The sequence below is a fragment of the Ochotona curzoniae genome, unplaced genomic scaffold (genome assembly GCF_017591425.1).
Source record: "Ochotona curzoniae isolate NIBS_2020 unplaced genomic scaffold, NIBS_Ocur_1.0 contig_4558, whole genome shotgun sequence".
In the NCBI taxonomy this organism is placed as follows: Eukaryota; Metazoa; Chordata; class Mammalia; order Lagomorpha; family Ochotonidae; genus Ochotona; species Ochotona curzoniae.
Genome location: NW_024466327.1, coordinates 1,355,456 through 1,499,634, shown reverse-complemented (window position 1 = coordinate 1,499,634; position 144,179 = coordinate 1,355,456). Strand labels below are relative to the sequence as shown.

Genomic DNA, 144,179 nt, shown 5'->3' with positions numbered 1-144,179 from the left:
TGCATGTTTGGTGACCTGATGACTGACTATAAGCTTCGTTCCTCAAAGAAGATTTGTCCACATTAAACAGCATGCTAGAATTAATGTTCATTTAACTATCTCACTATTTCACGAAGTACAAGTCGTTCTATTTTATGAAGCAAGGTAATAATATTGGGTGATTGTTAACTAGAGAAAGGCAGGAGGGTCAAAACTGGTGGGGAAGGCTTGCACAGCACTGCTGGCATCATGCTACAGGAGGGAGGAGGTGTCTGTGACCACAGTTGCCTGTCAGTGCCTCTATTGCCATGTGTTTGTCCATCAACATGGTCACAGAGATTCAGCCTCTGCTTCCATTCGTCTTTGCGGTCCAACTATTCACCAACAAACCTCAAGGTTGCGATCAAGTACTCACAACAAGGATGTTTTGTAATTTTTAGGCTTATAGCTCTTGTAATGCAGGAAGGAACCCAGAAATTCAGGGCTAAGATATCAAATGTCACCAGATTGTGGTCTGACCCCGTTGGTTATGTAGTGCTAAATAGAAACCAATCTTTTCTTCTTCTTCTTCTTCTTTTTTCTTTTAAGATGTATTTATTTTTATTGGAAAGGTGGATACACAGAGAGGAGGAGAGAGAGAGAGGAAGATCTTCCATCCGATGATGCACTCCCCAAGTGACCACAACGGCTGGTACTATGCTGATCCGAAGCCGGGAACCAGGAACCTCTTCTGGGTCTCCCATGCAGGTGCAGGGTCCCAAGACTTTGGGCCTTCCTCGACTGCTTTCACCAGTCTTTTCTTCTTAAAACACTCAAACATACCCTCAGATACCCTCATGATAATTAAAACAGGGTGATATCTAAAATAAGATATCCAAGGACCACTGTTGTGTAGTCACTGTTGTGCTGGCATCACATATCGGAGTGTCAGGTCTGAATCTCACTGCTCTACTTCTGATCCAGTTCCTTGATGATACACTTAGAAATTATGAAAGGTCTTGGGACCCTGCCACCCATGTGGAAGACCTGAGTGCAGATCCTGGCTCCTAGCTTGCAGCCTGGCCATTTGGGAAGTGAACTACAGGATGGAATTTATTCTCTCCTTCCCTTTCTGCTTCTCTGGCTATCACTCTGCTTTTCAAACAAAAATCTTTTATAAGTAATTTCCTGTTAATCAGACAGACATGGCTTATGGGTCTCTTGCCTCTCTCTGAGTTCCTATAGCTGGCAGTATTTTCAGAGAGATAGGGACAAATTATCCCAATGTCTTTTATCTTCCTTAGGTACATAGTGTCTGCCCCAAGCTCACTCTTCAGGTGTCCCTGGGCACTATTCCATACATGAACCCGGTAAGCCGACTGAAGAAGAAATTAGGAATTACAGTGGCCATTCAGGTGTCCCTGGGCACTATTCCATAGACAAAACCAGTAAGCCGACTGAAGAAGAAATTACGAATTACAGTGGCCATTTCTAGAGCTCTTATATTTTCCCTTTGGCTGGAAGTCACCTCCACGCTGACTTCCCAGGGCCACTGTATTATTTCCGTGTTGTTCTCTGTCCAAGCATGGCTGTCCAGCTCTCCACTGCATAATCCATGCCAATTGTTCCAAGAAGATTAGGATTGATGAGCATTTGGCTAACACTGATATTTTCTAAGTAAACACTTTGCATTTCCCATCTTCCAGCAATCCTGTAAGGCTGGTGTTGTTATCATCTCAACATTGTAATGAAGAAACCAAATTGTTCAAATTCAGTAGAACAGCAAACCTTGCTGACTCTCTGTTTTTCTACCGTCTCATAAAATAGGAATGAGAGAATGGAAAAAACAATATTACTTCGGGGATGTGGCTAATGAACATAAATTGACCATGTATCTGTGCCAGTCACTGAGATATTGCAATGACAATGACAACAAAAGTAGGTGGAATGCGTTCCTCTTGGAACTAATGTTCCGGAGCAAACTTGGGGACATCATATCTCATATAGTTCATGCAGAGTCCCACAGTAGGGATGAGTGTGTGTATGTGCGTGTAAATACCACTAATAACAACCACCATAGGCTCTGCAGTTGCTGGGTATGAGGCACTTACTCAGTAGTCTACATTCGCTGAATTTCTTTTCATGAGGAGCTTTTAGGCAGATACTACTTTCCCCGTATTACAGAGGCAAAATTGAGACTCCAAGTAACCTGTGCAGGGTCATCCAGCTAGCACCGTAGGTTATGGACACTGTGCTACTTTTTCTTATGGGAAGCAAAAAAAAAAAGGGGGGAGTGGGTAAGAAATGAAGATGTAGTGAGTATTTATTAGCTGTCAGTCACTGAATTAGAAAATACAGATGGGAGGGAGACACATAAATTGCCAATTACAACATAGTTTTGGCCATGATTTGTACCATAACACTGGCTTAAAAAGGATTATTCAACCCCAGGAGACTGATAAACTTTCTTTACGGGTAGGAACTGGAAATAGATTTGCAGTTGCATCAGTGAGTAAGAACTTGAAAAACGAAAAAGGAATATGTGATCAGAGATTGGAAAAAGCAGTGTCAGTTCCAGGGCACAAAGCTGCAAACCTGGGAAAGAGCAGGAGAAGGGTGACATGATACAAAATGCATGTCAGAGGGCAGGGGCACGCCCCAGCCGTACCCCAAATAGTCACTGTCTCTGCAAGGGTTTCACTGAATGGCTGTTGTGGTCAGAATGCTGTCACTTTGACCCCCATCAACCACTCCTCCCACCCCACTCCACTGCCAAGGACATTTCATATGAGGGGAGGCTGGTCCCCAGGGAGGTATTATGGAACACTTAAGAGGCAAGGCCTAGAACAAGGTCCTTAGGCAAACCAAAGGATTGCCCGCAAATGGAAGGAGGTCTGGCTTGTGGGAACTTGGCTAACTCTCGTAGAAGATTGTTAAGGCCAAACCTCCGGTCTCTCTCTGGAATCCAGTTGTGGAATTTGATTCCTTTGTCCCAAGACCGTTCCTTCCTTGAGGCACCACAGCAGACAGAGGCCACCAGTGGACTCAGCTGGTGCCAGCAGCGTGTGCTTGACCCTCCAAAACCATGAATCAAATAAACCATTTTACTTAAAAGGTTCACCTGTGTCTGGTGTGCTATTTTGATTGTTGAAAACTAGACTAACACCAATGGCCAATGACTAAGGAAATATTGAAAGAGAAAGGGGGTTTAAGAGACAGGAGTATGCAACCAGCCTTCCACCTTGGAGTTAAATGCATTCTATGCTCTTTTTGGTGTGTTGTAAATTTCTTTGGGTAGTATTTTGCTGAAAATTCTTGCAACTATGTTCACAAGAGATCCTGGTTTATAGGCTAATTTTCTTCATCTGGCATTGTTTTCAGCTGACTATTGACCTTGTAAAGTGAGTTTGAATGTAATTCTTACTGTTCTGTTGCCTTGTTTCTTGAAGAGTTTAAACAGGATTGTTATCAATTCTTCCTCGAACGTTGGTATTGCTTAGCTATGAAGACATCCGGTTCTAGAACTTTTCAGTGGGAAGATTTTTAGCTGTTTTAATCTTTGATCTACTCAGAATTCTCTTCATCTTTTAACAGTTTGGGTGTGCATTTGCCTCACAGTTGATTACTTTTGATCAAGCCTATTAGGAGTTCTTCCATCTCTGTGGACCTGTTTGTCCTCGAACTTTCAGCAATTATGAAATGCAATAATTTCCTTTGACTTTTCTGTTGCTTTTTCCTTCCGAAACACCCGCAATGTGGATGTTTCCTTGCTTACCAGTGCCCCTTGTCTCCTGGATGAATTTCCTCATTCTTTAAACGTTTTCAGAAATTTTAAATTCAGAAATTCTTATGCCTGCTAAAGTAAATGAGAATCTCAAATGTATTTTACTTAATTAATTGTTATTTTCTAATTAAAGAGAGAGGAAGACAGAAGCAGAAAGAATTTCCATGTGCTGTTTCACTCCCTGGAAGCTTGTAGCACCACGCATGGAAGTGACTTAAAGGGGATGAAAAAATTACAACACCTCTCAAATGTAGTTTAAATTTAATTTATTGACTAGTTCAGATTTAAGATTTGAATCTTGTTTTTGTTTTTTTTTTTTTTTAGTGATCAACTCTCGGCTGAATTTTCTTTTTTTAAGATTTATTTATTTTTCTTGGAAAGGCAGATATACAGAGAGGAGGAGAGACACAAAGAAATATCTTCTGTCTGCTGATTCACTCCCCAAGTGACTGCAAAAGCAGGAGCTGAGCAGATCTGAAGTCAGGAGCCTGAAGCTTCCTCTGGGTCTCCCACGCGGGTGCAGGGTCCCAAGGCTTTGGGCCGTCCTCGACTGCTGTCCCAGGCCACAAGCAGGGAGCTGGATGGGAAGTGGGACCCCCAGGATTAGAACTGGCACGTGCAAAGCAAGGACTTGAGCTGCTAGGCTACCATGCTGGATCCATTGGGGTGACAGAAAGTGGTCAGAGCCATTCAAAGAAGGCTGCTTGACAACTTCCTGGAGTCTAGGTGGATGGGCGGGACCGATAGTATTCTCTGGGATTTTGTGGAACAATTCATTTAATACAGGCTGTCTGCTTGCATTCTGAGGTCAAGGCCATGAGAGCAGACCTACTTGGTTGTGTCCAGCAGCCTCAGGGGTCCAGGCCACTCGGGGATGGTTTCTCAGTTGTGTGGTAAAGCTGCAGGTACACATGCAGGCCGCCAGCTGCTTCCGGAGAAGCAGGAAGGCTGGGTAGGCCTGAGTGTCTCTTTTCTGGGAGACCCCGCAGCCTGAGCCTTTTAGAACAAGAAACCCAGGTGCATCCTGGGAGAGTGGGAGGGCGCATAATTGGCAGGACTGTGTCAGTCATTGTCACTGCTAGAAAATAACTGCCTGTTTACTTCCCAGGGATTCAAGTGGACAGAATTCCAAGATGGTTTCATGCAGAGAATAATAGCTCCGGAGGAGGAGAGGACAATATTAGCAAGACTTTGCGGTACCATGCTAACCAGGCAGGTTTCCATGCTGGTGTTAGGGTGGGCAAAGGCCACAGGGTTTTCCGGTGGTAAATGGTTCAGGTGTGTGATGCGAGCGGCGCTGAAGGGGGTCTCCTGTTTACCCCTTCGCATTGAGCAAAGCCCTTTATTGTTGAGTTAATCTTGAGAAATGGAGTTGCAGATGCTGCGTGGAGAGTTCTCCACTGTATGTGGTCATCATATAAACCCATACTCTCTGCTACACACCCACCGTACTCTGATACTCTTCCTCAAACACTCCAGTGAAATATTTATTCCTCTCTGTGTGTGTGTGTGTTGGATTCTACAAGGAAGCATGCCAAGTACGATAAGTTTGTATTTTGATGATATTTTTTCTTTTTTTTTTTAAGATTTTATTTTTATCGGAAAGTCAGATATACAGAGAGGAGGAGAGACAGTGAGAAAGATCTTCCATCTGATGATTCACTCCCCAATTGACCACAACGGCTGGTACTATGCCAATCTGAAGCCGGGAACCAGGAACCTCTTCTGGGTCTCCCACGCAGGTGCAGGGTCCCAAGGTCCCAAGGGCCATCCTTGACTGCTTTCCCAGGCCACAAGCAGGGAGCTGGAAGGGAAGTGGGGCTGCTGGGATTAGAACCGGTGCCCATATGGAATCCTGGGTGTGTTCAAGGTGAGGACTTTAGCCACTAGGCCACGCCGCCGGGCCCATTGATGATATGTTTCTGGAGATATCTTTTTGTTCTTTAAACTTCACTAACGCAGCTATTTATTTCCTTCTTCACATTTATGGAGATTTTAAAATCCTTATTTCTTTATATAAGCTTTCTGTTCTTCCTATTTCCTCATTTTTCATGGGGACTCTCATAATGCTTAAGTTGATTCACTCTAGGGTGTTTTATTTGCCCAGCAAAACTTCAGTTTTTCTAATCACTTTTTTTTTTTTTCAGTTTCAAATGATTTGTCTGGCAGTCTGTGGATTCTTTTCTCTGCTTCATCCAGGCTGCTCTTGAACTTGATGTGATGTTTGAGTGCTGTACTTGTGTCCACCAGCTGCAGGATTTCTCTGTGGATATGCTCTGTGGTTTCCTCATCTTTATTGAACTTCTATTGTTATTTCTATGCTATTCTATTTCTATTTTCTTTCCCTGGTATGATTGACTTGGCTATCAGCTTTTTATTTTAGCTCACTGGCCCTCAAGACAAGCATCTAAGCTTTCTCCATCATCTCATCACTCTGTTTCCGCATGGACAGTTTTTCATCGTTAGTTTTGTCACATTTACCAGGTTATTTGTGAGTCTGTGACTTTGTATTCACGTCTGTGCCTTTTAAGAAGTAAGGCTCTGTTTTTAAGTCCTTCTGGTCTGGCTGTGGTTGGGTTTTGGTTGGGCTGTCACGCAGGCTCCATGGTGTTCTCTGCTTCAGTTCTTACATGACCTAGAGCTTGCTTTATCCCAGGGGTAAGTCCCGGACCTGGAGCCACAGAGATCAGCTTGGGACCTGGAGCCACAGGGGAAGGCCTGCAGCCTCAGTAACCTGGGCCAGGCCTGAAGCTGTTTCCACATGCGCAGATCTGATGTCCTTGTCCCAGAGGTGGTCTTACAGGTACTTGAAACCTGTGTACGTAAGAGCTTACTGGAACTGCGGGGACCCAAGCCTAAGGTCGCCAGGACTTCTGACCTGGCCCTAGACCTAAGCAGTCTGGAGCATGAGTTGATGAAACAGGTCTGCTTCTACATTTGTGCTGGTCAGACTGGTTCTGTGTCCATAGCAGAGGGCTGGCGCCTGGGGTCCTATACGCATCCTTAGACTGCTGGAACAGGCCTGGGTCTTTCCTGTGGTGCCAGCCTGGTTACTGGGATGGGTCTAAAGCCTGAGTATACGGCACCCACCATGCTCCTGGTCTGGGTCCAAGGTAAACCTGGAGTCTCACTTTTTTCTTCTTCCCTCTGCAGAGACTGTCTCAATCCTATCATGCCCGGGCTTGGGAAAGGATGATGTAAGTCATGTGAAAATGTCCTTGCTTCCAACCTCAGTGCATCTCTTCTTATTTTAGTGCTTTTTCCAGGTACTGCACCATCTCACCTGGATTCCAAAGTTCTTGTGAAGCTATTGTTTTATTCGGTGCTTCATACAATTGACGTCACTGTGAGGAAATAAGTATGGAAAACTGACATCACACCATCCACTAAGTATCTTCTTATCAATAATATAGAACCATGATGAAATTTGTTTGCTGGGTCTCTTGACATTCTTTGTCACCCCAGGATTTGGAAGAGTTTATCCCTGTCACAGAAATGCTTGAAACACTCTTTCTTTGTTTTGAATACAATATGCTTGTTTTTGCAGGCAAGTGGATGCCAAATAAATTTTTTTTGGCATCAGTACATGTTACAAAGCACATTCTCTACATTTGTGGAAACTGGATTTGGGTTTTGGATCCACTTCAACTTGTGGTATTTTGGCACATGTTCCCTTTTGATATGGTCGGACAGAGGATCCCAGAAAGGCGATAAATTAATTTGGGGGAACTTTTCTATGTTTGAAATTATGTTCATCATCCTGAAAGAAGACATTTTCTTCTATTTTCATAAATAAAATACTGTATTCCAGTTTTTAAATTTCTGGGTATCATTCAAACCTAATTTCCCTAGACCAACAATTTATTTAGTTAAATGCATTTACTGACCCATATGATCATATTTACACACGCACAGGGAGAGGGACAGAGAGAGAGAAAGAGAGAGAGAGAGACGTGACACTGAAAGGAAATTGTAGCTATGTTGATTTGCACAATACGACATATCTGTAAAGGAGTGAATAAAGGTGGCATTTGAAATGAGTCTATAGAATGTCAATGATTTTCCTCCTATTTCAAACCTGTCCTTTTATGTTCCACTTCATGCTGGTGCAACTGTAAACTTCATTTTCTTATTATAAACGTTCCCTTCTCTGGGGAATCAAAAATCCTGGAAAAGAACAAACTTGCTCATTTCTAATTGCTTCCTCTTTCTGTTAGTGTCCCTAGAACAAAATGTCTTCAGCCTGGGGCATGTTTATCTGTAGCCAATTACAGTTTTCCAGTTGTTGTAATATCCTGAAACCAGTATCTTTGTGCTGTTTCAGATACACTAGACCCAGCCAGCTGTGAGGTCCAGGAGTGAGGGCCTAGGTTTGCTGGTTCGCTCTGTTGTCCTAATTCCGTCTAACTATTCTTTTGTCTCTTTAGACCTGGGAGTGGTAGCTTAGCAATGACCTCCTCTGTGACATTTCATGTTTTGTTTTTGACATTTAAAACTCCTCTTTAGTATTAAGCTCTGTATACGAGGTTTCCTTTTCATGTTAGGATCTTTGAAGAAGTTGAGATTGAAAAATGATTTTGTTCATGTCCTTGGATTTGAGTGTACTGTTGAGCTCCTTGAAAACTCTGAATTGGATTCTGGTAACTCTTGCCTGTGTTGGCATCGTGATTAGCCATATTAGCATCTGTTTTTGATCATCAGAAAGCCCCTGCTAACGACATGTCTCTCTGGAGACCAAGTGGCGGAGTCTGACAACAGTGAGGAACAAGAGCTCAAAGGATGAATGGCTGTTGATAAACACAGTGAAACACACCCCCAAAGACAGGCTCAGGGCATCAGATCCCATTCAAGTCAGGCCAGAGAGACCAAATGCTCCTGTGTCGGGCCGCGGAAGGCTTCTTATCTCCCTCACATCAGGACAAATGTTCCTGAAAAGTTCAAAGAGCTAGTGCTTCAGATTTCAGAATGATAGCATGATGTCAGACACTCAACCTCTTACATTTCTCCCTGAAGCTGAGAATCTTAAACCTTTGAATCACTTTGACTTTTTTTTTTTTTCAGTAGAATCAGTTCACTAACTATTTTCTGGAAGATTCTATAATAGCCTGACTGGGGATATTTGCTTAACAGAAGCCTGCCTGTTCTCCCCAATACTGACTTCACTCTTTGTTGCTGTTGAGACATCACTTTTGACCAGAGTTAGTCTCAGCATGTTCTAGGAGAAAAAAGCCCAAAGTTTCACCAGGAGAAGAGAGTTTACATTTCAGGTAATATTTTAAAATGCCTGGGGCCCGGCACGATGGCGCAATGGTTAAGGTCCTGGCCTTGCACGCCCAGGATCTCATATGGGCGCCGGTTCTAATCCCAGCAGCTCCACTTCCCATCTAGCTCCCTGCTTGTGGTCTGGGAAAGCAGTCAAGGACAGCCCAAAGCTTTGGGACACTGCACCTGCGTGGGAGACCCGGAAGAGACTCCTGGCTTCAGATCGGCATAGCATCGGCCGTTGTGCTCACTTGGGGAGTGAATCACCGGACGGAAGATCTTCCTCTCTGTCTCTCCTCTCTGTATATCTGCCTTTCCAATAAAAAATAAAATAAATAAATCTTTAAAAATGCCTGGGTTCGAGTCAGGAAACTAACCATAAATACGCAAATGAAGGAGGGCTTATCTAGGTAACCAACTGTAAGTAACTTTGGGGGAATATTAGTGTAAGTAAGGCTGGGGATTCAAGTCGAGCCGTATTGGGAAGCACTTTCTGTGTGCTTTGAATGAAGAAAGAAGAACCCAGAAAAGAATTTGACCAGGAGTAATGGTATTATAGGCTTGTTTCTGGAAGATGGATGTGAGAGTTAACATACAGGATGGAGTCTGACCGGGAACTTAAAACAGAGCTGGCTGGTTGAAGGCCTTTTCTGGATCATCTATTAAGTAAGCATGCGTAGACTTAGCTTGCAATAACAATTAAAAGGTAGAGAGAAGCTAAAGGCTCTATGTAACTTTGTAGATGGTAAGTGGAGAGGGTAGACCAGAGCAACGGGGAGATGAGGCTGAAATACTAAGTCTGGGAATGGGAAAACACCCAGGAAAGTGAAGGTCTGAGAAAGAAGCAGATGAAAGTGCTGCATGACTCTGCCCTCTGAAGGGAAGGCTGGAGAAGGCCTTGGAGGAACATCACAGCATCCTGAAAGAAGTCCTGCCATCTGTGAGAGTGAAAATTAATCATGATGTTACCATCTTTATCCTCAAAGGTTTAACTAGAATTCTTGTTCAGGTACCCTCACTAACCGAGGTAAACTTGAAATGCAGAATTGAAGTTGCTAACAGCATTTTTGTATCATTGCACTCGTTCACCTTCACACGGACCAATTTCATTCTGTTGATTTTGAAGCCCCCAGTTTCCTGAGCAAACATACACCTGGGCAGAAGGGTGTTCTAGCCAGCTAGAGTCCAGAATCAGTTCTTTTGGGCAATTGGATATCAGCTGTGAGCCATGCATATGCCCGCTCAATAAGTTACTGGACTGCCCCCTTTTGGTGGATTTGAGAATGCGCAGATCTTCCATTACAGATTGCACAATTGACCAAGGATTCAACCTGTTCACTGTTGTTGCCCACGAACTATTGAGGCCATGCTTGTTCAGGCTACTCCAAGTCAGTGATGGAATAGAGCCACGATGCTAAGCAGGCCTATTCCTTACAAACACAGGACTCCTCTGATACTGAAATTTGCACTTACATCTCAGCAATGATGATGGAAAACCTTTCCTAGATCATTTGGAAGTCTGGGATACTTCCATCCAACTTCCTCCGGCCCCTCCCCCACTTGCTAGTGCTCTGTCTTGTATCACTGTGTTTTTTTAGCATATTTCCTACTCTCTTTCACGGGTTATCTCCTAATAAGCTTTTCACACGCTGCTTCTTGAAGGACTTTATCCTTGGAGGACTCGTACGTTCTCTGACACCTGCATTTACCCTCCGTGCTTTCAGTTAGGCCTGGTTCCCTATTCTGACTCTCAGGACACTTGAGTGGGAAATTGTCGTGTCATATCTGGTCATTAGAGCTAGTCCCGCCTCTTCAGTTGGAGCTGGTTTTCTTTTTAAGAGGGTCATAGGTAGAGCGTTTATTATCACAAGTTTGTTCTGGAACCATCTGCAAGATGTTGACTACTGCTATGACCTAGGAACTTATCACCTTGTCACCACTATTGCTGTGACCTGGAAATGAAGTCACATAGCAGCTTTTTACTCCTGTGGATATCGTATATGAGTTTAATCAAGTTGGACATTGGAATTTTGACCATAGGTCCCCTTTATATGATGTGGACGAGTAGGCTAGTTACATAAACTTGTAACCTGTATGATTTTGGACATTCTTCCCTTCCACACCAATATTAGTTCAGATACCAGTTTCCCATATATTAAGATTTGGCATATCATCCACATTTGGGAAATATTTAAATATTTTTCTCCTAAATAGGTGAGATTTTCAATCATCCTTATTGGCAATGAGTTACAGATTGTAGGTTACGATCTTGAATACAGCAGAAATGTGAAAGCCACGAAAATTTGAATGATGTAGAAAGTACAAAGTATTTCTAAAAGTTCACGGGAAAGGGAATTTAAATATTAATTTGGATGCAAAAATAATTTTGAAATCCAAACATGGTTTAATAGCATTAATTTCTGTGAATTTTTTGAAGACTCTTCATCCTCTAAGGAGCACGAAGGTGGAAAATGAAAGTGGATAACCTCAAGGTAAACCTCGTTGCCCTCCTAGTTTTACAGAAATAGGAATGCCTTGTTTTTGGACATGTCTGTGTCTTAGGCTCAACACAGAATTGCACTCTATTTGTCAGATAAACATAGAGTTATGTAACAACGGAGGCTATAGGTTTTCCTGTGGCTTATGTCCCAACTTAATCCTTTCAGTGATCACAGATGGTAAATTATCCCGATCAGCTTATGTTTCCAACATAGAAAGCTCTTTATTTTCAGGTCTTTAGAAAGTGCAGTTAAATCTGCAGACTGGTAACAGGGTCTGTGAAAAGGAGTCAGGAATCCTGTTGACACATGAGTCTGCAGGAAGGATTTGAGCAATGCAGGAAACATCGCAGGAGACAGAATCTACTTTGCTGAATACTGCTTTAAAATCTATCATCTTGTCTAACTATCATCTTATTTCATCTATCTTTCCTCAATTTGAGAGATACAGACACAGAGAGAGAATGACAAAGATCTCTCAACTTTTGAATCGCCTCTCAAATATTGGCAGCGGCCAGGGCAAGGTCATGTCAAAATCAGAGAGCTGGGACTCGACCTGGATCTCTCATACAGGTGATCGGAACTGATCCCCTTGAGCCATCACTGCTGCTTCGCAGGGTCTGCATGAGCAGGAAGCTTGCATCAACAGTGGAGCCAGAAGTTGAACCTGAACACTCTGAGATGCAGAACTCGTACTAGCCAGCATGCCCACTGCCCATTCACACCCTCCTGTTCAATAATGTCTTAGCCCAAGGGAACTGTCAACAGAGAAAAGATTTTCTGGCTCGCTCTCTACATGCTTGTTTCCTGTGCCTTACCCTACCAGGGAACTGAAAGTTCCAAGGCTCTTGCACTGCCTCTGTGTGATGTGCTTATTTCTTTGTCTGTAATGTGTTTCTGGAGAAAGTCCTGAGAAGCTTGTTGCTATTCATGAAAGGAGCATGATAAATACAAAAGCAACTGGAGAGTATTACAGTATCCTATAAATCCAGGATAATGGTATTTGCTTAAAGGTAATGTTAAGAGGTAAGCACTATAACCATGCAGCTGTGATTTTTTGCAGCCAGTAGATTTGCCAAATAACACAGGGTTCCTTCCATGTGTGACCATCAACACTAAAATAGCTTAAACATAATATCCTCAAGACACAACTTGGCTGTCTATCACATGAGCATAAAGTCAGTAGCTTCAGATGTATTGCTGCTCTGGAAGTTGGGATCTGAGATCATGTGCCAACAGGGTTTGGAGAGGCCTCTTCCTGATTTATGCAAAGTCCTCTGCGTTAGCCAGGTTTGTGGCCTTTTTCATAAGGACACTTATCCATTCAAGAGGCCTTACTCTAATGATCAAAGAACTTACTTAAGGGACACGTCTCCAAACATGATCACATCGGGATCAGTATGTGGCCTGTAGGGGAACACCAGCACTCAGTCTATTCCGTGGTGATTGGAAAAACTAAGCAGAATGTAAGGTATGTATAATGTTATGTCAAGGATGTATCATAAATCAAAATTCAATTATTTGAATTCAATCTTCAGTATATGGAATACAAAAACTTAAAAGGAACAAGCTAAAATGTGTTTAAATGTAAACGTATTAAGAAGCATAAGATAAGTTAAAATGTGTTATGATTTAAGTGTGCTTCTAAAGATTCACGTGTTGAAATTTACCCTCATTGCGAAGTAGTAAGAGGGCAACGAGTTCATCCACTGAAGCGTCGGAGGCGGGACCTGGGGAGACGATTAGGATTTGAGTTTTAATGTCCTCATGACTGACTCTTTCTGACTTTATCAGAACAGGGCCAGAAAGCGGAAGAGGCATGCACACATGGACAGTTGCCCGCTGTCTCTTGCTGTGCCATAGTCGGTGCAGCACCTCAAACACTGGGGGAGATTGATCCTAGAATAAACCTGAAGAGGGGCCCTCAGTCACAGGCCCCCAGGGCTTCTCTTGCAGACCAAGCAGGTTTTTCGGGGTAAGATTGGGAGGGCCTTTCTGCTAGGTCTACAAGTTTTGCAGCCTCAGCCAACTACAGATCAGGGACGGGGGCTGAGTGTGGATGAGCTGGAGCAGGTGTCAATTTGTCTGGAGGGAAGTGGGCCAGAATTGTCTGCTCATTTCATTCCCCTCTGACTGGCCTAGGATCATGCTTGTGATGGGATACAGCCTGAAGCTTTCACCCTTCCTGTTTAGGTGCAGCGGATAATAAAATAGGCAGAATTCATTTTCATATTCCAGTTGCAGATGAAAAATGAAGGAATAGATAAGAAATGGTGAGCAAAACATATGAATAAAAGAATACCAAGTCAGAATTTTTTTTAAAGATTTACTTAATTTTATTGCAAAGTCAGATATACAGAGAGGAGGAGGAGTGACAGCAAAATATCTTTCGTCCAATGATTCACTCCCCAAATGACTGCAACGGCTCAAGCTAAGCCTTTCCGAAGCAAAGAACCCAGATCCTCCTATGGGTCTCCCATGCGGGTGCAAGGTCCCAAGGCCTTGGACCATCCTGGACCGCTTTCCCAAGCCACCAGCAGGGAGCTGGATGGGAAGCAGGGTGGCCGGGATTAGAACTGGCATCCAGGGGTCTCAGGACAGGACATCTCATGCCTGGATCCCAGATGACAGCAACCACGAGCACATGGTGAGCTGTCCCCGGGCCTGCCTGGGCTCCAGGGGCTGCTCCCTTCAGGGTGAGTATACTGAGGGGCGAGGTCTCCGTGACTGGGCAGGTCCATGGCCCACCTGCTGCCCTCATTGGGCTGTGAATGGGATTGGGGAGGGGCGCGACCTTGGGCCTGGGAGTTTAAACTTCCAGCAGCCTCCCGGCTGCTGGTAGGTCTCAGGACAGGGCGTCTCATGCCTGGATCCCAGATGACAGCCACCATGTGCACATGGTGAGCTGTCCCCAGACAGCCAGTGTGCCATTTGGCACCAAGCTCTGCCTGCTGGCTACCTGTCCTGGACCTCTGGGGTTTTGTTTCTTTGAATCGCTGCTTAGGTAGTTCTAGGTTCTAAGCATAGTTACTATGCTTCTAGGAGGTGAATCAGTCCTAAAGACAGTAGCTCTTCCTTTGTAGAGCCTGTAATCGCTGAACAATGCTGACCACTAAATATCAGTCCATGCAAAAGCTATGGCTCAGGGCTTGTCCAGCAGAATCATATCCTGTTACCTGACATGATGATGGATCAGGAGAAGGGTCACATTAAGCAGGGCCATTACATTAACTACCACTCAAGAACCATATCGGGGGGGAGGGGGGAGTCAATGCCATAGGGGATGTAAAGGCCAAACCCTGTGGAAATTCTAGCCCCACTGGTTAGCTCAAAAGTTGAGGTGGTGATGGAATAAGCTAGGTGTGACCAAAGAGCCTGCCATCAACCACAGGTAAAGGAACCCCCAACAGTCTGGACTGGTCAAGGCAGCAGCCCCCAAATGTGCATCCTTAATAGGGTGTGGGGTGGGCCAGACTGCAATGTTCACCAGGTCATTCAAGGCCAAATCGAAGGCCTGACTTCGCCAGAACCTGGCCTAAACCCAATGGCATGTATGAGAACTGGGTCTGGGAGCGGATTAAGTGGAGAAACTTAGGAAACTCCCTTGGCGAGTCATAGCTCCTGCTGGTGAACATATGGTCCAGGCCTGGGGGTCGACGAGCTGGGAAAAGTAGCTCCAACAGCTGGCTAATGTGTCAATTGGTAATGGAACAGGATGGACAGGGCAGGACTGAGCAAACCTTAATCCACAAGTGAAACCAAAGACCAGGATGGAGCACAGGTCATGCCGAGCTTGGCTCATGTACCTACTGGTCTGTGTGAGCCAGGAATGCTAAGCCACAGTGTTTAAGGCAGAGGTTGGGACAGGTGAGGGGCTGAGGCAAGCTGAGTCAGAGCAACCACTGGCATGCACGTGATCAGGCATGGAACAGGCCCAGTTGGGGAGCTAAGAGGACAACCCTAGCTGGGTTGAGGTTCCCAAGGAGCACTTAGGCTGGAACTGGGGCTGCGTTCTGATCGGGAAATGGTTGTAGTCTCCATTGGCACAAGTGTGGGCTGGAATTGGATGCACTGAGCTGGGCCAGACTCCATAACCCTCTGGTTCTCCATAACCAACTCCTCTGGCAAGACACAGACCCGGCAGGTAAGCGCAAGAAACATGATAGGAAACAGCCCAGAACAGGCCATGGAAAGTTACCCATGGGCATGGATCAGGGGCAGACTAGGCTGAATCTGTTCACATCATCCACTGGCAAATCCAAGCACCAGAACACTGTGGGTCGAGCCAGGTTCAGTCGCAACAAAAACTAGTGCACAATGTTGAATGCCAAGGTGAGGTTGCCTGTACCAGATGTGACCGCAGTGCCCAACCAGGACGCATGAGAACCAGGAAGGGAGGAGTGGAGCTAGCAAGGGGGAAATGTGGGTTCCCTTGCTGGATAGCTACTCCCGCTGGAGAGCATGAGCTGGGTTGGGGGCAGACTGGACTAAGCAGGGCTACAACACCTGTGCGCCTCATGTGGACTAGATCAGGGAAAAGCCAGGCTGGGCTGATTATTCCTATTGGTGCAAACAAAATTAGAGTGGGTGAGGGTTGTTTTGGCTTAGCCACAGCATCAGCTGACAGATGCTGGCATTGGGGGCTAATTCTGTCAAGTCAAACCACAGAACTATCTGGAGAGTGCATAATCTGGAAGTGGGAGAGGCCTGGGAGGAAAATAGTGGGCTCTTCCCTCTTGGGTTACCACTTTCATGGGAGGGCATGAAAACTAGGACAGAGGCTGGGGTGGCTAGACAGACACCCAACAGCATCTGTGTGGGCTGCATAGTAGCGCTGGTTAGAGGGAATAAAGCTTTAATACCCATTGACATGTATGAGAGCCAAATGGGATGTGGGACAGACTGGACTAGTCTGCTACACATACTGGCAAACCAGGGTAGGCAACAGGCCTGGTGGGGGTTATTGTGTGTCGCTCCAACTAGGCTGCAGCTCCTACTGGTTTATGCGAGGGTCGGTTGTGTGCTGGGCAGAACCAGGCTGGACTGCAACACCCATTGGTTCCAGTGGAAGTTGGGACTGAAAACAGAACCAACCCAGTGATTGCACTGTGCCAGGCCCTGTGCTTGCTAGTATATACAAGAATCTGGTTTGGGAACACTTCAGACAAAGTTTCTTTGGGGATCTCCCCAATCGAACTGCCAAACTAAGAACCCTAACCAAGAAAAGACAGAAGACAGAACAGGTCAGTCAACCCTCTCAGCTATATGTTCACAGTTGAAATACAGGGCAAACAGAGACTCTATGATGGACCATGTCAACCAGTGGATTCTTCAAAGACCTCACCATGCTTGGAGTAGCAATATAGGCAGCGATTCATAACAGGTGAACTACCAAAACCACTGGGACCTGGGAAGGGTGGGAAATTGAGTGGGCCTTCTCCGTTAATACCCCTTTTAAACATGAAGGAAGCAATATGAAAACAATAGTCTTACCCACTTTCTTATAGCCATCGAGCCTTTGTACCCTTATTAATGATTGTCAATGATTGTCAAAAATATAATAAAAAAATAATAAATTGTGCAACAACAACAAAAGAACTGGCATCCATATGGGATCTCAGAGCATTTAAGGCAAGGACTTAGCCATGGCAACAGGTCCAGAAAATTTTTAAAAAGATCATTTAAAAGTGTAAGTTGTGATTTAAATTTAAACTAAATCAAATGTAGTTTACTATCACCTTTAAATTGTGATTTAAAGAGTGTAAGTTGGGTAGCTATGGGGCGTGTTATCTTTCTGAGGTTGTCTTACGTAACCTGAGGTCTGAACATAAGAAAAGTGTGAACTCTGTTAAGGTCTTGCAATGGTACATTTCAGTTAAAGTGGAAGAGAGTGGACAAATCTAACTGTTCTCAGTGGGAAGGAGTTTTAGTTTGAAGGAGCAGAGTTACAGGAATACAGAGGGAGGGAAAGTTATGAAACGAGGTCAAAGGGTAGAATAGGATTTTATAGAATGTGGTGTGGTTTTATGTTTTCTTTTCATTGCAATGATTAACCACTGCAGGGATTTAAGCACAGAGGCAACCAGATCTTATTCGTGGTTGTGAATTATCAGTGTCCCTGCTACATGCAAAAATAGAATTTGAGGGTGTAAGAATGGGACCGATGAGGCTATTTGGAAGGCCTTGGAGAGAGATCAGTGGTGAATGGCAGTTTGGCGCAGGACAGTCTGTGGAGGTAGAAAAAAAGGGAAAAGCCTTTCTGATACTGTCACCTGGTGAGGTATGGTGCAATGAATTGTATTCAATTTTTTGTGTGTGTGGAATCGTGATCCCCAGTAGCTTGGACTATCTGGAGATTGCATCTCAAAGGAGGTACTTAGGGGAAATGAGTCTTGGAGTATGTCACCACCCGACACGTGCAGCATCGGTGGGTGGAGGAGAGTCAGACAGAGAAACATTCAGAGGAAGACCAGAGAAAGATCTGCTGTTTGCCACCTGCAGACCAAGGAAACAGGGCTTAGAGTTAACGTGCCCTCTTGTCAACTTTGGGGCATGTAGACAATAGAACTGTGAGAGAAACAAGTTTGTGTTGTGTTAGTGACTCAGCATACATTATTATTTTTTTAATGGCACCCCTGATTAATTCATGAAAGCAAATAAAGGAATCCAGGACTAGTCCCAGGTTTCTGGCCGGACATTTAGAGGTACCACTGGCAGAATAAACTGGGCCGGGGTACACGCAAGGATGTTGGTTGGAAACACTGAAAGATAAACAGAGCAGCTTTACCTATTTTTATAGGAATAAGCAGATGTGAACCTTGGCACGCATTTACAACTTTCAGACGTCAACACGGAGGACTGGTTGTAACAGGGTCAGGTCATCTATGAGCGTCAGTAAATTGGACTCTGTTACTTTGTATGGAAGGCAGCCCCGTGTTGTGAGACTTCTATGTCTGTAAAAATCAGTAAACTTTGGACAGACACAGTCAAGTCAAATGTCACCTTCAGAAGCCACTCCAAATTAGGAGGCAGTTTCGGCGTTCTGAAAATATTTACTGGCTTAGACATGATAAGACACAGCTTTGAATTTGATCTCTGCCTTTTTTAGAAGACTATAATTTAAGTTTATGCTGGCTGGAACTTAAAGTCCTCATCCATTTGATAATGATTTTTTTTTTTATTAGGCATGATTTCACTGCATTTTTCCTAGTTTGCAACGTATAAGAATAGTTTTATTTATTGCATGATTTAGGAGTGTTAGCTGTTAGAGGTCTTATAAATTCCCACACAATAAACTGTTGGAAATTGAAAGGTAGTTTTAAATGCATGATTTATTTTCCCATTTATTTGGCTCATTCTTTAGTGTTTGTTATTGCCAAGTACTGGAAACAGCCCACACACCCATACCAAGTACTTGTGCAAATAGTCCTTGTTGTACCCCGAGTCCCTGGAACATTACACTCCACTTTCTGGGTGCCTATCCCTACTGCTGCCTGCCAAAGTCAGAGAAAGTGCCGTGGCCAAGGTTTTTTACTTAGAATAACAATAACAACAACCACCACAACAATAAAATCCCAAGATGCTGGGGTCCGTGCAGTAGGTGTGGATGACAAGAAGGTGTGAAGAGACCAGCTCCCCTGTTTGGCAGGGCCCAGGGGAGCTTCCAGATGTTTTCCTCAGGGCCCTGCGGTTTTCTCTCTGAGCACTTTGATGTGGTCTCACCCCCTGTTTGCACAGACACTCAAGCACCCCACTAAGAATTCTGCAATCTATTGAGGCATTGTTGTTTGTCCCAGTGAGATGGCTTTTGTAACGGAGGTGAGCTTGGGAACTAACGTTACTGATAATGTCCTGCTGAATGGGCCTTTAGCTGCACACAGGAGCACAATTAAGCCCTTGTGGTTTCTAGACACCTTATTGTGTGCCTACCTTCCCATTACCTTAGAATCTGGCCCAGACACATAGCATGCCTTCTGGGAAATGACTTAATAAGAATTTTACAAATTTTAAATTCACATCGGCTTTCTAAATGGCAGTCATACACAGAAATAACTGTCTCTAATATCTAAAACGTGTTCGGACTCCTCCTTGGCTAAGGAACTCTGTTCCTAAAGCCAACAATTTTAAGACAGCAGTTTTGGGGGCCATTTGAACTCTTTGTACAATAATAATTTGTAAAATAAATAAATAAATAAATAGCCCTCAATAACATAACATTTTAAGACTACCCAGGGGAGGAATCAAGATGGCTGGCTAGGGTAAGGACACATTTAAATGAATGGAGAAACATTTAACCAGGAGGAAGCAGAGAGGACACATTCCAGGAAATAGGAAAGGACAGAACAACAACAGAGGGGTACCTGGAGACTGAAAGACAGGAAAGCAGTGGACACAACGGTGTGGTGTTGTGGTAACTGATACTCCAGCAGCATTCAGCTAACGGCCATCTGAACTCCACCAGCAGCTGGAACTCCACCAGAAACCAGGTGGGAAGGGACTTTCACTGGGAGCTTGGGAGGTGAACCCAGACAAAGAACTGTCCATCCAGCTGGTCCATTTTATTTGTCCAGGAGCAGAGACAGAGCAGCAGATCCCAGGTGGGCAGTGTGAGAACAGCATGGATTTCACAGCCCAGTCAGCCCCCCAGCACCGAATTAGGTGCCATTTTGCATAAGGAAGCAAAGGCAAGGGAAAGAACTGAGCATACGCTGAGCTGGGAATGAACTCATTTCTGACTCAGTGAACGGCATCAACATGGCATTCTACAGGTTTCACGTGGGGCAGGTCTGGGTAGCCCTCAGATCTGACTGCCAGTAGATCAAGAACTGTAGTAGTGGTGCGTCAGGTGCCATTTTGTACAGTATGGCAAAAGTTTAGAACTGCAGGGGACAACAGTGAACTGTGCATGCATTAAGCTAGGCAAAAACTCACCGAGTTCAGTGGATTGCACTGGTCCCACAGGAAAATAGGCATCGTACGAATCAAAATAGGTCCATGTGGCACCCAGACCTAACGTTCAACAGGTTCCAGCAAGATCAGCACCACCAAGAACCTAATTATATTAGACACCTGGTGTCTTTCTAATCCTGGGACCTGCTCCAACTGAAAGTGGGAGAAAGGTTGCAGAGACAACGGTGCAACCTCCAGTACAGTATCATAGGAGGTGGAGAGTGGTGAGCCAGGAGCTGAGGCTGTGGAGACCACGGTGGAAATCTGACATAAGAACCCAGACCTGGAACTCGCTGGAGAAAGTGGCATGAGTGACTGCAAACACAGAACTTTGTACGAACTAAAATAACTAAAACCAAACTGTTGACTTGTGGGTGACACAGCTTAGAAACCTGCTCCAAGGAGAAGATTCTGTTGACCAAAAGTACAAGGCCAAGAGCAAAAGAAGGGACAAATGCACAATGAATATTACTGAAAACTCCCCTACAAAGGAGCAAAACCCTATGCCAGCATCAGAGTTCACAGAGGAGGACATCGAGAAAATGGGGGACACAGAATTCATAAGACTCATTTTAAAGCTTCTGATCAACATTGAAAAGTACATACAAGAGTTCAAAGCATTTTAAGGAAACAATAAAGCAAATCAAGGCTGATATATCAGAAATTAAGAATGCAGTAGAGCAAATTAAAAGTACAGTGGAGAGTCTCCAAAACAGAATGAAGCAAGCAGAAGAAAAAATCTCAGACTTGGAAGACATTTCCTGTCACCAGAGGAAGCAAACAAAAATCTGGAATCAGAGCTGGATCAGGTCAAAAAAAGTATTCAAGAATTGAAAGACACTATTAAGAGGCCCAATATAAGAGTTATGGGAGTCCCAGAAGGTGCAGAAAGAGAAACTGGTTTTACAAATATATTTAATGAAATAATCAAGGAAAATTTCCCTAATCTGGAGAAAGAATTGGGAAACAAGATCCAGGAGGGACACAAAACTCCCAACAGGCTTGACCAAAAGCGATCTTCACCAAGACACATGGTCATCAAGCTCTCTTCAATCGAACATAAGAAAAAGATCCTTAAATGTGTGCGTGAAAAAAAAATCAATTCACATATAAAGGAATGCCAATTAAACTCACAGGAGATCTCTCACAGGAAACTCTACAGGCAAGAAGAGAACGGAGTGACATATTCCAGATTCTAAAAAAAAAAAAAAAAAAAAATTGTCGGCCCAGGATAACATATCCGGCAAAGCTTTCTTTTGTCTTTGAAAATGAAATAAAATTCTTCTACAGTAAAGTTAAAATAATTTGCCTCTTCCAAACCTGCCCTACAAATGATACTTCAAGATGTTCTCTTGACAGAGAAGAGGAATAGCACCTATCAAAATCAAAGGCAAATGGGAAGAACATCCCAGTAAAATGACAACAGAAGACTAAACCAATGAACAACCCATTGCTAAAATGATAGGACAAAATTGCCATCCATACATATTAACCCTGAATATAAATGGCTTAAGCTCAATCAAACGTCATAGATTAGTGAACTGTATTAAAAAATAAAACTCATCTATTTGTTGTCTAGAAGAGGCACAGTTCACCAACAAAAATCAGTGGAAACTGTATCGCATGGGATTTGATGTCTTCGGTTAGTTTCATCTCTTCAAAACACTTTCTTCTGATTAAATCATTCAATGACTTGTAGATCATACAGTAACATCATTTTCTTCAAGAAGGTTCTTGATTTTCATTTCTTCAGCTACATGTTAGTCATTTAACGTCGTGTTATTTAACTTTATGGTTTTGTTAATTTCTTTTTTCTTCCTGATGTTGATTTTGTTTTGTGGCTCTTCATTTAAGGGGATGTATGGTAGCTGTGTAATGGAATCTGTCATATCTAGTTAAATGTTATTTAACCTCATGGCATTGTAATTTCTATTTTTGTTCCTGTTGTTGATTTTGTATCATGACTTTTCATTTGAGGGGGTGTACAGTAGCTGTGAAATGGAGACGAACATCCAGATGTGAGCATACAATGCAGTATGCATTTCTACTTCCAGACTTATAATGAAACTGTTTACTATATCTTGACAATAGGATTCTGGACTCTCTGCCATTGTCCATGCCCACAATGATGGGCATATGACTGTGTATGGAGAACTGTATTTTAGTAATGATATAGAGGAACTAGGTGGGGGGGAAGGGAATTGGGGCTGGGATAAGGAAATACCAGGAGCCTATGGAACTGTACCATAAAATGATAATAATAATAATATGTTAAAAATAAATAAAGAAAGAAAAGAAAAGAAAAAAGAGACTACCCAGAGATATGTTTCAAATTATTTTATTTGGATTAATTTTTTAATGTAAAGTATATACTGGTTGCTAGATAATTTGCTCATTATTATTTCCATGTTTGAGTTCTGAGCAATATTTTCCATTATATCTTTTCACAGGATAATGACAAAGCTCATAAGTGAATATTTAATTTAGAAATGTTAACATTAATGTTCAATAAACAAATTTCCCCAAGGAAAAAAAAAATCTTACAAACTAATGGAAGTGATGGGAGTATGAGCTGAAACTGCTATGGCAGAAAATATAGTTACTATGACCCTAAAGGCTAGCCTGTCCTTGCAACTCTTTAGAGAGAAGAAAATGTAGCTGTTTTAGCCACTTTTATAATTTTTTAACTAGAAGAATTATAGGGTGATTTTATTAATCTCAAAGACATATGCTCTTGATTATTGTTTGCTTGTTTTGAGGGTTATAGAGCCTGTAATTATAGGGGAATTTAATATTCGAAAATTTGTCTTGGATTTTTATATTTTTTCCCTTGTAACATATTTCTCCCATTAAATGATGGGCAAGTTGTAGAAATAGACATGTGGTAGGAATGTATTACTGATTAGCAGGTAATCACATGTGCCTTGGCTTTGTTGTCCTGGCTTCGCTCCATGGCTACTACTGAAGTATCAACAGTGGCTTGCTTTGAAGAATATGAATACAGCATTTTGCAGAATTAAATTTAACGGCACCTGCTTAGCCCTAAAGTACAGACAGAATGACCAAATGTCCGTACGTGCCCCCTTAGTCTTGAAGTGAAACTAGAACAATTAGTTGTTTGTGAAGAAGCTTGTGATGTGTCTGAGTACATAAAAACGCGCAGCTTCTTGAGCTGTTATGAGAGGGCACCGAGTGACAGTGCCCATGTCTTTATCGCCAACTCCACACCCTTCCCAAGCTCCGAACTCGGCTGGAACAGGTCTCCGGCACCAAGAGTTTTCTTTCAACTTTATGCATTAGATCAGACGCTTTTCTGCTAAATTTCATGGCTTAAAGATCACACAGCCGCCCAGATTTTGGTCATGTGACTGTTGTAACTGCACTTCTCTAAGCACCAATGAGCTGGCTTTTGCTCTCCCCACTTGTACCCCTATAACCTGAGTTTCTGAATTCCTGTTCCTCTGTAGGACCTGATGCCTATTCCACCCCCCCCCATCCGAGAACGTTTTGGCCATTGCATTAAACATCTCTTTTTTATTCTAAATTGTATACATTTTTTGATGGACAAGTTACAATTATACACTTGTGGGGGCACAATTGTGATTTTTGATATATGTATGTACATATGTCATATATTTACACACACAATATGTCCAGATTTGTTTTGTGAACTAGCATGTGGTCTGTCCTGAAGAAAGTGTATTGTGTTGCTTACTAAAAACGTTAGGTCTATGTGATAAAGCGTAACTCAAGTTCTAAGTTTATTGGCTTTCTGTTCCAGATGGTCCGTCTATTACAATATTGCAGTGTGTTTTTGTTGTTGTTGTTGTTGTTAGATCCCTTCATAGTCACTTTATGTAAATAGATTTTCTGACATGGAGTATCTACATATGCATCACTGTAGTAACTTCTTGGTGAATTAGCCACTCTGTCATTATGTAATGAAATTCTTTGTATATTTTTATAGTTTCTGAATTAAAATCCAGTTATCAATTGACTATGCTGGCTGGACTCTGTGCATGTCTTGATTTGTCAGGCTTGATGTCATCTTCCCTGACTGAGTGCTAGGATTGTTGGGAACGTCTAGATGGGCAGGGCTCTGTGATCTCTAAGGCTGGGTGACGTCACCGGGGCTGCTTGGCCACATCGTGTTGAGAGAAGCAGAGGCTGTGTGTTGCAGAGACATGTGGACTTGGCCTGGTATATACCAGTCTATGATAAGCTTAAGCAAAGGACCAAGGTGTATTGGAATTACAGCTCTGTCTGTGCAACTGGGGAGGACCAGATTTCTGTCTGCACATGATCACCGATCCGCAGTCACCTCCTAGCTTGAGGAAGACTGCACAGGAGCACTGGGGCTCATTTGAGTCATTCTCCTGGGGAATCACTGTCCTGCAGTTACGTCTTGACATTAAGAACTGAAAGGTCATTGGGTGGCCTTTCCTCAGCTGAGGTTGGACAAAAGCAGGTATTTCCACCATGAGTAATTGCTAACCTACAATGTCTCAACCTCACAACCTCCGGATGAGCACCTGTGGTAAAGTGGGGAACCTAGCATGGGATCCTTTTCTGGAACAATCATGGAACCTACTTCTTCTTGCATGACACTGCTGGCTAGTTTATGTGATGTAGTGCTTCCTTAGGCTCAGCTGGAATACAGAGCAGCAGCCAAGATGAGTGGGAACCCTAACGCTGGGCTAATTGATACCAGTGTTTGAAATGAAGGCATATAGTGAAAAAAAAAATACATATTTTAATAATAAGTGTAATCTTCTTGAAGTGAGAAGGGAGGCAGTTAGAGGAGATAAGGTTTGACAGCTTGGGGCAATTTATATAACTCTTGCAAGCCACTGACTGACAACCCAATTAGACAGCACAGCAGCATGGGCGGCCATTGCAGGAAAGCTCCAGGCAGCCCCATGTAACCACCCAGTGAGAGACCAGCCCACCCTGGATGATAATTGCCTCTCTGTTCACCACCCAACCTTCTTTCTCTTTCTCTATTTTTCCACAGATCCACGTTTCTGTGAACCATCGTCAGACACCCCTACTCCTTCTATGTAGTGAAAACTTCAAGTTTCACAATATTGTGAACTTCGAATCAATACCGACGGAAAATATCCAATAGTGCTGCAGGATGTGCTCCCATGATGGCCTTCACGCAAGTATGATTACCATGGGAATAAAATTCTAGCTCTCCTACTCATATCATGCACCTGATGCCAGGACACTTTAATACTTCCAAACCGGACATGGAAACACATGGTTCTCAATCGCTGCCCAAACTGCCCCCACTTTGACCACTCTATTAAGTTGCCATTCAGACACCACCATCCCTGTTGCCTGATGGTGTCAAGAGATGGCCCTGACCATGTGGAGGACTATTTAGTTAGTTTGTTTGCTTTTTGTTATTGAGTTTTACTTCTTTGTGTTTTGGCTTTTTGTTCATTCTTCTCTCTCTCTCTCCCTCTTTTCCCTTCCCAATCTCCCTCTGTCTCCCTTTCATTATTTATTTTTATTGGAAAAACAGATTTACAAAGAGATGGAGAGACAGAGAAAAAGATCTTAGATCTGCTGGTCCACACTTCATATGGCTGCAATGGCCGGAGCTGAGTGGACCCAAAGCCAGGAGCCAGGAACTTCTTCCAGGTCTCCATATGTGTAAGGCACAAGGCCTCGGTCATCCTCTGCTGCTTTCCCAGGCAACGATCGGGGAGCTGGATGGAAGCAAAGCAACTGGTACACAGACCTGTGCCCACAGGGGATCCTGGCACTTGGAGTTGGAAGGTTAGTCAGTTGAGCCAATGAGCTGTGCCCCCAACCTCCCTCTCTTGAGCTTTCCTGTACACCTCTTTTAATGAGTCCTTCTTTCCTCTGCACTATAATAATTCAGCTGATTTGATTTCCTTCATGCATGGAGGGAAGAATCTGGAGTAATTCCAACCAGAGGCCCCACTGCTCACAGCACTCTGATAATTATGATGCTGAGAGGAAATGTCTATCTTTAAAACAATTTTTATTAATTCCAAAGACCAAAGATTTAATAATAAAATGTAACATTATTTACCTTTAAAATAAAATTTTAGCTTTATTTGGGTGCCTAACAACTTATGAGGGTAGTCCCTTTGATCGGTTTTGACTAAGTATTTAATTTTTAAGAACTTATTTTTTTTAAGAGTTTTCATTTATCTAGATCTTCTATTTGATACTCATGGTTGCTGTCATTGTTATTTTGCTACTACCTCCTGGAAAGTTCATTCCCTTACTGAGGAAATGTCGACATTGACTAGTTCTCTGGACTAGGCTGTTTTGGAAGACAAACAGAAATCATGGCCTGGAGCATGCTGCAAATAGCAACATCCGAAACTAAAAGCTGAATTCCTCCCTTGACCTTCAAGTAGTGTGTGGAGGTTGCCTGAGGGTGTAATTTTCTAATTGTTCCGCTTCACCTGATCTTTGATTGTACTTGAAGCATGTACTTGAAACATTGTTTCAGAAGAAAAGGAATCATGTCAAAATGTTATAGAATCCGATGGAAGAACAAAAACTTGCCATTCTGAGTATGAAGTGTTAGTGGAACCTAAAGCTATGATTAATATCCTCTTAGACAATGGCTCACACATGAGCTTTTTTTTTTTTTTTTTAAGATTTATTTATTTTTTTCGGAGAGTTGCAGAAGAGAGGGAGAGACAAACATAGTGAGTGACCTTGTGGTTCACGCCTCAGATGACCACAGCAAAGGGACTGAGCCAGGACAAGGGCAGGAGTTTACAGCTTATGCCAGGTTTCCCACGTGACTGGCAGGGGCCCAAGCATCCCACATTCTGCTGCAAATACAAGGTGCTGAATCTACATTGAAGCAGCTGGACCACAAACCAATGCCCAGATAAGAGGCTGGCTTTACAGGTAGCAATTCTACTTATTGTATCCCAATGCCAGTCCCAATATATATGGACTTAGATTAAAATCTAGCAATAATGATTTTACTGATTAATATTCTGAATGGGAAAATAGGAGGCAAGAATAGCTTAATGCCAAAACAGCATAGCTTTGGCTGGTATTCATGTGTAACATTCAGAAATCCTATAGAAAATGATGCATAATGATTAGAGCACTAGGAAAATAGCAATTAATAATATACACACAGTAAGGAGCTTGAGCCAGTGTGGAAACAATGAAGGCTTCTGAAGATGTCCCACAGCTCGTGTCTTCATGGGTTTCAGTGACCGGTCCCACTGTGTCAGGATGGCGTTTCTGGCCCCTGGCCATTTCCCGGGACCCACCAGCCTAAACTGGTAAGGGCTACAAGGACCAAAGAAAACTTCCAGAGCCAACTTGGGATCTGTGAGGAACAGCCATGGAATGCTGGGCTTCACCCCGATGAAGGAAGCCAGTTCGTCCATGTAAGTTATGTAATCTGTCTGAATCGTCTCACTTTGGCCAAACCTAGAGATGAGAGAGGAAGCACCACTGTGAATGTCCAAGATCTGTGTCAATATGAGAACGGGGAACATGTCACATCTTTTCTATCTGTAGCCATCATTGATCTCTTGTGTTAGCAACGGGATTGCCATTGGCCTGTCCCGTTCTGCCAGCTTGAAAAGACATTGCATACCTAATTACATATGGGTAAACTTACTCTTGCTTAAATGAAATTTTCATTTTGTGCCCACAGTCTAAGTTGTAACAGAGCCAGAAGTGGATCCCATTCTAATGACTTAGTTGCGGATCACTTAAGACGGTCACGTTCATTATTTATTTATTTATATTGGAAAGGCAGATGTACAGACAGAAGGAGATGCAGAGAGAAAGCGCTTCCATCTGCTGGCTCATTTCCCAAGTGGCTGCAATATCCAGAGCTAAGCCAATCTGAAGCCAGGTGCCAGGAGCTTATTTTGGGTCTCCCACACGGATGCAGGGTTCCACGGCTTTGGTCCTTTGTTGACTACTTTCCCAGGTCACAAACAGCGAGCAGGGAGGAAAGTGGAACAGCCAGGACACGAACCAGCACCCACATGAGATCCAGGTGCATGCAAGATGAGAATTTAGCTAGTAGGCTATAACACTGGCCCAAGACTGTCAGAATCTTAAGCATTCACAAAATCTGGCTTTTGTCTAGATATTCTGGACTCCCAATACCATAAATAAATTTACCATTTCAGCTTTGTCCCCATTTTCTCTTCTATGTCACTCATCATGTCTTTCACAGAAGGTAAAGTACAAGTTCCTGAAAAACAGGGAAAGATACGATAATAATTACGTGAGTCTGTCTTAGGGCTAACCTACAATTTTTTCCTTTGTAATAATTAATTGTGAACTACATTGGTATTTCCAGTTTTTTTAAAATCACTTTCCACCAAGACAAATTTTACTAGGAGAAATTGAGTCAATCATTTTGGAACAAGCATCCTGAGTATGCTCAGAATTAATACTTGTAATATTAATTCAAGACAATTGTCTGAACAGTTCCATAAACCAGTTCACATTCACTATGCTGTAAGAACTTTCAGTCATCTTTGTACAAAATTGAGCAGCAAACAAAATATAAATGAAATATTTCTTTTTAAAAAAAAAGATTTATTTTATTTTTATTGGAAAGGTGGATATACAGAGAGGAGGGATAGAGAGGAAGATCTTCCGTCAGATGATTCACTCCCCAAGTGAGCGCAATGGCAGATGCTTTGCCGGGCCGAAGCCAGGATCCAGGAACTTCTTCCAGGTCTCCCACGCGGGTGCAGGGTCCCAAAGTTTTGGGCCGTCCTCGATAACTTTCCCGGGCCATAGGCAGGGAGCTGGATTGGAAGCAGGGCCGCCGGGATTAGAACCAGTGCCCATCTAGGATCCTGGGCATGCAAGGCGAGGACCTTAACCACTTGCGCCACCGCGCCAGGCCCAATATTTCTTTTCTTAAGATTTAAGAGGAAAAACTTCATAGGAAATAGACATGGAATTTTCAGAAGGTGAGCTGAGTTATTCAATTTTTGAAGGCCCAAGTATCTCTGTAGAGGGCAAACCATTCTTGAATGTTACTGAGAACACAGACTATCCACCAATCACTAGAGGGGGGTCCCAGGAAACTAGATCTGATTTGGGGATATCCCAGGATATCAGGGTCACATTGGTTTATTGAGTTCTTGAAACACAGAACAATATATATATATATATAATATATATATATATATATATATATATATATATATATAGTTTTATGCCCCAAGTTACTTGAAGTTTATGATGATTTATTTGAGAAATGAGATTTCTTATTGAAGTCATTTTGAATGAGATTAGAACTCCCAGGCATCATGACTGTCCCTGGCCTGCAGTGACTGTCTATTCCTCATTCTTGCAATCCTAACAGATACAGTCATGGGATGCCTTTTGTTGATATGGCTCAATCTTAAACCATCTAGTCTGTCTTGTCTTTGAGTAGAGGAAATTGTTCTGTTGCTCAGCTGCTACCTCCATTTAGTTTTTTGTAAATTGTTTCTCTGAGCCTTTGCATTGCACATCAGTTTCTGTTAACTACCTTGTTTGTTTCTTTCCAATTCCAAGCTGAAACTTTCTTCCTCACTGAGAACAGAGGTCACACCTTGGCCTTTGGGCAGGTCTCTCTAGGCCTGCACTCCAAGTGAAAGTCTGAGTGGAACATTGTGCCATGATCTTCCTGGCTGCTGCTGCCTTACTGGACTTCAATGCCCTGTAACATGCCACTGTCTGGGTGGCAAGAGTTAGAGGAAGAGCAGGGAGTTTACTGACTTGCAAGACAGCAATGATGTGGATGGCATACTGCTGGAGCCAGGCAGCCAGGACACATGTGACAACTTCTGTATTAGTATGTAAGAGAAGAGTCATTAAATCCCAGTAGGTTAGGTTATGAAGCGAGCCAGAGATGGCTTCAAATGGAAATAAGCCTGCCAAGATTCCCACATCCAGGAGTTTTCTAACTCTAGGCTCAACTAGAGCTTGCGCACTCAAATTTGGCATCTCTGATTGCTACTTAATAATGCAGTTGTCACCTGTACCTGTTTACAAGTGCATTCAAACCTTACCGTGACTCTAATTCCAAAGCCTTTCGCTGGAGAACACAGCCCAACTTCCTTGTCTACTCCAAGCAAGTTAATAAAGCTTATTGTTTCTTTCCCTTTTAAAAAAACTATTTAGAACTCAACGTTTGTACTTCTTTGAGACTGGCCCTCTACCACTCCTACCTGTTTTCTCTAATAAAATTCTCCTTGTTTTTAATTAATAATCATCAATGACATTTCTATGAAAATATTTTCTGACTGCGTATATCTAAAGTTAACTTTAGAGTTTTAAGACCATGATTTTATAGCTTTTATGCATCATGATCTCTGCTTTAAGTCACATGAATGACTTTGGGTAACTACCTGCTTTAAGGAATTGCCAGTCATGAAAATGTCCTCCAAAGTATCTTATTCTATAGCACGTTGGTAATGCATTTCAGTATATTGTAATTTGTTTATAAAATGTAGCCCCTGAAGATATACGATTATGGATTATACTGATAATATACTGGATGAGAAATTATATTTAGCATAGTAGTTTTCACGAAGCTCCAAAGGCTTTCTCACGGACCCATCTCCACCCCATCCACTTACCCTTTACGACCTTGGCTGCCCAGCGGGCCTGCAAGTCAGTTGTGGGGATGGCAGCCCCTAACGACTGGACAAGGCCAATTACTGCCAGGGTTGACTTCTCCAGGAGAGGGGGGAAGATGCCTTTAAACAAGGTGACCTTGTTATTTGCACTTTTGATGATGGAGTCATCAAGGAAGGGGTAGGCATAACCATAGCCTGTTGCAAAGATGACAGAATCAATGGCTTCAAACACAGTGCCATCCTCAAAGATGGCTGAGGTCTCTGTGAACTCCTTCACATTGGGCTTGATGGACACAGTCCCACACAGAATGCGAGCTGGGAGCTCATCATTGAACACAGGCTCCTTCCTCAGAGTTCTGTATGAAGAAATAGGGACATCCTTAGAATGACAACATTTCCCATTGTTTCCTTGGTTCTCACACAAAGTGGCTGGGAAAGAAGGATCTACCCAATCGGAACCCAACCAATAGAGCTCATGCACTGAACTGATACGAAGGGAACAATGTGCCCTTTTCTGTTTTCTCTGATGGGTCTATCTTCAATGTCAAGTCCTCCATTAAAACTTCTCTTGGGAAAAATTATGTAGGTAGTGTATTCTGAGTATTTGAGTTTTTTTCTTGGCTACCTGTTACTTCTGAGATTTGATTAGGATTAGATTAAGATGTGTTACATTTTTGTGTATCATAGTTTCTCATCTGAAATAACATTTTTACCTTTTTTAGAAAATCATTGAATGACACAAATATTACAAAGAATTCACGTACATGATACCATAGATACAAATTTCTAGTCTTAATAACAGGATATGCCAAACTAGTCACTGCTATATAAAGAATATCAAATGAGAGGAATAATATCTGTGGGGACATTTCAGGGAAGCTACCACAGAGGAATGAAATACAAAGTTGCATGTAGACCAAGATACAAGTCAGGTGAAGGAGGAAAGACACAGAAATTTGAAGGGGAGGGGCTGGTGTCACTGGTAGAAATCTAAGAAGGAAGAGGTCTGACTGTCATTTAGTGCATGCAAGTAAGCATGCCCCATGACATACAAACCCCAACATCATCTGGATACTTTTATTTTAATGCTTTCACCTCTTGGTGCTCTCCCCTTGTATTCCTCCCCCCAGAAAAAAAGACTCATATGCTTGTTTGTTCATTATGCCAGAGGTGATGCTCTCAGTCTTCGTTGGAATACGCTTCCTGAGACAGTCTCGTGTCTCATTTCCACATATGTCTCAGAACTGTGGTTAAAAGTTTCTGACATGCAGCTCGGCATTTTGTGTCATAGCCGGAAAAGCCATCCCTGTAATAGTGGCATTCCACCTGGACACTGGTTAGTGTCCACTTCAGACCCAGTTTCCTACCAATAGCCTGGGAGGGCAGCAGAGAAAGGTCCAAGTGTTTGATTCCCTGCAGTTTACGTAAAAGACTCAGATGAACATCCTGATTCTGACTATGCCGCAGCACTGGCCAATGTGACCATGTGGGTGAAACCTGGATGAAACTTTGCCTTTGTAACTCTTTCACATAAATAAATCAAAATAAAATTAGAGTTCCCTTTTATATGAAGTCTACTCTGAGGACTTTATTAAAATCATCCTGATGACACTTGCTGTCATAGTGCCTGTTGTGTTTTTTTCTCTCTAGATCTTTCTAGAACCCATTTCCTACTACATAGACTACAGATTATAATCCAAAACCAGGTTTTGTCTGTATCTTCAAATCTGCTGTATCCTCGAATCTTAATCAGAACCTGGGACATAACAAAACTTTAACAAATATTTAATCATGTGCTATGTTTTTAGTCTGAATGTTTCAGTCTCTGTCAACATTGTTATTATTACTAGGTGACTGAGTTGGAGACTGAAGATGCACACGTTGTGACAAAGGTTCATCTCCGTTAAGAGTTGAATGAGGAGAGCACACAGCGGGGAACGTTTTTCTGCCTTGCAAACTTGGCTTTCAAGACATTAGAGCAAGCAGCCAAGGGTTATATAATCAGCAAATCTGAGCTAACGTTAAATGTCACTTCTACTTCCTGGTGGTGGGACTTTGGCAAAGTTACCAACCGCGTCAAACTTTGCTTTTTCATACAAGCGAGGATAATGGAACATACTTCGTAGATGTTGTGAGAATAAAATAACGCAACAAAGCCTTAACAGAGTCTTGCCCAAATGCTGGCAAGTATTAAGTGTTTAAACCAGGTTAATTATTATCATTGTTACTCTAAGAACAAATTCTCAAGATATTATGTAACATTTCAGCTGTGCAAATGCAGCAAAGAGGATTGCAAAACAGGAAATTGTTTCTGGTTATGTTCAGCTCTTTATCTTCTGATTTGTGAGATGTGACTGTTCTACTAACATATTGATTTGTTCTGTGGTTACACTGAAGTCAAAGTCAGCAGGCATACCACTTCAATTCTGCCTTACCTATTTAAAGGCATCAGGCCGTAATTCTCGTGCTTGAATCTTGCATTCATTTGCCTCGTGTACCACCAGTCGGAGATGGCTGTGGGTAAGCTGTTCTTCAGGAAGTTTTGAAATCGTGTGATAAACACCATGTCCCAGGGATAGCCATCATCCCAGACACGACTCATGACCCACGAGCCACTTCTGGAACTGATAGTGACCTTCAAAACACCAATCCAACCATTAAAAGAGTGAACACCAGGGATAGCCATCATCCCAGACACGACTCATGACCCACGAGCCACTTCTGGAGCTGATGATGATCTTCAAAACACCAATCCAACCATTGAAAGAGTGATCATTTTTAGTTGCTGTTGCGATTTGTTCTCTTGGACATATGTATGACCCTGGCTCCCGGGTCGGGCAACAGAAGGCATCCCTCCGTGGCGAGCCCCCATTAGGGAGCTGCTTTGGCTGAAGGCAGAGGCCGGCAAATAACAGCTATGACAACTGGAGAAGAGATTCCTGTCTGGGTTTCTGAAGAGTTACCCCCTAAAGAATCTTTTAGAGCTAATAGGTAACATTTGTCCATACTCCTTAACCTGCCCTAATACACAACGGGCCCTGTGTCATCGCTCCTCCTTTACCCTACAACTTCTCTTTGTATCTTTATTTTCTAAACTCAGTGAGATTTATCTTAGTTGCTGTTGAGGCACCAAGTTTTTTCATGCTTTGAGATTTCTGCCTCGAGAGCCCTTCGGATGCTGCGTCTCATCTCTTTTAGTTCTTCGGCTTCAAGGTCCCCAACTCAAAAGAAGGTCATCCGTGTAAGCCATTGTTATACTTTTTCTAGCACTTTGCACAACTATAAATTAGACATTTAGCTACTAATTTAATATCTTTTTTTCAACACTAGATTCTGAGTTCTATAATGGAAGCCTGTCTTTTTTTGTTCATGACTCTCTAGCATCGAAGGCAGGGCCTGGTGCATTGGACACTCTCAACAATAACTGTAGCATGGTTATGTGTGGCGGTGACTGTGTACGTAGTTCTATATCTACACTGATTCAATTATGTACAAATGTTCCCACTCTGCAGCAAACTTCCCAAATAGATGTTGTTATTTTACTACTGGGAAGCCGGAAACCAGAAGTACCCAAGGGCTTGCCCAAGAGTTGCAGAGTCATAACTTTAATGGTCAACCCACATGTTAGGCATCAAATAGCCTTAAGCAGACAACTGCTAAAGTTCTGTCTTTCCTATTAAGCTATGTAAAATTCAGTATGGGAGGCAAGGGTTATAGAGAGGTTTCAAAACAAACACCAAAAAAGAAATGTGCTTGCAAGTTCTAATGTTACACAACACAAAAAGTATTTTATATACTGCTTAAAGAACTTAAGTAGAAGAACTGGCAGGCTCAAAGCATAAAGAAAAAATAATGCTAGTTTCTTGATTTGATTTGCTTATTCTGTATACATGTGCTGAACTATTGCATTTTATCCCATACAATGTACTTGTAGTATACATTAATCAAAAATTAAAATTTAAAACCTCACTTGTACCATAAGAAAGCTGAACTATATAATATACCATTTTAACACTGAGAGTTGTTTGCACATTTTGTTAAGCTTCCACTTGGGGTGGCTGCATCCCATTTGGAAGCTCTGGTTTGAATCCTGGCTCTTCTGCTTCCGATACAGCTGCCTGCCAACATTCCCGGGAATGCATGCGGTGATGAGCCAAGTACTTGGACTCCTGACTCCTGTGTGGAAGACCCGAATGGAGTGTCTGACTCTTGGCTTCTATTCATCCAGGTTAGAGTGGGCCTTTAGGAAGAGAACTAGTGGATGTAAGATCCCTTCTTTCCTGTCACTGTCTTTCCTCCCTCCCCTTGTCATTCTGTCACATAAATAAACAAATCTTTAAAAATACAGAAGGGAAGTGAATGAACCCATCAAAAGGGAAGAGGAATTTTCTCCTCCCGCCATATAATCTCATATCATATATTTTAAATATTAAAAGTCCCTTCAGAGAGCCCCTGCCTTATCTGAGATGTCATACCTTTTCAGCTGTGTGGCTAAGTTCCGTGGCAATATCACAGCCAGAATTCCCTAAGCCAATCACCAGAACACGCTTCCCCTTGAACATTCCTGGTTCCTTATAGTCTCTGCTATGGAAGCATTTGCCTTTAAAATTCTTTAGTCCTAAGTGAAAAAGATAATTAGTTTGATTTAAATTAGAAAAGAAAACTTCGCTTTAATTGAAATGATCTGATGTTGAGGTAGTTAACAATGAATTCTCACACTGTAAATTTATTATATATTATATAAGTATATTTTAATTTAGCATGTTCCTACTTTTATTGTTAAAAACGTGGTCACTAAGACATTGAACTTGGCAGAGGTGTAGAAAGCAGCCTAAATTCCAGTCTTACCTGGAAAGGAGTCTTTGGGTAGATTGGGATACACATGGTGTCCAGAACAAATCATTACCGCATCAAAAACAGCTGACTCCTTTCTGCCATCCTTTTCGGTGGTAATACACCATTGGCCAGTCTTAGAGAAATCAGGCTGTTTGTTTATGCTGGATACAAGTGTCTACAAGAAATGGAGAAAGGAAGTTGCCTTTTCCATGTTAACGCGTAGATTTGTGAAAACTAACTTTGAAGGTATTAGCTTGGGAAACATACTGAATTCATTATTTCAGTTCATCTTAAGAATTTGAAATTCCCTAGAATATAGCAGTACACCAGATGGCAGGTGTGTTTTGTTCCTGGGTGGATTCTTGTTTTGCCCAGTATTTTCTGCAGTCCCCAAGTGAGGCCCCTGTGTCATGACACTGATTTCAAATGTGGTTTACATGTAGTGCGTATCATGTACAACAACAGTCTGTTGACTCGTAGCTTTTATAATTACTCCATTAGCTATTTGAACTTGTAATAGTTTTGCTATCTTTAAAAAATACATTGTGGATTTACAATGAAAGGCATGGTGTTTCCTCAAACCTTAGCGTGTTTAAGAATCCTCTAGAAAGCTTCCTACAGTACAGATACCTGGACAATGTTTCTAAATATTCTGTTATGCCTCAAGGTCTGCTCTGGCATTAGTTGTTCCCTAACGTTTATGAAGGGGCTGGCTCTATGGTGTGCTGGATTAAGGTCCTGCTTTCTTTGCTGACCTTCCATATTGCTAATAGTTAACTTAGAACCTTGCCACCCATGCAGCGACAAGGTCGGAATTCCTGGTTCTCAGCTTTGGCCTGTTCTACATCTGGCTGGAATGGCCAGGAGCCAGGAGCTTCTTCCAGGTTTCCCACACGGGTGCAGGGTCCCGAAGCTTTGGGCCATCCTCAACTGCTTTCCCAGGCCACAAGCAGGGAGCTGGATGGAAGCAGGGGTGCTGGAACATGAATTGGCACCCTAATGGGATTCTGGCCTGTACAAGGTGAGCATTTTAGCTGATAGGCTACCATGTGGTCCTGTCCCATATTTCTTAAATTTTTAAAGACTGTTACAAAGAAGCAATAACATGAAGGATATCTTGTTTGAGATTTAAAGAGAGTGATTCTGACTTCTTTCTGCTTAGCACAGCGTTACAGAGTTGCTATCTAATATGAACAACACATAAAGTTGAAATATTTCTAGTTGCCACACCAAAGAGTGAATAACAACAACAACGAAAGAGGGAGAAATTTGGCCCAATAATGAAGACATGGGGACCCCACCTGTCATAAACAAGTGCCTGGATTTGAGTCTTGCCTCTGTTCTATGTTTACATAGAAACTTTATATTGTTTCTTGCTAAAGTTGACCTTGGGAGCCCATGGGTGATGACACAGACACCTGGGTCCCTGGTACTCATGTAGAAACCTGGAATAGCTTCCTCCTTCCAAGTTAAGAGCTGACCCAGCCCTGAGTGGTTACCAACATCTGGGGAATGCAATGGCAGGTGGGAGCTCTCTCTGTCTCTGTCTTTGTCTTTCCAACAAGAAATTTTCAATTAAAAAAATCCACTTTAATTAGCACAATGCATCTATTAGTGTCTCAATGTGTAATCAAAAAGGAACTAAGGATGGAGATGTTTTACATTTTTTCAGAACAATACACTGAAACCAATGTGTATTGTATATGTCTAGCACTTTGCAATTTTGTAGCTAAGTGGCAATTAGCTTGCATTGTGTAGGTTCAAAATAATGTTCATGTACATTTTTGATAGGTCAAGAGAATCCCTTTCTAGACTTGGTTTGATGAGAGCTTTCTATTCTTATTTCCTTCAAGCATGAATGGATGCTGAATTTCAGTAAATGCCTTTTCCAAATTTGTGAAATTAGGCTGCAGTATGCTTGTGGCATCCCAACTGCTCCACTTCCGTTGCAGCGGCTGTTGTGGCCCCCAGAAAGGCAGCAGCCAGAATTACAAGTCACTGGGCCTGTGCCCAAAGACCACACGGGACACCCTGAGGCAGCTGCTGCCTCCTGGCTTCAGATCTGGGATTAGCTCAGTTCTGGCCTTTGCGACCATCTGGGGTGTGAGCTCGAGGGTGTGTGTGTGTGTGTGTGTGTGTGTGTGTGTGTCCTCTCCATAGCTCTGCCTTTCAAATAAAAATAAGCCGTTAAAAATGAGTTAATTCATCAAACACTGATTTGCTTCCTGAAAACAAGTTTATGTTGCACTCTATGTTTATATATTATTGTAATGAAATAAGCTTGCATTCTAAGGAATGCCTCACTTCAATAAAAGTAGTAAACATTTTGTAATATTCGACTAGATCAACTCTGGAAGGATTTTTTGTATTGTTGTTGTGAATACTAGATGTATTGCCACTTATGACATTTGTAAGTCTTCACTGATGGCTTAAAATAACAGGAATTAAACACCTGTATGTTTAGTGTTTTAATTCCGGAGAGGAACTGGTTTACAATTTCCCATTTCATGTAAGCCTATCCGCTTTGGATCAAGGTTCCGATATTATAGAGCCATTGTGCAAACCATACAAAAGAGGGCACAAATTATTCAAATTATTGAAGTGATTTCTTCACTGCAAATTTTTAAATGATCACTTATTAAACCACATGGTTATTTTTATGGGTGATTTTCAACCTCCCGGACAGAAGAATTATAAGTTAACAAAGAAATAGTCAAGTTTTTTTACTTCTTGAGTTTTGACTTGTTCTTTTTAAAGTATCCAAGTGGCATATGGCAATACCTTTACATCATTCTTTTAAAGAACTTAAAGAATTTATTTTATTTATGTGAAATGCAAAGTGAAAGAGAGAGGGAGAAACATTTTCTCTTTTACTTCCCAAATCGCTGCAGTGGCAGGGCCTTCGTTCGGCTGGAGCCAAGAGCTTGTACTCCCCGGCTGTTTCATGTAGGTGGTGGGCATCCCCTGACTCAGGCTCTCATGGAGTGCTTTTCCAGGCTCATTAGCAAGGAGCTGGATCAGAAGTGGAGCAGCTGGGATTCGATCTGTCATTCCGATATGGGATGCTAGCTTTCGGGTGGCAGCTTGACGCACTATGCCACAGTGCTAGTCCCTACATAAGTCCTTGTTTGAAGTTTTTAGTGTATCTTTTTGTCTAATTTTTGATTCCCTATATTTTAAATTTTTGCCTTAGTGCATTTCACCTGAAACTAATATCTTTTTGTTGTCCTTTTTAAATAAATGAACTACCACTTCTGTTAGCACACTTTGTTCTCTTTTTAGCTAATTTCTTTTCTAATTCTCTTCATTTTGTAATCTGTGGGTTTATGCTGATTTTTCTCACAAGGTTTTAAAGCTTCCAATTAATGGCTTTTCATCTTCTAATGCAAGCATTTAAGTTTATATTCTCACCAAAGCATGACTCTGCTTTTTGCAAATATTAATGTACAAAATGTAAATTATTCTTCAGGTTTAAATAAAAATGCACTGACATTGCTTCTTTTACTCATACATAATTTAAAAGAAAGAATTTTCAAACTGAAGACTCATAGATTTTTTTAACCTTAGTTATTGATACTAAACAAGTTGTTAAGTTTTGCAAAGTTCTCATTATATGCCTGAGGAGAGGGAAAATTCTCCAAATACAGGCTCAGGAAGGCAATACTGTTTAAATCGTCACCAAGTAAGAAAGAGACACTGAAAATACCAAATTAGCATAAAGGAAAACTAGATATGAGCTTGTTCATCATTGTGCCAAAAGTAAACTTGTCCATACTCTCTGACCTTAAACTGTATGTATTTCAGAAGGTTTTTTTCTCTGGCAAACGCAGTGATATATTCTTGGAGCTTGCTGTTGTGCATAAAGTTGGGGAAGTCATCGGGATACGGGAAATCTGGAAAGCACATCATCTCTTTGGAAGAGTTGGTGAAGACCGACTGGTAGATGCTGGCTCTGCCATCCTCGGCATGCTCCTGTGAATGGAGAGTTCCAGATGGAAGAGGGTTGTCAAGTGAGTATATTGCACTCGTTTGGGACCTGGTGCCAAGGAAATGAATTGGCTTTGACCCATAGGTGAGTTTTTGTAAGACAGCTAGGAGCCCCCACAAATTAACCTCTATGAGACAGTTGATGATAATCACGGAAGTGCATCAAGGGAACCCAGAAAATGGAAGGGAAGCAAATTTTGAATTTCATTATGCTGCTTTAGAAATATGTAATTAGAATTGTTTTTATTTTCTAAACATCTACATAGGGTGACAGATAATTCCCAAAATTCAAAGTTGTTTGATCTCAGCAAGTCAACTTATGAATATGATTGTGTGATGGCCGACTTACTTGATAGATGGTTACAATTGTTTATGATATATCTATTTGTTCACATTTATATGTTTAGCCTTTTAAAGTTGTTTGGAATTTCTACAAAGCATAAAACAACGTGTGAACTTTCAATATATTTTATAGAATTTATATGCATCGCATGTGTTTTGAGTATCTGCATAAGTCACCAAATGTTAACTTTCCGAAATAAAGGAATATTACTTCTGTGAACAATGCTGAAAAAGTCTTCGAGAAGATATTAGGTGAGGAACGAATGATGCTTTTGTTGAGTTTAGAAACATTGATAAATATGATAAGTACAAGGCAAACTCAGCACGTTAAATAACAGATTACCATGTGGGCGGAAACAAACAAAAAATTCAAAGAACGTTTTCAAAAAATGAAGAAGTTACTATCCAGAAAGGAAGACTTTGTCATTGAACATCCAGGCCAAAGTCCATGCTAGTTTACTCATTTGCCGTTTGCAGAATTCCTGAGGAGCACAGTGTTGGGGTGAGGAAAATTCACACAGACCTGTGGCCCGGTGATAAACCAAGTCGTTTTCTCTGTGACCAGAGAGTCAGGGAAACAAGCCTTTTGTTTTGTTTTGTTTTGTTTTGTTTGTTTTTTTTTTTTTGTTTTTTTTTTAACTTCAGATCAGGAATAGAGCAAAAGAATGAAATGGAGATAGGAAATGCATGGGAACCAGCACGAAAACTTAACCTGTATGCATGTTTTATATGGTCACACTTAACTAACCTTATTTAGATTTCTCAGAAGGAAAAAGAAGTTGATAGAAGATAAAATGCTAATATTAATGGGCAGAATAAGAAAATATAAAATTAGTATACTGTTGGAGCTAATTAGAGTTTATATCGTTTTTTCTGAAACATGATTACAGGTCTTGTTGTGAATCCTAGGTGTATTGCCACAGATGACACACGTCTCCATTAATGGCTTAAAATAACAAGAATTAATTTTCTCATCACCCTGAAGGGCAGTATTTGGAGACTGGTATTGATGGGCCCCCAAACAAGCTGTCAGGAGGTTGCATTTCTCTTCAGAAATTCTGGAAGAGGATCCATTTATTGACTTCCAGCTTATGGTGGATAGCAGAAATCCTTAGCTTTATCAACATGCCCACAACACCTGCATCTCTTGCTGTGTGACTCGCTTATCCATCTTCATAGCTATAGTAGAGCATCTTCAAATCTGTATCTCTTTTGGGGCTAACCAATCACCTTCTCTATTTCTTGTTTTACTATTCATTTGAGAAATAGAGAGATGGACAACTTTCATGCATGAGTCACTCCCCAAATGCCTTGACACATGTCCTTGAGTAGGGTTGAAACCAAGAACCAAGAATTCAATCCAGTTCTCCACAACGATGTCAGGGACCATCACCTTTGCCTCTCCGCATCTCAGGCAGGAAGCCGGAATTGGAAGTTTAGGACCCACACAGGATTCAGGCACTCTGATAACAGGGCACTGACCTCCTGAGTGCTGTTTTAACCACTGGACTAAATGCTGGCCCATCCTTTCATCACTGTGTCTGTTCAATCTTTCCCCTCTTCCTTCCTATATAGTTAAAAAATAGATCATTTCACTCCAGGCGATCTCTCCATATACAATTTAAAATTGAGTGTGGCTTTAAATATCCTTTTTCTTTAGAAGGTAACAATAATTTTTTTAAATTGGCTATAAATGGGGTAGAATTATTTAATTAGCATATAAAATGGTTGAATTATTCAATTACTTAGCCCATCTCAGTTCACCCACTTGCACCCCCAAAATTGTATCTGTCCCATATGCAACACATTCACCTGATTCCAATATCCCTGAATTTTCAGCCTAGAACTGCTTACACCAAGTCGTAACTGTCATTTTTATGTCATTAGTTCAAAAATCCCACATATCATCATTTAAATGATCAAAGACAGGTGAAACAAGCTCGTGAGTATGATCCACTATGAATCCAGGAAACTGGAAGACAAGTTATCTTCTTCTAAAATACAGTCGTTGGGGCAGATGTGAAACAGAGTGCGAAGCCACCATTAGTGCACTCACGTTCCATATTTGACTGCCTGATATGTGGATCAAGCCCCAATTTCACTTGTGATCTAGGTGCCTGCTCATGTACACCCTGCAGGCAGCGAATGATGGTTCAAGTACAGTCCTTTCTCTCCACGTGGGAGACCTGGATGAGATTCTTGGTGCATGGCCAGTCTTGGAGGTTTCAGGCTATTTGGAAAAATGAATGAGCTACTGAATGATTTCTCCACTTATCAAATAGAAATAAGTAAACCTAAAAAATAAAATAGGTTAGTGGAAAAAAAACAGAGTAACAGCTCAGTACATTCTCACTCTGGAAGAGAAAAAAAAACGGATGAAAGAAAGGAATTGTAACCAAAATGTAATCCAACATCACAACTTCTATTGGGTTTTAGGACCTGCAGATAATCTCATGCCTGCATGAGATCCTGCTGTCTGTGTTACACTTTCTTTTTCTTGAAAGTTGGTGCACCATTTTCATTTTCGGTTCAGTTTTGTTAGGCTGTGATGTCAGGTTCAGATTTAATGTCTTGCTTACGCAGCAAGAACGGCAACACTGTTTCTGGCCGCATTCCTCTGAATCAGCAAGTCAGCAGGTGCTCCGTGTTCAACAGTATTTTCCAGCAGGATTTTGAGCAAGAGGCTTTCATCAAAGTCCCTACGTAGAAGACTAACTGGGCTAATAGCCCCTGGTGAAGTGGCAGCCCAAAACTTACATACGGTGGCTGAGAATTCAGATTGGACAGAACGGCAAGCTTAAATTGGGATTGTTGTTGAAACAATGGAGCAGCTGTATAATTTTTTCTTTGCCTTCAGATGAATTTTTAAGAGGGAAACAATATATCCAGCCAATAAGAATGAGATAAAGATTGGATTTTGTTTGAAATACCGAAAATACTCCCTACAACAGCCCTGCACATCACCTGTGCTCAAGTGGAACCCTGTCAGTACTTCAGCAATGTAATAGGCTCCACAGCATTTTGCAAGGTTCTGGGTGTGTTCAAGAGTTCATGATAACCTACAAATCATCTGTATTACTAAGAATAAAGGGCCTGGCGGCGTGGCCTAGTGGCTAAGGTCCTCGCCTTGAACACACTGGGATCCCAGATGGGCGCCGGTTCTAATCCCAGCAGCTCCACTTCCCATCCAGCTCCCTGCTTGTTGCCTGGGAAAGCAGTCAAGGACAGCCCAAGGCTTTGGGACTCTGCAGCCATGTGGGAGACCTGGAAGAGGTTCCTGGATCCTGGCTTTGGATCGGCATAGCATGGGCCATTGTGCTCACTTGGGGGGGAGTGAATCATCGGACGGAAGATCTTCCTCTCTGTCTCTCCTTTCTGTGTATCTGACTTTCCAAAAAAATGAGTAAATCTTTTTTTAAAAAAATAAAGCCTCATGCTATTAGTAGAATTTGAAAAGCTATCATAAAAACTATTTCATTTACTCCTCAGATCCTTTTAACCCACAAATACAATAATACAGGCTTTCTCATTTGAGGTGAAGCTAGTGGCTTAGAAGACTTATTAAAAGGCTTAGTTGGTGAAGAGAAAAGAGACCAATAGGACAGGTTTGGCCAGACGATGCTCCTGGATGTGGAGACACTGGTGTGGTATTGTTGAGCAGGACAGGAAGTTCTTCATTGAACATGTGCATTCATGTTCGCCTAGAGAGTTGTGTGGCGACAAAGAATGTGAGCATCCTATGCTTGGTTCCTTATGCAGCTGCTCTGTCACGTGGCTTCACAAGAACAAAGCCAGCAACTTGAAAATCTGTGATTTGAATCGCCAGGACACATTTGATAACATTATCAAAACAGACGTAAGACATGTTCAGTGAGTAAATTGTATCACTGTTATATAAACCAAATCAGTATTTGGCCACAGGTTTACCTCAGCAATTGCTCTTATTAAGGAATGACTGATGAGAACTTCCAACTTCCGATGTCTAAGTTATTTCAGACTTGCAAGGAAGCTGCTGTCCAGTTTGCTCCAATATTGTGTGTTATGTCGTCAGTCCCAGCACAGCTTATAATCACCGTGGTGACGGGTTTGTAAGGCTGTGCTGAAGCCTGTCTACCCATCTCAGCCCACTTCACACTCCTGTTTCTTGCAGTGACACCACTCTTACCGAAAATTTCCACAGTCCCCCGATGTCATCACTCATCTCAAAGCAGGTGGGCTCCAGCCCCTCTTCCAGACAGCTCCTGATGGAAGCCAGGCCACTGACACCAGCTCCAACGATGGCCACCTTCTTCCCCATGGTCACCTGCACGCAGGCCCAGAGAACATTCCAGCAACAATACTACTGAAATTCAGCTATTTCTGGCTTAGTAAGACATTTTCTTCTCTTTTTCTAAGACAATGCTATTTAAAAAAAAATGTTGTAACGCCTTTGAGTCATCTGGTTACATTTTTCATTTCTCTCTAATTTCTAAGAGGAATATTTATTCCCCCCCAAAAAGAAACCACTTTGTTTTTCTTAAGTTCTCCAAAATTAGGAGGTGGATGATGCACGGACTAGGAGCACTCAGGCTCCCTTTGGCCTTCTGTCATTTCATCTCTACACGGAAAAGATAACGTGGTCACAACGAAAACACATTCAACCCTCCACCATTCACAAAAGGAGCATATAGGAAGAGACAAATAGACGTGTATATGTATAAACATGCATAAAAAACATCCGCTGTCTTCGCTATACTTGGAAACTTGATGAGAAGCAAGGTTGAAGAGGTCTACATTTAATATGCCAGAGGGTCATTGCCTTTCTCCTCCCAATACGTTTTAGTTTCTCAATCGAGAAGTTATTCCATACAAAAAGAGTACGTGTTCCCACTCATGTCTGTTCCCTCCAATATCCATTCTCATTTAAGAAAATTTGAATTTTAACCTTTTCCTGTCCCTGACCCTATCTTTAGGCTCTAATACCAATTTACCATTTTTTTTGGTTGTTTTCAGGCAAAAATTATATAACTGTTCAAATAGAATTGAACATATGAACTAGAATCCATGGTTCTCAAACACAAAACACGTTTAAAAAGACAAGAAAACAAAGCAAAACAAAAAAACCAAAGAAACAGAATAAATCAAAACCAAACCTGTCTGAATGTTAGCCCCACTGCTGACAAACTACAGCACGCGCTTTCATTTACTGAGCGCCCCCTTCTACTCCTTAGCCCTCACAATGTCATCCCCACCCCCAGCCCCGGCCCCAAAACCTTTCCTCTGCCTTCCTTGCTTCTGGATGGCGAGGTCCTATGCCAGTCCTCTGTGTAATTTGAAGGAGAAAAGTTTTCAGGGAAGTCTTACTGCAGGCAGCACTGGGAGGAGTTGTACTTAAAGAGCTAGTCATTTCTGGTCCTCTGGTAAGTGAACACAGCCTCCAATCCCTGCCGTGGGTGTGACAACGGACGAGGTGTCTCCCAGTCCCTGTTTTGCTTTAGTTGGCATCCAAGGTCACACATATGGACCCTTGGCTGGGCCTGAGGTCGCTTACAGATGGTGCCAATTTTGTATTTCATTATATTGTTTGTTATTTTTAACTTTACCTTGTGGGGAGATCATGGTAGCACTCCAAATATCGGAGACAATTATTTGCTTAATTGAGATAATCTGGCAGCAAAAAATGTCCTCTTCCTGCTCTCACTCAGCATGTACTCTTTTTGACCTTTGCGGTCAAAGAACTGTGTTGCTCAAATTTGTATTTTCTTATTTCTGAGGGCAGAAAAAAATCAAATTGCGGAAGCTGACGCATCAACAGTACGTAAAACTATTTTGGCAGTAAGACTAAATAAACTGCAAAAAATTCCAGGTCTTTCAAGTTCTAAATATTTTTTCCTTTATTGACGATATTCCCATATCACTTCAAATTATGACACCTTGGTCATGGTATCCATTTAGCAGCGTCATGAAGCAGTCAGTACTTCTCATAAAGTGGGAGAAGATGAATTCTTGTGGAATTGTTTTTATTTATGTGTTTTGGATGGTAATCTTTGTCTCTAAGTCAAAAGTATAATAAAATACTTTCTAAATACTGTCTAAAGTATAGTAGAGACCGCAGAGACTGAATCACTGTCAGTTTGATATCATTGGTTGAAGCAGTTAAACTTCACAGGTCTTAGTTTGTTTGTTAAGTGGGTATACTACATTGCTATTGCCTGTCTTGTTAGAGCATTAACACACACACACACACACACACACACACACACACACACACACAAACACACTTGTATACAGGTATATAAAACCTTGGCACACAACTAGCAATCAGTAAATGGTTACTGAATGGTTATTTTGTTTGTTTGTTTGCTTTCAGTTGTAGATTGATGTAATTCACTAGGACATTATTGTATCTTTCCTCATTTTATGCAAGAGCTCTTTTTAAGTTTTTGATACAGAAACAGCTGCAATGCAAAGAAAAAAGATGGCGTGAACATCTTACTCAGAAGGAAGGCATTCATCCTAGGATGCACAGGACACACCCAATCCCACCCTGGTTTCTGATGTCTAGGTCACACTTGTTATTTCTGCTCTTTATTGTGAATAGATTCAGGTGATGGTACACACACATATCAGTGCTGCCTGGCTTTTTGCGTGCTGCAGCTTTCTGCCACATTCCCCTTTAACCTACACAGTCTTCAATGCCCAGACCCAGGTTATAAACAAAGCCTCTTGTGGCTTCTCTGCTTGCTTGTCTTCTATTCCTAACTCATTTATATGGCTTCCACTTTCTTACCTTCAAGGAGAAAGCTAGAAAGAGCTCAGAGGGTGGCACCCCAAAGCTAAGGTCCTCAAGCATCCTAGCCAGCTTACTTCTTGATTCCTGCTTAGGTTACTTACTCATTACTTCTGAGTATTCTTCTAGATCCAATGGTTAGGAGGTTCCAGCAGTGGTTAGCATGCAGATGGATCAGTGAAGGAGCTGGCAGTGTAGATTTTCATTTCTCTTGTCTTGCATAGTACCAAGAACTCTGCAGACAAGTTGCTTGTACCAGAATGGAAAGACATGCTTATTTTGCAAATGTGGAGGGGGCTTTGGGACATCAGTTCCAAAGGTAATCGTTAGAATGGGAGCTGACAAACCTTTTCCACAAAGGACCTGAGAGTTTAGAGTTTAGGTTTTGCTAACCGTGCAGTTTATGGCAGCTCCTCAACTCTGTCATTTTGGGTAGAGATCACTAGACACAAATGTGAAAGAATGGGCACAGCTGTGTTCTAATAAAGCTGCTATAGAGACACTGACATGTTAGTTTCATATCATTTTCAATGATACGAAACAATGCTCTTTGTTTTGGCTTTTTCCCATCCATTTGAAAATGCATAGCCACTGTTGACTTGCAAGTCACACAAAAATAACTGGGGGGTGTGACGTGATAGCCTAGTAGCTAAATCCTCACCTTGCATGCTCTGAGATCCCATGGGGTGCCAATTTGTATCCTGGTGTCCTCACTTCCCATCCAGCTCCCTACCTGTGGCCTGGGAAAGCCATAGAGGATGGCGCAAAGCCTTGGGACCCTGCCCTCTCACGAGAGACCGAGAAGAAACACCTGTCTTAGCTCCTGCCGTTGTGGCCACTTGGGGAGTGAAGCAGTGGATGGGAGACCTTTTTCTCTTCTTCTCTCTGTGTATCTGCCTTTCCAATAAAAATAAATGAATCTTAAAAACAAACAAACAAACAAACAAACCTGGGGTTAAACTTTGCCAAGGCCTTACTCCTGGTTTGGAACGATCATATCATTTAAGTAAATCATTGATAAAAAAAAAATATCATGGGGCTACTGTGAGGCGATCTTACTAATAAGTTTCAAAGTAATAAGGTGAAGATGTGATTTTAAGGACTTTCACAGGTCATCCAAACTGCAATCTTACAAATTCTGTGTATGCCTATGATGGATCGCCCCCTAGTGGGTGTAAGTGTTCACCACATTCCTGCTTAAAACCATTGAGAGGTTAAGGTCTGCTTTACTCACAGCTCACATACTGACATCCTGAAGTACAGCAGGCCTCAACTGTGGCTGTGAACGACGTAAAGTGAGGTTACCCAACGGGGCTAAAAGCCTAACAGGAATGGGTGACTGGTTGCTGACTTTGTCCTAGTCCAGCCAGGGCTGTTGTAGGCATTTCTGGAGTGAACCAATAGAAATAAGATCTCTCAGATAGAAATTCAACAAAAGCAAATATAAATCAAACAAGTGTTTAGCCGACAACTGGAAGTTCAAGTCTCCTTGTTGCACACGTTCGCTTCAGCATCAGTTAACTCCCGGAGGGCAACATGAGCCGAACTCCCAAAGAAGCCATTGATTTCCACAACTGAATATTCCTTTTCAGACATGCATGGATTCAGAGGAGGCGTGTTTCAGATCTGAGTCGGGATGTGTTGTTGAAGAGAAAATAGCTGCTGCTGTTTCTATGTGTTAACAGAAAAAGGACAGATACCCAGATTGCCCTGAGGAAGACGTTAAGGTGTTTCCTACCTTGCACTTGATCAAAATGCACTTTGAATTGCAAGACGTCAGTACTATACAAGGATTCTGCTTAAGGCCTCAGGACACTTTATGACTCAATACAGATCAAGCTAGGAAATGCCCCCAAAGAAACATAAATCCAAAATGCATCAGTGGGACTCCAAACGGGAGAAAAAGGTTTGGAGATCTTAAAAAACGGGGGAAAAAGAAAAAGATATAACGAGCAGAGGGAGATAGCCCGGTGAACTGATACTACCAAGCAAAGCATCTGCATTGCGCTCATCAGCTAATTTGTGCATGGTACTTGAATATATTGTTCTGGCAGAAGAGATGCCAAGAACATTGCCAACATTCTAAGCGTGCTTGGTAAAAGTAATAGACACAAACATGTATCCAAATATGTAATAGAAATATGCCATGGAAACGAAGTATCTAAAAACATTAAACCAAATGCAATGAGAAATCCAAAGAGAACTTGGCTTGACAGTTCATTCAAACTTGCAGTAAAATTTTCAAAATTAATAAAGGTAGAAAAGCACTGAATATTACACAAGTAATCGCTTCTCTTTAAATTAAGTTTTTTTTATTCAGTTATCTTTCTTAAAAATTTAATTTAGGAAGCTTGCTACAAAGTACACAGTCCAAATGGGTCATCTCAGGGTGAATTATTAAAGACTGTCTTACCCTCCAGAAAGAAATAGCTGATGTCATCACCAGTTTTGCCTTGAGTAATAGTTAATTTTAAGCTCATTGACTGATAATTGACCAGAGTGAAAGAATAAACCCAAAGGCAATGCAAAAATACGTTAAGATAGCTAAAGCCAAATCTAGACCAAATGAAAATGGATACAAGTTGATAAGAAACACTTTTCCCCAAAGAAAGGCTAAGTCCATTGGCAAGCGGTGTGCACACATATCCGTTTTACATGCAGCAATCTGTCCTAACCGACCCCTCTGAAACACCTTTGCCCAGATTGTGCAACTCCATGTCCACGTGATGTCGATGTGACAGAATGCATTGGATCCGTCTGCAGTTTTCCTGGTGAGTGGTGCTGTGTGTGCCTCTGCGTGGATGATGATTCTAGAGTGCCTTGCAGTGAAACAGCATCTAAAGCTGCTTTGCAAAAAGTGCAGGCTGGGTTGGGTACTTGACCTGGCCACGCTTGTGTCTTCCTACAAATCAACACTGGCACTAACATCTACACTGCTTCATTAGATGTCATTCCTAAGGGAGCGTTTTCAAACTGCTAGACCAGACGAGCCCCTCGTTCAGTGACTCGCTCTTGTACTTCCAGAGCAAACACGGGGTTTTCCCTCTCAAGCTTTATTGAGAAGTTGCTACAAATAATATTGCTTTTGAAGGTGATAAAATGTGATGGTCTGATGCAGGTTTAAATTGTGATAGATTACTGCCATCAAATTAATGAACACATCAGTAACCTCTCATGATTAGCATTTCCATTTATTGTGATGAAAACACTTAAGATTTACTCTTCCAGCAAATTTCAACTATTCAACATTTTATAATTGTCACCTATAGTCTTTATCCAACTTCTATCACAAAGTCATTCAGGTTGAGTAATTTATAAACAAGAGAAATGTATTCATTGTGGTTATGGATGTCCAACTATACAAAAGTCAGGGTGCCAGCAGGTTTGATGTCTTGCTATAACCATCACTGGCGAGGTGCCATCTCAGAGCAAGAGGGTGAGGAACAGTCAAGCGTCCCAGCAAGCCTTCTCCAGTTCTTTCCGCAGGAAATGATCCCTTGACGCAGGAGAAGCTCTGATGGTCTCAACACCTTCTACAAAGCCCCGGCTCTTAAAAGTATTGTGCTGGGAATTCAGTTTCAGCACACACCTTGAAGGCGACACATACCTTCAAGGCAAGAGCACTTGTTTTGTCGATCACCTTGAAAGTCTTAATTTATTCGAACAGCCACTTCAAAGTCTTATTGAATTTGTTTAAAATAATTTCTGTATCTGCTATACCCTTGAGAAATGCTAATTTTTTCTATTTGCTATTTCTTGAAAGCTTTACCAATGGAGTGTTAAATCTGTGATTCTGAAGTGAAATAAAAATATGCCATTGCAAATTTTTTTTTTTTTAAATACAGGAAGGAAGGAGGATGGCGGGTGGGGAACATGGGCAGGAGGGGATGCAGGATGGAAAGACCCACTAAGGTCCTAGGTCAGCATTGCTCACTCTGTGTAAGTAAAGGAAAGAAAAGGAGAGGAGAGGAGAGGAGCAGAGAGGAGAGGAGAGGAGAAAAGAGGAGAGGAGGGAAGAGGAGAAGAGGGGAGAGGAGCCATCACTCCTGGCCCGGTGCTGTCTTTCTGAAATTGATTGATGAGACACAGGATAAATACTCCAGAAAGGAGCAATGTGAGAGAAGAAAGGAGTAGTGGGACCCTATCCTACTTCCAAAAGCGCATGTCAACTAATAACGATTTGAAAAACATACTTACTTTTTTTTTTTTTAAAGATTTATTTTTTTATTATTTCTTTATTGGAAAGGCGGATATACAGAGAGGAGAGACAGAGAGGAAGATCTTCCATCCGATGATTCACTCCCCAAGTGAGCGCAACGGGCCGATACTATGCCGATCCGAAGCCAGGAAACTCTTCCGGGTCTCCCACGCGGGTGCAGGTTCCCAAAGCTTTGGGCCGTCCTCGGCTGCTTTCCCAGGCCACAGGCAGGGAGCTGGAAGGGAGGCGGGGCCGCCGGGATTAGAACCAGCGCCCATATGGGATCCCGGGCGTGCAAGGTAAGGACCTTTAACCACTTGCGCCACCGCGCCGGGCCCAAAACATACTTACTTTTACCTAACGTAATAAATATTTATTTATTTGTGAATCAGAATAACAGAGAGAAAAGAGAGAGGGGTGGGGAAGATCTTTCATTTGATGTTTCATTTTCCAGATGGCCACAAAAGCCAGAATTGAACCAGATCAAATCCAGAGACCCACAGATTGGTCTGCCTCTCCAACATGGGGGTGGGGTAGGGTTGGAGGTAGGGGCGGAGGTGGGGGCAGAGATCAAGACATTTGGGCCATCTTCTTTTGCATTTCCTGGTTTGCCATCTGAATTTGGACCACCATTGGAACAGCCATTCGATGAGCCAGTGTGCAGAAGACGGCTTTACCTAATCCACCACAGTTGCATTTCCTACTTTTACTTGTTTGAAAAGCAAAAGGAGATAAAGAGATCTGTACACAGAGACTTCTTTCATCTTCTGGGGTTTACTTCCCAAATTCCTGCAACATCCAGAGCTGTGCCAAACAAAACTAGAAGTACAAAACCCGACCTGGGTACTCCTTGTTGAGTGGCTAGACACAAATAATTAGGCCATAATCGGATGCATCCCAGGGTGTGTATTACCAAGATGCTGAACAAGAACTGGAATCCAGCTACTTCAAATCATATGCAATGTGGGCATCTCAACAAGCATATTTTAAAGTCAGAGATACAGAGAAAGAGTTCTTTCCTTGACTGGTTCACTCTCCATATGGCTGCAGTGGCCAAAGATGGGTCAGTCCAGCCAAAGTTAGAGTGTCTTCTGTGTCTCAAATATGAATGGCTGGGACTCAACCTCTTGGACCATTCTCTACAACAATTCCCAGGCTACTAGCAGGGAATTGGAAGTAGAGCAGCCAAGACAGGGGCCAGCATAGAGGATGCAGGTGGTACCCTTGGCTGCTGTACCACAAAGCAGCCCCACAGAGACATCTGAACTGCTGCCCAAGAGGTCCACTCCTAGATACTTGGATTTTTAACTGTTCCTGTCTAAGCAGCTCTCTTGAGTAGACATCTTCTACGTGTCACAGGAAGCTGTCTTCCTACTCTGCCCCATCCTGTAATACAACCGTGGCAATATTGTACTCAAATCATGCACCTGGAAAAGCTCAATTTAAAAAAAAAAGATTTATTCTTATTTGAAATGTGGATTTTTACATATAGAGAAGGTGTTCCATCTACTGGTTCACTTTCCAAATGGCCATAACACCCAGAGGTGAGCTGAGCTGAAGACGGGAGCCAGGATCTTCTTCTGGGTCTCCCACATGGGTGCGGGGACCCAAGGACATAGATCACCTTCTGTTGCTTTTCCGGGACGTAAGCGGTAAGTTCAGATGTGAAACAACAGCCATAAACTGAGATGGTACCCGAATGGGATACCAGTACCATAAGGCAGAGGATTAGCCTGCTGCTGTACTGCTGCCCATGGAAATGCTTCATCTCATCCTTGTTTCCCAGTACAGTGGTATACATGAAATAAACCCTGCTTATAAATACATGGGTTCCACTTACCATAACATTACTGATAAACTTTATGAAGTTCATTTTCCCCCACATACCACACACATGCTGGGGATATAGAAATGTCTAAATCCAATCTTGAGGACTGACCAATACTTGACTCATAATACTGTTTTCTCCATAGACTCTTCCATTCCCAGATTTCTAGAAAGCAGTGATGCCCAGGCCTCAAGCCCAAAGATTGTGTAAACTGTCTGGATTATTAAAAAAAAAAAAAACTGATCCAAATGAGTCTAACGTGAAAGATGGACTTCTTTCAAGCAAGAAAAATAGACGCACGCACAGGCCAATACAAAGGTCCAATGATGAACACCTCTCACTTTGTCGTTCCTGACTCCAAATGTGCACCTCCCCAGCCTGCAGGGGGAGATTCGTATCCCTTGTGTATGAGATGGAAGCAGAGATGAGATCTGAATATTAAGACCATTTGGGAAATGAAATGGAGAAGGTAAATAAAGCACTCAGTGTCATCAGGGCCTGTCTTGCTCTGGAAACTCTGAGAAGCCGTTTCTTTGCCATTTTTTGGTTTCTAGAGTCACATTCCCTGAGCCATGGTCCCATCCGCCATCTTTAAACATTCCTTTCTCTTTGATCGTCCCACCTTGCTTTCATAAAGTCCTTTATGATGTCTTGGGCCCACCTCAGTAATCAAGGATAGTTTCTCTATCTCAAGATGCTTAATCACATCTTCAAAGCTCCGTTTGCTGTGGAAAGCAACAGATTTGCAGATTCTAGGCACTAGGAATTAATTATATACAATTAATATATAAATATACAATTTATATAATTAAGACATATAATTGAAGGAAATCATGGTTTAACTTATCCTTTTTAGGGATCTTGCTAGTTTAGAAAGTTTAACAAGTGGATGAAGACACTTGATCTAATGTTGTAAAGTGATTTCTAAAACATCAAGGTAACATAATATGGATTAGTGAGCAAACTAAAATAAGCTATTATTTCACTATTAATATTATTAAGTAGCATTCTTAAATATGTAGAATTGTTACTGGAGCATGAGGGTGCTGCATTTAATGGTTCATTCTTTTTTTTAAGATTTATTTATTTTATTCGAAAGGCAGATGTACAGAGAGGAGGAGAGACAGAGAGGAAGATCTTCCGTCCAATGGTTCACTCCTTAAGTGGCCACAATGGCTGGAGCTGAACCAATCCAAAGCCAGGAGCCAGGAATTTCTTTCTGGGTCTCCCAGGCAGGTGCAGGGTCCCAAGGCATTGGGCCATCCTCAACTGCTTTCCCAGGCCACAAGCAGGGAGCTGGATGGGAAGTGGAGCTGCCAGGATTAGAACCGGCATCGATATGGGATCCCAGAGCATTCAAGGTAAGGACCTTAACCATTATGCTATTGAGCCAGGCCCTTATCGGTTCATTCTTTGGCAGGTATTCATTAAGCATATGCTGAGTATCAGAGTACACACTAAGTGTGGCATACAACAGTGCCTTCAAGAAACTTCAGTTTTGTGGGACAGAGGGGAAGAGCATAAATCATTTTACCATAGTTAGGTAAATGCAATCCCAAGTGCGATCATTGCAATTTAATGCAAAACATAGGAGCGATGCTCACTCAGTAAAAGTGGGACTCAATTAAAGGGGAATCCTATATCATTCAAGATTCAATTAGAGAAGCACAGTAAGGCTTCGGATCTGAAGTAATTGCGGGAGGGAGCAAGTTATGCTGCCTGAATACCGTTATCTGCTCATGCCGTGCTGGAGCTTGAAATCCACAAGGCAGAGGTGTGTGGGTTATGAAGCAGGAAGAGCTGGAATGACGCAGCATCCACATGTTCATGATCGTGTCTGTCTCTAACTGGCTCCAGCACTGACAGTGATGAACTGGGTGTCTAGCAGGAGAAGCTCGTGTCCTTCATCTTAACCACAGTCAGTGCAGAAGGCAGAGATGCTCAAGGAGAATCCAAGGCAAGGTGGAATGGGCTGCTGCGCACCAGGGAGGTGATCCGGCAGAGAAGGGAACCTTTATATGAACACATCACTCACGGCAGCAGGGGGCAAAGGAATTTTGTCTAACTGCAAGTTTCCTCCAGTTGGAACCGCACATGCTCAGGTGGGGATACAAGGACAGGTGTATGTTACGGTGGAAGGAATGAAAGACGAGTGTGAATTGACGAGGCTTTATAATCCAGGACACAGGGGAGTGTATTTGATTGAATCCTAATGGCAACGTGCGACACTGAAATTTACCATTTGATCTTTGTTTCAAAAAGCTCAATCCCACACGCACGACAATGCTGAGGGCCATGCAGTGCGTGTGGAAGACACGAAGGCGTGAAGAGTATTGGTCCATTGCAGACAGGGCCACAAGGAATTTCCCACTACAAGGCAGGGCCTGGTGGATGTCTCTGCATCCACCTGAAAGCATTTCCACCTCGCTGTGCATGGACACCCAGACAACCCTGCTAGGATTTCCGTAATGTATTTAGCCATTGTTTGCCACGGTGCAGTTGGTCTTCACTATTAGTGTGAGCTTGGAAGTTGATGCTGCTGATAACATCTTAGCAAAATCACCTTTTACATTTCATGCTGTCTCTGTCTTTGCTGCCCCCATTGACCATCCTTAATCTTTAGCTCCCTTCTTCTGTGATGCATTTCCTCCCTCAACTGATTCAAGATTAAGTTGCAGGGCCCGGCGTAATAGCATAGTGGTTAAAGTCCTTGCCTTGCATGCCTGGGATTCCATATGGACGCCGGTTCATAACTCTGCAGCCCCGCTTCCCATCTAGCTCTCTGCCTGTGGCCTGGAAAAGCAGCTGAGGACTGCCCAAAGCCTGGGACCCTGCACCCGTGCGGGAGACCTGGAAGAGCTCCTGGCTCCTGGCTTTGGATTGGTTCAGCTCCAGCCATTGCTGCTTGGGACTGTGAATCATCAGATGGAAGATCTTCCTCTCTGTCTCTCCTCCTCTCTGTACATCTGACTTTCCAATAAAAATAAATATATCTTTAAAAAAAGAAGATTAAGTTGCAGAATGAGGATTGTACATACTATCTATTGAGAACTTCCTGACCACAGGGTCAGGATGGATAACATCCTGCTTTAAGGTGAAACAAGCGGCAGAATTATCCTTAGAAACACCCACGTGACTGTGATGTTAAAAGTCTGTGCCAGAGCTTGTCACTGCTTCTGTATAAATAAAGCGGACAGCTTTCTGGCATTGTCCATTATGATCCTGGAATTGTAGTGGTCCAATTCGTGTCTCTCTACTCCTACTCCATGCATCCTTCTCGAGTTCCGAACTCGGCTGGAGCTGGCTGCCAGCAAAGCAGTCTTACGTGTCTGAGCTTTCCCGGACACTCAAATTTCCTCGGTACCTCATATTGCTCAGTACATGTCCCCTTGCTTTCTCTTACCCCTCCAACCTCCTCCTTCTCTTTGCTAAGTGCTACCTCAGACAATAGTAAAAGCAGCAAGATATAAATGACCACACTCATTGTCATCGTGCTGGTAACAATAACCTTGCCTATTTCAATCAAAATTTTCTTACACAATCAGTCCTCCAATGTTTGTATATTCTATTTGCATGGATTTAACCAATCACAGATTGGAAATATTTGTAAAAGTGTAATTCTGACTATATTGAACATGTAGATTTTTCTTGCCTTTTCCTAGATAGTAAGATTTAGCAATTATCTGTTTAGCGTTTACTTGACTTTAACATTTCATGCAATCTAGCTATAGTTTAAAGGATGGTGTTGGAGCCCTGTGGCGTGGCCTAGCAGCTAAAGTCCTTGCCTTGCATGCGCTTGGGTCCCATATGGGCGCCAGTTCTAATCCCGGCAGCTCCACTTCCCATCCAGCTCCCTGTTTCTCCACTTCCCATCCAGCTCCCTGCTTGTGGTCTGGGAAAGCAGTTGAGAATGGCCCAAAGCCTTGGGACCCTGCACCCATGTGGGAGACCCAAAAGAAGTTCCTGGATCCTGGCTTCGGATCAGCATAGCATCGGCCATTGCGCTCACTTGGGGAGTAAATCATTGGAGGGAAGATCTTCCTCTGTGTCTCTCCTCCTCTCTGTATATCTGACTTTCCAATAAATAATTAAATCTTAAAGAAATAATAAAGGATGGTGTTGTGGTGCAGTGAGTTAAACTGCTTCCTACAACAGCAGCACCCCATCTAGGTGCTGATTTTAGTCCCAGCTGCTTCACTTCTGACCCCTGCTACCTAGCTCCCCACTAATGCACCAGGGAAGGCAATGGAAGATACCCCAAATACTGGAACCCCAACACCCCCATGAATATTAAGGCATGTCGCTTCAGCCTTCCATGGTAGCGTTTGTTGTATTACTTTGGTGAGTGAACCAGAGTGAAGATCTCTCTGTTACTGCGTCTCTCCTTCTAGGTCACTCTGCTTTCAAATACATAAGTAAGTCTTGTAAGATTAGTTTGTGGGAAGAAGAGCGGGAATGGCACTGTGTTAAGATGCCCATATCTCATTTTGAGCACCTGGGTTTGAATCCTGATTCTGCCTCCAGACTGCAGCTTCTCACCAGTGCAGACCTTGGAGACACGAATCACGGCTCAGGTCCTGGGTTCTGGTTACCCACACCTGCATTGCTTTGCTGTCTCCTAGCTGTGCTCTCTATGGGGCATGTGCAAATAGATTATGTGCAATCAGAACTTGAGCTTCTGTATACTTTGGTATCCATGGGTATGGCTGACCAATCACCTTTGGATCCCAAGGGACGAAAATATTTTTTTTTTTCCATTCACTTAGAGGGTGTGGCATAGCACTTCCACATACTATCAATTAAAGGGAGACATCAGATTCTTCAGGGTTTTTTTTAAAAAAATATTCTATTCAAAGCATCCTTTAGAGAAGCATTTATGAACAAAATCAAGCTATCAAGAAGGAAAATTGAAATGTGGTTCTTCAAAATTTGAATTCGTCATCAATATGCTTCATCAGGTAAGCCTCTGGATTCTCTTCCACGCAGCCTTCCTTCTCAGTTTCCCTATCTTTAGGGCTGTCTGTTTCATCTTGGGGCCAATTATAATAATAAATAGGCTTCAATCTTTTCACGTAGATGTTCTTGACCATTTTTTGGAAGCTTTGTTTAATGGTGGAGGAGATCATGCTGTGAGCGATGTTCTTCAAAATACCGTGAGTTTTTTCTGCCAAGTCTTGGATTTCGGGGTCTTTATCCCGACGCACGCGTTCAATAGCTGAAATGACAGAGACACCCTTAACTCACGGCATCTTCCGGAACAGCCCCATCACCAACTCCCAGTGCTCCTCTGCTCCCCGCCTGCCCTTTTTCTCACACCACTCCACACAGGCATGCGAAGATGTTTGTGAATATTAAGTACAGATATTAGTCACAGTAATGACAAGTCATGGCTTTAAAATAAAGAAGCATAAAATGAATGCTATCTGCCTATTGACACGGTGCTACAGACTCAAACATAACTTGGCATATTTGTGAGTAAATGGGAAAAAAAGTTGCAAACTGTTACAATAGATTTTATAATAAACACTTAGTACTGGATCTTTTATAACATACCCGATATCATATATGCAGTAAAGTGTTAATATTATCCTATCTAGATAGTGGGCCCTGGGAAATCACAATGTTTTTAATAAAAGAAACAGAAAAAGAAGGAAATGTAGAAAAGAGGAGGATGGGAAAGGCAGAAGAGAAAGAAAAGACTTTAACGAAGAGGGAGAATTCAAGTGCTTGTCACAGAGCAGTCAATATGGGTTGAATGAGTGAGAGAATGAACAAATGAGTGAAACAGAAGAAAGAGAACAATTTCCCTAAGGAGTTTCACTAGCTGTAACAAAGCCAATGTTGATAATAGGGGTAGTTATGCACATAACCAGGGATCAATGGAAATCTCCAGTAAAACTACAGTAAAAAAATTAAAAAAAAAAAACTTGAAGCTACAGCAAAAAAAAAAGAAGCCTATTTTTAGTAGACAATGATGGCAGACAGCCATTGTATTTTCTAATGCACATGTTTATTATCGTGATGATGGAATAATGGAGGCTAAGAGAGAGAAAGATGCCGAAGACCCAAATATTTTAATACAAGGCTGTTACCTTTTTAAATTCCATTTCCTGCAAGTATAATATACATGGCTACCACTAAAATGTAAACTCTCGGGGTGGGGGAGACTCCACCTTGTTTCTGAATCTGCAGCTGTCACATAAATACAAATCGCTGAAAAGTGGTTGCTGGAAGAGACTGCATGAATCCTCGACTTCCTGTGGTGCCCAAATTCTCCAGGATGCCCATGAAAAGGATACACAAAGAGACTGAAACAGGAAGATAGAGTAAGCAAAAAGAATAGAGAATAGAAAAGCTGGCACCACACTGCAGCTCAGATCTGGCCATTGCAGCCACTGGGGAGTGAACCAATGGGTGGAAGACTTCTCTAATTCTCTTCTCTCTTTGCAAAATCTGCCTTTCAAATAAAAATAGGAGATGAAAGAAAAGTAGAAAAGAGAGGAGAAAGAAAAGAATCGCTAAGGCAGTCCTCTCTTGGTTCCCCTGCTAGCCAACCTGACACTCCTCAGCCTGGGTTTTCAGATGGACCTCAGGATAGCCCCAGCACTCACCCTCAAACATGACTTCCATTTCGTTTTTGAACAGTAAATGGTCACCCATTGCTGCCAAGTATCCTGTGCACAAAGGGAAGTTGAAATTATCCCAAACATTCCATGAAAATGCATTCTTGCCTGTTATTTGGCTACTTTTCCTACTTTGTTAAAAAAAAAGGCAGCTTTAGTTTATCTTTTAATACTTTTATATAATTAGTACTTACTACAACTGTTTGTTGAGAAATACGCATGTATATGAACTTGTATTAGCCACATCACGCAGCTCAGTGAGAGACCACAACCTGAATATGTCCAGGTCTCTTCTTGGCCACTCCACATAACATTACCAGCATTCCAGAATCCTCCCGCAAGCTCCTTCCAGTCTCTTCCTCCACTTTCCAGATACGTTGTTTTGTTTTTTCTTTCTGTGTTCTTTTAAGAGATTCCTCCATTTCCCTCCTTGAAATAATAGTCCATTTCCGTTTGCATCATGGCAGTGGTTGGCAAATGTTCCAATTAACGTAGTAAAACACCTTGGCCTATTTATTCCTTATTTATGACCATGCTTATTATAGGGAAGAGTTTCTTCAACTCTGCTATGTGATATTCTGTCTTTCAAATGCAACATTTACAAATCTGTTTCGTGGATGGTGGGTGTTGGTATTATTTCTGATTTGGGCTTTCCTATGGTTTACATGTTTGTCTCCTCAATTCACGCAGGATTTCAGTCGCTAAAATCTTCTATTAATGGTACTTGATCTGCTTATGAGTGTAGAACCGGAATCCAGTTACGATGTTTGAAGCTGAGTCCCTCAGAAGTGACCACCTTGCGCTATGATCTGATAGTGGAGCCCTCTGTTTGCAGCCGGGTGGCTTTGTGAGCAGACACACCACAGAGACATCACAGACACATTCGCTCCCTGTCTCTTGCCACAGGATTCCCTGTATACCTCAGGAACTGGGCCAGCAGAAGTTCAGCACCAAAGGCCAAGGAAACGCAGACTTTACAGTCTAAGACTGTGACTCTTCAGATCTGAACCCAAACACATAAAGTTAGCCTGCCTAAGCTATTTTGTTAAAGTAACGATAAGCTGACTAGTACAAAGCTATTATGAAGAGTACTGTGATGGAACTTTTTTTGGTGTATGGATTTTAAGTTTTTTCTATATGCAACTAAGAATTTGGTTGATGGATAATGCATTTTCTTACATTCAATTTTAAAACAAAGCAAGCAAGGAAGCAAACAAAAAGCCTGTGTGTATCAATAGTGCCGCAAATATCGTCTTATAGACGTTGACTTTATACTTTTCCCAAACAAATGCTTGAGTGTTACACATCACTGTGGTTTTACATATTTGTAATTACTTTAAAATTTACTGCTTATATGTGAAATGATTATTGTTCATTCAATTATCGATTATGGCTAAACAATAAACATTAAACTAAGGTCTTCTTGCTCTTTAGTTGTTAAGCTACATATTTGGTGATATATTAAGTCTTCTTACTGTAACATAAATTTAAAATATGTTATCTCAAAAACTGAAAAGAGTTTTTCAGAGTGCCAGAAAGAGACAAGGAGACTACTTGCTCTAATTCTTGCTACTAACATTTTTCTTTTACGTGATTCTTATAGATTTTGTGGTAGCATCTTATCATGGTATTGATTTACATTTTTGGTGGTATTAATAAGTCATTTATGGAACTTTTGGTCACATGAATATCTCACATGTTTTTATATCAAGTTAAGACACATACACTGCATAACTAAATATTTAGGTTCCATCCTCAGCATCATTCCCAATTCCAACTTCCTGCTTATGAATACCTGAGGCATCGCAGGTGAAGGCTCAAAAAAAAAATGAGTTCAGGTTAAAAATAAATAAACAAAATGAGCTCAGGTCACCCATATGGGAGACATGGCTTAAGTTCCTGGCTCCTGGATTTAGCCAGGTTGAGTATGCAGTTGTATGCAGTTCAGGACTGGACCAATGAATGAGGTTCAATCAATCTCTCTTTTTCTCTCATTCTCCCTCCATCTCTCCTTCCTTCCCCTCTCTGTCCCTCTCTGTCACACTCCTCCCTCGCTCCCTCTTCCCCTCTCTCCCCTACTCAGTCCTCTCTCCCTCCCTCCCTCTTTCTTTCTCTCTCCACCACCTCTCCCTCCCTCTTTCTTTCTCTCTCCACCGCCTCTCCCTCCCTAACTCCCTAAGAATTGAGGTCAAGATACTTAAATGCAAGCTATCAAATTTTATGGACAGTTGCGGCACACTATAAGCTGTCAATCCAATTCATCATTCCTTTCTTGTTCATTTAAATAACCATATTTCCTAACATCTCTTGAATTGATAGTTTTGGCCATTGTAACTTGAAAATGAACACTGATTCAACTTTGAGGGAAGCTTTCAAAATTGTACTGACCCAGTTGGAAAACCCATCTTTTCCCTTTTTTTTTGTTTCATCATCCATGTAACCCTGTCAAAAGTAATCAGAAACAGTTTCACTGTAAGTCCATCATTGTCTGGAAGTAGAAATGCATACTACATTGTATCCTCACATCTGGATATGTTAGTCTCCATTTCACAGCTACTGTTACAATGCAACTGTTTACTATATCTTGACAATAGGATGCCGGACTCTCTGCCATTGTCCATGCCTGCAATGATGGACATATGACTGAGTATGAAGAATTATACTTTCATAATGACATAGAGGAACTAGTTGGGAAGGGGGAATTGAGGCTGGGATAAAGGAAATACCATAAAATGTTAATAATAATAATAATAAAATGTAAAAAAATACTCAATAGAAAAAAAAGACTGGAGGGGAGAATAAAGGGGAAGAAGCTTGGAGGAAGGGGAAGGGAGACCCCAGGGCCAATTAAACTGCATCAAAAAATAATAAATAATAAACCTATGGGAAAAAAAGATATTTATATTCTCAATTAATAAGCATAAGGTATGTGATAGAGTTGATGCATTTCTATTTTAAAATTTGATGGAATGACTCCTCTGTTCTTGCTCAAAGTTCAAGCATCACGATGCTGCAGAATAAGAACAGTATGCTGTCCTGTCCTGTGTTGCTTCACCTCCAGCTACCTCAGGCGCTTTTCTGCACAGTTTCTTTTATATATGTACGTAAAGCATAGACAGTTTGGTTACATGTAAGCAGAGTTTGGTGTGATATAATAAGGACTGTTTAAACATTGCTCTTTGACTTATTCAGCAAGTCCTTTTCTATGCATGCATGCAAATATGTGAATGTTTTGACTGTATGAATGTGGTTTTAGATGTTATTAAAAATGCTTCCTTTTTCCCTCTTAAAAAAGTAATCAAAAAACATAAGAGCCACCTGCTCAGGACAGATAGAAATACAAAATGAATATTCACAGCTGCGTGTTGTTCTTTACTGTATGAGAAAAGCCAAGGATAAGTTTTCTGGAGAGATTACCAAGTCAAAAGAATATGCATTTCACATCTTCATTCATATTTTGTTATTTCCTTTTCTGCAATTTAACAATTATTCTCTTAACAAGTTAAATGAATGATTCCATGCTTCCTGCACCCGGGGCCAATACTGTACAGTGTAAAAGTCTGGGATTTTTTTCAGTTTCATAAACAGTATTTCATTGTCACTATGCATCACTTTTTGGATAAAGTTGTGATACTTTTATATTTACGAGCTAAGCAAATTTTTTTTTCATATTTCTGCTCATTTTTCAATAAGATTTTTTGTCCTCTTTACATTTTATTGTGTTAATTTTTTTTGGACTAATATACAACCCTGGCACATTTTGGGGTGTTTAAGAATTCCTCAGTCAATGGACATCTATCCTTTATCTGCAATGCATACAAATAATTCATTTGAGCTGGACTTTTGATTTTATCTATGATAGCTTTGTACTGTAAAAATTCTTCATTTTGTACAGTCATCAATCTTTATAGTACCTGGACTAATTGCTACTTTGAAAGATCAACTATTTCCATAATTGTGAAGATTGTCCATGTTATCTTATGCAACTTTATTTACTATTGTGATTTTATTTTCAGTACTCGAAAAACATTTATCAAAATTAAATACCATTTGGAATGTATTCAAATGTAAGAAGAAATTTAAAAATGATTTTTAAGATTTCAAGTGACTAAGTAGGTACCCCCTGGAATATTCAAGGAATATTCTTTTTAAAAAAAAATCTATTTATTTTTATTTGAAAGTCAGATGCATATAGAGAGGAGGAGAGATAGAGAGGAAGATCGTCCATCCAATGATTCACTCCCCAAGTGACTGCAACGGCCACCTCTGAGCCGATCTGAGCCCAGGAGCCAGGAGCTCTTCCCGGTGTCCCACTCAGGTGCAGGGTCCGAAGGCTTTGGGCCTTCTTTGATTGTTTTCCCAGGCCACAAGCAGGGAGCTTGATGGGAAGCAGGGCTGCTGGGGTTAGAACTGGTACCCATATGGGATCCTGGCATGTTCAAAGTGAGGATGTTAACCACTAGGCCATCTCACCAGGCTCTCAAGGAATAGTCTATATTTGTATTGCTGTTAGACTAAGTCAATGTTTCACTTTGTAAACTATGGCATCTTCGAGGGGTTCTTTCTGGATGCTATTTTGGTCTGATTAAGCTGTTCTTTGCATTCACTCTACATGACTATATAGCTGTAGCTTTGCTAATGCTCCTGAGAGGACTAACCCCTCTTACTTATTCTTTGGCTATAGTTTCAATTACTCTTGCAGGTTAACTTAGAGTTGATACTGCAATTTTGTAAGCAAAGAAGCTGTTAATATTTTAACAGGCATGTTATTTACCGTCCCTGAGATATTTGCTCCCTATAAGTATTCCTTCATCCTTGTTTTCCCTTCTATTCCATGGGGAAAAACAGGAGAAGTTAAGCTATATGTACCCAGTTGGGAATTCAAAATGAGGCATTCTTTATCTTAACATTCCAAGTGATAATCTAATGGGAACAAATTTACCAGAGTACAGAAGATCAAAAACTTTACTTGTTTTCTTTTTAGTGTCTTTCTGGACTTTCTCCACCCCGTTTTTCTTAGACAAAATTTTATTGGGTAATGTAGCTTTACTTAATTATTGTATTTTATGGTTAAGGAGATCCAAGCTTTACTAAAGGTGTTGTTTGTACATAATTTTAAATCATTGTTATTCTTGGGCTGTGCATGGTGCTCTAGTGGTGAAACCCTTGCCTTGCATGTGCTGGAGTCGCATTTGGGCACTGGTTTGTGTCCTGGCTGTTCCACTTTCCATCCAACTCCCTGCATGTGGCCTAGGAAAGAAGTAGAGGATGGGTAAAAACCTTGGGACCCTGCACCTACATGGGAGACCTAGAAGAAGCTCCTGGCTTTAGCTTGGCTCAACTCCGGCCATTGTGTCCACTTGGGAGTGAAACAGTGGATGGGGAATCGTTAGTCTCTCCTTCTCTCGGTAGATCTGCCTTTCCAATAAAAATAAATAAATCAAATAAGTTGCAAATCATTTTTTTTGCATAGTGTTTTCTTTTAAATATTTTTAATTTTTATTGGAAAGTTGTATATACAGAGATGAGGAGAGACAGAGAGGAAGATCTTCTATTCGTTGATTCACTCCCTAAGTGTCCAGACAGACAGAGCCATGCTGATCCAATGCTAGGAGCCAGGAGCTCCTTCTGGGTCTCACAAGTGGGTGCAGAGTCCCAGGGCTTTGGGCTGTCCTTGACTGCTTTCCCAGGACACAAGCAGGGAGTTAGATGGGAAGCAGAGCTGCCAGGATTAGAACTAGTGCCCACATGGGATCCTGAGCACATGCAACGTGAGGACTTTAGCCACTAGGCCACTGCACTGGGCCTGCATAATGTTTTTAAAGTTGGGGAGGTGGATGTGGATTAGTGGTATGTCATTTTCCTAAAAATCTGTCAAAAATCTGTCTTCTTGAACATGCCATATGTAATAATATAATTGCACAGCTATACTCTGAGTACCACAAAAACAAGGCATTTTGTAAGTCACTATTCACTATGGAGTTTATGACGAAAGCAGAGGTCCATGGTTATCACGGAAAATTCATAATCTGGAGGAAACCCTCCAGCTGCTATCCCATTCTGAACATTTAAAGACAAATTAGGAGTTGAAGACAAGAGTTTCCTTTACCTATTAAAATAATTGCCGCTCTCTTCAGATACGTTCGGGAGCTCCCCAGGAATCCTAAGGTATCAGATATCAAGTCTTTAACGTAGCTCTTATAGGAAATCAGCTGAGAATAAAAAGAAAAATGAAGATACTCTCAGTTGCTTAGAAAGCCAATGCGTTCCCTCCAGAAGGGATTGCAGAGAAGACTTTTATGCCATCTCAGATTGAATGTGGGGTTTTCACGCGTCGATTCTACTCTTTAGCTTGCAGATAATATTCAGTTTCTACACTTGATCTTAGCCAAAAAGCCGAGAAGCGATAGTGTTGTGTTTCTGACATGACTCCCAGACCAAATATTGTATCTCCAATCATTATTGGTCAACCCCTCTCTCTCTCTCTCTCTCTCTCTCTCTCTCTTTGCAATTCATGCTGCTTTTCATGGGAACAGTAGCAAAATTCTTCCAATTCCATTTCAGTGACCTGGAATGTTTTTCCTACCTTTACAAACACCCAAGACTCAAAGGACACGGGTTGAACACACAAGAAAAGAGGATCAATGTGAAGGAAGATTGGGTGAAATATTCCAGTATTTTCCCTTCTCAAGCTTTAGTTGCGATCATTTATTATCTTTTCCTCATGCTTTTTAAGACCCATCCTTTTCCATCACACAGTTGAGCACCCTGCATAGCCTCTACATTTTGTCTGTCCCTCTTATCGTGTCCAAAGCAGGACTGCTTACTAGATTGTTACAGATGTTTAGCACCACTCGCTCAAAACAGTATGTTTCATCCTTCTTCAGATAGGATGTTGACCACTTCAGCTGGGAGGCACATATTTCCAATGTATATCTACATGCCTGTGGGACAGAGAAAGGGCGGTGAGCAACCGTCATTTGCTCTTCTGTGAAACATTGTAATTCTCTGTAAGAGTAAGAGGAACAAGACCTAAAGGCCATACCTTTACTACTCTCTTCTCCACATCCTCCAAAAACAGGACAAGGGGCACCAGGGCGCCGAGGACCACAGGGCTCAGCAAGCACATGTACCGATTCATGTCATTGAGTAAGTCACCAAAGTGCCGAATAGCCATGCTTCGAATACCCCCATTGCTCTGAAGGGTGCACCCAGAAAAGAGAAAGGCCCCATTTGGGGACATTAGGGTTTCATGTAGCGATACATACGGAAATTATTCTTTCTAGAAAAGACTTAACTCGGTTTAAGTAGTCAATGGTTTCATTTAGTTTTTTTTTTTTTTAATCACTTATTTGCAGAAAGCAGATGTACAGAGCAAAGGACAGCAGAACAAAGAGGAAGAAACACTTGTTCCTTCTACTAGTTCTACAAATAACCGAAAAGTTTGGGATTAGGCTGTGCTGATGCTGGCCACTGGTACCTTGGTCCACATTATTTGAGAAATTGCCATCAGTCCAATAAACCTAGGCATTTTGATGTGGACCATGAATCTGACCAATCTGCTACACTTATCACCTGCCCCTTCGGTGGATTTTAGAATAAGATTCTCCAGCCCACCGTTTAGAATTGTCAAGATGTGGAATCAACTTAAATGTCGAAAGCAGAAGAACGGCTAAAGAACATGTGAACATTCACATCTATAAGACAGAAAATTCAGTGATAACATGGGTGAACCTGGGAGACTTACCAAGATACTTACTACAATTCAGACTACACTAAATAATCAGTAAAAAATAAGTTTTTAAAATTCACAAATATGGTTAGCATTTAGTTATGTAAGTATATAATAAATATTTTAGATATTTATTATTTATAAATGTAAAATAATTTTCTCTGAAACTATTTAATTATGCTATACTCAGAGGCAAGAGGACTTGACAATTACCTCTGAATATCACATGAACTTTTTAAAAAAGATTTATTTATTTTTATTGGGAATTCAGATATACAAAGAAGACGAGAGGCAGAGCAGAAAATCTTTCGTCCGTCAATTCATTCCCCAAGTGTCCACAACAACCAGAACTGAGCCGCTCAGAAGCCAGGAGCCCTGAGCCTCTTCCTGGTCTCCCTCACAGGTGCAGGGTCCCAAGGCTTTGGGCCGTCCTTGACTGCTTTCCCAGGATACAACCATGGAGCTGGATGGGAAGCAGGGCCGCTGGGATTAGAACCAGTGCAAATGTGTGCAAGGTGTGTGCAAGGTGAGGACTGTAGCCACTAGGCTACCGTGCCAGGCCCAGCATAAACTCTTTAATAGTAATACACTACCAGGTTTCAATGGGCCAGATGTGAAGGAGATTGGAGCCTAAAGATTCTAGAGGTGAAAAATTGAATCAAAGGAAGAAATCAATTTTAAGGAAATGTTTATCACCTCATTTTGCAAACATTTTTTACATGAACATTCTGACTACTACATGACCTTGGCCAAATTTTGATTTCTTGCTTCAGTTCCCTTATGTGCAAACTGGGTGAGAGTCCCTTAGAAAAGTATGTAAGGTAATTGCTGTAAATACCTTACAACAGAGCCCACTGCACAGTAAATACTCAATAAATTCTACCCAGTATTCTTATTAATATCACTATATATTTATGAAAATAATCTTGGCCACTAAATTTCTTTTTTCATTTTATCCTTCGTTGATACAATTCAGAGTTGTTATAAAATTTGACGAGAAAATTTGTTATCAAGCAATTCTTTAATTAGAAAGGAAGTAATCATCATAGTCTTAAGAGACATCAATTGTCCCTCAGTGTCTATTGGGGACTGTTTTTAAGGGAATTGGCCTGAAAGGGGTCTCAATGGCTTATCAATCTCAGATGCTCAAGTGTCATAGAAAATGGCATAATTTTTTCCAACAATCTATATTCCTTTCAAATCCTTTAAAACATCTCCAGATTATGTATCTCATGCAAGATAAGTTAGATGAAAATGTTGGCACACTGTACTATTCAGGGAGTAATAACAAGGAAAACAGGCCTGTAAAAATCACTGCATGTTAGCTATATTTTTGATTGTGAAACCCATGTTGAAGTGGGCTAACTTTACACGGATTTTCCATGGCATGTCAGGTTTCCTTAATTGCTAAGCTATAACACTTGCATCCCACTTTCTGTAACACAGTTTCTTTTTATAAAGACAATTTTCAAAATGGACTACTTATTGTGAAATATTTTAGGCATGTTTTTATTTTAGAAAATATTGATTTATTTTAAAGGCCGAGTAACAGAAAGAGGAAGAAATAAAAGAGAAAGTGAGACACAGAAAGTAATGTTCCTACCACTGGTTCCCTCCCCAAATGGCTGTAAAGAAGCAGATCTGTGCCAGGAGAAGCCGGGGCTGGAAACTCCATCCATGTCTCCCAGAGAGGAGGAACCCAGGTGCTAATGCCATCCTGCACTGCTTTCCTAGGGCACCAGCAGAGGCTGAATCGTAAGTGGAGAAACCAGGGCTCAAACACATACCATGAGATGAAGGCAAATCTCACAGTGACAAATTTGCTGCCACCTCAATGCGGGTCCCTTTGAAGAAATACTGTTCCATAAAGCCTTTCACATTGAACATTGAAACATTGCCAAATCACCTCTGATCCTCTTAATCAATTTAAATGCTGTCTCTGTTTTACATAAGGGAAATACGTTATGCCAAGAGATTGAAGAATTCGCTTGGTCAAGATTTAATAGCTCAAAAAGAGGCAGGACAGTGATTTGAACCCAGACAGCGCAGATCCAGGAATAACCAATGTACAACCATCAGGTTATGTAGCTCATCGTTCATGCACAGGTGCAGTCTCTATGTTGATTCTCCTTTCTTCTATGAAGACTCTTCCAGGTTCTCAAAGTGTGGTTACAGAAGGGCTATGTTTACCTAATGGAAATGGCAGCTCCATGAAAATGGCTATCAACTATTGACTTGTTCTAGGGTATATTTCCTCAACTGGCCTTCCGCTCAACTACAAAACCTAATGATCCTTCCCATGTGACATCGCAACTCACATGATCCATCAGAGGATAGTAGCTGGAAGCAATCTGGGTGCATAACGTGGAGTAGGTCATCTTATCCAATTTGCCCAAAAGTTTCCGGAGGGTGAACAAGGCCCGAGCTACAACAGTCTTGTCTTTGGAATGGAAGGCTCCCAGGATAGCTACTAATATGCTGGAGACATTTTCTATCTACATAGAAAAAGAGGAAATGATGGGATTCAGCAACCAGAAGACTTGATCAGGCATCGATATGCAAGCACCTAAATATTCAGTGCACCATGGTTGCTAGAAGACATACAAGAGCCAACTCTCAAAAATTGTGTAGGCTTATTTCTTTTTTTAAAAAAAAGTCATTATTGAATTATAACATTGACAATGAAATAAAATCCATGTTTAAAAATCTTCTACATAATTACTTCCTAATTCTCTGTCTACATTTGCCATTGAAGTTACTTACATGTAATGTATCTGAGTGGTGGGAATACGGCATAACATTGTGTCACTGGCATTTCCTCTGTGTTTGACAGATCCCTGTGATATCTCAAAACAAGGCATGCTTATAAATACAACAGAGAGAACACGTTTGTCTCCAGAGAGCGGGCTGCTAAACTTGATCAGCACACTCCTTCCTGACAATGCGATCTCCTTACTGTTTGACGTTGATCTGCGTGGGCGTGTGTGTGTGTATAGCTGAGTGTGGCTGCTGAGGGGAAATTATGGGACCCAGCTACTGAAGAGAGTCAGACAGAATGGAAACAGGAGAGAAGCATGTAAAAGGCACTGAACAAAACAGATTTTTTTTTTCAAAGGGAGAGGAAGAAAACAAGTGAAGGAAGCTACTAAGTATTTACAAAATGATAGCTTTACAAAGAGAAAAAGGAGATAATGATAATATTAGTACCAGGAAGCCACTGGTATATTCTTTAATTCTCCTAGTTCTCTATGACACAGGCTCTCTTTGACTTGTTAGCAACATTGGGGACAGCACCAGATAAAGGAATAAGTAACTAGCTTCTCACTCAAGTAAGAAAGAATGTTTTAAAAATCTATCCTGAGTAAATATAGATCATTAATAAAACCACTGACTGTTCTGATTATTATTTACAGCAAACAGACCACAGCTTAGGTCATTCCAAATACGTGCTCACCATAGGATTTACACTTTCAAAAAATAGTCTCAAAAAATAAATAGGGATTCATTGTTAAGCTGATGACAAATATGGACCATCTACACTCTCAGTATCGGGACGAGAGTGTTTGTCATTTAGAATCCATGCACCTGTGCTCGCTTCAGCAGCATATATACTAAAATAAAATCCATTCACCTGCAAGGCAGCAAATCATCGTATCAGTCAGCAGGAAACAGTATGAAGACTGGCTCTTAACATTAATCTGTATCGCAATGACCTGAAGGGTTGTTGGAAACAGACTGGTGTACTCCAACCCCAGAATGTCTACTTCCTAGCAAGTCTGCAGGTAATGTTGATGATGGTATGAATAATGAATGAAGAAGCAGACTTCTAGGTCCACTGCTAAGAAATTCTATAAAAGTGAGGTGCTCCTATTCTATACAGGTATGCTTTATTCTATAAAGGTATGCTTTATTCTACACAGGTATGCTTTATTCTATACAGGTATGCTTCTGAACATGAAATTGCTATAAATCACATTATTGCGTGAATCTTGATCAGAATGGTTGTTCAGAAAGTAATAAATACTTGATTATGCATGATTGAAGGGAAAAAAGTTATAAATAGAAGAAAAAGCATGAGGGGGTGGGTACTCTGAGATAGTATTGAGTGGATACGTATATGTGTATGCTGTAAGGAAATTAACCTGTGTGCGTAGGGAGTGAGAAAAGTGCTCACATAGGTCAGTCAAGGTAAATATACTTGGAATGCACTGAATAATTTTCTATAAAAAAAAATAGATGAAGCCACTAAACTGATAATACAACCACTCTGTTCAACTCAGTTCCTGATTGGCTAAACACCAAGCTTTGATAGTGTTTCAGATGTATTGACACTGAAAAGTATCAGTGTTTTAACAGTATGACTCTGATCTCGTTGGAAGACAAAATTCTTATTCTTGTACCTCATTGATAACTGGGGCCATGCTGGCAATTTTCTGAAGGCTCAGTTTGCAAACAGCAGGATTTGAATCATTGATCCAGTTTTTGTAGAGGACCAGAAATTCCTCTGGGAATGGGTCTTTGAAGAAGTTATTCAGAAGCTGAAAGAAACAAGTGAAGTTCATAAGCAAAAACGGAAGCCCATGGCATGACTTCCACCTGTCATAAAAACTCCAGATGTTTTCAGACAAACTACAATGTGCATCCCACTAGAACTCCACATATATGCCTGTGTTCTCATAAATACATGGTTACTGACAAAAGCTGATGGCAAATGGAGCGAAAGGGAAGGTATGTGCATTCGGCCTCAGAGTTTTGCTGTTCATTGGGATATCTTCATTCCACATGGCAGTGCCTAAACTGAACATCATGGTCCAGCTCCTGATTCCAGCACCTGTTGCCATGGGCCTTAGATGTCAGCAGTGATATATCGCTCAAGTGATTTTGTTTTTGTCATCCACATGGAAGACATTGATTTGTCCGTGGATCCCAGCTTGTAGCCCCTGGAGACTGTGTGCATTTGGGCAGTGGGTTTTAATGTAAGAACTCTTTCTCCCTATCCATATCTCAAAGAAGGTCAATGTATTGAGTCCAATTAAAAAAAAAAAACTTGCAGTTTTCCCTGATTGCAAGTATTTTTGAAGACTTCTATATGCATTTCAACATATTTTTTGGCACCCAAGTGAAGTTAACTTCCAATCCCATTTTCCATAAACTTTTTGAAGTAAACTAGTATTCCTGTGCTCATAGTAAGGGAGAAAGGAAAGTAGGTTATTTTATCATTTATAATTTTTATTTATTAAGAGAGCAAGACAGCAAAAAAGATACATAGGCACACGAAGTTCCCATCCACTTTTTCACTCCCTAGATGCCTTTAATTACTGGCAGGGAACATAATCCAGGATTCTGATGTTGAGTGGCAGGGATTTGATTACTCAGGCCTTCCTGCATTTCTTGGAGTCCATGCAAGCACAAAGCAGGAATCATACACCAGAGTCAGGTGTCACACTCCGGCACTCCGAGTGGGATGTGAGTGTCTTAACTAAGGACTTAATTCCATCAGTAGGCCAAATCCTTACCCTGTGTATGTTTTTTATAAGCTAGAAGAGCTGCTTGCTTAGGCCAGGCCCTGTGCTAATGTGTGAGCATATAATGAAGAGTGAGAGTCTCAACCTGTAACCTGTGGGACGTGTGGGCTAACTTGAGACTCGGATAGTATGTTGTCAGGCCATTCAGATGAAAATGGAGTTTCTGTGAATAGTACTAGGTTGGAAAGTTACAAGATGCCACAACCTTTATGGAAGTACTGAGTTTTGATAGATACACAAGTAAATTTATTTCATAGTGAAGAGTGAAATTTAGGTCTGATCTTGACCGTGTAGGGGCATTGGCTAGATAAACGGAGAAAACATGTGCAAGGAGAGTAAGTCAGATACAAGGTCCCAATGTAAGTGGATCTGGGTGTGTTTGAACATCTGAACCAGGAGCCAGGAGCCAGAGGCCAGGAGAGTAAAGACTGAAGAGAAGACAGCAGGGTAGTGAGGGCACAGAGCTGCTAGGGAGGGGCGGCGACTTGGAACTGGGCTGGAAGAAGTAAAAGAGCTGCGGCTCAAAATGATGACATGAGCTGCCAACTACCTGTCACCTACCTGGTTACTGGCAAATAGACAGATTTTTTAAATTGACAGTTTCATAGAAACATAAATTCTATGAAGGAATTTCACTTATCACAAAAACAGAAGTGTACAGGAAGAAGGTGAAAAAATTTCCTAATGCGAAAAGATAGAGGGTGAAGGAGGTGGTGAGAAGAGAATATTCCTTTATTTAAAAAAAAAAAAACTTCCAAGTAATTTTTATAAAAATTACATACCAAATCGAACAAACGCCAATAATTGCCTTAAAATAAAATGCTTAAAAATCATAATAAACATTATTTTAGTATTTAACATATTGAATAAGGAATAACATGACAATTTAAAAAGCACAAACATTTAAAATCTTTAAAATTAAATTTAAAAACTGGGTGCAATAAAAGAAATTCAAATAAAAAAGCCTGAAAACTCATGGGAATTTAAGAATTCTCCAATTTGTGGAGCAAAACATTTAAGCACATGGGCTGGCACCGTTGTGTAGTATGCTAAACCACTGTCTTCTGTGTGGGTATACTACATGGGCATTGGCTCGAGTTCCAACAGCTCCACTTCCAATTCAGCTCCCTGTTGATGTGCCTGGGAAAGCAGCAGAAGATACGCCAAGTGATTGTGAGCCCGTACCCATGGGAGAAGATGCAGAAGCAGCGTTGGGCTCCTGGCTCCTGGCTGCAACCACAATCCTGGCTGTTTAGGGAGTGAACCAGAAGATGGAAGAGCTCTTCCTCTCTCTCTCTCTGAAAGTGTGCCTTTCAAATAAACACATATTTTTAAAAAGAAAAACAGAATAAGAATTATCACAAAAATTAAACTAGAATTTTCTAAAAAATAAATATTTATATTTAGTTGGAAGCAAATGGATCACTTGGCCATAACAATTCACTAAGAAATAAATGCTAAAATGAAAAAAAAAAATTATTTCCTGAAATCAAGAGAAACAAGATGGTGACACAGTATTCAAATTATGCAACCCTCTTAAATGCTTTTGAAGATTTATTTCTTTTTCTTGGAAAGTCAGATTTATACAGGAAGAGAAAGAGAAGAAAGATGTTCCATCTGCTAGTTCACTCCCCAGTGGCCGTTGCTGAGCCAATCCAAAGCCAGGAGCCTGGAGTTTCTTCTGGGTCTCCCATGAGGGTCCCGAGGCTTTGGATTGTCCTCTACTGCTTTCCCAGACCTCAAGCAGGGAGCTGGATGGGAAGCAGGGTGGCTGGACATGAAATGGCACCCGTATGGGATCCCAAAAAATACAAGGCAAGGATTTAGCTACTAGGAAATCACTTCTGGCTCAACCCTCTTAAATTTTAACTAAAAAATTCTTCTAACATTTTAGAGATATGTTAGTTACAATGTTCATAAATTACCCAGTAATTCATTTGTTGTTATGCATTTGATTTTTAAATCTATCAGAAACACTGAAAAAAAAAGAGAGGAGCCAAACATAATAGATAACTATAAGATAACTATAGAACAAAGTTACAACTGAATATCTATGTAAATATTTTTAATGAAATGATAGCAGATTAATTTTTACTTATAGCTAACCTGTAAAATACTGCAATGATAGTTTTAATATTAGGCCATCTGTGAGCAGTTTATATCAAGTTATGTAACACTACATCACAGGTGGCAGGCGTGTCTTCTGTGGTCACAGCATCAAGCTTTGAAGTGGTTATAACCGACTGGAGAACTGAATGTAGACCTGTTTGGCTTCAGTCCTACCACCACAACTATCCTCCAGTCAAGCTAGGAAGAGTCATTCCCAGTGGGTGCAAGGGTGACGGGCATGCTGGCACTGCTCCTGACTGTAGACTTCTGAAGTTGCCCTCTAGCTCTGGCCAGTTCCTCTCAGTGGCACTCTGAATGTAGCCCCATTGCCTGCTATCCTGCTGGATAATAAGCCTATCTCTAACCTTGTGAGAGCCTGCTAACTTGGTTTCCCAAACAGATTTTCATGAACAGTCCTGTAGCTCAGCTCCAGTCCCTTTCTGCCTGAATTAGTAGCAGTTTAGTCTGCCTCAAAACCTGTAGGGAGACATACCTATCTATGTGCTTAGAATCTGTGACTGCCTGTGAGCACTGAAGCATCCCTGTGGTTCAGTCCTACCCTCGTTTTCGTGGTCTGGGTCCAGTTCTGTTCAGGGACTCATCTATTGGCACAGAGGGAACACCCTGCAAACCAGAGGAAACTTCTGTATCCTTGGTGTCAAGTCTTCCATCTGTGAACTCTGAACCAGGCCTCATCCCAAAGCCTGCACAACTGAGCGTGGAGATACTGTAGCTTGCTGGGAACCAGACAGGAACCACACCTGTTGAACCCCAACTAACAAGTCCATCAACTACAGGTTGCATCAGCCAGGCGAGATGCTCAAACTTCACTCATCCACAACCCAGAAGCAGACACATCAGCCAGGGAACCAAGAGAAAGATGTGAGCTCCCCCAGATTTTGTGATCTTTTATAGTTCATTGAAAGATTTTTTAGGATGTTCCAAATTATATTAATTTTTTAAAAATATTGGACATCACACTTGAGGTTACACTTGCCTATTGAAATATCGCTTTCATGGAGAAATTAGGTTATAGTTACAACGTTACTTTTATAAACAAAATAATCACCTCAATCTGCATTAGGGTATGAATCATCATATTTGTGCACTTATTAAAATATTTTCCCACCTCCATTTTATCTGATTCCTTCTTTTCTCCCCCTTGCACAACAGTGTAAACTATCACCATTTTCCCTCTGTTTTTAATATATCCAGAGTGAATCCTCTAAATATTCTAACAGACATGCAGGAATATACGAACTACAAAAATTGTCAGCGTTTGTACTGAGCCGCACCTTGTGGAAGATAAAAGCTATCTCCAAGGGTGGCCAAAGGATCAACCTTCTATAGTCATATCTATCTTCAAACTCAACACCAATTTAAGATATTTTTCATGGTCTTAAATCATCATAAGAATCTATATGGAGAGAGAGAGAGAGAGAGGGAGAGAGAGAGAAGAGGCAGGGGTGGTGATTGATTCAGATAAAGAATTTGAAAATTCAGTTTTGTTGTGACGTCATACTTAGAGTCTCCCAATAAAACTCACTTCAGTGAGGAATATTGTTGTGATGATACTGTCCTCTGATCTTCTAGGACCACCCACTGAAAGTTTGTAAAGGTAATATAAAGTCTCTGGAAACTGTGGAAAGTTAAACTCACTGAGAGCTCTGTAAAAAAGAATAAAGTGCCGGATTACAAGGAGGAAGAACAGACACTGCATCAGTAATCGCTAACAGTGACCAAGAGAGAATCAGAATTCTCACGTTTTGTAGCATTCAGATTAAAACACATACTGCAGTAGTCCCTTACGGTGGCAAATTGCAGCCCCACCGTTTGATACTCCACAGACCACAGGGAATTATAGCATGTGGATTCTTATCACAATCGCTTTCCTTAATGTAATTTCTCTTTCCGGCCTCTCCAATTCTTGACCAAAGGGTTGGTAGTGCAGGCCATCTTTAAGATTTTAGACCTTTCTTTGGGTGGCGGAATGGAGAGGAGCGTTTGGCACCACCCTGGGCCTTCTGACAAATGGTGAACTCTGCAGAGCTAAGGCATTCTCCATAACACATTTACACTTGCCCTGACGAGGTTGCCAGAAATAGAACTGTGAGAACGTTTCCATTACAAAACTCCAGTTTGGTCTTTTTATATCAGTGATCCCTAAAGTTTAATGTGCATGCCAATTACTAGAAGATAATAATGCTAAAATGTGATGCTATTTAACAGGTTATGGATTGAGCGTGAGATTCTGTGGTGTCTTTGTTTGTTTGTTCGTGTTGTTGTTGTTTGTCTCTTTGTTTGTTTGTTTCTTAACCCACGGGTATTGCTGTGGCTGCTGGGCTGTAGACCACATTTTGAGTAAGATTCAAAGATAGCAAGGACAACGTTAAATGAGTGACCATTTTAAGTAGTGTACTTGTACTAACCCGCTACAAAGCAGGATGTGCTTGTTAGCCGGTGCTTAAAAAGTACTCAGAGTTTCATGAAACACGTTGCACTTTCCAAATCAGTCACAATTTCATATGGCCTGTCATGTTGTCAAGGCTTTTTGAATCCTGGTTCTTGATTACAAAATCTGATCTCCAGAATCAGAAGCTTGCAGTACACAGAAAAGCTAACTGGGGTCAGGGATTGCATCCTTTTGAGAACCCTGACTGGTATGAGAAAACTTAAAATATTCTTCTGTTATTTTATGAAAACTATATTACAGCAGAACTATAATTTGGCTCACTCAGCAGAACTCAATTCCAGCCTTTGTGACCACAGGAGAATGAACCAGAAGATGGAAGATCTTTATCTCTGTCTCTCTTTGTCTCTGTAGATCTGCCTTTTCAATAAAAATCAATATTTTTTTATGGGCGCACATGTCAAACTATGATGTCTTAAAGCAGAAATCAGCTAACATCAGAGAAGACAAAATGTACTCACCTCCATACCTACCTACACAAATATATTAAAGACCAATCTGTTTGAAGAAGGCAGAGGGGAGAAAAGGGAAAAATAGAACTAAACAAGAATTCCTCAAAATAATTGAAGAGGTCGGAATGACTTGGAAATTCAGATTTGTTAATAGGCACTTGGAATGTTTACCAGAAGCGGATTGTGTTTCCTAGGGCATAATTGAAAGATGAGAGAGGTGGGTTACGGATCACGAATCCTATGCAGAAGCCCCTGTTCTTACTTGGCAATAAGGTAGACCCAATGATGGTGATAGAGAGGTTGGGAAAACTGGTTCCAACAGTTCCTTTTCTTTAGAGCCGTGTCCACATGTTGTAGTCCAGAGCAGGTCAGCAGAACTCTCAGGGCATCCAGCGCATAGCTACTACAGTAAGATGAGCAGAGTCACTACCTGCAGGTGACGGTCACGTAACTACACACTGTCTCCCTTTTGCCCCATCTCAGCCAGGACATAGATTTAGAGAAAAGCCCCACCCCACGACCCCCAGGAAGGGAGCTGCTAAGAACTCTGTTTCCCTGATTAGCACTACGCAGTGGAAGAGGTTAAACTGGATCTAGGATGAATCACACTGTAGTTCTATGAATGTGTTAGCTTATTTGTAAGAAACATTGAATGCTACCATCACCGGTAAAGGTGTTGATTTTCTTTTGTGTATGACTTAATAAGAGATCACGTATTGGTCTTATCTGGTAACCCCTGCTTAGCGGACAGGATCACATATCTTAAAGGGACTGATTGCATTCTAAAGCTCTGTCTGGCTTAGATATCTACAACAAATAAGGGAAACAACTGACAGTTGGGTGGAGTTTTCCTTGCAGGGCACTGAACAAAACTGGATTGCATCCTTTTGAGCAAACATGAAATATTGAGCCCTTCCATACATGGCTGGATGACAGTGGGCATGCTGTCATCGAGGCCACACAAAACATCCCCAAAACAAAACCATTTCACTGCTCGCAACCTAGGCTTGTGTACAGTATCGATCTTACACGGACGAGAACCCTGAGAAATGGGTCTCGCACAGCAAGTCCATGGCAGAGCTTGGATGTGTCTTGCTTTCAATCAAATGACCCTTCCACCCTCTACCCACCTAGAGACCTATTGTAAGGTGGGAGTGAGTAGCAGGCATCACCTCTGTGCGGTACTGGCTCTTCAGGGCTACTTATGGGTGTTCCAGGAAAGGCTAGCTAATTCCTGCATACTCAACAGAGGCACTTTTCCAAAGGCATTTTAACCTTCATGAGAGAGAAATGAAATAAAGTCCTATAACCTGTGCTCGAAGCACAGGATTATAAAGGATCCTACAGGAACACGAGGGAGTAGACAGTGTACAGGTGAGTGCTACCCTCATTCCATCGGAAACAATCAGCGCATCTCACAGGGGCCTGGCCTCTGGCTCCAGTTTCAGTTGAGTGCTGTAGAAGAGTTGAAGCATGAGGGACACCAGGAGCTCTGGGAAAAGCTGGGTCACTGCTTTTTTGTAAGCGTCAACAGGAAGCAAAATGCACAGGGCCTGGGATGCCTGTAAGGGAACGAAAAATGGAGTTATAAAGGAAACTACTCCTTCAAAGCCTGCTCCTATGGAGCAAAGAAAGGAACTCATCAGCCCCTCCCCCTGAAGCATGCCTGCGTGTTCACTCACTCAGCAGCCTGGAAGTTCATTACAAACCAGGCGCTTTGCCAAGCATTCTTTGGCAAGCGGCTGCCCACTACTATCAAAAACAAAACAAAACATAGCAAAACCCTTGGCTGCCAAACCAACAGGAAACAAACCAGGCCCCAAAGAAAACATGTATCACTAGGTCTCCTTCATACATGGACATGAACAGTGAGCCTCCTCTGAGTCTAGACCCTTCCATTCCTTAAGCAATGCAGGGGAATGAGATGCTGAAGAGGTTGCTGACCCAAGTGCAGATGTTTCAAATGCTGACCCCTACAGCACTCACCACATCAGAAACACACATTCCCACGCCTCACACTTGTGAAGCAATGCCAGCCTATGTGTCTGTGTTTACTCCCAGGTGCGCTAATGCTGATCGTTGGCTCATACACAATGGGAGTCACCAAGACGATTAGGCTTGCAGCTGCCTGTAGAATTCAGCAAGGTCTAGTCTGGGGTTTCCATGGTGACATCAACGTCCACACTGGGCCCTTGCTCTGCATCCCCTGGCATATCGGATATGCTTTCACTGCCAGGGCTCCAGTTTTTTCTCTCTGCTCAGAACTTGCTTTCCCACACATGATGCAAGGATCAGAACCTCACCTGACTCCAGTTTTTTAAAATTTTTATTTTCCATGATACTCAAATTTCTAATCAGGTGTCTCCTTAGTTGGGAAGTATGCACTAACCAATCTGTTTAAATATCATCTGTCTTTTTCTTAACCCCACACATCTTTATAATTCCTTATGTATTTTTAGTTTTATTTTCTTTGAAAGTCAGAGAGGAAAACTGGAGAGAGATAGTCTATTCTCTGGTTCATTCTCCAAATATCCATAATATCAGGACTAGGTCAGGCTAAAATTAAGAGCCCCAAACTCAGCCTGGATTTCCCATATGGGTGACAGGGATCCGAGTACTTGAGCCATCCTTGGCTGCCTCCTAGGATGTAAACTAGCAGAAAGCTTGACTGGAGGCAGAGATGGAATACAAAGCTAAAACTCTGATAAGGAATATGGGCATCCCAAGCAGCAAGTTAACCATTGCACCTCTCACCCCAACTTTATAATCGTTTTAGTATTTATCACTTAACTTGTAACATCATTATTTGCTCATCGTATCTGCTACAAGAATGCAGGCACCATCACCAGGGCATGGCACATAACAGGCCCTCATAAATATGTACTAGGTGTGGGCCAGTGCTGTGGCACAGTAGGCTGAGCATGCCGTCCTGGCATCCCACACGGGTACTAGTTTGTGTCCCAGCTGCTCGTCTTCTCATCTAACTCTCTGCTTGTGGCCTGGGAAATCAGTGGAGGATGGTTAAGTCTTTGGGCCCCTGCATCCATGTGGGAGACCCAGAAGAAGCTTCTGACTCCTAGCTTCGGCTTGTCTCAGCTCCGGCTTTTGTGACCATATGAGGAATGAACCAGCTCAGGGAAAATCTGTCCCTCCCTCTCTCTGTAAATCTGTCTTTAAAATTAAAAATAAATGAATGTTCAAAAATACGTGTGGGGTGAGTGGACACGTGATGCACGCTAAATGTAGGCAGGGTTTCTATGACCAGGAAACCATCGATGAGACAAACATTCATCATATTACTTACCACCACGGGCATCATGCTGGTAGCATCGAGAGAGCAACGTCTTCGGTCCAGTTGGTTTTCCTCCATCTCGCCAGGTTTTCCTTTCAATATCAGCAAGATTGTCTTCAGCACCTGCGGGGCGACGCTTGACTCCGAGCCTGCCGCTTGCCACATCAGTATCAAGGTGCTGCAAACGATAGCCCTTCTACTTTCTATTTTTGCTTTTTTCCACTCGGAAGAGTGACATGAATCAGGGACAGGGTTTTGGTTTTATGTCTGAATAGCAAGGACACCGAAGGCAAATCTAAAACACCATGAGGTTCCCATTTCCAATCGATCCTGTAAGTCCTACCCTCAAAATCTGAAACATTTAAATAAAATTTCAAGGACAGCTCAATGGATAGGTCTGCAAGTTTATTCCTAGCTCATTGGCCAGCACTAACCAGCTGTTTGCATCCCCAAAATTTCTATGCTCTTCCTACTCCATGACCTTGTTTGCAAAAGAATAGTAGAATATTTAAAAACAGACAAGCAAATATAAATTCATATATACAAAATAGTTTATAACCCAAATAGATAAAAACAAAACAAACTTACTAAACTAATATTAAAAGAAGAAAACTGGATTCAGAGGAATAATCAGTTGATTTAATAATTCAAATATAACTGGAACCCAGGCTACTTGATGACCACTCACTAGCCCCCCACAGATTCAATTACTCTTCAAGATTAGTCTTGTTGGGCCCAGTGTGGTGGCCTAGCAGCTAAAATCCTAGACTTGCATGGGCCCAGGGTCCCATATGGGCACCAGTTCTAATCCTGGCATCCCTGCTTCCCATCTAGCTCCCTGCTTGTAGCCTAGGAAAGCAATCATGGGCGGCCCCAAACCCTGGGACCCTGCACCTGCTTGGGAGACTAGGAAGAGGCACCTGGCTTCAGATTGGCTCAGCTCCGGTCATTGTGGCCACTTGGGGAGTGAGTCAGGGGAGGGAAGATCTTCTTCTCTGTCTCTCCTCCTATCTGTACATCTGACTTTCCAATAAAGAAAAAGTTTTTTTTTTTAAAAAAAAAAAGATTAGTCTTAGTATGGTTTGTTTTAAAAATTGCTGAACCTTTCTACACTCCTATGGTTTTGATACCTTACCAATTGCTGCTGGGTTCTGAAAGTTATTGCTTTTAAGTTCCTAATAGAGAGTTTATCCCTCTGGAACGTGGACCCTCCAGTTCTGCAGAACCTCATTCCCTAGCTGCTCCAACAGCAGGTACATGTTTAGAACCACATCAGACCTCAGATGTCCTGTCTCATCCTCTTCTTGTTCATACCTCCTAAATGGTCAAATTGTCCGTATGACTCTCTCCTTTAGCTTACACTTTCCTATGGGATATAAGTACGATTTAAAGCCTTGGATATGTAAAGAGATGTTGATGAGTTCCTTCAGGTGTACTGTGTGCTGGGAATTATACAGGGATATACATGGCATGATAGCAATGGTGTGAGGAGCGACTCGAACTTCAGCCCCCCATATTGCAAAGATGGACGCCATCTCAGACTTGGCAACATTTCAGACACCTACCCCTCCTTCGGTTTCACTTCTGAAAGTTCTGCATCTTTCAGAAATTTTAAGTCAGTTCCTGATCCCTAACAAAGTCTTCCAAAGAAGAAAATGCTCACTTCTACATCAATCCGCTCTCACCCCAGGGCCCTGCCAGACAATCCACCAATCCCTAATGGCGCCTTACTCCCACTACCCACCCCACTGACATGAAAAGCGTGCTCCCTTTATTTGTTCTCTCTCTCTCTCTCTCTCTCTCTCTCTCTCTCTCTCCTTTCCTCTCTTCCCCAAGGCCACCTTTCTCCCTGGAATAGAAACTTCCCGTGTGACTTGCTGTGTCTTCAGTTTTGGGTTTGTGGCAAAAATTTCTAACAAATGGTCTTATCTAAATATCACATTCATCCTATACAATTTTGTCTTTCAGAAAAAAATAATAATAATGAACCAGGCTTGATTATGAGGGATGAGGATTTGAAAACACATCCTTCTGACTGTGGAGCCTATGAGCAAACCCTGTGAGAGGGGCAAGGGAAAGGGAGACCTTACTTGTCTGCTGGGACTGGGTAGTCCATGAGTTGAAAGATGACCTTCTTGGGTGAAGTGCAGGCCAGCAAGGCAATGACCCGCAGCAAAGCTTGCTTCATGCTGTGATAACAATTCTCATACAATTGCTTATAAATTGCATCTACAATCTTACACACCTGAAAGAGAAATTCCACAAGTTAACAGGAAGCTTCTTTCAAGATCACCTCTAAGGTATCTGATCATGATTAGAATAAACAAGACAGCAACACACAAATAAATAATACCATAAAACATAATGATGGGAGACCATGGAGTATCTGTAGAGATGCAAAACAAACCTCTACCTTTAGGGACATTGGGAAAACACAAATTTTAAAGCAAATTATTTTGCGAGGGTTGACTTCTGAATGGAAAATGCTGAGCTATCATCTTGCACACGCTTCTCAAAGGCCGCACTTCATTTTTGCTCGCCACCCCCACCTTTTGTCATTCGTCCTTTTGTATGGAGAGCTCCTGCTAGACATGTAATTTGTCATCGCCATTAAGTTTAGTCACTGTGATCGTAGATATTCTTGTTTAGAAGTTGATTGATGTAAATTTACAGTAGACTAGCAGGCATCAAATGTAATTTGGTTCTGCATGTACAACGTTCCACTCCATACGAAAGAAATACAGTGAATGAAAGAATGAATCCCTTTGGGTATTTACCCCACTACACACACTACAAGGCAGGTTTGAAATGAAACATGAAGTCTTATTCTCCTTGGCTATAGGATTTAGAGCTGCTTCTCATACCCCTCCCTGTCGTAAATACTGCCAATCTCGCAAATGAACTAACCACGTCTTTGGCTGCTCTGTTAAAGGGCAATCTGCTTTGATCCCCAAGGAAACACTTGCTGGTAGATTTATCTAGATTGCAAGACCAGAGTGCGATATTGCTGTTTAGGGATATTTTCAACTCCACTCAATTTTTCCTCTTAAGGGACATTAGAACCTAACATTGTTTAATACAAGGATTGTTTGATGCAGTGTTTCATTTGTTTTGGGATGCTTGTAGCGGTAACCTACGTTGCTGATCCTCATTTGGTTCTGTTTTCAAGAGCTAGTGGTTTTACCTGAATGAGTCTATTCATTGGGCTTTGTTTGGTTTCTTTTCTGCCTCCAGGGACTTGGTTGACTTGGTCTAACTTCCGCTGGAGCGGTTTTGTTCTTCATGGTAGGAAGACTACTTTGTTTAGGAGATGTTCATCGCTCTGTAATTTTCACTTTGATTACTGTTTTTCCTGAAGAATGTTCCCATCTCTTGTTAATATCCCAAGGTCTAAAGGAAGCACTGCTTCGCCTCGCTTGCTCTCTAAACTTGTTCATCATGATCTTACCCTCGTGACTTTCAGCGCATACTTTTCCAGAGTCAAGTTCAAGATGGATGAAGCCTCGGACGCAGTTTTGTAGTCAGATGAAGACATCTTCCGCAGGAGACTCCACACAAAGTCAGTCAGCAGGGAGGGCAGCAAGGTTCGTCCTACACTCTGAAACCGCAAGAAAAGAGGTGACCGCAGGCCTCCCCTCCCAGTGTTAGAAGGACTGCTGAACTCAGGACCCGTGAGCTTACAAATAAGGTTCTCCAAATGAACAGCCGCGTTTTACCATCAGAGGACTATCTGGACTGTGGTTGGGCCGAGTCACGAAAGTATTGTTAGGCAGTGTAATGCCTCTTAGTGTTAAAAAGCTGCTGCTTTGCTGAGTCAAGGCCGTTAGGAAACTCCTCCTAAGTCAGGATGAGTCAGGGTCGCAAACTATAGAATAAACCCAGGTGCAGGAGGGCAGGGGAGCAATTCTCTGGTCCCAGGAACTGGAGGAGCCAGAAAGATAAGGGTGTGAGAATGGGATGAGCCAGAATGGAACGGAGTATACTGCTTGCACCTGGGAGCCATAAAAAATCTGAAGTTGTGACTTTTAAGTTGACTTTGATGTATGTTACAGCCAAAAGGGGCCTATATAATCTCTAGCCTTTTGCTAGTTCGGGGTCCGACCCCTGCTTGGCTGGCGTGCGTGCTCCAAGAATGGTCTCACCCCAACATGCTGGCACAATAAACTCTGTTTGCTTTTTGCATTACCAACGAGACTCATTGTTGCTTCTGGAGGGCTCAAACCCGGACCCTAACAGTATTTATCTCTCAGTTGAAAAAAGATGAATAAATCACATTTTCCCCTTTGCCTTTATGTAGGGAAAAGTTATTCTTGTTTATATAGATAATACCCAATCTTATCAAGTATATATATATATATATATATATATATATATATATATATACACACACACACGTATATACTTTAAGGAATGGCATATTGTTCTTTTTTTTTTTCCTTTTTCTTTTTTTTTTTTTTTTTGGTAAAATAGGATAGGACTGAGGTTTGAGGGGGAACAGATGGCTACCAGTTCCCCTCCCAATGGGGGTGACAAATGTGAGGGCTGGTGGTCTTGGAAAGCTATGAAAGAAAACTAAAAGGGTGGACCGAGTCATAACGAGGAGGCCTGGCGGTGGTACACAGCTTTCCCTACTGTAAGAAGGCTAGGCTTCGCTGCAGATGCTGCTGAACGTGCAGCGAGTCATTGAAAGGTGGAAAGCCCTCTTTTCAATAATTGTATACTCAACATGACTTCTTTAATATTTATCTAGTAGTCGCAGAAGTCGTAGTTCCCAATGAAACCGAGGCTTAGAGGTTTCCTCTTGTGTAAAGGTATATGGATAACACAGTAGATTTTATCAAACGTAGTTGTTCATTTTCTAGAATATTAGGGACTCTCTAAAGGTCACTTTTGCCCCGTTTCTTTCACACCACATTTTTACATGTTCTTGATACTGCTCATTGTAATGACTCAGTGCTACTCCAGGGTTAACTTGAAGAACCTCTATTAACAAATAGATATACTATTTTGATTTATTTCATTAATATAAATTCCCAGGGTTGAAATGACTAGTTCATTGGGTCTTTTACACTCTTCTCCACTAGAGTGGAGGAGTGGAAGGGTGTTTTAGTCAACCTACAGTGATGTATTTATTTCTGTCAATGGGCAACTACATAGTCAATCAGGGATGTCATTTTAGAACAGTAGGGCAAAATCTCTCTTGCCTTTGGAAAAGTATGCCTCCATGCAGTCCTCTCTCTCTCTCTCTCTCCCCCTTCCTCCTTCCCTCCCTCTCTCACCATGTCTTACCATATAATATATAATGCATTGCTCTGATATCTCCTCAACATCACACAATTTGGATGGCTTAGGTCTTAGGATGCGAGGGCACTGTCTTTGGCATGTTCCTTCAAGGGGAACCTCAGCTTTCCCAGTCAAAATAAACAGCTAAATACTAAAATAAAAATAGACGAGACAGCTGAATAGTAATCTATAGCCATTTTGAGGTGTATGGAATCTGGTTGAATATAAACCAAAAATTGAAATGTCTATGAAGAAGTCACAGGATGTAGTTAAGAACCTGCATTTTCCTATTAACATATTGTTAACCAATACCATGTCAATTAATGCCATAAGGTTGTAAATGGTTGTTGATGTTATGTTGGGGCCTTTAATTGATTGAGATGATACTTTGCTGGCTTTACCTTCAGACCAGAGATGGTGTCACCAAGAAATTGTTAAACCCACTAGGACAATAAGACGCTGGACTTTATGCTTGGTAAATACTTCCAATGAAAGAACCTCAACTGAATTTGAACTGTGGTAATGCCGCAAGGTGGAGAAATCCCCATGGGGAGAGGGTTCGGGGAGGGGTGGGGGGAATCCCAGTGCCCATAACACTGTGTCACATAATGCAATTGAATTAATTAAAAAAAAATAAGTGAGCTGCCTTGAAGTGCTTTCAAGAAGTTTCCATGAGCTCTTGGCTTAACACGTGTACCTGGAGCTTCACCTGCCGGGCTGCCCTACCAGGTCCGCTGCTAGGTGGTTTCTCCTGCCAGGGGATAAACCTACTTACCTTGAAGAACGCAGTGGAGAATACAGAGCCTCGTGTTTCTTCCAAGGGCTGGGTAGGGTGAAATCTGTTTCCTTAGCATTGAATTTATCATGGAAACATTTCTTTTCAATCATTCTTTTAACCAAAGTCTAAGACAAAGTGTCGTTAACCCATTCCTGGAGTAAACTATGATAGTACTGAAAAGTGTTCATTGGTAACTGATTATTTTGCTAATTAATCAGTAATTGCCCAATTTTATGAACTATTTCTTAGCCAAACAAAAAAGGAACATAACTAGGAAACAAACATCTCAGTTGCATTTTACGAGTGAAATGAAGCTGCTCAGACTACTAGAGATGATTCTTTCACAGAGATGAAATTTAGCTACACTAGATATAATTCACCCTTGACTGGATTTTCAAAAATGGAAATTTATTAAAAATATAAACTTTGCAAAAAGAAGGTGCCACTAAGGGTAACAACAAATACAAAACAGAATATATAGTGAAGGAAGATCTAAGATACCTGAGCAATTTTATTTTTGTTTTGTTGCAAGCTCTTGGGTAGAAAATCCACCTCTGATGAAGGGGACAGGAGGCAACAGCTTCCACAGTCAGCAAGTTTGGCTGTCTTGTTTTTTTCTATTTCCACTGCAGTAAGGAAAAGAGTTTAATGTTTTTATTTGATCAATAACTTTTGTTAAGACATCAGTATTTTCTTATCTGATTCTGATGACCTAAAATTGTCTGAATTTTAATCTCTGAACATGTCTGTCCATAATTTAGTCATATACATTACTTTGCCAGTGTTGATCCCAAATTGATACATCTTTGATGAAAAGTTTTGTGACAAATGAATAAAGGGCACTAACTAACGATAGCAAATTCATTCAGGCCATCAAATGCAGTGTCCGGGGCATTGGAAAAACAATTGTGAAGCTAGCTGATGGGTCCACTGGTGGAAGAGCAGATAAAGATATTTGAAGAGAGGTGAATAGTAATATGACAGTAGAACTAGAAACTCTCAGTCGAGACTTCAGCTGCAGAACTATTTCATTTCAGAGGAAGTGTATTTTGTAGGATATGCTTTTAAAATATTTTATATGTGGCAGGGAGACAGAGGTAGAGAAAGACAGAGGTTGACGGAGTCCATCATTTGGTTCTTCAAATGCCTGCAGTGGTGAGAGCTGATGAGCGGTGTCAAAGCTGGGAACAAACGATGCAACCAGGACTGCTGTGTGAATGAGCTGTCATCTGCTGCCCTCCAGGGTCTGATCCAGTGGGAAATTGAAATCAGCAGGTGGAGCTGGGATTGAAGCTCAGGTGCTCCAGCCTGGGATGCAGGCATGGTAACTTCCAGGCCAAATACCTTCTCACTCCTTCCCTCACCAGGCAGATTTTAAAAGACTTTATTTGATTTTAGTAGTTTTATGTAGATATAATTGGCATATACTATATTTAAATACATTGTTGATAATTTTTTTGTAAATGTACAAATGTAAATTGTAAATTGACAATGTATGGTGCTAACAGGCTGCATTTCAAAAATTTTTGCACCAAAAATAAACATATCTTTTAATTCCATTTTCCACAATTTTTTTTTTTAATTGGAAAGGCAGATTTGACAGAGAGGAGCAAAAGAAAACTCCTCCACCCATGGTTTCACTCCCCAAATGGCTGCAATGGCTGGTGATGAGCTGATCCAAAGCCAGGAGCCAGGAGCTTCCTCTGGTTCTCCCATGTGGGTGCGTGGTTGCAAGGCTTTGGGCCTTCCTCTACTGATATCCCAGGCCATTGAGAGCTGGAAAGGAATTTACGCACTCTGTAAATGAAATAACATTATGTTACTGTCCTTCTGCTAATGATGTCATCTGTGGAGTTTCTCAGTTAGTTTTGATTGATCTTTATTCTCATTCTGAATTATATATAATTAAATATATCTATTTGTGTATTTGCATGGCAGGTGGCTTTTCCATTGGATGGCAGCTGGTGTTAATTTTAAGTTATCGGGGGCTGAACAATTAGAACATGTAGTGGTATCTTTGTGATTTTAAATTCTGTTTGTAAACCTCGTTCAGTGACGCTACAGTTTTTCCCTAAAGATAATCCTCCTATCCTACTCAATCAGACTCGTTCTCGGTGCTCCACCCTGTGACCTGAGGTTTTAGATTTTGGCTTATGGGCACAGTACTGTTACTACATTCGTGAACTCGCTGGATTCCTCTAGTAACTATTGAGCTGCTCTCCACTGCCTGCTCAGGCAGTTCCCTCCACACTGGTTCTCATCAGTATCCAAACGACTGTGCAATGGGTCTTCTGTTGAGTCTGGATTTGTCCGTTGCTCTGCTTGCCAAAGCAAACCATCATGACCTCCCAAGGCTCCCGACCCTGGCTCTTGAACATGGGTTACCTCTGCCTGTGTTAGAGCCTAAACACTTAGTATGGATTTTGTGCTTCAGCAATTAAGAGTGTGTGTGTGTGTGTGTGTGTGCTATAAAGTTGTTCTTTATAGGAAAGCAAATCTATCTTCAGATATTATATCCTGGACAGAAGCACAGTGCGATCACAAATAGCTTCAAGTTTTGTTCTCAAACAAGTCAGTCGCTTGGAAATAATCTGCAACCTTTGGGTTTTCCTTTCAGGTTTCGTTGTGTAATTCATAGCACATTGATTTTAGTCTTATTTTATTTTAGCTGGTTTTTCTTCATCATTGAAGCAAGAAGCTTCTGGATTGCCTCAGTTGAGGGGAAAATGTATTACTTTCTGGAGAAAAAAAAAATCGAAATGTGTTTGAGAAGGAAAAGGAGGGAGAGAAAGAGATTCGGAGAACAAGTGAGCATCAGACATTCCTGTCTAACTGGCACCTTCCCCAAATGCCCACCGTGCTCCAGGGGCCAGAACAAGGAGTGGAAATAAACCCGAGTCCCCGCAGGTGGCACGATCCAGCATCACCACCTCCCAGCATCCACATTAACAAACATCCGGAATCAAGAGCTGGAGCCTGGAACTGAATCCAGGCAACCTAGCCGCTCAGCCAAAAGCCTGCTTCTCAACTCCCTGTCTCCATCTTTCTCCTCCCCACCATTCACGCCCAATGGCAATGTAAGCACAGGGCATACTAGATCCTGAAGTATCAACTATATCATTTCTAGAGTTTTGGCAATGCTCAAAACAGTTTTTAAAAGCCATATTGCAGACGTGGGGAAGGAGTAAGCTGTTCACACACAGTGTCCTCCCGGGACTCCCACACAGAATCATTAAGAGCAGAACCCTGGTGACCCTCAGGGAAGAAGGGAACCGTTCCTACCGCTCTGACACTTGGCAATGCAGAGGAGGTGGTACAATCCCAAGGACGCTTGGTGCGTGATGGAAGGATCAGCGTGGGAACACAGAAGAGACAGCTCTGCGGCCAGGACCCCCAGACAAGGAGCATCAACACTGGTCTAATGGAGAAACACAGGAGGGCTCCTTGAGGATGCAGAGTCAGCATTCAATATCCCCATTTGATGCTTTCCTGGGTAAGGCTGGAACTGAAGGACAAGCTCAGGGTTTTCAAAATCTGTCTTTAAATCCTTACGCTGCTGGCCAGTTTCCTCATCCGCGATCACAAAGGCCACCTGGTAACACTCATGGTGAGGACAAAGGGTGACGTTGGCGATAAGAACATTCCTTGGAGGGTGTAATGAGTCAAATAACTTCTGTGGTATTAAACAAGCAGCGATGTGCTGATAGGGCTGGCGGTCAGTTTCTGGAATCTTTAAATGCTTGTTTCTTTGACCGCTGGACACGTCAAATGGTCCTGTCACTATGGAAGTGCCATGTTTCTCATCTTGGGATGACTGTGATCCCTCTCAGGGAAATTCATGTGTAAAAAAGTTCACACAATTTTCTATTATTGTCAAAGCCAACATTACAGCATACACACACACCTGTTCAACTACTTTGACACATAGGACGGATAAAAAAAAGTATGAATTTTGTATTTTTTTAACCAAAAAAAAAAGACTTTACTAAAATATAGGTTTGATCAATGAGTAGCGTGACTTCCTGACTGTTTTTATCTCTACGATAAGTGACTATTATTATTATTAAAAAAATTTTTATTAGATAGTTCTTTTGATGGCTGGAGCAGAGGTTGGTGGTTAAGTTTGGGCTGCTGGTAAGCGGTGCAGAGGAATCAGAAAGCTAGCTTCTTTTCATTTTCCTTCTCCTTTGCCTTGTCATGTCTGCTTCTCATGTTCTCGTGTGTGCATGTGTGTGTGTGTGTGTGTGTGTTTGCACATGCACTGGGGGCAGCAAGCAGAAAGTGGGAATGAGAGAGAGAGATGCCTGAGGCACAGTCAAAAAAGAACCTAGCTCAGGTGGATAGGTCACAAACAAACAAAAAATCGCACATGCCCCTGGGAGGACTCTCGATGCCACGCTGCTGGTCCTCGAGCGTGATGCGGGGAGGAGCGCTTCTTTGGCTGTTGGAAACTGAAGGAACAATATTGAGTGTTGGAGTTGCTCTAATCTCATGGCTCCATGGATCATTTGAAGAGAATGATCACTTTAAGAAAGTATTGCCAACAACATGAAGATGGCAGTCAGGATTGTGGTAACAGCTAAAGTCTTGGAAAGGGGATTCATGGAGAAAAAAATACTATGAAGTGTATAAGCAACATCAGAGGACGGAATAGGTGCTCAAATATATTTTTGGACAAATAACAACTGAGCTTTTAAACAACGTATCGTATAGAGATACACAGAGCAGGCCTGAAGGAAGCTCAAGTTTTAATTGATCAATATTATTTATAAGAGAAAACTGACTTCTGCAGAGTAATTTTGTTTCCATGATCATGAGCCTAGCTGTTAGTGTTCTGAAAAATGTTGTGATGCTGCCCCCTCGTGGCACTTATTGAGCATTAAAGAATAGAGATTAAATCCCTTGGTTTCCCCAAAAATATTCCAGTTAGAGCCAGAAAACTTCAGCCAAGAATTTGTCTGAAGTTTGTGCTACCTTTGCAGATTCAAACTGTCATGATTTCATGTTTGAAGGGTGGGTTGTGCTCAAGGGAGAATGAGCTTTGCAATAGCAATGCAGGGATGGAAGAAGGGAATAGACGTTGTGGTGTAGCAGCTTAAGCTGCCATTTGTGTTCCAGGCATCCCAGCTGAAACCTGGCTATTCTGTGCTGCTGATAGAGCTTCCTTCTAATGCCCTTGGGAAGGCAACGGATGATGGTTCCGTGGCTTGAAATGCTGCCATTCACGTGGGAGATCTAGATTATTCCCTAAATCATTGACCTGGTCTGGCCCTGAATGTAGTGAGCGTTTGGGGAATGACCCAGAGGATGGACAATCTCTCTCTCTCTGTCACTCTGCAGGTCAAATAAACAAACCCATCACAGGAAGATGAGGAAGCCACAGAGTTACAAAAGACAGCATGACAAACCGCCGTCACGTGCTCCTCTAGTGCAACTCACTAGGATAAGATATTCAAATCAAAGAACCACCTGTGACTAGCACAACGTTGTCATCAGATGCTTGGTGACAACATCACATTCACAGGGGACCGTACAGGTCATAGGCTTGAGCGGTGATTTTTCTTTGCTGAACCACCTGTACCTTTGTATGGAGAGCTCAAATCGTTTTAGAGGTAGGGAGTGTGGGCCTTCGCAGATGAGCGATTCAAACCTGTTAAACATGATACTTAGCTCTTCTTTGGAGCACTGAAATGGAAGACCACAAAAATAGAATTCCAACAAAACAGTGCATCTTCAGATATGCGATAGGTTTTATCTGGAATTGTTTGAGTGTATCTAAGATCTGGCTGTAAAAATAGTAAAAAAAAAAAAAAAAAAAAAAAAAAAAAAAAAAAAAGGCCCGGCGCGGTGGCTCAGTGGTTAAGGTTCTCGCCTTGCACGCCCGGATCCCATATGGGCGCCGGTTCTATCCCGGCAGCCCCGCTTCCCTTCCAGCTCCCTGCTTGTGGCCCGGGAAAGCAGTGGAGGACGGCCCAAAGCTTTGGGACCCTGCACCCGCGTGCGAGAGGCTCCTGGCTTTGGATCGGCATAGCATCGGCCGTTGTGCTCACTTGGGGAGTGAATCATCGGACGGAAGATCTTCCTCTCTGTCTCTCCTCTCTGTATATCCGCCTTTCCAATAAAATAATAATAATAATAATAATAATACATCTTTAAAAAATAGTAAAAAAAAATTTTTTTTAAATGGTGACATGAGATATTTTATATCTGCAGCCTCCTTGAAACTTGAACGCTTCTCCAATGACTCAAACAATCAGACAAGCCATTGGAAGAGTATATTTAAAAACTCCCTGTGAAGGCTGATGCTGTGGCCCCAATGGTTAAGCTGCAGCCTCAAACACTCGAATCCCATTCGGGCAATGACTTCAGTCATGGCTGGTCCATTTTCAACCCAATTCCCTGCTCATGTGTTTGGGAAAGCACGGCGATGGAGTCAAGTGTGTGGGCCCCTGACTCCTCATGTGGGAGGTCCAGAAGGAGTTCTTGGCTCCTGGCTTTGGCCTGGTATTTGGCTGTTGCAAACATTTGGATAGTGAACCAGTGGATGCAAGACTCTTCTCTATTTCAACTTAGTCAAACGAGTCTTTCAAAAAAATAAATCTGCATATATTGACATGAAAACATTAGGATATTATCGCTCAGAGAAGAAAAGCCAGGGGCAGAAGCAGCAGAACTACACGCGGATAGGATGCAAAAAAGCACTAAGCAATAATGCAGTGCATCTCCATGTATGCATGTGTTCATGGATGCGTGCATAGGAGGCAGGGCGCAGCTCACACTGAGAAGGCTAAGGACTGCCTGGTGGGCACAGTAATAAAGGCAGGCATAGGGCTGGCACAGTAGCCTAGCAGGTAAAGTCCTCACCTTGCACACGCCCTGGATCCCATACATGCCCTGGCTATCCTGCTTCCCTTCCAGCTCCCTGCCTGTGGCTTGAGAAAGCTGTCTAGGATGGTCCAAAGCCTTGGGACGCTGCACGCACAAGGAAGACCCAGAAGAAGCTCCTGGCTCCTGGCTGTAGATCGGCTCTGCTCCGTTGTTGTGGCCACTTGGGGAATGAATCAGCAGATGTTCTTCCTCTCTGTCTGTCCTCCTCTCTGTAGATCTTACTTCCCAATAAAAATAGCTAAATCTTTAAAAATAAACAAAGGGAAATGTAACTTGTATTTCTAGCAGCTTTAACATGAAAGCGCTTGAGAATTACATGTTAACATTTTTTAAAATAAAAAAATAATCTATTAATCTCGAGACAAAAGAAGAGCATGAACATGCAGATAAGGGAAAGATAATAAGGCATTTAGAAATAACATTGATTCTGATGCACAGAGAAATCAAGAAATTGGATAAAATATTCAGCTTGGCTCATTCCGATTATTTCTGTGAAGTAAAATGCATGTTTATCAAATGTCTGAGTCCTTCTCCTCATATCAATGCAAACCCTGCAAGATATCGACTCCTTTCTGAACACACCAACCTGTGGGTGCCATCCTACCAGGCGGCACCTACTGCTCTCCAGACCCAAGACCGAGTGAGTAGTGCTACAGAAATTCAGTTCTCAAAGTGAGCGACATTTTTGCATCTGGGTACTTACATAGCCACAGACCTTCTTGGATGCGAAGCTCAGCACCCTGCTGATGGTCACCATCACTCTCGCCTGCAGGTAGAAACGGTCCTTACTCATCCACACAGCCATCTCCTGTTGGAAATGCAAACATCACTCCAGAACCATGCCATGTCCATATCCTGAAGTCCCCCTCTTGCTCGTTTCTAACTTCTCCATTACAGGAGTTCCTACGTTCTATTGATTATTTCATACTTAATTTAGCTCAAAAATGCATGTAGGGTTCTATCATATCGACCGTAACAACCACATCTTGATTTTGTATGATTCATTGCTGTTATGTATTTACTAATAGTACTGCAAGAGTCACTGTCCGGCAATATGAAATGCTCAGCAACCAACTGTCACATCCCTTCATTTTCTTGAACCGTGACTACTTTTTGAAAAAGGAAAAAGACATAATATGCCTTTCAATTTTAAAACAGAATTGAACTTTTATTTGATCCTAAAGAGGCATTTTTGCTCATAATTATTTTGCAAATTCACCATCTGGAGGTCTCCTGGCTAATTGTTAGAGAATACCATGAAGAGACAGCTCGGCTAGAAAGTTCTCACTCATTACAATGAAAAATCTGTCTTGGATGGTGCTGTAGTCTAGCGGCTAAAATCCTTGCCTTGCATGCACCAGGATCCCATATGGGTGCTGTGCTGTGTCCCAGCTGCCCCACTTCCCTTCCAGCTTCCTGTTTGTGGCCTGGGAAAGCAGTCAAGGACTGTCCAAAGCCTTGGGATCCTGCATCCATGTGGGAAACCTGGAAGAAGTTCCTGGTTCCTGGTTCATGGCTGCAGATCAGCTCAGCTCCAGTCATGTGGCCACTTGGGGAGTGAATCAACAGATGGAAGATCTCCCCCTCTGTCTCGCCTCCTCTCTATGTTTCTCTTTCCAATAAAAATAAATGTATCTTAAAAAAAAAAAAAACTCTGTCTTGCCAGGCTTTCTATTTGTGCTAAATCTTTAGGTACAAGAACAATTTCTAATCTTGGTAATGAGAAAGATTTGTGCATATCTCACAAGGCAATATTAACAGACTCTTAAGATCCTGTTATAGTCCATTTTATATTAGCCAGTGGTTGGCCAATCTGTCCACTCTTGTCACACCTGTTGTGGAAACTCCTCTGAGGTTGATTTCCTAAAACAGAAGAGTTTCTAAGTCTCCAAGGTATCAGTTTCTGCTTATTGTAAACGTGAATTCCCAGTCTTTTTTGGCAGGGGTGGGGAAAGTTAGGTGTGATAAAGAACCAAGTGATTAAGTAGCAGACTCCCAAATGAGGGTGGCTCCTCCACACGTCAGTATTACATACTGTTTTACCCCCTTTTCTCTTTCCATTTTCTTACTAGGAAATAAGAGTGTTAATACTAAAGTTTTCATAGGATTATTGTTAGGATTAAATGAGATTAACCATAGGCTCAACAGGGTATCTGACACAGATTAAATGCTCAATCAATGAAAGTTGCTGATGGTGGCATTGGGTGGTTAAAAGAGAATGCATGATTTTTTTTTTTGTTTCAATTCCAATTACTTTTGCTATAAATTTTACCTCTTCATGTTTCCTATTCATTTGTGTCTTTCTCAGTAAGGCCCTGTGAATCATTAATAGGTCATTTATATGAGACCTATTTTGGTTGTTTTTAAGCACATGATGTTGTAAATGTCCCTTTCAATACTGTTCTTGATACATCTTATGGCCATTGATATTCTTGTTTTTGCTGTTATTTCTTCAGCACCACATGGGTAATATGGTAGCAATAATTTCTACAAGAAAGTTTTTTAATTTCTTTGTCATTCTGCAGCCTGTTGTTTATTTTTTCACTATATTTATTTATTTTTTATTATTATCATTTTACGAAACAGTTCCATAGGCTCCTGGTAGTTCCCTTATCCTAGCCCCAATCCCATCCCCCCAGGTCCTCTATATCATTACTAAAGTATAGTTCTTCATACACAGTCTTATGTCCATCATTGCGGGCATGGACAATGGCAGAGAGTCCAGCACCCTATGGTCAAGATAGAGTGAACAATTTCATTGTAAGTCCATCTTTTTCAGGAAGTAGAAATGTATACTGCATTGTATCCTCATTCCTTCCAGCAAGTTTCAGGTCTGGCTTCTTATGTTAGATTTCCACTATGGTATCCACAGCCTCAGCTCCTGACTCACCACTCTCCACCTGCTGTGATACCATACTGAGGTTGCACTGTTGTCTCTGCAACCTTTCTCCCACTTTCAGTTGGAGCAGGTCCCAGGATTAGGGAGACACCAGGTGTCTTATATAGCTAGGCTGTCGGTGGTGCTGATCTTGCCAGAACCTGTTGAACGTTAGGTCTGGGTGCCACATGGACCTATTTTGACCCGTACAATGCCACACTCTGTATTATTTTCCTGTGGGACCAGTGCAATCCACTGAACTCGGTGAGTTCTCACGAGCTCGGCACATGCATAGTTCACTGTTGTCCCCTGCAGTCCTAAATGTTTGCCATAGTGTAAAAAATGGCATATGATGTGCCACTACTAGAGTTCTTGATCTGCTGGCCATCAGATCTGAGGACTCCCCAGACGTGTCTTGGGTGGAACCTGTAGAATGCCACGTTGATGCAGTTCACTGAGTCAGGAATGAGTTTACTCCCAGCTCAGTTTATGCTCAGTCCTTTCCCTTGCCTTTGCCTTCTTATGCAAAATGGTGCCCAGTTCAGGTCTAGGGGGCTGACAGATCCATCCATCTGGGATCTGTTGCTCTGTTTCTGCTTCTGGTCAAATCAAACAGACCAGCAGGTCAGACAGTTCTTTGTCTGGATTCACCTCCCAAGCTCCCAGTGAAAGTCCCTTCCCACCCGGTTGCTGGTTGAGTTCCGGCTGCTGGTGGAGTTCAGATGACCATTAGCTGAATGGCACTGGAGTATCAGTCACCACAACCCCACACCGCTATTCCCACTGCTTTCGTGTGTCTGTCAGCCTCCAGGTACCCCTCTGCTGTTGTTCTGTCCTTTCCTATTTCCTGGAAAGTATCCTCTCTGCTTCATCCTGATTAAATGTTTTTCCATCCATTTAAACGTGTCCCCATCCTATTCCGCCGTCTTCATTCCATGAAGCATGTTGTTTGACTTCATGTTGATGTAGATTTCCTGTTTTCCTCCCTGTTGTGGATTGTGTTTTCTGGCTCTGTATTTAAGGGGATGTGTAGTACAAGTGTAGCAGGAACTGACATTTCCAGATGCGGAAGCATAGCGCAGTGTGCATCTCTGCATCCAGATCAAAGATGGACTTCAAGTAAAATTGCTGAATAAAGCGTGAGTGTAGGGTGCTGGACTCTCCGACACTGTCCATGCCTACAGTCTCGGGGAAACACTTCAATAGTGAAATGATGGCTTTATGACTCCTCATGAAGAACTAACCATTGTAATACTAGGGGGGAAATCAATAGGAGGGAAGGGACTTGGGGAGGGGAACAGGAAATCCCAGAGCCTATGGAACTGTATCACAAAATAATAACAATAATAATAACAAATAAGAGCATCCATCTCCTCAAAATTTATTTCTTAAGATGTATGCCTCTATAGTTGAAGTAAAGGAAAACTGTTTCATTTTGGAACTAATTTTACTCCCTGTTAGGTGAAGACAAGTGCTTGAAAGAGATGCAAACATGACACATGGGAAATAAGTGAGTTCTCTCCTTGTGTTCAGAACGATAAAATTTCAGTGACCGCCACAGGCACGAACAGCCGAGTGGAATGGCTCCTTGGGGGAAGGGAGACTTGACTTTCAGGTTCTTCCCAGCCTGGAGGCTTTTTGACTACCACAAGTGCATCAATTGGGCCATGTGGCTCCCCTGGTGAGGGCCCGGTGGTCCAGGCTCCAATGGCATTAGGTAAAGCCTTTGGGACACCTTGTGGTGCATTCTGGGGATTTAGAGGGTTTGGATTTTCATGGGAAAAGAGGATAGCACAGGTGGTGGTGATTTATGACACGTGGGTTCAAGCCCAGGTGATGAATTACTGCTGAGGGACTTCCATTGATAAGGCCGCTGTACGTGGATGTGAGAGATGGGCTGAGACCAAATGGTTTTAGGGGGAGACGCAGGAGGGCCTTTAATGGCCAGGCTGAAGTTTGAGCACACATGGACGACCTGAGCTGGGTAGTTAGCACCACTCACTGGCATATGCTAAATTTAAGGCTGGGGCCTACCAGTGAGAGTCAGAACAGGAGGTGGGGGATGTTATGTTAGGAAGGGCCATGATGATATTAGTATGTGAGAGAATCAGGTCTGGTAGCAGACTATGTGGGAGAGATGTGGGCTCACCCCTGTGGAACTGCAATCTTTGTTGGCATGCCCAAGAGCTGTAGATGGGAACAAGCCTGGCTAGGGAGCTAAGGGGATGCCCCAACTGGTTGTGATTTCCACTAATGAGAATGAGAGCCAGATTGGTGGTAGTAGGATGGGCTGGACATGGCTACAGCCTCCATCAGTGCAGATGTGGACTGGGTCTGGGAACTGGCAGACTGGGTTAGATTCCAGCACTCACTGGTACTTATGAGAGCCAGGATGGGTGTAGAATAAGCTGGGTTAGGTCTTGACCCCTGCTGAACCATACGAAAGTTGTGTTTGGGTGCGGACCAGGTATTGCTGGGATGCAACACCCAACAATTAAAAACCAGAAAGGGTGTGGGCCAGTTGAGCAAAGCCAATGTTTTTGCTAGGACAGGAGGTGGCCAAGGACCCATAGGTGTGCAGAACTGCCACTGGGTGGAAACCCAATAGAGAAGCTTAGAAAACTCCTTCATCAGGATGCAATCCCTGTGGATGAGTGCAAGTGTCAAAGCAAGGAGCAGCCAAGACCATGCCAGGTAACAGTACTGTAGATCAAGTCTGGGGACAGACCAGGCTGGGTAAATATGTAACATCACCAGCAGATCTGAGAACCAGGACAGGATGCAGGAGGAGCCAGGTGAGGCCACAACACCAGCCAGTTCACATTAGGGCTGGGACAAGGATCAGGCTGGGCTGGGATAGGCTGCAGCACCCACTAGCAGGAGCCGGAACTGGGAGCAGATTAGACTCGCCAGGCTGCACGATAAGATGGTGGATACTGAGGTAAGAGGATCATGTCAGCGTGGGGTAGGTGGTGTCAGATTCATGAGCCAAGGGTCTGGTGGGGCTCAGGTTGCCTGGCCTGGGTCCTGGGACCTGCCTAGCAGGTAGGTGCTGGGTTCATGAGCCCCAGGGGATCTGGCAGGGTTCGAGTAGCTTGACGCGGGTCCTGGGTCCACCTGTGTGGAGGTGCCACATTCATGAGCCCCAGTGGTGGGGGATTGGGCCAGACTCAGGTCACCTGGCCTGAAGCCCCTGTGCCCACCTGTGAGGTAGGTGCCAGGTTCATGATCCCTGAAGGTTGGGGATCTGGTGAGGCTCAGGTTACCTGGTCAGGGTCTCGTGGCCTGTCTGCAAAGGGGGTGGGGAGTGACATGTTCGTGAGCCCTAGGGTCAGGGATCTGGCAAGGCTCTGGTCACCTGACCTGGTTCTCTTGGCCTGCCTGCATGGGGGTGCTGGGTTTGTGACCCTTGAGGGTGGAGGATCCAGTGGGGCTCCAGCCACCTGGCTCAGGTCCTGGGTTTGTGCTCCCAGGGCCTGGGGATCGGGTGGGGCTTGGGTCGCCTGTCCCAGGTCCTTGGACTCATCTGCAAGAATATGACCTCTTCAGTGAAAAAGATGGAGCAGTGGACACAGACCCAGATGTACACGGAGAATATGGCAGCCCATTTGGTACCATAGCAGAAAGAGAACGGAGCAAATCGGACAACTATCCCAACTAAATGATGATCAAAATCTGGGTGAGTGGAAACTTGAGCTTGACTAGAGCAGCCAATGGACATTGGATGGACTACATCATTGGATCAGTGAAACAGACAGCATACCCCCTGGGTTGATGTTGCATGGCGGTTCCCCATCCCTGGGTCCTGGGACATTTGGGAAGCCAAGTGTAGCTTCCCCCTTTATCTCTCCCCTTTTCCCCAGAAACAGAAAATTTGGAAATAATGATTTCATCCACTTATCCCTAATCCTGAAGCCTTCCCACCATGCTCAAACATGTAATTATCACGAAAAGTTTTGGAAAAAACAGTAAAATGTCTTATTTTCTTTTACTTTACCTTTAAGATCTGTAGTTTGTAGAGATCTTTAGATACTAAGATGAGAAGAGTGTCTTCATATATGTTTAAAGTATTTTGGTGTAAACTCTGGAATACAAAAAAGTCCTAGAGCTATCTGTTCAATCACAACTAAAATTCATAGTTTTGCATCAGATGTCTGCAGTCCACCACCCCATAAACTGAAGGTAAGGAAGAAGTGGCCATGCTAACGTTACCACACTCAGAGCCTCACAGCAACAATTTCTTTCCCAGCTTACGAAGCAAGCACACTCACAGAAATGTAAAGCAGAAACCAGAGATATTGCTGATCTTCCCAGAGGATTTTTCCTATCTCCACTTCCCTCTGCTCCCATTCCCTTCTTGGTAGCACCTGCTCATAAACTCTGCTATCACTGAGAGCATCTGTATCCGTTTGCTCCTTGAAGTCCTATGTAATTTATGAAGTCCTATGGTTTGTGGAATTCATACAAAATCCAGAGTGTGGAGAGCGGAGCCGCGCCTCAAAGATGGCACTTGTTGATCATTGTTTCGTGGCACAAAGGTGGTAAACAGGTTTCGGGAAGTTACTGAGGATTGGGACGAGCACGCAGGGAAGCTGCGTGACCTAAGTCATGATTGGTGTGCTTGCCGCATGATGTGAGGAGCTGTGTATGGATTGGTTTGTGTAATGTAAAAAAGTTGTGGGTAAAAAATAGTTAAAGAGGAGATTCCCCCAGGCGTGTGGCTATCGCTAGGGCTGTAACTGCTTTCGCTTTGCTGCTACGCTTGAAGTCTTAAGCAATAACTCTTACAACTGCTGTAACTGCTTTCACTTTGCCGCTACCCTTGAAGTCCACAGAAATAAACTTTTCAAAGAGTCTTTACCGTATCGGGGTCTTGCTCGCGGGATGAGGGACCCCGATACCAGAGATAGAAATTTGTTCTAGAAAAGACGATTGCCTCATTCTATCTAAGAAAATCCAAGGAGAAAATAATAAAGACTGTACCCTCTGAGATGCAACATGCAGGAAGGCTGTGGTGCCTGCCATGGTATTCTTACGATGCAAGGAAAGTACAGCTTACCACCAGGTCTGTTGTATCCTCAGCACCAGTCCCCCTCGCTTTCACTTCCTCAAGACTTGGTATGGAAAACACCATTTTAAAGGACAACTCTATCAGCTGCAGTTGAATTTCGTACTGTATAGCAGGCTCCACATAGCTGTCAAGAAAAAAAACTATGATGATTAAATGCTTAACAAACACAAATGTCCCCTAACATTAGGAACTCTCTTCTGGTGATAAAAGGACTGGAAAGTGAGGGCCAGGGCTTGTTTTTACATTTAACGCACGTGCTACATATGCTCTTTAAAATGACAGGTGGCATTTTAAATATGAAGGAATGAATTTTCTCATAGTTATCATCCGCAAAAGATTCTTTTGAAATTAGATAGGTTTCTCCATACACATACTTTTGTGAAATATTGTTACACTCCCAGTCATGTCCGCAAACCGACACTAAGCTTTCGGAGTCCAACTGTGTGATACCACAATTTCTAATTGATGGTACTACACTTTTTACGTATTAATTCTACATTTCTGAATTGAGGATAGCTGCACCCTTAAATTCAATGCAAAGCAAATATGCCCATCACCAGCTGGAAAGATTACCGGTTGACCCATGTAACACAGAAAGATGGGGGGGAAATATTGAGACCAAGGTAGATGTTGCTGAATTTGGAGTATTTTTCAACTTTTTTTTTTTCACAATTGTGATATTTTTGAAAGCTAAAGTTTTCATGATATTCAATGAAAAAAAGAGAACATGAAAAAAATTATACCTGGAGTTTGTGGCTAGGATCATGGACTGATAAGAAATCATGCCTGTATATGCTTCCCACAAACTTGCAGCTTTATTCTCCTATGCACCACAGAAGAGTAAAATCAATGATTATAGTCAGTGAAGTGCACAACACTGCAGTGAATTCTCCATTTTATAGAAACTAAAGAGGCTCAATCATGCTTGAAAACAACCTCAAGGATTCTCAGAAATGTTGAGATCAGAAAATGTATAATTTAAGCTAGCTAGCATGTCTGCCCAAGCGGTGGGCTTTTCCAATCCCCGCTGTTTTTCTGTCATTTGCATCCCTAGATGGCATGGGGTTAGAGAGCCTCCTTCCCAGGCACACTTCTGAAGTCCCCTGTTAACTGGAACTCAGTGCGGAGTCTCCCTACAGACACGCAGGCAGAGAGCTCAGCGCAATGGCTCAATGGCTGAGTCCTCATCTTGCAAGCGCTGGAATTCAATATGGACACTAGTGTCTGGTCCAGCTGCTCCATGTCCAATCCAGCTCCCTGCTTGAGGCCTAAAAATCAGCAGAGGACGGCCCGAGGCCTTGGAACTCTGTACCCGCATGGAAGCCCCAGAAACAGCTCTGCCACCTGGCTCGAGATCCACTCCTTTCTGGCCATTGAGGCCATTCGGGGATTGCACCAGCAGATGCAAGAGCTTTCTGTCTCTCTCTAAATCTCATCTGCCTTTCCAATAAGAACAAATACATCTTTTTTTTTTTTTTTTCAAATGCCAGCAGAGCCATTTAATTCAGGCTTGCTGAAGAAATGATTAAACTCATGCTATTCAAGGAAAATCAAAGTCAGTATATGGCTGTCTAACATTTTAAAAAGATAGTTAAAACAATTCCATTAACATATCATAACGGTTTTCAGGAATGATAGGATTCAGTTAGCCAAGAGAACATTGAAAAGAAGACTAAAGCTGGAGGCGACTGCCCCGTCTGATTTGTTGCACGACTTAAGCTACAGTAGTTTCGACTGTATGGACAGGTATAAATGCGGGTTCGTAGCTTAACAGGATGAGGCTAATCAACTCTGTTAGGATGCCAACAACACACAATGGGGAAGGATCGTCACTCCGATTAATGTTAAGACAATTAGAAACACACAGGCAGAGAAACCAAATCCGATCATCTTTACGCCATTTGTAAAAATCAAGCCAACCATGGGGGGAGGGTTGTGGGTGGGGTGGGGGGAGTCCCAGTGCCTATAAAACTGTTTCACATAATACAATGTTATTAACAATTAAAAATTAAAAAAAAAAATCAAGCCAATAACGGCTCAAAAACCCAACCCTAATTCCTGACACAGGAAAATTACTACAAGAAACTATAGAAAATCAAGTTTAATATTCTATTGAAATTGACATTTTTGGAATATGGACAAGCAAATTAAACACAAAAGGGAGATTTCATAAAGCTGAAGTTTCTGCACAGAAAAGAATCAACAAAAATGAAAAGTCACCGATGGAATAAAAAGCGTTTGAAAGTCGCATTCCTGACAACGCACTGCAATTTAACATGTGGAAACACTTAGAAGAAAAAAGAACAAAAGCAAATAATTAAAATTTAAAGTCAAAATGTTTAAAATTGCCAAAAAAAGAAAAAAACGGAGTAGCGATTTTTCAAAAAAAAAAGATACATCAATGGCTCAACAGGTATATGAAAATGCTGCTCAACATCAATGATTACTCTCACCTCACACTTCTTAAGATGAATAATCTTAAAAAAAAAAAAACAAGAAATTGACAAATGCTGTTGAGGGGACAGAGAAAAGAGAATCTTCATATACTGTTGATGGGAATAAAAATAGCCAGAATGGAAAATACTGTGGAACTAAGAAATTATTAAAAGTGTAACTGTCATGTGATCCAGCAATGTCACTTAGGAATACACACCCAAAATTGTTATTTCAGAGACGCCTGTGCTGTCTTGTTCTGGGAAGCATTGTTCCCAAGGGCAAGACTTGGAATTGGCTTGGATAAAGAAAATATGGATGATATATAATGGAGTTTATTCTTTTTTTTTCTTCTGTTTTTATTGGAAAGGTGGATATCCAAAGAGGAAGAGAGACAGAGAGGAAGATCTTCCGTCCAATGGTTCACTCCCCAAGTGACCACAACGGCCAGAGCTGAGCCAACCCTAAGCCAGGAGCCTCCTAAGAGTCTCCCACGAGGGTGCAGGGTACCAAAGCCTTGGGCTGTCCTCCACTGCTTTCCCAGGCCATAAGCAAGGAGCTGGATGGGAAACAGGGCCACTGAGACAAGAACTGGTGCCCACATGGGATAATGGACACGTGCAAGGCAAGAACTTTAGTTACTAGACTACCGCACTGGGCCTCAACTATTATACTTCTAACAGATAGTAGGGTCATCTCTCACTGAGAGTGCTGTGATTAAGATATGGTTTGCCTCCATCTGGAGCGGCGAACATGTGTTGGAAACTTGGAAAGGGATATGAAATAATAGAGTGATGGTTACTGGAGGCTTTCCATGGAAGGGATTAAAGTATAAAGTAGTTCTTATGGGACGTCTGAGAGGGTTGTTATAAAAGGTAGACTGGGTCACCCACACTCTCCAGTCTCCTGCCTTGTGCTGTGACCTCTGGCTCTTGCATGTGTCCCTGCCATAGTGTCGCATCCACCGAATCCACCACAGGGACTTCACGAAGGTGGAGTAGTTGTCAGTGGTGAGCCCTTGGTTCTCTAGTACTGTGAGTTAAATAAACTGCTTTGTGTGTGTGTGGGTGTGTGTGTGTTTGTGTATACACAGTTACCATTGGCAAATCCCCACTTTACAATTCTAATTAGAGGAAAATCAAGAGTTGGCAAATTCAAATTGAAAGCTATTATCTTGATTTCTACGTTCTTACTAGGGCATCCATCTCCACCACAGAAATAAAGAATTTTGGCGGTTTAAGGGCAAAGGAATGAAATGAATGATATTGTATTAAGGCTAAAAGAAAATAATTAAAGTGGAAGATTTGTGAGGGACATTCACCAATATGCATAATAATCCCTTTACAAGTGTAGGCCCCGGTCTCCCAAGGGTTAACTCCACAGCACAGCTTGTTTCTCAAGGGTGTAACAGAAAGGGCAATCATGGCCTGATACATTTAGCCTGTGGCTCCACTGCAATTTCCCTCCTTCCTGCTTCCCATTGTTGCATGTCCTTGGGGGAGCTTAGGTGTGGCTTAACCATTGGGAGGATCCTGGGAGGGGCCAAGCAGACTATAAAAGATGCAGCTTGACTTCAAATAAATGGGCATTCTCCTCACATGAATGACCCACTGTGTCTGTGTGTTGTCTGTCTTGTCTGTCTTGTCTGTCTCATAACCCTAGTCCCTCCGCTCAACTCGGAGCTCGGGGTACGTGGCGACGCGGGTGTTGCCAACATACAAGAACAAGAGATTCATTACATTTTTATTTATTTATTTATTTATTTAAAGATTTATTTATTTTTATTACAAAGTCAGATATACAGAGAGGAGGTGAGACAGAGAGAAAGATCTTCCATGCAATGATTCACTCCCCAAGTGAGCGCAACGGCTGGTACTGTGCCAATCTAAAGCCGGGAACCAGGAACTGCTTTCAGGTATCCCACACGGGTGCAGGATCCCAAAGCTTTGGGCCGTCATCTACTGCTTTCCCAGGCCACAAGCAGGGAGCTGGATGGGAAGTGGAGCAACCGGGATTAGAACCAGTGCCCATTTGGGATCCCGGGGCGTTCAAGGCGAGGACTTTAGCCACTAGGCCACTCCGCCGGGCCCGTCATTGCAGTTTTAGATGCAGACTTGCAGCTTGGTCCAACCATGAAAAGTGGATTATCTCTAGAACTATCCCTTTGATGGAACTTTGAAAGTGCTGTGCCAATTTTACTAATGCAGATTCTAAAAAAAAAGGAACATGTGTACAGCACAGTACAAAGGGGCACATTAGGCAGTTTCCAAGTGTTTCCTCTTGGCAGGTCCAATGCCATGGTTCCAGGTAGTGGTTCTCTGTGCCTCGTCCAGGAACAGGCATTAGTAGGCATGCTAACACTACTCGTTTTGAATAGCAGTTATCATTTCCAGGGTACAAGAAGGGCATAATTGTTTCATTTTGTGCTACCTTTGTCACTGTGTTTCTCCCTCTTCCCCATCGTTTGTTGCCACAAAGCTTTCTTCTGCATTGACTATTTCAAGTCCAAACACAAAAATTTTCCATCACTTTGGATGATCAGAACAGGCTCCTTGTCATCAGGAAGCTAGAATCTTCTTATTTAAAAATGTTGAACTGCATACTTTGTTCACAAGTCTTCCCCAAGCCCCAGGGAAAGCACAGTTTGGGGTTTTTATGGTCAGCGTTGGGTTTTAGAGCAGTGCTTCTGTCACTGGATTCCTTGAGTTTGTGTTGTGACTCTGCCACTTGGCAACTTGATGGGTCATCTTTAGGTTCTGCTTCCCCGTTTGCAAAGTGGGGGTAACTGACCCCAGGACTTCCCCCCAACAACTGTGAAGAATGAAGAAGTCTTTCATTCCAAGCATCTAGGCCCAGCACGTTATAAATTCCCTGCGTTGAGTTGCCTGTCCCCTATTCCCCTGAGTTTCCCCTATCTTTGTTTCTCTGTTGTGACAGAGACATAAGGAACCTGTTGTCAGCCACAGCACACTTTCATATCTCTTGCCTGTTTCTCATTGCTTCTGACCCAAGAAGTTGTGGTCACCAACAGCTCTCCTAAGAGGTAGCCGTATTCCTAGAGATTTGGCACTTGCTATTTTATTTCATTTTCTTGGTTTATGATACAATTCCATAGAATCTAGGATTTTATGGAATCCTAGATCAAGACTCAGGTACATGTTCTGAATGAAGCTAATTACACATAGATCTTTATTTTAGAAATCATGAAATACACATCCCCTTGGCCCTTGCACAGGGTGTTCCCAGTGGGCAGAAGCTCCCAGTGAGATGACTGAGATGCCTGCGGTATCTGGCAACGCTTCTGTTTATTTTACATAATCTAGAATTCTGTTGGAGTAAGACACTCCCTTACATCATTAAATCTTCGCAGTTTTGAACTCCTTGGCAAAGCTCTGAAGAATTTTGAGAGTGGGCATCTGCCCAAAACGTCACTCTTACCCACAACACCCACAGCGTCTCCTCACATGAGCTTGGGATATACTCGTTGCCGTAAGTAGGTGCCATGGGACACCAGGTACACCTCTATCTTGGAATTCAAACACTCTTTCCCTTCCTTCTGAGTGTTGGCAACTTCCAGATGAACAGTATGCGAATTTCCTTCATCAAACTCTCTCCTCACCTAAGAGTATGTCCCCTCTCTGAAAACAAACTATACCTAATACCTCTTTAACATAAGGACAAAAAGTCTCAGTTCCTCTCTAAAAATAAGAACAGCCATCACTGGACAAGAGTCACTGAAGGGTGTTTGAAACCTGCCTTGCCACGGAATTGCAGTTCCATTTCTCTCTTTATCCAACCCTGATTGCCCCGTCGGATCCATCCATCATTCCCAAAGAGCAAATCCAAGAAATTTCTGGAGACAAAATTTCACCTTAGAGTCTGATTGCTGGGGGATAACATGTGATTGGTTATTCTGCAAATGTATCTTTCTGTTTGATTCCTCTCTTGAGCCGTTCTGTTCTTTCCTCTCCCTTCACGTATTCCATCTGCCGATAGATGTTAAGGAATCCACATGTGCTGCACGCTTGTCCTGCTTAAGACTTACACCAATCGGGCCCGATGGCGTGGCCTAGCGGCTAAAGTCCTCACCTTGAACGCCCCAGGATCCCATATGGACGCCGGTTCTAATCCCAGCAGCTCCACTTCCCATCCAGCTCCCTGCTTGTGGCCTGGGAAAGCAGTCGAGGACGGCCCAAAGCCTTGGGACCCTGCACCCGCTTGGGAGACCTGGAAGAAGTTCCTGGATCCTGGCTTCGAATTGGCATAGCATTGGCCATTATGCTCACTTGGGGAGTGAATCATTGCATGGAAGATCTTCCTCTCTGTCTCTCCTCCTCTCTGTATATCTGACTTTCCAATAAATAAATAAATAAATCTTTAAAAAAAATACTTACACCAATCTCTAATTACTGACACTGAAAGGTTCTCCTTCATGAAAGTATCCTCAAAATCGATTTGAAGCCAGGGCTTGAGTTTTATTTTACTTCTTACATCAAAAGGATAGTATAATATTTGATTAATGGCAGATAAAGAGATTTTGTGGGTTAAGTGAATGAATGAGTGAGGTGGGGATGAATGAGATGTCAAACTTCATGTTTCAGGCTCCAGTCGCTATAAAAATTAGAAAATGTTGACACAGCTCGATTTAATAATGTGATTTTACTGTCACTGTTTTCATTTCTTGAATAAAATCGACTTCTCCATCAACTGTTCCTAACAGTTTAATTACCATAAACTTTGACCTGGGGATTCTAGCACAACTGGTTTTAATATCTTCACTTCCAATTCTGTCTTCAAGGATAGAAGGTCTTCCTTATGTCTTCCTTATGTCTTCCTTATGTCTTCTAGTTTAAGTTGGACTAGCAAAGTAGCCAAATGCCTGGAAATCCTTGCAAGATAAGATAAGTAGAAATGGAAAATGCAGAGCAATATTTTTCTCAGACAAGCAAATGCAGCCAGCTGGGCTAGGTGTAGGGCCTGCAGCTTGATGGGAAACGTTTCCAGATCATGGAGGGAAGGATATGAGCAGGAGACTGTTGCAAAGACAAGTTAAGAAATGCAGCACAGGTGTGGAAAAAGTAGGAAAAACCGTCTGAGTTGCTATTTTCAAGGAATGAAAAGAAGGCATAAAAAAGATGATGATGAGGCTAGCATTGTAGCCTAGTGGCTAAAGTCCTTGCCTTGTATGCACCAGGATCCTATGTGCATGTTTGTTCATATCCTGACTGCTCCACTTCCCATCCAGCTCCCCTGCTTGTGCCCTGGGAAAGCAGTAGAGGACAGCCCAAACCCTTGGAACCCCACATCCGCGTGGGAGACCCGGAAGAAGCTCCTGGTTCCTGGCTTCGGATCAGCTCAGCTCTGGCTGTTGCAGCCACTTGGGGTGTGGAAGATCTTTCTCTATGTAAATCCAACTTTCCAATAAAAATGAATAAATCTTCAATTTTTTTTTGAATAGATGATGCTGGAGGGATGAACACCGTTGTCACTGATCCAGTGAATATGTCATATTTCACCCAAAAGATTTCAGTCATATCAAGGTCCCTTACATTGATGTAACTAAATCTCACTTACCATGTGGTGCCATTTCATACTGGATTGCAAAGTCTGGAGACTGCTTACTATCCGGCAGAAAGAAGAATCATAATTAAAAAGACTGTATTTCCAACTCTCAACTCAGAACTCTATTTCCAACTCTGATCAACGCAGATCGCACCCCCCCACACACACACACACATACACATTCAAGTCCATCTTAAATTCTTTATGACTATTTCTAAATCACACGTAACAAAGCAATTAGTAGACTATGACATTGCATTAAAAGAGCAGTGCACTAAAATCAAGTGATATTTATTTAAAATATATCGGGTTGCTCAATAAGAGAAATGATAGTATGGGTCTTAAAATTAATTGCTAAAAAATTAAATTTTGAAGCAGAAGTTTATCATCGGATGTTCAATCTGGCTGTGATGATATACAACGATGTAGCTGTGAAGTCAACGCCTTCATGTAGTAAACACAAAATCCATCGCTATGTAGAAGTAGCTTCCAATATTATCAGAAAATAGAACCGGGCTGATGCAGTGGCTCAACAGGCTAGTCCCCCACCTGTAAGTGCCCACAACCCACATGAGTGCCAGTTCACGCCCCGGCTGCTCATCTTCTCTTGCACCTCCCTGCTTATCACCTGGGAAAGCAAAGGAGGATGGCCCGAGGTCCTTGAGGTCCTGTATCCACATGGCCGACCCAGAAGAAGATCTTGCTTCATGGCTTTGGGTCATCTCAGCACCATCGGTGATGGCCATTTGGGAAGCAAACCAGCAGATGGAAGATCTTTCCCTCGCTGTCTCTCCTTCTCTCTGTAAATCTGCTTTTCCAATAATAATAAGAGAAAATCTTTAAAAAAAAAAAAATAGAATCACATACAATGAAACTGCTTCTATCAGCTTGGTGCTGTGGTCTGAGATTTCTTCTCTTTGAAATTTACACAGAAAAGTCTATCCGCACACGTGGTGACTTTCATGTTTTGTGAGTTTTTCCATTGATGAAACAGACATGCAATCGTACCTCTCTCTGCCTCTACCACTTCCTCCTTCTTTTTTCTTGGTCTTTCACTATTCCCTAGCAGGCACACGCTCTCACCCACATACACTCCTATTTCTACTTTAGCCTTACTTGTCCTTTGGTTCTTGGACGACATGCTGACAAACGCCAATTAAATCCTTTCACCACTAATGCTGAAAAAAGAAGAGTGTGTGTTAATATAGAAACCAGTGACTTTCCGTTAGCTCCCTTTTTCTTCACCAATTTCGATGCTACTATATTACATGGTACGGGATTTGTATTAATTACCGACTGCTATTTGTCAAGCTCAATCAAATTGAATGTCAGAAAAACACCCATTTGTTATTTCTTTGCATTCTGCAGACCAGAACATTGTTTCTTAGTTTAACAATATTCTCTGCTCAAGTTATCTCGCAGGTCAAGGGCAGGTGTCAGCTCAGGTGGGAGGCTCGGCATCCACTTCCAATGCCGGTCAGATGGCAGCAGCGTTCCCTGAAGATTGCAGACCGATCCTTAGGCTTGCTGCTGTGGTCGAGGGCACCTCTCAGCTCCGAGAAGCTGCTCGCTCCTTCCCATATGCCATCTGCTCCCTTCCATGGGCATTCTGACAGTATCGGACTCTGATGTTTTTGTCCTATCAGGTTCATGTAAGAAGGTAATCCCCCCTTCAGATAATTTCCCTTCTAACTCAAAGACGGCTGATTAGTAATTCTCATTACCAATGTAAAATCCTTCCTTGATGTTTCAGCTCCAAGGAGATGGATTTATATAAAACCTGGATTCCAGGATAGGAATACTAGAGACCATTTTTTTTTCTTTTGTTACTAGTAAATTTGGATTTTTAATGATCATCAGTATTTTTTCTTATTACAAACGATCTCATTATGTGATGTTTATTGCTTCAGGTGTAAACTCCACATATTACATTCACATTCATTTGGATTAAAACTCCTAACTTCTGCTTTGGCAGTGTTAGTACTCGTACGCTTTTTTATGCCTTTTCCCTTCTTTTTCATTTGCACCCTTTTATCACAGTTTGTTTGGTTAACTTGTGTATTTATTTATAAGACAGAGAACACTCTCATATAATGTTTTTCTATTTCATTTCTCATAACAATCAGGATTGCGACAAGCCAAAGCTCCCTTGGGGCGCTCTGGTTAGGAGTTAGGCATTAGGGGTTAGGGTTAAGGTTAGGGATAGTTTTAGAGTTAAGGTTAATGTTAGGGCTTAGGGTTAAGGTTAGGGTTAGGGTTAAGATCCCTCCACTCCAGCTTTGTCACCTGTTGCTCCCCAGAAACACATCAGCAAGAAGCTAGAATTGTACTTAGACACAGAACTCAAATCCAGCTGCTCCAACATGAAATCTGAGTATCCTAAGCAGCGTCTTTGTAGTTACCCCAAATCTGCTTTCCTCGTGTCTCTAGTGCAGCTATTGTTAGGTTCATTTCATTTTTTTTTTAAGATTTATTTTTATTGGAAAGGCGGATATACAGAGAGGAGAGACAGAGAGGAAGATCTTACGTCCAATGATTCACTCCCCAAGTGAGTGCAACAGCCGATGCTATGCCAATCTGAAGCCAGGAGCCTCTTCCGGGTCTCCCAGGTGGGTGCAGGTTCCCAAAGCTTTGGGCTGTCCTCAACTGCTTTCCCGGGCCACAGGCAGGGAGCTGGATGGGAAGTGGGGCTACTGGGATAGAACCGGCGTCCATATGGGATCCCGGGCGTGCAAGACGAGGACCTTAACCACTGTGCCACCGCGCTGGGCCCATTAAGTTCATTTTTACTTGAGCCTTTCTTCACCTAGAAAGGCTCATGCTTTTTGTTGTTATTGTTAATTTTATTATTACACGGAGTGTGTGTGTGTACCAGAGAGACAAGGAGAGATGACATGTTTGCAGTTATCTTTGATCTTAAAAGTAAGGAAATCTTTTTCTAAAAGAGTAGATCTGTTTTTATGTTTTCTTCTCTGTTAACCTTTCTCCCTCTTTCTGCGTTTGCAAAAAATTTTCTGTCTTTGAAATTAAATTTAAAAGAATACTGCTAAACATTGACTGCCTTGAATGGATTTTTTTAGGATGATAGTCTATTTCACAACGTATATATTCATGGAAATTTGTATTATGTTTATATTCAAATATGTTATCTCCTGCTTTTTAGATTCTCTTTACCGTGATGCTAATTTTGCTTTCATTTATTCTCCATTCAAAAATATTTCTAGCTTATCTAGCCATGTTTCTATTCCTTCTGTTGTTTTTAACATGTAATTTATTTTCTGAGAATATTTTCCCCACTCCACTTCCTTATGGAGCTCTGCATTTTACTCTACGATTCTATTTGTAGATCACATTTAATAGATGAAATTGCTTCATTAATTGTGTTTCATTCATTCATTCTTCCTTTGTTATCATTATTTTATGACACATTTCCAACATTTCCATAGGTTCTGGCTTTTCCGGTCACTCCTCCCCCCCGCCGACTTATTTTGCTCATATTATTACAGTAATATAGTCCTTCACAAGCAGTCCTAAGTCCAAAATCCTGCTATGTAAGTATATCCTAATATTGTAGGTGTGGACAGTGACAGGGAGTCCAGCATTCTATTGTAAAATATATTTAATAGCGTCATTGAGAGTCCATCCCTGATTTGGAAGTAGAGAATGCATAATTGTGTCTTCACATTTTCATATAATAGTCCTTATTACATGGTTACTATGCATCCTGTGCAATGAAGAAACATAAAACTATCAACAACATGAAGAAAAATAGGAAATTCGCAACATGAAGAAAAATAATATACTACTGAATGACCAATGTGTCGCTGAAGAAATGAAAAAGAAAATTAAAAAACCTCCTTAAAAAAAAATGATGCTACTGTATGGCCTAAGTGTCAGTGAAGAAATTAATAAGAAAAAAAAACCCTCCAGGTCTCCCACGTGGCTGCAGGGTCCCAAGGTTTTGGGCCATCCTCTCCTACTTTCCCAGGCTACAGGCAGGGAGCTGGATGGGAAGTGGAGCAGCCAGGATACAGTCTTGTGCCCACATAGGGTCCCAGCACATACAAGGTGAGGGCTTCAGGCTGCTGCAGTGAGCCCGACTGAATACTTACCTCATCCGTTTAGATATGTCATGTTCTTACTGTCATTTTTTTAAAATTTTTTTCTAGTTTGCAAAGCAGGATTTATTTAGGGAAAAAGGGCTCCTGCCACGGTGGCAGGAGGGGGTTCCATATGTCCAGGGCAGAGGGGAAACCCAGAACTCCTGCCACAGTGGCAGGAGGAAGAAAAAAATTGCCCAAGTTAATGGTGGAGATGGTAACTTTTATGCTCCATCTCAGGGGAGTTCCTTCAAAAGACAAAATCATTCACAATGGCATCTGGTATCGAATCAAACTTCAGAAGTTTGGGACTAGCTAACTTCCTCCTCCCATTCTAATGATAAACTGACCACTCAGGTACCATCTCTTTGCCTACTGTCATTTTTAAACAGTATAACTCAATCGTCCAAGTGATTACCATCAGTTTGGCTTTAACATCTGGTTACACTGCACTACAGTTAATTAAAAAAAAAAAAATGACCTGCACAATTTTCCTTAAGTTCTTCTTGAAGCATAATATACAACTTAAAAAAAGAAAAGAAGACAAATTACATTTTTTGGAAGATTTCGAATTTTTAAATTTGAAAGACAGTGTTACGAAGAAGACAGAAAGAGTCTTCTATGCACTGATTCACGCTCCAAAAGGCCTCGACAAGCAGAGCTGAGCTGATGTGAAGCCAGGAGTCAGGAGCTTCGTCCAGATCCCCCACAGGGGTGCAGGTTCCAAGGACCTCAGCTATCCTCCACGGTTTTCCCAAACAATAAATAGGGAGCATCCAGGATTCAAATCAGCACCTGTCAAAGATGCAGGAGGCATCAGAGCCTGTTGACATGTCTTATTAAATAAAATGTACTGCACTTTAACTTTATAGCCTTATGTTTATCTGGTTTATAAAACAGTAAAGTGTGAATTGAAATCTCCTCCAAGGACTGGTTATTCTAAAGGCATTCTACTGCATGTTTCACTGCTATTGGAGTTTGTTGATCACACAAGACTCCAATCTGATGCTGTCTAGCAGATGTCATTCATTATTAATTAATTTAAGAATTCTGCGGGTCATGCCATGGTGTAGCGAGGTAGGCGTCCACCCACAATGCAGGCATCTCCTATGGATGCTGGTTTGAGTTCCAGCTGCACTTCTGATCCATGTGGGAGATGCAAAGAAACTGCTCACTTTTAATTTCGAACCAGCCCAGCTCTGATTTGGCCCCATCCACTGCAATTATTTGAGGATGGCATCAATAGGTGGAAGACTCTCTCACACACACACACACACTCTCTCTCTCTCTCCATCTATCTCTCCTTATCTCTCCATAAATTTGCCTCTTAAAAAAATTCCTTCTTCATTTAATGATCAAACCTATCTTTTGTTTGCCACCTTCCTCTTTACCTTCACCATTTTTTTATTCTCAATATTTGCATCTTTTTGTTAAATAAGCCTTATGAAAACATAGCAAGAATTTTTAAATTAATCCCTTAAGGGCAAGAGAGATATGGAGTGGGCCTGGTGCAACAACCTAGTGGTCTTAACCCTCATCTTGCACTTGCCAGGATCCCATATGGCACCTGTTCACATCCTGACTGCTTCATTTGCTATGCAGCTCTCTGCTTGTGGCCTGGAAACGCAATAGAGGATGGTCTGAAGCCTGGCAACCCTACGCCTGCATGAGAGACCTGGAAGAAACTCCTGACTCCTGGCTTCAGATCAGCTCAGCTCAGGTAATTGCAACCACTTGGGGAGTGAACCAGCTGATAGAAAGCCTTTCTCTCTGTCTCTCCTTGTGTGTATCTGCCTTTCCAATAAAAAACAAAAACAATTTTTTCTTAAAAGAGGGATATGGAGTAAAGAAAAGTGGTTATTTACAAAGCCATTGAAAGAGTATATATAGGAACATTAAGAAATCAGGCTTAGAAAAAAAAAAAGATGGAAACCAGGAGAAAGTTTGATAAACAACATTCTATTTCAGGAACTATTTCACTGTTACCTTCCATTTGTATCATTGGTACTATAGGATATTCACCGTCAAAGAACGGGACTTCTGAAAAGTTACAACCACTAGAGATCTTCAATTCTTTGCATTATGAGCAGTTTCCATAATGCCAGTATCCTGAAAACAGCTTGGTTATCTAGTGTCCTCTCTTTAAAACTATTACCTTGCTTCTTATATGTTAAGAGAATCTCAATGTTTTTCAGCCTAAATAGGTGACAATGGATCTATTCCCAAGAATTCTGGATCTACAGAGAGACCTGAATCTCTCTACTCAAGAGAATGTGCAGGTATTACAGAATAACTTTCTTTTTCCCACACCTCTGTGTCATCAGGGTAATCAGAAACGGTGGACAAGCTAGTCATGATCTGGTGTTATTACACTACTTATTGAAAAAAATCTCAAATTTCTTTGAAATGAGATCTCAGGGTTTTCAATGACAACAGGGAGTAACCTCCTCATTTCAAAACAGGCACTTGGGCCAAGCGGCATGGCCTAGCGGCTAAGGTCCTCACTTTGAATGCCCCAGGATCCCATATGGGCACTGCTTCTAATCCCGGCAGCTCCACTTCCCATCCAGCTCCCTGCTTGTGGCCTGGGAAAGCAGTCGAGGACGGCACAAAGCCTTGGGACTCTGCACCCGTGTGGGAGACCTGGAGGAGGTTCCTGGCTCCTGGCTTCGGATTGGCATAGCATCGGCCATTGCAGTTGCTTGGGGAGTGAATCATCAGATGGAAGATCTTTCTCACTGTCTCTCCTTCTCTCTGTATATCTGAATTTCCAATAAAACTCAATAAATCTTTAAAGAAAAAACAACAGGCACTACCTAAACCAAGAAAAGTGTGTATTCCACGGTTCCTGTATCTGAGCTTAACATCCTTTTCTAGCTAGTTGATATCCCCCTTACCAACCAGTCTACACAAGAACACTTTTGGAAAGTTCGTGGATTCGATCCAGGTTCCTCATGAGAGCAGCAGGGACACAGATACAGGGGCAATCACCTACTGCTTCCAAGGATCTTCAAAGGTAAGAGTCTTCAATGGAATCAGGAGCCAGAACAGAAAATCCAACCCACATACTCTGATATGAGACAATGGCTTCCTAAACGCAAAGCAAATGTCCACCTCTTTGAGCTGTACTGTTATTATTATTATTAATATTATTATTATCATCATCATCATTTTATAATACCATTCTATAGACCCTGGGATTTCCCCTTCCCTAATTCCTTCCCACGCCCCCCCCCCCAATGAGTTCTCTCATATTATTACAGCAGCATAGTCCCTCACAAACTGTCATATGTCCATCATTGCAGGCATGGATAATGGCAGAGAGTCCAGCATCCTATTGTCAAGACAGATGCAACAGTTTTACTGGGAGCCCATCCTCAACCTGGAAATAGAGAAGCATATTGCATAGGGTTTTGCTTTTTTTTTTTTTTTTTTTTTTGCAGGGGAGTCTTCAGTAATATTCATCGTGCCTTTGTCTCTTGTTTTGCTCTTAATCATTGTACTTCTTTCTGGTTATCAGATTCTTCTCCTTAGGGCAGGTTTTCAAGCTGTTACAGGTCTGAAGTGCTGTTTTACTTATTGTGGTTGGTACATGGTTCTTTGTTTGCTGTCCCTTGTGCCACTCCCTCCAGCGAGTTTCAGATCTGTGCTCTCAATGCTAGACTTCTACAATGGTCTCCTGAGCTCCAGCTCCCAGCTCAGCACTCTACCTCCTGTGATCCAGTGTTGCTGTACCATTGTCCATACAACATTTCTCCCACTTCCTGTTAGAGCAGGTCCCAGGATTAGGGAGATCCAGGTTTCCTGAATATCTAGGTTGTTGGCAGTGCTGATCTTGCTGGAACCTGCTAGCCATTAGGTCTTAAGGGCCACCTGTACATGGCTGCTGGTGGAATTTTGGCCACCAGTGAAGTTCAAATTGCCCCCTTGTTGAATGCACCTGGTGTATCGCGTCAATGCACACCACACCATTTTCTCTGCTGCTTTCCAGTGTCCATCAGTCTCCAGGTGCCCCTGTGCCGTCAGTCTGTCCTCTCCTACTTCCTGCAATGTACCCTCTCTTCTTCACTCTGGCTGTTTGTTTAAGCATGTCCTCACCCTATTGCGCCATCTTGAGTCCTAATTTTCTTATTAATATTTGTACATTTTAATGTGTGCTATGAATATTTCAATATACATATATGCATGTATAGCAAATCTATTTTCTGCTTAGAACCTAGTAGCTTCTCTTCCAGTTCTTAATATAATAACTAAACTATAAGTCACCCAGTATGCTGTGGAGCAGTAGCATTATTTTTATCTAAATGTGTTTTGGTTCCCACTCTGTCCCTCTTTCTACATTTCCCTGCTTCTAATATTCACCATTCTAAGATAGATTGCTTTTTAAATTTCCAAATAAGTATACTTCATAAACCTTTTTATATTTCCTAAAACCTACATTGACAAACGAGGTTTTATTATGTCTTCAAGATACTAAAATTCTTCGAACAAGTGTATATTTAACAAACTTACTGCAAATTCCAGAAGACAACACTTCATTATATAAGTAATTATCATTAACCTCAAAAGTATTCATAATTAAATGTTAATGAAAAAATATTTAATGCCCTTTTCTGCACAATTTACAAAAAATTACTCATTCCTCAAAACTAAATATATATTTTGGAATGCAGAGACATATTTTGATTATTATAAACATTTTACTTTAACATAAGTAACAGACTAAAGGCTCCCACTACTCAATACTGATGAATATTAATGCTGCAACTATTCGCTACATTTGGGGAAAAAAAACCTAAAGAAAGTTCTAGAAGTAAAAACCATGATCACTGATTTTGTTTCATTTCAGTTCTTATTTAACAGTCTCCTCTATTTGAGCTTTTATTCAAACTTTTGTGCAGATGTCCATAAGGTGTCCATAAGGTAATATTCTAGTTATTTATACTCAAATGACAAAATTCTTCTATTTTAAAGATGCATACTTGCCTGCAGATAAAAGTACATCAATTTATTACCACCTCTATATCCACAATAATATATATTATATAGAATTAAGTAATCTGAAGCCTCAAAGCTAACTTTCGTAAGACACTGAAGCCATGATTAGTAAGGCTTCGAAAAGCATCTATATAAGGAAGCAATCAAGGACCTCCTCCATCTACTTTTTGGCTATATACCTGGAGCATTCTGTAACATAGCCAGATAGCTATGTTATCATTGGTGGCAATTCAAATCTCTACATTGTAACCGTTAGCCTGGAGGGTCGGCGGCAGGCAGAAAGCCCCCAGGGGTGGTGCCAAAAGTCCGCCCCTCCTCATTTAAATGGAGCTGACCAATCAGAAAACAACACATATCTTTACCCTGTCTTCACCTTAAGCTAGGCGTGCCTCAGTCCAGATGCAACTTCAGTGGCTCACTATCCTGTGGACCAGTGAACTTTGCCCTGGAACAGATCGCAATAACCCTGGTTTTACCATCCTTCTCGTCTTGGTAGCCATTGTTTTGGGGCAGTTTTTATCTAACATTTTGTGTGTTAGCCAGGAAGGGGTGCTAGGGCTCCTTTAATTGGTTTGAGCCCCCCCGCCCCCTTCCTCTTCTTGCTTCCAGACCACTGACCTCCGTTGCCTTTGTCTGCCATGGGATGATAGATCCACCCAGCTCTTCCTGTCCCCAAAGTCCTTTCCAACCTCCTCCGGACCGACCAACTCATGCACATGTTGGTCCTCTGATCTTGAGGGATATGGGAGACACGTCCCCTCGCTGACCCGCGCCCTCCTCCGATTCAGGGCCCTCAATGAGACCAGAGACGCTCCTCCACCTTCGCCCATGGAAACCAGGTTCCTTTCTAGCCCAAACTTCAATGGGGGCACTTTCCTCACATCCAGACAAGGGTGTTTTGTCAAGACAGGACTGGCAGTGCCAAATTGCCGCAGTAGATACTTTTTAATTTTAATATCCCCGTGGATTTGGGCAATTTTTGTCACTGCAGTGGCAAGCGGTCTCAAGTTTCACATGTCCAGGCCTTTGGAATCAGCACCTGTGCCTCCCTCCTTCCTCCCATTCCTGCCCTTCCCTTTGTTCCTCTTGTTCCCTGCCATGCAAAGGGTCCTTGCTGCCCTGGCCGCACGGAAACTCCCCGTCCTTGTCCTAGAACCTCTCTGACCCCTCTACCTCCACGTTTTTCATGGCTCCCCTATGCCTCCTACTTAGAACCTTCCTCCATATTCTTCACTTCTTGTGTGGACACCGTGTTCCCAAGCCCCCTCTTCTCCACTTCCTGTGAACAAACCCTGTCTGCCATCTTGCCTTTCTCCATTCTCACCGTCTGCCCACCTGTTCTCCGTTTTGAGTTCTTCTGACTTAACTCCAATGATGCCCGCTCCTCAACAGAGCCACCTCAGGGCCTAAACTCTCTTTCTCCTCCACCCACAACTCCAACAGCTCTTCCCATCTTTTTTTCTGCTTCCCTGTTGCTGCAGGTGTAGCAGCTGGTTTAAATTTTTTCCCCCTCTTGTCAACCCTACTCCTGCCCTTGATCTGAGAGGGGCAGGGTAGGAGATAAGCTAATTAATGTCTACTTAGGAGAAAAAAGAAAACTCTGTTACTTGCCAAGCTTGTTCTGTTAATTGATTTAACATTTACATATCAAAATAATCCAGCGTACAGTTGTTCTTATCCATTGCTAAATTATTCCCAAGCATGACATAAATCCATATGCTTTTATCAGTTTGTTTCACAAAGTATTTCCAGGCTAAAGCATGTTGCAGAACGGGTGGGAAGTCATGAAAGATTTGAGTAATACATGTTACACGATTTATGTGCAATGTAATTGATCATTGTCCACAAAAACTGCCTTTAGCATTTATCATTGATACTACTGCTTTTTCTAATGTGCAATTTAGGTTAATTATAAGCCTGTGCTCTTGTTTCAAATTTGTAGCAGACATCAGGCCTTTGGTAAATGTTTTCTAGAGCTGTTATGTGATAGCTTCCACTTGATGCTGTTATTATTATACGTAATTAATCTGGTGTTTCCAACTCCTTTCTTCACTACTTCTCTATCTCTTTCGTTCTTTCTATCTCTTTCTCTCTCTTTATCTCTCTCCCTCTCTCCCTCTTTCATGCTGAGGAACTCAGGCTGCCCAGTTTGATCTCCAGACCTTAAAGGAATGGCTAATTTGTTAGGCCAAGGAGCCTAATTGTCTTCTCATGGGCATCACCTTAAAATGGTCAGTCGATGCCTGTAACTGCAAATTCCTAGAACAGTCCATTAAGAAATTTAGGGATAGAACTGATCATCCCCTTGGCTGACCTTCCATGGCTGCCTCTGTGGCCCACTTTAATCAGGGCCCAGAGGAAGAGTGGTGAGCTAAGCATCAGGAAGCCTGTTAATGCCACATTATACAGTAACCTATTCTATTCTATTCTATTCTATTCTATTCTGTAATAACCTAACCCTATTCTTCAGGATGCAAGCCAGTGCACTCTGTAGTAGTACCTGCTTGCAATGTGGGAGCCACAAGATCAAGCAAATAGCTGCCAATGCTATGAGTGGCTTTCAAAGAATCCTGTCAGCTCTGCCAAGAGCCAGGACATTAGAAATGGAACCAATCTGGTGGGGAGGCAGGGCAGGAAGGCAAAGAATTCCTGGGTCAGAATTTTGGTGTGCCACGAGCTAGAAAGCCCCTCACTCTGCCCAGCTCCCAAAGCATTCATCACTATGGAGGGATGGCCTGGGGTCAGCGACATAACAGGTAAAGCTGTATGTTTCATCCAGAGACACCATCTCTTCTGTACCAGCCTCCTTTTCAGACCAGCTCTCCTCTCTGTCCAGCCAGGTGATAGGAGTCAACATGATATCTCCGCAGAATCTCACACTTCCTTTATGAAGTCTCTCCCAGTGCCCCATATGAAGACATAGATGGTCCTGGGCCTCACATGCACCTGGCCAACTTTTGGACTTGGATAATAGCAGAACTTTTCTGGGCACATCTGGACTAGAAACTGCAGTGTCTATGTGTCTAAGACCTCAGAAACCATTTTTAACAGCTGCCACTGTAGCCTTGAAGGGCATGAATCTAAGCCCCTTCTTGACAAATGTTATAATTACAAAGAGCTGTGTGGCACTGGGGAAACCCAGTATCATGCCACAGTCCTCACATAAAGCTATATTGCAGGGTGTCCAGGAACTCCAAGACCAATTCTCTGTTGGCTGGCCCCAGCACCATCTCTCAGCCTGGCTCAATATAACTGCCCTGCCTCCAGCACCAATTCCCCTTTTGTGTTGTTTTGCTTGGTTTCAGTCAACTGTTATGGATCTCCTAGCAGGTGCCAACATTAGGAATCAGTTACTGGACAGGAAGATCCAGAAGGGGTTTAACAAGCACATGTCCAGGATCCACCATCTGCTGGAACTTGCTCCCACCTTCCAGCTATAGTGACAGTGGCAGAGTCCAGGATGTGCCCAATGCGACCACATGTGACAGATCATGCAGTAAACAGAATGGGAACAACAGATCGGATTAGGGAGGTGTCCCATGTCACAATGAATCAGATGCTTCTCCACTGGAAAGTTCCCTATGCCCCCTTCAGTCTTCCCAGTTAGATACCACCCTACACTTTTTTCTAATCAGGTCCTCCGGGATATTATTTCCCCTGAGTCATCACCCTTATCCAGCAAGTTACAGCCAGACAAGACCCATAGTGTCCTATTACACCAAAGAGGTGGGAATGTTAGCCTGGAGGGCCCAGGAGCAGGCACAAAGTCCTTAGGTGGTGCCAAAAGTTTCCTCCCGAGAATAGCCAGCTCAGATTCATTTAAGTGGAACCAACCAACCAGAAGACAACACATACCTTCACCTCAAGCTGCGTCATCACCACTTCTTAAACTAGGCATGCCTCAGTCTGGGTGTGACTTTAGCAGCCCACTACTCTGTGGACCGGTGAGTCTTGCCCAGGAGCAGATCTCAACAATCCTGGTTTTACCATCATTCTGGTCTTGGTAGCCCTGCTGTTTGGGTGCAGTTTTTTTTTTTTTTCCCTAACAGTAGCAGATTTCCCAGACATAAAGCTAGCCTCAGGAAGGTCAGCAATAGTGTAAAGAAGCACCCCTGATGTTGGTTTAAGCCATGTTAGGAAAAACCAAAAGGACCGTGGTACCAACTCTCACTTGCCTCCCAATGCCAAATAAGGACAGCAGCAGGGGCAACAACATGTAGACCTCAACTCTCAGTACCCTCAGACAGGAGGACAAGGGTGCCATCAGCAAGCTCTGCAACGAGCAAAACTCATTCCTACTGAGAGAGATCAGAATGGTGATTCTGAGAGGCAGAACAGGAGAGGAGCACAAGAACTGTTTCAGTGCCGAAAATGTCCTCTCTCCAACAGTGACCTGGGGAGAAGTTACTGGGGTCTGTGATACAAAAGAAATAACTGAATCATGCTCAAAAGATTATACAGCTCAGTGTATACAACTTGTAATATTTAAAAACAAGTCACCAATAGCAGTCAAACCTACCAACTTTTTCTCAATTATCATCCACTTCATTCAATCTCCAGCATATTGCTAATCACAGAACACCAATATTCCCAGACCAGAAGTCTTCCTCCCCTTTGAAGATCCCTAAGACTTCATTTATTATATTTCTTTTAACGTTTTTCTTATTCTATGTCAAATAGCAATTCAATCATCAGGTGTTCATTCATGAGGCTCCTTCCAACATACAGTCCATCAACATAACACACCGAATTTCTTAGATTGCATTGAAGCTACTCCAATATCTGATTTCAAAATATGTCACCCTTTCTGCTTGCTTCTAATTGAAAGGGAATGCAAAAGAAAGGGAGAGAACAGGGGAAAGGAGAAGGAGATACATCTTCAGCTTGCCAGTTCACTCCCCAAGTGGCCTCAGTGGCTGGGGCAGAGAATGCCAAAAACTGAAACTCCATCTGAAACTCCCACTGCAGTGGCAGGGACACAAAGTGGGCTATCTTGGGCAGGCTTCCTAGGTGCTTTAGCAGGGAGCTGAAGCAAAAGCGGAGAAGATGGGACTAGAACCGACACTCTAAGATGCTAGCATTAAGTGCAGCAGCTTAAGCTCCTGGGCTCCCACACTTGCCTTAGTATCTCCTGTTTTAATTCCCATCATTTTTTTAAAAAATAATAATTGTTTTTATTTTGTCAATCTTTACATAGTTAATTTGGGCAAAAAGGGCCAAGGGCTACAGGAAAGTGGGTAAGACTATTATTTCCATATTGTTTCCTTCATATATCTGAGGTAGAGGGGGATATTGAGGAAGAAGCCCCACCCAGTTTCCCACCCACCCCAAGTCCCGCATGTGGGGCGTGCTCCGAGATGCTCGTTGAAGTGGTTTCAATAGGTCACCAGTTTTGAAATTGCTGCCAATCTTGCCTCTCCAAACACGATGAGGTTGTTGAAAAATCCATTAATTGACATTGTCCATCATAGCGTCTCTATTTGCCCAGTATTTTGTTGCTGAGGTGGTTGATTAACTTGTTCCATCTTCTGTCCCTTCATGGTTTGGGTTCTGAGTCTGGCATTTCAATTGGGGAGATCACCAAAGAAACTTCATCTGAGGTGTTCCCAGGTCAGATACTTGTATGCACCAGCAAGCACAGAGCGCAGCACAGTCCATCACCCGGTCACACTCCCACTGGGAGACCCTTTGCTGCTCCAGAAAAATAGCCCAAGTGCTTAGGCCCCTGCACTCACAGGGGGAGACCCAGCACTCCTGGCTCCTAGCTCCCACCTGGCCCAGCTCAGGCCATTACAGCCCTTTGGAGACTAAACCAGCAGATGGAAGACCTCTCTCACTGCCTGTTTGTCTCGCTCTTTAAATCAACTTAAATATACACCCAAAGAAAGCTTTAAAAATAAAGACTGTTGGGCCCGGCAAGGTGGAGCAAGTGGTTAAAGGTCCTCGCCTTGCACGCCCGGGATCCCATATGGGCGCCGGTTCTAATCCCAGCAGCCCCGCTTCCCTTCCAGCTCCCTGCCCGTGGCCTGGGAAAGCAGTCAAGGACGGCCCAAAGCTTTGGGACCCTGCACCCGTGTGGGAGACCCGGAAGAGGCTCCTGGCTTCGGATCGGCATAGTATCGGCCCGTTGCGCTCACTTGGGGAGTGAATCATCGGATGGAAGATCTTCCTCTCTGTCTCTTCTCTCTGTATATCCGCCTTTCCAATAAAAAACAAAAAATAAAGACTGTTTCTGTCTAATCGATTTTAATGCTATCACAATCTCAAGGAGGAAACCTCCTCCCAAGAATCCAGAACAGAATAGGAAGGCTACAGTTCCCAGAGAGCAGGAGGCAGCAGGGAGAGTGGAAAGTGAATCTTTAAAACATCGGACCTCAGTTCAGTCTCATCTCCCTCTTTCCAACCCATACCAGGAAAGCATGCATACTGCTGTTCCTTCTGCCCTAGCAGGACCCTCCTCCTTTTGAAAAATTCTGTTTCTCCTCCCAAAAAGTTATCTTACAGAATTCTGCTTTTCTTGTTAATACCTTTTGATGGCTGAAGAATTGATTTCCAATTTAAAGGCAGAGGAACATACTATCTCCATTCATCACATCAGAGTCCTCAGTTAAGTCCAGCAAGAATAGTAACTCCACAGCTACTCAGGCAAACTACTGAGGAACAAAGAGTAGAGCAACCAAGGCATCAGAGATAGAAATCTTCTCCACGGAGATGCTCTGTAAGTTTCATGTCAGCCCTCAGTGTTTTCGTTGGAGGAGGAAAAGGAGCAATACTTCAACTGACCAGCAGGGTGAGCTATATCACATTCAGTTCCATTAACACCCAAATCTCTCAACACTCAATGGTGGAAATGGCTTGCCGTATCTCTAATAAATTTTAATTTAAAACATCACTTCTAGGATTGTTTTAGTCAGTGAGACATGTCATATTTTTATCGATATTCACAGATTCTCCAGGTGCAGACATCTTTTCTGGTACAGAAATCAATAAGAAGAGAAAAACACCAAATCATTTGAATACATATCCAAAGCATTGCAGTCTCCACTCTTGTTTTATTTTATAAGACTCACTGGAAAGAAATTGCTAACTTAAGAAAAAAAAAACTCATTTTTTTTTCCTCAAAAAAAGAGGATTGCTGAAACTAGTCTTCTACAAGATTACGGTTGATAATTCAACATGCCAATTCAACATTTCCTGCAAACTAAATACCAGTCCTGAGAAAAGCATTTGCATGGTAAGAGCCACTCTTGTATTCTTTAAAAGTCTAAATAAATAGCTAAATCTAAACACTGACAACGTCCTGGGGAACAGAGAACGGTGAACCTGAACTTTCCATAACTTGGAGATGTCACCTTCATCTTGTGACTCTGCTCGAGGCCTTCCTTCCCCCTCCTGCTACTCATTCCTAACATCAAGACAGCCAAAACTCCCCTTCTTTGTAACCTCAATGACCAACGAAACCTGGAAAATGTTTACCTTTATACATGACATACTTTGGCATTATAAATAATTTGACAGCAAGCAAAATAATTAAATCCATTCACATAGTTAAAAATGACAAAGCTTCTCAAGTCTTACAAAATTCAACAAAAAAAAGCACTTTTTAAATGAATCCTGTGAGTGTTAAAACCTACAACAATTCAGCCATTTCCACTCAATGTGACATTCAAGGAAGTTGAACATCCTTGTGGGAGCCCCGATTCATGACTCCACTACTTGCCCAACTTATAAGACATCTTACAAATCTGCCATTCAGGAGGAATACTACATCTGTTTTATGTTGTTGTTGTTGTTCTAATTATTTTTATTTTTGATGATTTTTTACATAGTTGATTGGGGTGATAATTGTCAAGGGCTACAGGAAGGTGGATGAGATCACCATTTCCACAATCTCTTTTTTCCTTCTTGTACCTGGGGCAAGGTGGGAGATAGGGGAAGAAGCCACACCCAGCCTCCCAACCATCCCAAGGTCCCCCATGTGGGACATGCTGCGAGAGTCCTGCTCAAGATTACTGCTGATCTTGCCACTCCAAGCATGATGAAATCTCTCCAGAATCCACTGTGATGACATAGTCCACCTTAGAGCCTCCATTTGCCCAGATAGTCACTGCCAACACTTAGCTAGAGTAGTTGGTCCTCCATTGTTGCAGTACCAGATGTCCTCTGCGGACTCCAGTGTAGTGCCATATCTTCCATGTGCACCTGGACATGCCAACCACTGCTCCATCTAAGCCACTGAAGAGGCCCAGCTCTAGCACATGCAATCCAGTCAGACCATGGAATCCACAATTTTCTCTATGGTTGGGGTTCTGAATCCAGCAATTCAGCTGGGGGATCCCCAAAGAAACTTTGTCTGAGGCGATCCCAGTCCTGACTCATGTGTGTTTGCCAATACAGGGTTCTGCACAGTCTATACCCTGATCAGTTTATGCACATGCTGGTAGTTGCAACTGCTGGGTCAGTTGTCTCAAGCCCTGTCTTCCACACAAACCAATGGGTTTTACAGTGCAGCTTGATCCTGCCCACTATACACCTGGTCTTCATGCAAACTAGGTGGGAGCTGCAGCTTAGTCAAAGCAACATGCAATAACCCCCAGGAGACCCATCTACTACCCTGGTTCCCGTGCTTGCCAGTATGTGCAGCAGACTGGTCCAGTTTGTCACACATCCCATTCAGCTCTCATACATGTCAATGAGCCTTGAAACCTAGTTCAACCCAACCAGTCTCACTATCTAGCCCACACACATGCCAGTGGGTACCACTCTCTGTCTAGGCATGCCTGTCCAAGTCCTGGTTCTCATGCCCACCAGTTGGAGTGGCAACCTAAGAGGAAGGTGCCCATGTTTCCCTACTGTACCCATTCCCACTCCCAGATCCTGCACTCTCTAAGTAGTTCTGCAGTTTAACTTGACAGAATGTGGCCCCCATGCCAGGATCTGCCAGCTGATGCTGCAGTAAAACCCAACCAACCCAATCCCTCTCTGGCTTGTGCATGCACTAGTTGCAACAGTTAACCCAGCCTGGCTTGTCTCTGATCCAACTTGCATGAGGCCAACAGATGATGTAGCCCTACTTGAACTGATCTGCCCCCATCCCAACTCTCATGCTCACCAGTGGGAGTGGTGGTCCAACAGGGGAGCCCCTAGCAGCCCAGCTACCAGCTTAGACCCTTCCCCCTTTGGTCTTATGTGTGCTGGTTGAGTGCTGTGGCCAAGTCTGGCATGGTCCACCTCAACTTAGCATTTGCCAATGGATGCTGTAGGCTGACCTGGCCTGGCCCACCCTCAATTCCAGCTCATGCTGGTGGGGGCTACAGCCTAGTCCAGCCCAGCTGGCCCCCAGTCCTGGATCTCGCGTGTACAGGCTTGTGTTGCAATCCAGCCTAGCTCGACCCATACTCAATTCTAGTGCTCAGATTCGCCAGTGGGTGATGTGAACTGGCCCAGTCCAGTTTGCTGTCGACCTGAGTCACATGTACGTCCATGCCTACCAAAATATGGCCTGGGCTGGGCTGCTCCCTGCTGTAGTTCATGCACTCACCTGCAGGGGGCTGTGTCCCAACAGAGGAGTTTCCCAAGCTCCTCCATCAGAACCTCTCCCAATGCCAGTGGGTGCCAGTGGGTGTATGAAATTTCAGCATTTTGTATCATCTGATTTTTGTTTCACTGGAAATCACTTTAAAAATCTGGTCACTTTGCAGTGTAAAATAGTTAATTGATTGCCCCAGATGTTCTAATTAATCAACGAGTATTCTCAGCAACTCTCCTTTCATGTTTGAGCCAACAGTGGTTGCAATATGCAACAACAATGAGATACAAACTGAGAGGCTATTTTCCATCATGCCATTCACAATCGCTTCTCTTCTTCAAAATATTGTGAAAGACAGGTAAGACTAGTTGCTCTCTGCGATTCTTTCCACTGTAAAACTGGTGAAGGAATAACACTTGGTCAGTATCAGTATACTTAACACCGGCCAAGGCTCTACTAGGCAGGGGGTGGGGAGGGACTTAAAAATGGAACATTCCTATCAGAAGAAACAAGAAAAATCCATGTTTTATGCAATGGCAAAAACTTCAAACTTCAATTTGAACAGAGATCTGACAAACTCAGAGTGATCTCAAAGTGTTTAAAAAGCCCTTCAAGTAATTTTGTTGCTAATGACAAAAAAAAAAAAAGTTGTTTTGAACTGTTGTCCTTCCCACTATTAGCTGATATCCACATAAAATATTCTTAGTGTGCCATAACTTTTAAATTGTTGGAAATTCAAACACGTACATCGTCATGATTTCATCAGCAAATCGGAGATCACTACATCAATACTAGTCAAACCTTCCTGCTTCACCAATTAAACCAATTCCTTCCCAATCCACAGCATTGTTCCCATCAAGGTCCCGCAACACTTACACGTGGCGCTGCAGAATCGGCCAGCTGGCTTCCTTTCTATGCGGTACTTAAGTTGTCTTTTTGTTTTGTTTTGTTTTTAATGCATCCTTCTTGTTGAGACCAAAAAAGTTTAAGTATACTACTGCAGGGAGGCAAGTCACGATTAAAGCAAATCTAATCTATCATCGAGATGCCACGGCTTGGCCTTAGTAGGGACTGGCCCAAACAGATGGATGTTGTCTTGGTTACTCGGGTTGAAATTGCCAACTTGTAACTAACACAGGACCTTCAAGCCTCTCATTGCGTTGATGTTCGGAGTTGAGTACAATGACCGCAGCCTAAATGGAAAAGTTTTACAGCTGCTCTAATTAAGTAAAAGCTATTTCAATAGTTAAAGAAAACTCTTTCACCTAAGTTGTTAACCCATGGGTGGATCCCAACAGGGGAGTCGCCTGTGGAAGTTTCCGAGCAAACAGCCTAAGTTTCCAAGCATGAAGAAGGGTCGGGGGTAACTCATCTTTAGGATCAGACCTGCAGAGGCAAAAAGCTTTAGCTGGACCCACTGAGCCCCCGGCAACCCAATACTTGGAATGATTTACCTGTTACAGTTACTTCCCGGGTTCATGGGACTAAACAAAACCACCAGTTCTAGTGCCCAATTCAGCCCTTTTGTGTCAACTACCGGATCCTCGGACGCCGCAGAGGACAAGCCTCCCGCCAAACCGTCCAACGGGGCGACGCTGGGAGCTCGCGCGGCGCCCCCGTGTCCCACACCGCTCTGTAGGGCTCCTTGGCTCCGATGTTCTTCGCTCCCCACTGTCCAGCTCCGGCCTGGGTCCCATGGCGCAGGCGCATTCATTCCTGATGGGGCTGTGGGCCGCAGGGGTGGCCAGCAAGGAGGTTCTGGGCAGCTTGGCCCTGGCGGAGCATCTGGGCCAATTGGACAAACGGGGGCAGCAGAAACAATGGTCACCTTCCCCGCACTGACCTGATTACTCCCAAGGAGGTTCCTGCTGCAAAGCTGGCACGCTCCAAACAGGGGAGTGCCCAAACTCTGTAAGCCCCAAAGAGTATGCCTAGGGCTTTTAAGCTGAAACAGGACCATGTCTGGATTTCCACTGTCACCAGCATGCCAAAATGCGTTGCCTTTTAATACTGTTGAGGAAAAGGATTGCACAATGCAATATGTACCACTCACAGCTGTGGAGCCACAAGCAGAGAAACTGCTAGGTTTAAGGAACCAGCTGGGAGATTGGCTTGAAGGCCAGGCAAAGGGTCCAGTGTGTCCTCTCCATTCCCAGGCTCGCCTACCCTTAAAGATGCCCTGGCTTGATCTGGTTGAACTCTGTAAGGAGGCTCTCTTCTCCATGCTTCTGGAAACTTCTGTAAGACTCACCCGACTTGTAGGTTAACCCTTGAAAAGGTCAGTCTGCCCCCAGAGGGTTCTGGAACGCTGCCTTTTAGCGAACGTTCATCACAAGACTCTGGCATAGAAAGCAGGGCCTTTGCCTTTGCTTTGACCTGAGCTGACATGCTTAAGATGAGTTCAAGCCCTGCGAATAATAAACTACTGTCCTCTCTGAACTTCAATTTTCTCACTTAAAAAAATGGGGGCTGGAGGGGAGGGAGGGTTACTAGTTGAGCAAGCCTCATATGCCGTGCCCCCCATACACTTGCTCTGGGCATTCAGAGGAACACACCATAATTGTATTTGATAAGAATAAAAGACATCTTTCAGTCTGCTAGATTGCTACCTCCAGTGGCATGAAGTACGGGTTATCAACAACAGCTGCCTGGCCAAATACAAACACCAACTGTTCGGTAGTTAATTTTATGGCTAATAGTTGCAAGTGCTTACTGAGTACCAGGCACTTTTCTCATTCATTCAGTTTTGCTACTCCTAAGAAGAGGAAGAGAGGTCATTTCCTCAATTTCCTGTAGCTCTTTAGGTTTTTGCCAACGTGCAAATGCTCTTTCTTCATTGACCCAAAACTGTGTATACATTTTCAGCCAATGGATGGGGTGAGGGGATGCCCTTGAGTCATTTCACTTGCAGAATCCATTAAAAATGATGTTCTGACTTTATCATTGTACTTAACAACACGTGAAAACATGCAGGGCCATTGTTGCAGCCCAGCATATTAAGCAACCACTGGCCATGCCTACATTCCATGTCTGTGTCCATATCCAAGTCCCAACTGCCCCACAAATGATCCAGCTTCCTGATCATGAATCCTGTAAGGCAGCAGATAAAGGCTGAAGGGCTTGGACCCCTGCAAAAAACACGCGTGGAAGTCCAGGATGGAGCTTTTGGCTCCCGGCGGAATTCGACCTGGTCCAGCCCTGACCACTATGGGGTTTGAGGCAGCAGGTGGAAGATTGGCTTGCTCACCCTCAGGCTCACTCTGCCTTCCAAATAGACAAAACTAAAGGAATAATAAACATCTTAAAACATCATGTACTATGGAAATTCCAGCACAATGAAAGCCGATGCCAACACCACTCACAACCAAATGTGTTGTGAATGTGCACCACTGGCAGATCATGCTACAAGCAGATAGAACCACCAAGAACCGAACCATGATCAGGAATGTGTCTCACCTGATGAGGTATCCTCTGGTGCTAGAACCTGGCAACTGAACTATATGCTGCCGTAAATGCAGTAGTGGCAGCATGCTTACAAAAAAGAAAGACGAGAAGTGGAGAAAGTTCCCAGCAACTGATTGAAATGCCTAAGTTGGGAGTGGAGGGGATCCAAGAGGCCACCAATGGTAAACAGCCAGGAACTAACTCCAGATCTCCCACCGAGTGACAGGAACTGAATCCCATGAGGCATCCTTGCTGCTTCCCCGCTCCTGCACTAACAGAACTCTGGTGTTGGGAGTTGTAACCAGGCAAGTGAATACAGACACTCTAACCTGAGACGCAGGTGTCTTAGGGCGTAGTTGCAATTCTGAAAGTAGAAGTAGGCAGAGTCAATGAAACCCCATATAAGCAAAATAGATCTCAGAAACTCTACAAGTGGGAGAAAATATAAGAGAAACCTGGGATAAAGTGATGCAACATGGAAAAAAAAGTTGCAGGCAGTTGGAAAAGCTCAAGGGTAAATATGTAATTCAATGCCAATGCTTGAGGATGTTAAGAAAAAATTACGAGAAGCAAGATGTAGGAATAGCCTAAGGGCACGTTTCAAAAGATGGAGAAATATTAGCCAGGGTGAGGCAGAGAGGGCACATTCCAGGAGCTAGGAAATGACAGATAGATGGCAGAGGGGCACCTAGAGACTGAGGGACACACGAAAGCACTTGAGACAATAGTGTGGGGTTGCAGTGACCTCATACCCCAGTGGCATTCATTTGCATGCCAACATGCGACAAGTTTGCAAGGACCAAGGCTGAAGGACAGGAACTGAAAGAAACATAGAATTTAATTAAGATGAATAGCAGGGATGGGGTGACTCAGTGCACTCAGGCAAGCAAGTGAGTGAGTCACTTTCAACATGGGTTTTATTAGGTTTCTTTCCAAATATCATTACGAAGATCTGAGGGTCTAGTTTAAAATTAAAAGAAAAGGAAAGATTGCAGAGACACCGTAACGTAATTAACAGTCTTGTTTGTCCTAATAATTCCCCATAGTTGGATTGCAGGTGCTCCACCTTCCCCTTATCCTCAGATTAGCCATCAGTCTGCTATGAAGGCTGCCCCGACAGCCCGGCCCTGATGCCCTTCCCAGACAGGTGGGCAATTCAGAGCTTGGGTGTTCCCATGTGTTTGATAAGGCTCCAGGGGTAGGCCGGTGAGGAGAGAGTGCTCCAGAAGGAGCCTCAAGCCTGCTCTCTGCTTGCCATGACCTTCTTAATTACTAGTTCTAAGCATGCCAAATCACTCCGCAAGAATATCAGTTTGCTTTGTATTTTGCGTGAAGGTTCTCCCGCATATGAGAGAAGATATGATACTACGGTACTCATCCTAATGGCTGTGAGGTGATATCTATTGGTTTTCTTTTCAATACACTGATAAAAAGAAACTAGTACTATGAAAGTGTCTGTAAGGAGTTATTCAAACATCCCACCCTGGACCTGGTGCCACTTCCTCTTCCTCATAGCTCATGAAATTCACACCAATCCGCTTGTTCGCCAACCGGATGTAACCCGGCATTTCACCTGAGAATCCCACCCCCAATCTCCCAACCCCTCCCCCAACACCACCCACTTACCAATCGTCCTTAGGCAATCACCTGTGACAGTTTCAGGCTGCAATCCCCTGTGGCCTGCCCTCAACCCCTCCCCATCCCCCCACCCCGACCCCCACCCCCACACGTTTCAGGCTCATCTGAATGGCATAAGAGCCCCCAGGTGAGGCTCTGCCCTCTCTTCTCCTTTCAGCCTCCCCCTTGCCTTCTTTTTTCTCACTTTCTCCCACCACCTCCCTCCCGTTCCTGCCTCGCTGGAATAAACCTTCCAAAGTACCTCATTGTGTCTGGTGTTTTCCACTCACAGTAAAAGAGCCAGGCTGCGGGAATTAGCTGCGCGTAATAACGTAAGAACGCTAAGAACTTTTGAGTGTTTTAAGTAACTAACGGTTTCCACATTTGGGATAACTTTTGTTTTTCTAACTATAGCCAATGTCCTAATCTGCTCAGTTCATTTCTAACTACATGAAAGAATGATTTTAAAGTCTTTCTGGTATCTGTTACATACATATATATTTTTAAAGATTTATTTATTTTTATTACAAAGTCAGATATACAGAGAGGAGGAGAGACAGAGAGGAAGATCTTCCGTCCAGTGATTCACTCCCCCAAGTGATTGCAATGGCTGGTGCTGTGCTGATCCGAAGGCAGGAGCCAGGAACTTCTTCTGGGTCTCCCACATGGGTGCAGGGTCCCAAAGCTTTGGGCCGTCCTCGACTGCTTTCCCAGGCCACAAGCAGGGAGCTGGATGGGAAGTGGGGCAGCCGGGATAGAACCGGCACCCATATGGGATCCTGGGCGTGCAAGGCAAGGACCTTAACCACTGCGCCACCGCGCCGGGCCCCACTCATCTTTATTACTACTTTCCTTTTGCTAGTCTTGAGGTAGGTCATGTAGAAAGATAATTAGATAGAAGAACAATCTAATGTCACCAGTGTGGAATTGTAACCAGCAAAAGTCCGTGAGAAAGCTCCAGAAACTCAGGGCAGAGGTTCTGAAGCAGTTGTAATGGAAAAGCATGGGTGCAGGAACTCCCTAATCCTCAAGGCTTGATAACAGATCAAAGAAAGGTGCTTCTTTCATGTGCTGTTTCATCATTAGTGGCTTGCTACAAGGACATACTGTCTGCTGATTGACCCCAGCCTTCGCGTACCAGCATGTAAATCCTATTTCAGACCCTCCTTCTTTATGCTTACGTGGCCCTCCGTCTTTGTCTTTTGCTGTTACTATACTTTGGCTGTTGACCACCATTCAATAGTCCATGTGTGTGATTATTGGCTCCGTGCAATAAGTTCCTTGCTGCTGCATTGCAAACAGGGTTCCATTTTTTTTGAAGTTGGGAAGTTAGCTTATTGATTTTGTCACGTGTAGCATTGCTATGAATACAGCCATGGTACTGTTAACACTAAAGCTTGTCACTTGCGTCTGACTGACACAGCATCCTTTACCGCACCTCTCTCAAATGCCTCCTCTCCCAGCATTCCCAGCCTGCATTTCCTATTCTAAGTTCAGATCTACTATGTTCTGAACTTCTAAGGAAAAAAAAATTTAAAAAAGGAGTACTAGTGTTTCTGTATCTGACTTACTGCGTTCAAAATAATTATCTACAGTTTCATTAATTTTTCTGTAAACTGTAGAATTTCATGCTTTCATGGTTAATTTGTATTTCATTGCTATTTTATCCTATCTTCTTCATCAATGTATATCGTCGGACACTCATTGATGTCATATAAATAGTGTTACAATAAACATGAAAATGCAGGTTTAATTTAATTTTCATTTCCAGCAAGAGTGTGTGATCATTGTCTTTCTCCACAGTCTCACTAGCACAGCTTATTTTTGCTATTTTTGGTAATAGCTATTTAAACTTGAGGAGGATGATATCTCAGACTGGCTTTGATTCGTAATTCCCAGATAGCCATAAATAGTAAGCATTTTTTTTCATGTGTCTATGGGCCACTTGCATTTCTTCTTTCAAGAAATGTCCTTTGCCTATTTTATTTTATTTTATTTTATTTTATTTTATTTTATTTTATTTTATTTTATTTCAAAGTCAGATATACAGAGAGGAGGAGTCAGAGAGGAAGATCTTCCATCTAATGATTCACTCCCCAAGTGACCGCAATGGCCGATGCTGAACCAATCCGAAGCCAGGAGCCAGGAGCCTCTTCCAGGTCTCCCATGTGGGTGCAGGGTCCCAAAGCTTTGGGCCATCCTCGACTGCTTTCCCAGGCCACAAGCAGGGAGCTGGATTACAGTTAATCTGTTGCCTCTGCTACTCTCTTGGAGTGTTTGCCCAACGTTTTCGCCTAAAGATCTCATTGTTCCAGATTTCTTAGTTAGATCTTTCATCTCTTTTGAATTGGCTGTTTTATACAAGGAGTTAAGTGCTAATCCTTTTGCATATAGATACGAGTTTTATCCAGCACCATTTATTAAAGAAACTGGCTTTTTTCAGCAATTCCTTTTTCCATCTTTTACAAAATTCATGCAGTGGCAAATGTTAAGCTGATGTGTTACATTGCATGTGAGTGTTCAACCTCCCCTGGATCTCTGGGATAAATTCAACTTAACCCTGTTGCGTGATCTTTTTACTTTGCTCTTGGGAGGGTTTGCCAGCATTTCTCTTTTGAGACTTTTACATGTATGTTCATGAAGGAGACTGGACTATAGGGTTACTTTTTGTCTGGTCTTGGAATGAAGTTAATACTAGCAGTACAAGTGAATTCTGATGGATTCTCTCACACCCTTCTAAATTTTTGGAATACTCTGAGCAAAACTGGTGTTCTTTCTATAAAAGTTTGATGAAATTCAAGAGAGAGGTCATCCAGTAATGGACCTACTGTTGTTAATGTTGAAACTTTTCATTATTGACTCAATCTTGTCCAAATTTTTTGTTTAGATCTTCTTCATAACTCAGTTTTGGCAGATTATAATCCAGAAAATTATCCATTTCTTCTGTGCTTCCAAGGTTGTTAAGACATAGCTATTAAAATAATCCCGATACTCCTTTGCAATTCTGTATCACTGGTAGTATTTTCATATCTAATTTTTTTGACAACTCAGAAAAGCTGCCTTCTTTATTTATACACACATCATCACAGGCTTTTGCACGACATCCAATTGTTTCATTTTCACTTCATGATAAAAGAATGATGACAAAAACAATCCTAAAAAGCATTATTACTATTTCAGAGAAAATATTTTCATATCTAATTTTATTGAGTTTTCTGTTTTTCTCAGTTTAGCTGATGGCTTCCTCATTTTGTTCATCTTTCCAAAGAACTGACTTTTCAGTTCATTGAGCTTCTCAGTTTTACATTTCACTCATTTCTGCTTATTTCGCTCTGTGATGCTCTATGATATGAATAGAACATCTCTACGATGCTCTGTTAGTTTCTTTAATTCTAATGCCTTTAGGATATGTTGATTTTTGTTCCTCTAAGTCCTTGGGATAAACCTTTTTCTTTTTTTTTTTTAATTTTGGTGTTTTTTATGTCTTTTGATACAGGTGATTTCTACAAGTACTGTTTTGTACAAAGATTTATTGTATGTTTGAAGTATACAAATATACAGTATTTCAGCTGTGTCACCTGCGCACTGATGAAAGTGGGGTATTGCGGTTTCCATCATTGTATTGACACTTGGCCCTCCATCTGGATTAGATAATGTTTTATTTATGAGATTGGATACTTGGGCATTCGGTGCATCTTGTTGAAGTGTTCCCTTGATTATTTTCTAGTGACCTTGTTTATATACCTTATGATTGTCATCTTAAAGCATCAAATTGGCTAATCTTTCCTTCTGCTACTCAAATCTGCTCTTAGGTAAATTACTTTTTAACTTTATAATGCCTATTTGGTTATTTTATATGATTTCTTTCTAGATATTCTTTATTTGTCTATACTCTGATAAAACAGGCATCATTATCGTTTTACATTTAAAATTTATTTATTTTACTTAGAAAGTAGAACTAACAGAAAAAAAGGAGAGAAAGAGGAGAAAGAGAGAGAGAGAGTCGCCAGCAGCTGGTTCAATCCCAAAATGGCTGCAATGGCCATAGCTGCATCTTTCTGGGAGCCTGGAACTTCTTTCAGTGTCCCACATGGGCCATGCAGTGCTGTTTTCCAGGTTATTAGCAGGGAGCTGGGTTGAGAAGTGGAGCAGCCGGGGCATGAACCGGTACCCATATGGGACGCCGGCATTGGCAGCTGAAAGAGAAATCTGTTTGCCACCATGTCAGTCCCTGTACCTCTTTGCAAGTGCTTACATTTGATCTTCTGAACTTTATTGACTATGTTATTAGTGACTTATTAAAAGTGTGCATTGATTAAATTCAGTGTCTGGTTTCCTCGGGTCTATTGACTGTTTATTCTTGGTATATGGACCATATCTTCTCTTTTGTTTGCAACTATCACAACTCAAATCAGGACATTTAAAATAATATAATGTTGTAGCCATCAGAATCAGATCTATTCCCTACTCTGCAAAGATATGTTGGTGTGCTTGTTATTGGTATACAAATGCCTGTTTCTTTTTTAAATTAGCAAATTTCTCGGATTGATCACATTGAAATCTATATTATCAAATATAGCATTGCTCCATTAGCTTACAAAACAGAAATTATCTATAATTTTTTAACCAACAAATCACCCAGCCTTTGCTAAGGAGGTCCCTGCCGTGTGCAGTATGTCTTGAACACTTTCAGTAGGCTGCCATTCTGCCTTGACCTTTACTTTCTGATTTCAAATAGTGTTAAAGTCAGCAAAAAAAGGAGCAATCATGGATCATGGATTGCTTGGGTATTTGTCTGGCATGTTTAGGGCCGTGCACAGCCAATGAATGCCCTCCTGGGTTTCTAGAAATATGGGAGACCTTTCCTTCAAGTTGTATCATTTGTTTTCTGTTAATTGCTCAAGAAGCCGACATGCTACAAGCTTCCCACTTGTTGTTAACCAACTTTCTGAGAATAGTGCTGTTTCCACTGAATGAGTCCTGAGCAGGGTGGATAAAAGCACATCCTGAGAGTGGCTCTTTTTCAGGAATGGGTCAGACACGTCAGATAGTGACAGTCTCCCGGAGGACTCTGAGACAGGTGCCACCGCACCCTCTGCGTAAGTGTCCACAGGTCTTCAAGGTTATGGACCTGTGGGTGAGAGGATGGCAATAAGATAAATTCAAACATCACAAACAACATACATTCCAATCTTCATTGTTTTCTTGAAGAAACTTATCTGAGATTATTCCAACCTCTGATTGGTTCCCTGAGTCTGGAAATGTTAATGTGGGCAGTTTTTCACTTTCTCAAGCTCTTCACAGAAGAGCCGATTTTTCAGAGGTTGTTTTTCTGTCATTTCTAAAGTCGATTGAAAACATTTTGCTTTTTGATAGCAGAGGACTACTGGAAAGAATTTTCTGACAGAATAGACAAAACAGACAAGCAGACAAAGTCCTGCTTACAATAGACTGCATTTGTTAAAATAATAAACTAAGATGATATATCTAAGCATGGATAACTTGAATAAACCAATTGTTAAGAAAAGCACTTTGGAGAATATCTTTGATAACTGTAAAATATTTTTGATATGAAATAACTACCTGCATGATGATGATGGGGAATTGTATTGGGAAAAAAGAGACCAAATCATAGAATTTTTTCCCATAGTATCTTTTCTCTTTTACTGAGGATATATGATTGGTCACTATATTATTTGCAGTAATTTTTCTGCGTTTAAAATTTGAGAGTAAAGAAACAGGACATCTTCGTGGATTGGCTCTCTTAGTTCTTTGGAATTTTCTTTGACTCGTCCCCAAATTTTGTAATCTGCAGCTGGGAAGAAAAAAAAAAAAGGGGGGGACAAGAATAAAATGAATAACTGGTGAACCACAAGGCAGCCTGTCTTACAAGGAGTTTGAATTGACTTTCAAGCCTGGAATGTCAAAATTTTTGTTTCACTGTGTTTCAAATCATCACACTTTCAAAGCAGACACAAGTCTGAAGTGTTGGTGTCTCCCTATGGGAAGATCTCGGTGATGCTCTGTCCTAGAGAGAGACATAGAGCTTCTCTGTGATGCTCAGTCACAGACTATGGCTAGAGCAGGAGGTGACGTCATCGCCTCGCTTCTTTCCCGCCGCAGTGGTGGTTTCTAACACGGAAGAAAAGGAAATGACTTTAGAAACATAACCATTTCAAATAATACAGACTCTTCTGTTCCGAGATCTAATCAAGGAAGCGGTAATGCAAAAAAAAACAAGTTCTGTGTTATAAGTAGGAGATGGTAAATTAGAATTTCCATGACGCAAAGTCAAATTTTTCTCATATGACTTTCTAACCACAGAAAAACGTAGGCCCTCTTTGTCTACCAGGCAGCTGAATGTTCAAAACCAAAGTTCCCATTTCCGCATGAGACCGCTAGGCGTCACTCTAGGTAAAATCTGCAGGCATTATAAAGGAACGTAGTAATCGGGGGAGCAGAAAAGGAATTTGCTATGAAAAATTTGAATTCCCATCTTTACATGACACAACGGAATCTGACCTCCATCCATCATCTCTAATAGATGTATTAGATGGTCTTTTCCCCTACCTGTGTAACAGTTGGAATCACTTTTTGACAAAAAAAAAAAAAATTTAAATAAATGAATGACGCAATGAACTTGCAAAACTCAGGAAGTGTGTTAGAACAATAACTGTCAGTAATACAGGGCTCAAATCGCAAGCATCAGGTTTGCATACGTCTTTTTTGGGCATTGTGTCTAAAATGTTAACAGCCGCCTGCAGGTGGCAGTGAGCCAGTTAATTTGGGTTCTCTTCAGAGAGGAAGAATTGAGATGTAAATTTTAATATTCAGTTTTACTCTTTGCTGTTCTTTTTCTTTTTTGATCTGTCTTTTGAAGACTGTAAGTAGAAATAATATACCTGACTGTGTATTTGCTGCCTGACCAGGGTGAACTAGAGGAAGAAAGACATCCGCTCATTGCCACTCTGCCCTGCTCGCTTTGCTCTCTCGCCAACCCTCCACTTTCTTTTCCCTTTCTTTTTCTTTTTTGCTTGGCCTAAACTTTGCCAAAACAGAATAAGGGAGTTGTTAAAAACCATTTATTTCTCATTCATGAGCTATAATCACAAATGATCTTTATGTCTATTTTTTTTTAACTCTCTTTTTTCAGACTTCTTGGGTGACAAGTTCTTTTCTTATGCTTCGATTAAAACTTCAAGTGTGGGGTCGGTGACGTAGGACAGCTAGGTGAATGTTGCCTAGGTGAATGCTTGCAGTGCCCAACGGGAGACCTGGCCACAGCTCCTGGCTCCTGGCTTCAGACCAGTCTCACTGGCTCGTTGTGGCCATTTGGAGAGTGAGCCAGCGAGTGGAAGGACCCTTTCTCTTCTCTCTCTCTAACTCTGCCTTCCATATAAATACAGTCAGAAATACAATTAGAAAAACAAACTTTCAGGAACACCTATGACTTTTTTTTTCAAGATTTAATGATTTACTTCCAGTAACTTTTGGAGTATTGAGAGAGAGAGGGAGAGAGCAAGCATCCATATGACTGGCTGAGTGACCAGGGTGTAGGCAGGTTGAAGTCTGGGGGTTCTTCTGGATCTCCCAGCAGGGTGTCAAGGGCCCACATACTTCATCATCGTTGCTTTCCCCAGACTTTTGGCAGGGAGCTGGATTCCAAATGGAGCCTCTGCAACTTTAACTGGCACCCAAATATGAAGTGCCATCACAGGCTTCCGCACTGCCCCAACGCTGGTCCCAACACTCCACTTTGTTAGTGGAGTGTCTTCCAGTCATGTGAGATAACAGAATGATCACAATTGAGTCGCAACCTGGTTTCTCATAATACCACGTATGTTACCCAGCATCACTCCTCTTCCCTCCTACACTTCCCCCGGAGCACGGGCGGCAGTCAGACAGCCTCCAGAAGGGACGCGTTCCCAACTCCCCCACTCCATAACTTAGGATGAAAAGGACAGGGAAGCAGGAGAGAGGAGAGCAGAAAAGAGTTTTATCTTTGCTTAGCACTTTTGTGAATATCTGAGTCTCTGCCAGAAACTTTTCCGTGTGCTTCCTAAGATGCAATCTAAGTGCTTTCCTGAAGCCAATCCATCTGCAATTCCCATGACTCTTATTTTCTTTAACAGAAGCAACTTTTTCTTTCTTCTAAAGGTATTTTCTTCTAAAGTAGTAGAATGCTAAATTTCTGCTTGGGTATAAATGTGCCCCAAATCAACTAAAATCCCTAACCTCTGTTACCATGGACGGTGTGTGAATTTCTAGAGCGTCTGCTGTTGGACCAGGCTGTCCACAAGAGGTCACTCGACTCCTTCTAGAAACATCGTGATTCCCGATTCCTCTTTCCTCTTGCAGTAAGGACAAGAGAAGTGCAGGTGGACAGTGTAGTGATTGCCCTTCCCTGAGCTCCTCAATAATGACAGAAGTAACTTGCCATCCAGTGCATAGCCTCTCTCTGGACTTCCATCACATGACAGATCAACTTCTAAGCTGCCATGTTAAGATTGTATCACTTATGGACACACAATCCAGAAAGACCGAATGGTAGAACTGGATGAAATTTAATCTTAGCAAATCTGCTGTATATAAAGATGAGAAAAACAGCCTTCATTTGACCTCAGTTTTTCATCGTCTTACTATTCAACTGATACTCTAAAAGATGCAAACTGCAACAAGAAACATGATTCCCAGGAGGCTGGTCTCATCTTCACTGGAATGTCTGATTGCACTTCTCCAAATACAAGCTAAGACATTTATACTAGCTGAAGTGTATGCATATCATGTTTAAACTCATGTAATTAGAGCCTGGCATGGTAGCCTAGTGGCAAAAGTCCTCACCTTGCACACCAGGATTCCATATGGTCGTTGGTTCTAATCCCAGCAACCCCACTTCCCATCCAACTCCCTGCATGAGGCCTGGGAAAGCAGTTGAGGACAGCCCAAAGCCTTGGAATGCCGTACCCGTGTGGGAGACCCAGAAGAAGCTCCAGGCTCCTGTCTTCGGTTCAGTATAGTTCTGGCTGTTGCAGCCATTTGGAGAGTGTATCAATGGACAGAAGATCTTCTCTGTCTCTCCTCCACTTTGTTTATCTGACTTTCCAATAAAAATAAAATAAATCTTTTTAAAATTAAAAAAACTCATGTTATTACATGCATATGTAGGTCCATAAGTCAGTTTCATACTTGTTTCATGCTTTCTGAATTGTGACTCTCTTCCCTGTGCGTCCCTTCCTCTCTTCACACACTCTGTAGATGGCGTCCCTTTATTTTCTGCTCTAGCACCTTGTCGCATTCTGATTGACCTCCAAGGGTATGCTTTAAGAGACAAAATATCTATAGCCACTTCATTCTCTTGTAAGTACATATCACATATTTGCCTATGAAACAGGCAGAGTTCCTCTGAGGGTTAAATGTAAGTAACTTTAAAAAAAGTTTGTCTACTTTGAAAGTCAGAGTTACACACACACGAAAAAGGAGGGAGGTCTTCCCCGTTGGCACAACAATCTGGGCTGGACCAGGCCAAAGCCAGAAGCCAGGAGCTGGACTCTTCATCCAGGTCTCCCGTGTGGATGCAGGTGCCCAAATATTTGGGTCATCCGCTGCTGCTTTTCCTGAACGCTTAGCGGCCAGTTAGATCACAAGTGGAGCCAGTGGGACAAGAGCCACTGCTGCCTGGGATGCTGTTGTCTTCGGCGGCTCCTGACCCCTTGTGCCATAAGAACCACGGCAATTCTCTTTAACCTAGCATTTCCCAGTCCCCTGGGGAGGGTTTTATCTGATAGCATTCGCAATCAGAATAGAATCTTTTCCTCCTTTTTGTAGGCAATGATTTGTTGCTCACGGATATAATTTAGTAACGAGGAACTTTCTAAAATTTGCAAATAAAAGGTGAGAAAATTCATTAGTGTAAAATTCTTCTCACCAATTTTGGTTTACTTTTTGGTATCAATTATTTGCCACCTGCCTGAGAAGATTAGGATACAAATAATGAACTTCCTCTTTGAATAAAAAGTTCGTAACAGCCAGTTACACTTGAATCTCTGGGGTCCTTTTCTCCAAGTACAGTTTTCATAGCTGAACTTTATATCACACATACGTGATATCACCTGCTAGTAATTGACTCCTGGATGTATTTGGATGTTCCTTCCACGTGAATTGTAAGGGTAGAGATGACAAGCTAGAGACCCGCCTGCCTCATTTTGGAATGATTGACAGGCGATGAGCAAAGGGGGGAGTGGGCAAGGAGGGAGCCCAGGGGACCGAGGCAGAAGGAAGAGAAGAGGCGTTATTTTCTCTTCACTGCAAATTCTTACAAAGTCCACACTTCCCGTGTTTATAAATCTTCCCAAAGACATTTCCTTA

The 144,179-nt window shown here is 42.3% G+C and overlaps 2 protein-coding genes and 1 long non-coding RNA gene across 3 annotated transcripts; all 3 read right to left on the bottom strand.

Moving 5' to 3' along the window:
• Nucleotides 1-6,969: 6,969 nt before the first annotated feature.
• LOC121160746 lies at nt 6,970-16,983 on the bottom strand. The gene is made up of 3 exons (XR_005884575.1): nt 16,901-16,983; nt 12,226-12,231; nt 6,970-6,981 (listed from the first exon to the last, which is right to left on the bottom strand). It is a non-coding gene; the product is annotated as an uncharacterized LOC121160746 (long non-coding RNA).
• A 10,095-nt stretch (nt 16,984-27,078) lies between these two features.
• Nucleotides 27,079-45,970, bottom strand: LOC121160745 (dimethylaniline monooxygenase [N-oxide-forming] 3). The gene is made up of 10 exons (XM_040986789.1): nt 45,488-45,970; nt 44,401-44,538; nt 39,690-39,878; nt 35,919-36,081; nt 35,546-35,688; nt 33,506-33,705; nt 31,071-31,426; nt 28,606-28,678; nt 27,402-27,897; nt 27,079-27,370 (listed from the first exon to the last, which is right to left on the bottom strand). Exons 2-9 carry the CDS (start codon nt 44,530-44,532, stop codon nt 27,558-27,560), a joined length of 1,596 nt encoding a protein of 531 aa, XP_040842723.1. The 5' UTR covers nt 44,533-44,538; nt 45,488-45,970; the 3' UTR covers nt 27,079-27,370; nt 27,402-27,557.
• An 11,885-nt stretch (nt 45,971-57,855) lies between these two features.
• MROH9 (maestro heat like repeat family member 9) lies at nt 57,856-111,267 on the bottom strand. Its single transcript, XM_040986792.1, has 21 exons — nt 111,135-111,267; nt 110,139-110,185; nt 102,875-102,954; nt 102,120-102,255; nt 101,058-101,144; nt 94,886-94,990; nt 90,577-90,712; nt 87,796-87,920; nt 84,682-84,831; nt 83,324-83,478; nt 81,246-81,411; nt 79,361-79,503; nt 78,204-78,341; nt 76,566-76,686; nt 71,786-71,923; nt 69,704-69,880; nt 66,699-66,851; nt 66,481-66,597; nt 65,763-65,865; nt 59,642-59,704; nt 57,856-58,245 (listed from the first exon to the last, which is right to left on the bottom strand). The coding sequence occupies exons 1-21, from the start codon at nt 111,265-111,267 to the stop codon at nt 57,953-57,955; spliced, it is 2,766 nt and encodes a 921-aa protein (XP_040842726.1). The 3' UTR covers nt 57,856-57,952.
• Nucleotides 111,268-144,179: the final 32,912 nt, after the last annotated feature.

What these genes read in the sequence shown, in the direction of transcription:
- LOC121160745 (XM_040986789.1), bottom strand. Translation starts at nt 44,532, where the DNA reads ATGGGGAAGAAGGTGGCCATCGTTGGAGCTGGTGTCAGTGGCCTGGCT. An exon ending in TGAAATACATACAGTTTAAG is followed by an intron (nt 36,082 to 39,689) that starts GTCAGAGAGTAT and finishes CATTTCTTGTAG; the next exon opens with ACACTTGTATCCAGCATAAA. An exon ending in TTAGCCACACAGCTGAAAAG is followed by an intron (nt 33,706 to 35,545) that starts GTATGACATCTC and finishes GGTGTTTTGAAG; the next exon opens with GTCACTATCAGTTCCAGAAG.
- MROH9 (XM_040986792.1), bottom strand. Translation starts at nt 111,267, where the DNA reads ATGTCGTCCAAGAACCAAAGGACAAGTAAGGCTAAAGTAGAAATAGGA. An exon ending in CATTGCCAAGTGTCAGAGCG is followed by an intron (nt 87,921 to 90,576) that starts GTAGGAACGGTT and finishes TCCTTACTGCAG; the next exon opens with TGGAAATAGAAAAAAACAAG. An exon ending in CCAGCATGATGCCCGTGGTG is followed by an intron (nt 79,504 to 81,245) that starts GTAAGTAATATG and finishes GTTCCCTTACAG; the next exon opens with GCATCCCAGGCCCTGTGCAT.